General features: G+C 49.1%; 6 protein-coding genes and 1 long non-coding RNA gene across 11 annotated transcripts; all 7 read right to left on the reverse strand.

Annotated features, from left to right (window-relative positions):
* Positions 1-4,462: 4,462 nt before the first annotated feature.
* Positions 4,463-15,777, reverse strand: MPDU1 (mannose-P-dolichol utilization defect 1). Its single transcript, XM_078882060.1, has 7 exons — positions 15,430-15,777; positions 12,477-12,542; positions 10,500-10,632; positions 8,678-8,763; positions 7,553-7,671; positions 6,727-6,837; positions 4,463-6,040 (listed from the first exon to the last, which is right to left on the reverse strand). Exons 1-7 carry the CDS (start codon positions 15,512-15,514, stop codon positions 5,906-5,908), a joined length of 735 nt encoding a protein of 244 aa, XP_078738186.1. The 5' UTR covers positions 15,515-15,777; the 3' UTR covers positions 4,463-5,905.
* Positions 15,778-29,999: 14,222 nt separating this feature from the next.
* SNRK (SNF related kinase) lies at positions 30,000-73,773 on the reverse strand. Of its 5 annotated transcripts, XM_078882018.1 has the most exons (8): positions 73,569-73,773; positions 50,011-50,192; positions 44,533-45,324; positions 42,135-42,483; positions 33,058-33,199; positions 31,552-31,758; positions 31,192-31,332; positions 30,000-30,810 (listed from the first exon to the last, which is right to left on the reverse strand). In XM_078882018.1, exons 3-8 carry the CDS (start codon positions 44,770-44,772, stop codon positions 30,000-30,002), a joined length of 1,890 nt encoding a protein of 629 aa, XP_078738144.1. In that variant the 5' UTR covers positions 44,773-45,324; positions 50,011-50,192; positions 73,569-73,773. The 5 variants fall into 5 exon arrangements, with proteins under 5 accessions (XP_078738144.1, XP_078738141.1, XP_078738142.1 ...); XM_078882015.1 differs by lacking the exon at positions 50,011-50,192; XM_078882016.1 differs by lacking the exons at positions 50,011-50,192; positions 73,569-73,773 and adding an exon at positions 45,404-45,617.
* A 7,766-nt stretch (positions 73,774-81,539) lies between these two features.
* Positions 81,540-85,402, reverse strand: LOC144951652 (CUB and zona pellucida-like domain-containing protein 1). Its single transcript, XM_078881944.1, has 7 exons — positions 85,330-85,402; positions 83,375-83,559; positions 83,179-83,279; positions 82,523-82,825; positions 82,336-82,432; positions 81,862-82,033; positions 81,540-81,643 (listed from the first exon to the last, which is right to left on the reverse strand). The coding sequence occupies exons 1-7, from the start codon at positions 85,400-85,402 to the stop codon at positions 81,540-81,542; spliced, it is 1,035 nt and encodes a 344-aa protein (XP_078738070.1).
* Positions 85,403-90,335: 4,933 nt separating this feature from the next.
* Positions 90,336-93,016, reverse strand: LOC144951653 (CUB and zona pellucida-like domain-containing protein 1). Its single transcript, XM_078881945.1, has 7 exons — positions 93,010-93,016; positions 92,152-92,336; positions 91,955-92,055; positions 91,299-91,601; positions 91,112-91,208; positions 90,638-90,809; positions 90,336-90,439 (listed from the first exon to the last, which is right to left on the reverse strand). Exons 1-7 carry the CDS (start codon positions 93,014-93,016, stop codon positions 90,336-90,338), a joined length of 969 nt encoding a protein of 322 aa, XP_078738071.1.
* A 6,398-nt stretch (positions 93,017-99,414) lies between these two features.
* LOC144951572 (uncharacterized) lies at positions 99,415-100,245 on the reverse strand. The gene is made up of 3 exons (XR_013640514.1): positions 100,163-100,245; positions 99,690-99,861; positions 99,415-99,471 (listed from the first exon to the last, which is right to left on the reverse strand). It is a non-coding gene; the product is annotated as an uncharacterized LOC144951572 (long non-coding RNA).
* Positions 100,246-100,247: 2 nt separating this feature from the next.
* Positions 100,248-103,228, reverse strand: LOC144951654 (CUB and zona pellucida-like domain-containing protein 1). The gene is made up of 5 exons (XM_078881947.1): positions 103,156-103,228; positions 101,203-101,387; positions 101,007-101,107; positions 100,362-100,653; positions 100,248-100,259 (listed from the first exon to the last, which is right to left on the reverse strand). The coding sequence occupies exons 1-5, from the start codon at positions 103,226-103,228 to the stop codon at positions 100,248-100,250; spliced, it is 663 nt and encodes a 220-aa protein (XP_078738073.1).
* Positions 103,229-108,163: 4,935 nt separating this feature from the next.
* Positions 108,164-112,006, reverse strand: LOC144951655 (CUB and zona pellucida-like domain-containing protein 1). Its single transcript, XM_078881948.1, has 7 exons — positions 111,934-112,006; positions 109,979-110,163; positions 109,783-109,883; positions 109,127-109,429; positions 108,940-109,036; positions 108,466-108,637; positions 108,164-108,267 (listed from the first exon to the last, which is right to left on the reverse strand). The coding sequence occupies exons 1-7, from the start codon at positions 112,004-112,006 to the stop codon at positions 108,164-108,166; spliced, it is 1,035 nt and encodes a 344-aa protein (XP_078738074.1).
* Positions 112,007-116,550: the final 4,544 nt, after the last annotated feature.

The following is a 116,550-nucleotide window of genomic DNA, read 5'->3' on the forward strand; positions in this document are numbered from 1 at the left end:
GGGTTAAAGCGGGGGGGGAGGGGTCGGCGATCTGGCCTTGAAATGCTTATATCTCTCTCGTATTCCCACTAGAAGCGATAATCTGAGATAAGTCTTTAAATTTAAGTGTGCGCCCACCCGCACTATAAGCACGTGTGTCGGCACGGCTACTCCCCCCTTCCCCTCGCCAAGGTGTACGGCAGCGCCACCTGGCTCTGCTGTCAACCAGTTTCCGATTGTGTCTGTGCGTGTGTCTGTGTGCGTGTATCTGTGTCTGTGCGTGTGTCTGTGTGCGTGTCGCGGAGAGCGGTGGTGTAGTGGTTAGCGTGCTGCGTTACAAACTGGGCGACCCGGGTTCGATTTCCGCTCAAGGCCAACACCAGTGACGCTTATCTGAACCGGTCCTGGGCCTCCCCTAGGTCGACTCAGCCTCAAATGAGTACCTGATGCGGTGTGTAGTAAACATCGCCACTGGGGAGACAAAGGCGGCCGGGCGTGGTGCTGGCCCACCTACTCCCTTCGTGTGCCGTGCCGGCCTTCACAGGTGCTGCTACTCGCTAGTAGCACTTGCCCCAACAGTCTGTTGAGGCTACACAGGGGATCTTTGTCTTTGTGCTCCCAATCGAGTCATTTGCAGTGTAATTGTTCAGCGTTGGGATGTTTTGGTCCAATACGACTCGTGGTCTTTGGTTCTTTCGGTAACGTCACGTAGGCAGAAAAAAAACAGATCACGACGTTTCGATCGCAACACGCAAGCAACCGTCATCAGGTGTGAAACAAACACAGCAGGAGGACTGCTGTCGGAGGATGCTTGCGTTGCGATCGAAACGTCGTGATATATTATTTTTTCTACCTACGTGACTTTTGCCGAAAGAACCACAGAGTATGGATTCCTGCAGTCACGAAAGCTTCAAATCAAGATAGAACGACTCGTGGGATGAAACCGGAGAGTGCAAAAGTTTTGGCCCAACACCGGTTACATCGGACACGTGCGTGGCTTAGCGATGGGATGGAGGGAAACCGCTCGAGCCCCGAGTTAAATCCGTGCACACAACAGCAGCAGGGGAGAGAGAAGAGAGAGAGACACACAATGGACTAACTCGAGGCGTGAATGTCACCACCGCGTCGCCGCCGCCACCCGAAACCACCCCGAGGGAGATTCCCCTTCGGGGTGGTTTAGGGTGGTAACACAAAACATAAAAGTAAAAAAAAAACGTCCAAAAAAAATATGGGAGCGATGAACTCGGTTTATTTGTAAGGTGCCAAATACGTAGATTGTCACGTTTCACGATAGTGAAAGATGCCAATGGTACCAGGGGGGGTGGGGCGAGGGAGGCCTTCATCCAGCAGTGGCTTGATCAGGGGGCACCACAATCGGGAATCGCACGGAGGCGTTGCCACCCCGAGGATGATCCGCTAAACCCTCGCGGGCCACCGCTCGCACTCGGTGACTGAGTGCGAGCAGACGCGCGCAGTCCCCCCCCCCCCTTGCTGCACGAATTCCAGACACGCGTAGCCGCACCACACAAATAGCGCCCGCGAAATCCACCGAGGCGGAGGAGGTGGAGGGGCGTATTTAGGTTTCCTCTGCCCCCAAGGCACGGCTGCCGCGAGTGCGAATGGATGTATTTTTATCCCGCAGCTGTGTGGCGGAGGACCTGGGTCTATGTTGGGCGGCGGCGGCTGTCGGGCTTACCAACAAGCATGGCCACAGCCGTAACTCTTGTGTGTACTGAACTTCCTTCGCGCCGTACGTAGCCAAGCGTGCTAATCGGAGGTGCGCGGGGAAGGACGACACCGAGGTCCTGACCTGCACAACCACGCGGGAGGGGGCGGGCGGGAACGACACGCGTCTCGCGTCGTCTTCGAACGAGCGCCGTGAGAGTGGGACTCCCAAGGTAACGGATTAAGCTGTCGCCACTCGGTGTCAAGGGGCAACTCACGCGAGTATGAATCGACCGTGACTCCCTGCTCTGTATGAGAGTTGAGACCAGGACCAGCACTAGAGGGGCGCTGCTGGGGTGTCCCTTGGGCTACCAGATGTCCCTCGGGCTACCAAATGTCCCTTTGGCCACCAAATATTCATTGGGCCACCAAATATTTATTGGGCCACGAAATGTCCCCCGGGCCACCAAATATTCATTGGGCCATCAAATGTCCCCCGGGCCACCAAATGTCCCCCGGGCTACCAGATGTCCTTTTGGCCACCAAATGTTCCTCGGGCCCAGCTTAGTTAACTCCCTCACAGTATCAATCACTATCACGGTGCCCACCCACCACGACGGCTCTACTGCCACAACCCCTCACCCACAACCTTCCACCCACAGTTACCCCCTATATATACGCTGTATATATAAAGCAGAAAGGGTGTGTGTGGCCACATATATGTAGGGGGTGCGCAGTGTCACGGTTGGCACGCTCCGCTACGAAGCCGGCGACCCGAGTTTGACTGCTCACGGCCAACATCGGCGTCGATTATCTGAAACGGTCCTGGGACTCAAAGAAGTACCTCGTGTGGTGTGTAAACATCGCCAGTAGGGAGACAAAGGCGGCCAGAGGTGGTGCAAGCCACCCACCCCCTCGTGCGCCGTACCGGCCTTCATCGGTGTCCCTCACTAACAGCACTTGCCCCAACAGCCTGTTAAGGCTATACGGGGGATCTTTATTTGTGGCCAGATGTGTAGAAAGTAATACGGGTGCGTATTACTTTCTTGAGCGTCTTACAACTCCGCTCGTTTACCCAGCAAAGCCAGCGTCTTAAGACTGTCTTTTAGGAGGGTCTTGTCAAGCTTTCGCAAGAGTGGGGCCACGCTGCCACGCGTAATGCCAAGTGAGACATTTTCAGGAAATTTTTCAGAATTACGAGGTTGTTCGGCCAATACCAGTTTACACGGTGTTCTTGTTTTAGCTTAAGATCCGGAGACTCGGGTAATACATCAACGGGTTCGTGGCGTGGCGACGCCTTTTGGAGGCCTTAATTGAACAGTGGATTGACCATGGCTTGATGGAAGGTGGTGTTGTTGATGTTGTTGTGCCCGTTTGCTGCCAGTCCAGAGCGGGGAGTGGTGCGTCACTTGTGGTGGGTGGAGCGCGCCCTCTAGCGACAGCTCCTGGCCAAGGCCACACGTGTGTTGAACTCGTTGGGGACGTCACAATGTTACGTACAAATTTTGACTGAAAACTTTCGTGCATGCAGGAATTCATATTCTTGGTTCTTTCGGTGAAGTCACGTAAATAGAAAACAAAAAATAGTAATGGATTGAAAATAATAAAAGCAAAAAAACCCACAATAAAAATAGTAAAATTAAATTTAAAAAATTTAAATAAAAGCAATGTTACATATGTAACATTTCTTTACGTACGACCACCTCTCGTTTTACGCGGGGGAATGGGTGGTTTTGGGGGTTTCTTTGACAAACGGCGCGTAGCTTAAAATCGCGTAAGTTAAACAGAATTTCCCCACGTAGAAATAAAGGTAGTTGTGGTTAGAGAAGGCGAGCACGCTATCGAACCTCGTTCTTACGTCTACTTATTTCACCGGTTACAGGACATTTTTACAATACTACCAAACATTAAAGAAAGTAACAGCCTATTTAAAGAAAAAAATTAAGTATAAAAAATATTTTTAACACTTAACCGCACATATTGGGAGGCAAATGTTGCGCACAAGACAGTTCACTTGGCCAAGATCTTCAGAATGGCTGCGCGAGGAGATGCTGATTGATGCTGCCCGCGCTTTATGCTTGTGGCCGTACTCCTGCACCTCAGGCAGCATCGCCACTGAACTTTGCTCGCAGCGCGTTCCGTACACTGTGGCCAACACGCGTAACAAAAATAAGTGTAAATTATAATTTTACGCGCCATTTCAAAATCGCGTCACGTAAACGCACGTGAGAGACGCGAGGCGACTGGATGTAGAAACTTTTTTCACGCCGTACGTAGCCAACCGTGCTAATCGATGACAAGCAAAACACAAAAACCAGTTGTAAAAATAAATGAGTTAAGTGAGATTTCAAATTGCACAGCTCCGATGGCTTCCTAATGTCGGAAGAACGTTCCAGGCGGCCATAGAAGCGCATCCGAAAGCGCGGGATGCAGTGACCGCCGTCTTTGTTTCGATGGTTAGCCAAAAGCCACTGCGAGGATGACCGGCATTTTTGCGCGATGGTTTATGTTCCAAGACAAGATCGGCAAGGTATTGTGGTTCATTTGTGGCAAGCACTTTTCATAATTGACTGTTATGAAAAGCACGCTGCATTGGCTGCACTTGATTTCGTCCTGCTTTTGTCATTTTAGTGACCCAGCTCACGCTTGCCAATTAAGACTCCGTCCGCATCTCTCGAGGTCTCACCTGGTTAAAAACAAAAGTTACATTCGAAACTTCATCCAGCAGTAGACTGATGATGGCTGATGATGATGATGAAAGTGCCGGGCTTGCTTTGTGACCCATGAGGACCGCACGTCAAGAACTATTGTCCGGCCCTCCATAAACAATGTAATTTTATTCCACTGAAATTGTGTACATCTGAGCTTTCGTTCACCGCTTCCCTTCCAAGCCGCCAAAGACAATTGCATACGTTACAGTTACCCCTCTCCCATTCCGAGGCATCTTCAAGCTGCAGGGTGGGTGTCCCGTTCACCGCTGAACCTCGCGACACGCAAGCGGCTCGGCCTTAATTTTATTCAGAGAGGTGTAGCGACACTGTTTTTAAAGACGTTGTTGGTACTCACCGCAGAGAACCGTAGCGACACGACCGCCGCACTCTACGATGGCTGGCGCCAAACTGTGCCACACAGGCCTCACGCGTGGGCTTGTGGGAGCTTCGGTACCAATAAAGTTACTTATTTTAGTTTTCCTTCCGGTTCCATTCCGGCTCGTGCACGTCATCGGAACTCAATCGGAAGAAAAAACTGACGACGGACACTTACGTCATTGAGTGCTCCCCCAGGCCACGTGCAGCGATGTTCCGATCGTGCTTTCTGAATTTTTATTTTCCGACTTCCTCGATCCTGTCCGGATGGAACTCTAGACGCGGTTTCAAGCGCAACGTCGCCGCGTCTTAATCGCCGTTAGATTTGCTCGCGGGAATTCCCCTTCGACTCGCCCAAGGTGAGCGAGCCGAAGGAAAAAAAAAATTACAACCGGCACATCGTCAAACGCTCGTTCGCCGCGTGGCAATTTGATTTGCTTGGCCGTGGCCGATGGTGGGGGGTTCTTAATGACACAAATGTGATCAGATCTTTACGTAGTGGCCTAATCCAGGGTTGCGAAACAGTGGCGAGATGTTATCTCCCTCGCCTGATATACAGGAGGTCGTTGGGTTCGTTCCCAACTCTGACACCTGTTTGCATGTCTCTCTCTCTCCGTGGTCGCGTGGATTTTCCTCCGGGTCCTCCGGTTTTTCACCCCAGATTAAGAATCAACGCCGTGCGCTTAAGAATATTCTGTCCGCTAGAAATTCCCACCCGATGGCGATAAGCCACTTCGTGGGGCGATCACCTGCGGCCAGGTCGCTTCCGACAAAGAGCTACACACAGCTCAGTGGGCCTTGTGAAAAATAGTTCCTAGTTTAGTTTAATTTAGGCATGATTCCTATCACCTCACCTGGACGGAGACTCGCGCCCTCGCTGCCCCCGCCCCCCTATTGCCGCAGTGCAACAGAGCCTCACCCAACCTCCAGCAGATACCGCCGCCTCACACCTCATTACATTCAATACGGATTAACCCTTCAATCACCTGCCAAACAACCCCACCTGCCCCAAAACACGTTTCCCGCACAACATGGTTGAGGGTTGGGGGGGAGGGGCTGTGGATGGAGGGGCTGTGGGGGGGGGCTGTGGAGCGGGGGCTGTGGAAGGGAGGTGGGGGGGGCCGGCCCATGACGGACGGAGCCCGGAAGATCTGCGGCGGGGGGGGGGGCGGCAGCTAGTGCCGCTTCTTGGCGGGGGTCACCGCGCCGCCGGGCCCTGCGTTCCAGTAGTAGAGCAGCTGGGCGGCCAGCGTGCCGTTGCACAGGGAGGCCACGATGTACGTGACCACCAGCAGGCGGTCGCCCGTCTCCTGCACGCACGCAGCAAGCACGCAGCGTGTAACACGTGCGGCGCACGAGCGCAGCGAACACACGCGCATACAGAGGCAAAGATCCCCTGCGCAGCCTTTCACAGACTGTTGAAGTCCAGCATGGTGCACGAGGGAGTGGGTGGCCAACACCACGCCCGGCCAGCCTTTGATCCTCCAGTGCTGATGATTTGCACACCACACGAGGAATTCATTTAAGGCCGAGTCGACGGAGGAGAGGCCCAGAACCGGTTCAGGTCGAACTCAGGTCGACGGGTTCATAGGGCAACACGCTAAACACTTCTCTTGACCGATCCCCCCTATAGCCTGAACAAACTGTTGGGGCAAGTGCTGTTAGCGAGCACCTATGAAGGCCGGCACGGCACACAATGGGATGGGTGGCCAACACCACGCCCGGCCACCTTTGTCTCATCCCAGTGACGATGTTTACACACCGCACCAGGTCCTCATTTGAGGCCGAGTCGACCTCTGGGAGGCCCGGGACCGGTTCGGATAATCGTCGCCGGTGTTGGCAGTGAGCGGGAATCGAACTCAGCACGCAGATAATGCCACCGACAAGTTATTCATCGTGTGCAGGATGGGCGTCGCGATCGGTCAGAGGGTCGACGACGAGGCGGAGGGCGCCGGTGGTAACGAGAGAGCGACATACGACCCACGCGGGCTCGCACCTGCAAGGAGGTGAAGATGCGGGCAAGGGAGCCGCCCAGAAGCAGGAACACGGTGATGGCCGACAGCTGCCCTGTGTGGCCGTTCCTGTAGTTGGCGACCACCTGCAGCAGCTGTGGCGATGGCACAACAATCACGACGACGTTGAAGCTATCATTTTTGTGGCCAGGTTGCTTCTGAAAAAGAGCTGTACATCTTCTTGGTTCTTTCGGTAAAGTCACGTAGAAGGGAAGTAATAAAATAATAAAAATAAAACATAATAAAATAATTCTCACGACGTTTCGGCCACAACTCAAGCAGCCGTCCTCAGGTGAAGAACAAGTCTGTCGGGGCTGCTTGCGTTGTGGCCGAAACGTCGTGAAAATTATTTTATTATGTTTTATTTTTATTATTTTATTACTTCCCTTCTACGTGACTTTACCGAAAGAACCAAGAAGATGAATCCCTGCAGTCACGAAAGCGTTAAATCGAAGAGCTGTACAGTTCAGTGGGCCTTACCTGGTGAAGTAAAAAAAGAAAATGGTGAATAGCGGTAGTAAAGTATAACAGTAGGAGGGGGTGTGGGGGGAGGCATGTGTGAATGTAGGGTTGGTGGGGGAGGGGGTTGCTGGGGGAGGGGGTAGGTGGGGGAGGGGGTAGGTGGGGGAGGGGGTAGGTGGGGGAGGGGGTTGGTGGGGGAGGGGGGAGGTGGGGGAAGGGGGTAGGTGGGGGAGGGGGTTGGTGAGGGAGGGGGGAGGGGGTAGGTGGGGGAGGGGGTAGGTGGGGGAGTGGGTAGGTGGGGGAGGGGGTAGGTGGGGGAGGGGGTTGGTGGGGGAGGGGGGGCCCTGCCTTGCTGAAGATGATGGCCGGCATGTTGAGCGCCTGCATTAAGGTGACGAAGGACGGCGGCATCAGCGACGACAGCAGCAGCTGCAGCGCGGCGGCGTACACGGCCACGAACGCCAATCCTGTGGGGTCACGGTGGGGGGTCACGGCGGGGGGTCACGGCGGGGGGTCACGGCGGGGGGTCAAACCTGAACTGATTCCCTGTGCAGATGGCAAAAGTTGCTGAATGATCGTAATATTCAATGTCACATTGTTGTCCTCCGCGCAAATTGCATCTCGAAAAGCCGGGGTATTTGTAACGGGGTATTTGTAACGGGGTATTTGTAACGCGCCGAGCAGTTTTTTGCACGGAAGGACGGGAAAACCACAGACAAAGCGGGGGAAGGCAGCCAGAACCGGCAGCAGGAATTTTCCAAGCTCTGTGATCCTTTAGTGAGATGTTTGGCCAACTCCATCGATGAGTGATTATGCGTGTGGTAGAATCCGGAGAAAATCTACGCGTGTGCAGGGGTTAGCACGTCACGTGGTGGAGGGCCGAGCATCCCACAGGAGCAACATCACCCCCACCTACTGAAAAAAACGTGGCGAGACCCGAATAAAATAAAAATGTCTCGAGACTTAGCGAGGCTTTCCTGCGTAAACAAGCACAGCGACAATGGTCATGAAGAAAACATTGGCTGCGAGAACACACGCGTCAAGTTTAAACAATCGGTTGGGGGATCAAATTCGCAGCCGCGAATGTCCACGATTCCATCGTCGCGCCCAGAACCTGGACCCGCTGGCCGTGCCCGCGTATCGAGAGTTCAATTTTTAATGTGCAATTTTATTGGGGGACTGGGTGTTGTCTTGGCGTGGTCTGGGACTGCTTTTGCTGTTGCTTTGCTACTTTGCCAAAGCTTGGGATTTGGTGCACTTACGCAATTTGAACTTGCATACTTCATTCTATTTTCCGTATTCATTGCGAGTGACATGCTTACCTGTCCTACACTTTGCACCCCTACCGTCGCTGCGTTGCATTGTTTGCTGTCGTAGCTTTCTGACACCGTGTCCCCTACTGGACATAAAGAGCTTCACAGCTCACGGGATTTCCCCAGGATGGATAAAGATCCCCGATACCGATTCACTCACCCCTGCCGGTCCGTCCTCCGTAGTGCTGGATGAGGAATCCGATGGAGACGGTCTGCAACATGAGGAAGAGCGCCTCCCCCCACGCACTGCCAACGACAACGCGCAGGTGACGTCGGCGCCAGGACGCTGCCCAGGAGCCGAGTTGGGAGCGGCCTCGCCCGCTAACGCGCCTCCGATTAGCACGGTTGGCTATGTACGGTGCGAAAGAAGTTCAACGTACGTACGTACATGATGGCCTAGCTAGCATCACAACATTCCGCAAATAGCCTACCACACTACACTCAAACTATTAAACTATTTTTATTTTGACCAGGTATGGCTCAATGAGCTATGGAGCTATTTTTCAAAAACGACCTGGCCACAAATGATAGCTCAACGAAGTGGCTTATTCACGTTGAAATGCACTGCAGCCAACGCACGTTGATTCTAAATGTGGAGGGGAAAACCGGAGGACCCGGAGAAAAATCCACGCGACCACGGGGATAAAATACAGTGGCAGGGTCGAGATCGAACCCACAACCTCCTGTATACCAGGCGAGGTAACTAACATCTCGCCACCGTGCCCCCCCCCCCCCCCCCCCCCCCTTCATGATAGCACTTGCGCTATAGTAACGGCGCGAACACCAAAAGGTTTCTAAAATAATAATTATGAAACGATTATGTCACGTCTGCAGTGCATAGCGGCCACTTTGGGCTGCTCAACATAGACAGAATGTCAGTCCAGGCCAAAGCTGCTGTCCGGATGTCTGCATGGCATGGCACCACACGCAGCCCAAAGTGGCTGCTATGCTCCACCACTACCTTGGCACGGTAGTTTGCCAAATCGTTGTCGGTATTTATAATGAACAACAACGCAATATTTCCAGGACATATATGTGCGGCGGGGCCAAGCTCAGCGAGGTGCGGAAGCCAAGCCCAGGGTTGCTCGAGAGCCAGGCGAGAGAGAGAGAAAGTTGTGGGACCTCTTAAAGCAGGGGTCCCCAACCCCCGGGACGCGGACCGGTACCGGTCCGTGGCCTGTTAGGAACCGGGCCGCACAGCAGCAGGAGGTGAGAGCGGTGAGTCCGTGCATGGCCCGCCCATTATTTTATTTACTACTTCCGTCCGCGCCTCTTTCCCGAACTGCGCACTTGTTCCAGTTACAGTTTTGGTAAGGCCACAAGCTGCTAACCCCTAGTAGCCAAAATGAGTAAAAAACAAACGTCGCTGGAGAGCTTCTTTGAAAAGGGGGAAAGACCCAATGATTAACCCCCCCCCCACACCCGGTCCGTGAAAAAATTGTCTTCCACAAAACCGGTCCGTGGTGCCAAAAATGTTGGTGGACCGCTGTCTCAAACAGTCTCTTAACAGGTGGTGCAAATTGAATGCTCCACGAATTTGCAGCGGGATGGCCTTCCAGATGGTGGGGGCCGCCACAGAATTGCCCAGGCTCTGAGCAGTGTTTAACGAGGGCCGTCCGTTGGGACTCGAACCGCAGACCTCTGGGACAGGCCGCAAAACGCTGTCCCGCTCGGCGATGCGAAAGCAGTCGCAACCGACTGCGGAGATTCCGCACGTGCCGCATTTCGAAGCTCTAAACTCTGATAATTGTTTTTTTACCCTTTTATCTGGCAACAAAACTGACACCTTTTTTTACAAGGAGTCATATTTGCATTGACCACAATACCTGCGGTCGGAATGCAAACAAAAAAACACAACTCTGATAATGTATGCACTGTCCTTGAAATTGATTGGTCCAACACCATGTGAGACTAGGCTCTAAGAAAAGCTGTCTCGGGTGCTGTCGCGAGTGCGGCGAGGCAGGAACGCGTGCGACCGCTACCTGAAGGGAAAGCCGTTGGCGATGCTGTAGGCCATGGTGCCCGAGATGGCAAACAGCTCGGTGAGCACCGCCGGGAAGCTGAGCCCGGCCGCGCTACGCGCCCGCGTCACCTTCATGATCTGCGGCAGCTTCACTGCCACCGACGCCCAGCGCGCAGCGCACACACACAACACACCACACGGCAGAGCGCGCACACACACAGCACACACACACACACAGCACGCCGCACGGTACAGCGCACACACACACACAGCGCACACACACAACACGCCGCACGGCACAGCGCACACACACACAGCGCACACACACAACACACCACACGGCACAACGCACACACACAGCACACACACACAGCGCACCCACACAACACGCCGCACGGCACAGCGCACACACACAGCACACCACACGGCAGAGCGCGGACACACACACAGCGCACACACACACAGCACGCCGCACAGTACAGCACACACACACACACAGCACACACACACAGCACGCCACACGCCACAGCACACACACAGCACGCCGCACATCACAGCATGCACACACACACAGCACGCCGCACAGCAGAGTGCACACACAGCCCATTAGCACACGACGCACACACAAACAGTACACCATGTGCAGCGCACACACACAGACAGACAGCACAGGGCACATGCCACATGGCACAGCGCACACAAAGCACTTTAGCTCAAAAAGATAAAAACAAAGATCCCCCCGTGTAGCCTCAACAGTATGTTGAGGCAAGTGTTGTTAGCGAGTAGCACCTATGAAGGCCGGTACGGCACACAAGGGGGTGGGTGGCCAGCACCACGCCTGGCCGCCTTTGTTTCCCCAGTGGCGATGTTTTTACACACCGCACCAGCTACTTATTTGAGACGAACTTGGAAAGGCCCAGGACCGGTTCAATTAATCGCCACTGGTGTTGGCCGTGAGCGGGAATCAAACTCGGGGCCGCTGGGTTCGTAGCGCAGTGCGTTGACCGCTGCACTACCGCTCGCTGCAAGGACAGCACACAATAAGGAAGACACACACACCACACACACACACGCCGTACAACACATATCACACACATCGCCAATGAGCACAGCAAACACATGGCCCATTAGCACAGCACACACACACCACAAACACCACTTAGTGCATACAAAGTTGCGAGTTCAAATCCTGGTCGGGACCATGAACGCTACAGATAAAATGAATATCACTTTGTGGGAAAACAGGTGGTTGGCCACAAGCCTCCAGAGAGACTGGTCCCAGCCATGAGAATGTGGAGTTTCCACAAGTGACTCAGGGCCACCAATGGAGATGCACGTTTGAGCTGGGATGCTCCAACTCGGTGAAGAGTCCGGGGAAGCCGATTCCAATTAGTGTGCTAAATAAATGATTGATTCTGGACGTCGCCTGATGAGGCTGGTTGCAATCACCGGGGAAAAAATTGTAAAGTTTTGGGTTTACTCTCCAACACACCGGTGTGCTGAACTAGAACCTAATTGGAATGTTTTGCTTACGTGACAAACCATACTAATTGGGCATGTGGGGTGGTGGCCGGTTTAACGACACGTTTACATTTACGAAATCGAATCCCCAAAAAAACTCAAATTGAGTATTATTTTAATGATAAATCCACCGCTGGATAATAATAATCATCTTTAAACGTATTCCGTGCGTGAATGCCCCTGCATCTCAAAGTGCCTTCCATCACATCTCATCTCAATCATTCCAAAGCCCGCCTGTAGTTTTTTTTTCTTCTCTCCGTTTTGCCTAGGGGACCTCCCCCCCCCCTCCTGCCCACCCAGCGGAAGCTGTCCCTGTGCGGCAAATGGGCATTAGTGTTCCAGGAGGGCGCGACCAATTGCCGTTAAGTGTGAACACGAACAGTCATTTGAAGGGACGACGACCTTCCGGCAAAGTGTCGCTTGTTCGACCATACTTGAACCACACTGGTCGGTGCGGGTATGCGTGTTCGCTCACCCATGACGGAGCCGGCGATGATGCCCATGCCCAAACATTTGCTGATGAGGATCTTGAGGCAGGGCACTGTGGGGACAAAAGGTGCCACTTAAAGAACACTTGCAATCTTTTTTGTTGTTGTCGGCTAACCATCAAACTTTTTTGGCTGGCCACCCGAACAAAGGCGGCGGTCACCGCATCATCGCGCGGTCGCTTTCAGACGTGCTTCTGCGGCCGTCTGGAACGCTCTTCTGTTCAATATTAGGAAGCCACTGGAGCTATGCACTTTAAAATCATCTGGATTGACAAACTAATTTTTTTAGCATGTATGATGAACTTCTTTCGTACTGTACGTAGACCGCCGCGCTAATCTGAGGTGCGGAAATGTCTTTTTTTTTACAAATTCTTTTTGTGTTTAGTTTGTTGTCCTTCCCCATGCACCTCTGATTAGCGCGGTTGGCCACATACGGTGCGAAAGATGTTCCAACATACATACAGCAATAACCGCGACTCTAACAACTCCCCACATTGTCATTGAGAACTGTGGAGTGGAGGGTTGTTGGGTCACATGAATCCGTGGCACCCCCCCCCCCCCTAATAACTCGTCGGCATCAAATTAAATTAAATCCAGGAAGTGAAGGTGACTGTGTCACCCGACCAAGGCTTTTTTAAAAATCGGTGTCATGACCTCACAGTTCCAACAAATCAGAATTTACAAAGAGTACATTATCCATGACGAATTAATTTAAATTAATTGTGTTCCAATGTATCTGGGGCAACGATTAACATTGTGCGCATTACAACTACTCATGAACAGGCTCGCATGTACCATCAAGTCACGACGCCTTATTCAAGAAGCCCAGTCGGGTGACACGGTGATTCTGACTTTCTGGAGCTTGTCCTGTTGATGCTTGGCGCGGTTTCAAGTGATAATGCCTAACCAAATTGAAACATTTTTTGCGAGTGTACCCATGAAGAAAGGCACCCGATTAGAGTGGGTGGGTGGCCAGCACCACCGACCTTTGCCTCCCCCATTGTTGGTGTTTACACACCACACCACGTCCTCATTAAAGGCCAAGTCTACGTGTGGGGAGTCAGTCACTTGCCCTGAGCCGATTCAGATACGTTCGCCGCTGTTATTAGCCGTGAGCGGGAATTAAACTCGGCTCGCGGGGTTCACAGCGCCGTGGATTTTTCTCCCGAGTCGTTCCTCCACATTTGGAATCAACATCACCACGCGTTTTAGAGTATTTGGCTGACATGAATTTCCACACGATGATAAGCCACTTTCGTTGAGCTATCATTTGTGATGGTCAGGTCGCTTCTGAACACATTCCTGCGGAGGGAGCTGGTAGGAACGTTGGGTTGCTTGGTTAATTGCCAGGGTCAACGGCGGCGTGGTGTATTCCGCAAATATGCCCGACTGCGAGGGCGGGCACAAGCCGGCGTGAGTAGGTTAAACGTTGAGTTTTATAAGGGCACCACGGGGTGACCAGCCCCTCCCCACCCAGCCCCACCCCTCCCACCCAGCCCCACCCCTCCCACCCAGCCCCACCCCTCCCACCCAGCCCCACCCTCACCACCCAGCCCCTCCCTCCCCACCCAGCCCCTCCCTGCACGACGGACGGACACAATAATCCCCTGTGGGCTGGTGGAACCAGTGGGTTCCTACCAGTAAAAGAGCAACCTTACCTGGTAAAATAAAAATATCAGTTTAATGGTTGTTCTTTGGAAGATTGACCTTGGGTCACAACATTCATTTTTAAAATAAAGTGCTGTATCAGCAACGAAGCAATATAAGTCAGTGCAAAACGAACTGTTCCAAGAAAAAGAAAATATATTATACAAACATAACCGCTGCAACACAACCCCCCCTGGCACGATCACACCATTCCTGTCAACCCCTTATCAGTGCCCTACCTTATTACACACCGATTCAGACCTCATACATCTCAACGTTCATCCTACAAACTCCCATCACAAGGGAGAAACACAAAGACGGCCTGTACCCCCTCTGGACAACCGTATGGGTTGACAGACATGTGACACACAACATACACACCGACACACAGTGACACACAGCGACACACTGCGACCGCGTGGCACACCACTAGGTGGCGGCAACGTCACCACGGCTCTTGTGCCAGGCTAGGTGCACCTTGCCAGGTGACGGGACAGACCCAGGTGCTATGGGTTGACGGTAAAGACAAAGGTCCCCCGTGTAGCCTTGTCAGGCTCTCGAGGCAAGTGCTGTCTGTGTTCTGCTCGTGGCACCTAAGAAGGCCGGTGGCCAGCACCATGCCCGGCCGCCTTTGTCTCCCTCATCCCAGCAGGTAATCAGTCGAGGCCGAGTCGATCTAGGGGAGGCCCGGGAACTGTATCAGATTGGTGGCCTTGGGCGGGAATCGAACTTTGAGGCGCCGGGTTCGTAGCGCGGCGCGCTAACCGCTGCACAGACAAAGATCCCCCGTATAGCCTCAACAGACTGCAGGGGCAAGTGCTGTTAGCGAGCACTCACACAGTGACACACACAGTAACACACACAGTGACACACACAGTAACACAGTGACAGTGGCACACACAGTAACACAATGACACACAGAGTAACACAGTGACACACACAGTAACACAGTGACACAGTGACACACACACAGTGACACACTCAGTGACAGTGACACACAGTGACACACACAGTGACACACACACAGTGACACAAAAATCCTCCGTATAGCCTTAACAGACTGTAGGAGCAAGTGCTGTTAGCGAGCACCAATGAAGGCCGGCACGGCACACGAGGGGGGTGGGTGGCCAGCACCACGCCCGACCGCCTTTGTCTCCCCAGTGGCGATGTTTACACACCGAACCAGGTACTCATTTGAGGCTGAGTCGACCTAGGGGAGGCCCGGGACCGGTTCAGATAATCGTTAACACACAGCGACACACACACAGCGACACACACAACAGTGACACACACCGTCGAGCAGATTCAGGCGCACGAACAGCTGTTCGTGGCATCGCGGCGTGAGCATCGCAGCGCTCAACGTGGCGAGGTTCTCCATGGCGGCCCGACTCTTTCCGCCTCCCTCTAACCCCCACGGCGCATGCGCAAGCTTCTGTCTCGCACGCACCCGACGCTTGTGTTTTCAATTTGAGGTGTCACCTGTTTGTGAACCAAGGTCCATGGGCACAAAAGGCAGGTGAGGTTTTAAGATGTTTCCCAAGTTCAGAGCTGGCAACCCCTTATCAGTTGCCCTACCTTGTCACAGACCAACTCAGACCTTATTGGTCATCCCGTGCCCCTTATAAGTCTCAACGTTCATCCTGCAAAGTCCCATCACAAGGGAGAAACACAAATAGACACGTTGTACTGGTAGGAGGAACCTCCTGGTAACACCAGCCCACAGGGGATTATTGCGTCCGTCCGTCGTGCAGGGAGGGGCTGGGTGGGGAGGGAGGGGCTGGGTGGGGAGGGGAGGGTGGGGAGGGGCTGGGTGGGGAGGGGAGGGTGGGGAGGGGCTGGGTGGGGAGGGTGTGGCTGGGTGGGGGGTGGGAGGGGTGGGGCTGGGTGAGGAGGGGCTGGTCACCCCGTGGTGCCCTTATAAAACTCAACGTTTAACCTACTCACGCCGGCTTGTGCCCACCCTCACAGTCGGGCATATTTGCGGAATACACCACGCCGCTGTTGACCCTGGCCATTGACCGAGCAACCCAACGTTCCTACCAGCTCCCTCCGCAGGAAAGTGTTTTTGCCCGTTTTGAAACGGCTGTACGCGCCTATTTGGTGGTCTCCACTCTGACATCTATGAACCTGAAAACTCAATTTCCCTGCACAAGAATGCGGGGTAAACCGTATGGGTTGACAGGTGTGCAAGTTGGGGTTTTTTTTTTGGAACTCACGTGACCAGGATAGGAGTACGCATTGGCAATGAGTGAATGCGGCGCTGGCGAGATATTAATTAACTCGCCTGTTTTGCAGGAAGTCGTGGATTCGATCCCAACCCTGAAGCCTGTTATATATTTGGATTAACGCGTAAGATTTTGCAACCAAATTTATCCGTAATAGAGTTGTTTTATTAGATCGCGTAATTATAAATGTGTCGTTAAACCCGCCACCACCCTACAAAACCAATTGGCAAGGTTTGTCACATATTCGTGGTTCTTTCGGTAAAGTCACGTAGAAGGGAAAAAATAAAATAATAATACAAATTATTGTTGTGGATTTCACACCTGATGATGATTGCTTGTGTTACAGTCGAAACGTCGTGAAAATTGTAGTTTAATATTTTTATTATTAAAAAAAAATTCCATTCTACGTGACTTTACAGAAAGAACCAAGAATATGAATCCCTGCAATCGCGAAAGCTTTAAATCAAAGGTGTATCACGTAAACAAAACATGTCAATTAGTTTACAGTTCAACACGATTATAATTACATTCAAATCTACCGAGCAGTCATCGCTGCCTCCCCCCTGACTGCCGAAAACTTGGCAGGACCCTCCTCAAAAAGAGTCTCGAGACTCAGGGATGCTTTCGCGGGTAACAGAAAGTGTAGGAATAAATAATCGTAAGCAGAATATATCGATTTGGTGGTCTCTGCTCTGACATCTATTTGGTAGCCACGCATTCTTTCTCTACTCACGACTCTGTATCACTCCGCTCGTTTACCCGGCAAAGCCTCACAGAGGTCTCATGCCAAGATGTTCACCACCTCCCCCCCCCCCCCGCTAATCTCAGTGGACGGCGCAAGGTACCAAAGGCAGTGGGCAGACGACCATCAACTTAACGGCCAGACACCGTACCGAACGTTGAACTTCTTTCGCACCGCACGTAGCCGAACATCAAAGCACGCCAGAGAACACGTGATAAAGGGGATTTATTTTATTTTGGTCCATTGGGTACAGCCACATGTTACGTTTTTTTCTGTTTTTGACAAAAGTTACAAGTTAGAGTATAATCTGGTTACACTTCACCCTCGAAGTGGAGGGGACCCGTCAGACCACAGTTAAAATGCAATCACACCACATCCATCCTCACTCGGGGTACACAGCACAGGTATAGTATAGGTTTCACGACACACACCGTACACATGTATATTGCACCGTCCACCTATAGCAAACCACGGCGTTATTCTAAACTACAAAAAAAAGTTACCAAGACTGCCGCGGATTACCCAAAGATATATATTTTTTGGACACCTTGCGTGTGACGATCACCCTTGATGTTGAGTTATTGTTGATGTTGTTATTGTTGTTGTTGGCACTGGCCACGGGGGGGCGAGGGGGGTGGTTGAATTTCCATGCCAGATCGTCGGCGCCGATACCGACGTTCGCTCTGTGGAGACGGCAAACATTGTCTTTAGCAAGATAAGAAATTGCAAATATAGATTTTTTTACTCCATAGAGTGGTAAACATGCTAGGATGGTCCATACCGTTTCCGGTATAACCGCATGAAATAGAACGGTTAACGGGGTTTTTTTTTGCCGCACGTACAGAAACGTCTCTAGAGCGTGCGCGCACAAGAACAAAATAGTGATCGCGTTTCGTTCGACTGAGAAACGAAAAGGGGGGGGGGCAAAACTTTACCCACGCGGTGACGGGGCAGGCGACGCGCGTTCCGCTTTTGGCGTTCAACTGGTGAATGATCGCCGCGTTCCTGACTTTGAGAGCTGGGCAAACGATCACGAAAGCTGTTGTCGTTTGACGATAACCCCCCACCACCACCACCACCCCTCTTCTCTGGGTTCGTGATCGAGTGTCGAGTGAATAGTCCGGTCAGCACCTCGCCTTCCAAACCGTGGGCTCGAACGCGCTCGGGGATGATGATCTCGCAGGCGAGCCGGCGAATCGCGCACCGCGCGTCGTGATGGCATCGAGTCGCGATATCAGAAATCCGGTTCGTCCGCCATTCGCGCGATTGGGACGATTGACCGGAAAATCGGATTCTTTAAACGCTCACAAGGAAGTGAATGCGGCACACCCCGGGCTGACGAGTGGCACAACACATCACACCGATGCGGTGGCCCACACGGGTCAAAATATCACACACTGCATTTCTTGATAATAAGAATAATAATCATTGCATCGATAGACCACTCGCATGCCTTAGCAAGTCACAGCGCCTTACAATCACCTCTCATCTCAACCATTCGAAGGACACCAACCACGTGACTCAGCACGTGGCCTGCTCCTGTGCAGAATCCCAATTGAGTCATTTGGGGGGGGGCGTTGATTTTTTGTTTTTCAAACCTGGAAAGTTTGGACCGTGACTTCCGCGCCAACGCAATGGCCTACTCTTGCCGAATGACGTCCAGGGGGTCTTTAACGTCCACCGTGGAGGCGGCTTGCGCCGTGCATTACGCCCAAGGCTCACACCGCGGTGGCAGCCGGGGCGGATTGCCGATCTCGAATCGCGGACGTCTGCACCGTGCGGCGAACGCGCTACCGCCGGCGCCCACCACGTCAGAATGATACCGGTTTAAACCTCTATGGACCTGAAGCCCGTTAAGGTTTAAACCGGTTTCTCCCCGGAGTGATTTTTTTTCTCATACGGTTACCGGTTATGTGGGGGAGCGGTCGTGGAGTGGTTAGCGCACCGCGCGACGAACCAACACCGGTGACGATTACCTGAACCGGTTCTGCCCCCCCCCCCCCCTGGGTCAATTCCGACATAAATGAGTATTGTACCTGGTGCGGGGTATAAAACAACAGCACTGGGGAGACAAAGGCGGCCGGGCGTCGTACCGTCCACCCACACCCTCGTGTGCCGGCCTTCATCGATGCTGCTCGCTAACAGCATTTGCCCTAACAGTCTGTTGAAGTCCATTCGGGTACTCTGCCGGTCATGGCAATTCAACGCGATGTTAACCGGCGAAACTTAATTGAAAGAAACTCGCGAGATTGCTGCTGATACCACTGCTGCTACGGTCTTCGTGGAACGATCGATCAATCGATCTCGGCCCGTGTCTCAAGACAGAAGCAATCAATCACCACCCCACCCACCCCACCAACCCCAACCCCGGAGCCGCGCGGTGACAATGATTCGGCAATGATGCTGGCATTGCGCTTCCCTCCCGCTCCCTCTACCCCTGCTCGCACCACGAACTCGCGAGTCCAAGATTGTCTCTGGGACCAGGGGGGGGGGGGGGGGGTCGCGGGGGGGGGGGGAAGGTCGGCAAACTGCGGCTCCGGAATCGCATGTGGTTCCTTGAGGACTGCTTCGGGACCGTTATTTATTCAGGACCCACCTCGTATTCACACGAGATGGCTCTTGAAATATTGATTTTCTTTTTTCTTGGGAGGAGGGGGGGGTGTTTTTCTTCCCCTTTCTGGTTATTCTCGCTGCCGACCCCCCCCCCCCCCCCGGGTCTGGGATAAATCACCGCGGCTTTACTCACGCGCTATTCACCCCCATTCATTGCTCGCGGTGTAACCAAACGCGCCTGCTGCCGTGTGCACGGTTAGAAGACGCTGCCTGTTTTCGCCACAACAACGCGGTGACGATTTATTTGTATCTCTCTCTGTCTCTCCGGTGCGTTTTCTGGTTCCCTCCACCCGACACGTCTCAGTTCAGTTCCTGAACAAGGCTCCCACCCCCCCCCCCAGCGAAACATCGGACATTGCGCCAAACAACGCTCGGCACGACCTGAAAACGCGTCAGGAGGAGCCACACGGAGCAGCATCGTCACGAACACCTACGCGGCAATCATGTGGTAGGGCTATCGCGTTGACACAATTGTGTTGAGTGCCCGATATTGCAAAGCGCTGGTGCTATTGGAAACATCGCGCTGTTGTTCTTTGCCCTTGAAAGCCACGGCAGGGGGGGTGTGGGTGGGGGGGGCTAGATTAGGAGTCAGGCAACCAAAATAATGAGAGATTTTTTTTTCTTTAAAATTCTATATATATATAAAAATGTCAATCGTTCACCGTGGTGAATACGAGACGGTCGATTCCTTAATAAATCACGTGTCACGAAGCAGTCCTCAAAGAGAGTCGCAAGCTGATCCGGAGCCGCAGGTTGCCGAACCCTGGGCTCGAACAATCGGTAGCGTCAGTGGACTCTCTCTGTTGAGGAGTTATCAGTCAATTGCCACACTGCAACATCCCAGCTGTGCTCTAGTACGCCTAATTTTTTTTCCCACTGGCACATCCGAGCCGAACCAGCTCAGGGCCAGTACAGTACGGGTGGTTTTCGACTGGCAGTTTTTGCCGAGCCATGCCAGAACCCAGCACGTGATTCATTGCTGCCTCTCACAGGAAGACGTCCGAATCTGGCTCGGGGCCAAGCAGGGCCAGGAGCGGCGGGGGGCGGAATCGACAACCCCCCCCCCCCCCACAGGCCCTTTCCCGCTGAGCCGCTGCCACAGCCAATTAGTGTGCGGCCGAAACATTAATCCACGAAGCCGACTCCACGGTGCGGCCAAACGCAATGCGGTAGCTGACACAGGGGGCACACAGGGGGGGGGGGGGGGGCAGAGTCAACGGGAGACGCGTTGCGGTGTCTTCACTGCCGGGGAACATTCATGAAAAGCCACAGGGGACAGCACGAGTGGTTTGGGTTTTGTTTTGTTTTTGTTTTCGAAAATAACGCAGGCAGCTGACAGCCGGGATACAATGCCCATTTTTGTGGGGCTTTTTTTTGTCGAAGTCAGCGAAGTTCCCAAAAGCACCCCAACACATCAGGAGGCAGTCGACGCGCGCCGCACATTTCGGGTAAATTGGAGGCTGCCGCAACGGCCCAGCGTGGATTTACGTTTTCCTATGCCCCCTATGGGGATTATAGAGAGGGGGGAAATAATAACTAAATTCTAGATTTGAAGCTTTCGTGACTGCAAGGATTCATACTCTTAGTTTTTTCGGTAAAGTCACGTAGGTAAAAAAATTAATTAAAATTTATGAAAATAAAATAATAATAAATCACGTGTTGCCTCCGAAACGTCGTTTTTATTATTTTATTTTTATTAATTTTTATTTCATTTTTTACCTACGTGACTATACCGAAAAAACTAAGTGTATAATAACTAAAGTTTGACGCGTGGACAAATCTCAGCGAAGACTTTCCCGATTTCTTTCATTCCACTGCGCCTTCAATTCCTAACGATGTTTTAATTCGTTTGAAGGGGTTCGCAGAGTCGCGTCAGTGAGCGCAGCATGACCGGTGGTGCGTGTCGTCGTGTCTGACTTGGTCGCAAAAAATTACCAAAAAAATCAATTGCCGAGGTACTCGCATTGTCGGCTGATATCGACCGGAAATTTAAATTAAGGGTGCTTTAAAAAAATGTGAACGCTTCCATGGGACTATCGTTTTTAATGGAAGAAGAACAGTTAATACACGGTAACATGATAACAAATGTAATGTTAATAGCTTTAAAAGGTCAATTAGTCTCCCACTTGTTCGCCATCGTTATCAACGCGTGCCTGGAATCTTCTCCAGGTGGTTTCCAGAGCCCTGGAGGCAACACATTTCTCGTGGTGTTGTTGTAAATTCTCAGAAGTGTTAAACAAATTTTTTAAGCACCCTGTAAATATATTGTTTTGGCAAAACTTACCACGCCGGTTCTCGCGCCCGCTACTGACGAAACTGATCTGGCCAGAGCTTCGCCCTCCACCACACGACGCGGTCAAACAAATTGAACCGGCACCCGGAGGGGAGGTGGGGGGGGGGCGTTTAACAATGCGCCGATAATTACGATTCACTGCAGCATCACCCAGCGGTGAGCTGATGGACAATTCTCACAACCACGTTTAGCAATTAACAAAAAAGGAGAAACGAAAAAACTCAGATTTGCCAAGAACAGTGGCATTAAAAAGAAACAAAAAAACCCACTTGTATAACGGGAATCGAATTGGACAGTGGCTATTCTTCTCCAATACAAATTCATTAGTTTGGCTGCGTCGGGTGGTGGAGGGTTCTGAACGTCGAATGTTTGATCAGGTTTTTATGCGGCCTCAACACACACACACAAAAAAATCAACCGTGAATCGTCGCTTTTGGCAGAGTGCAGGGTGAGATGCAGCAGTTGAAGGGTGCTTCGATTTGACTCCACGCGTTCCGTATATGACACACGCACCACCACGCACAGCTACAGGACAGCATAGAACCCCCCTCCGTGGCTTTATAAACTATTAACTATTCTTATTTTACCAGGTAAGGTCCACTGAACGATACAGTTAATTTTTGCAGACGTGACCTGGCCACGAATGATAGCTCAACGAAAGTGGCTTATCATCAAGTGGAAATTTATAGCAGCCAAAATACTCGAAACGCACATTGATTTTAAATGTGGAGGGAAAAACCGGACGACCCGGAGAATAATCCAGGCGACCATGGTGTGAGAGAGAGACGCAAACTCTAAATATACAGCAGTAGGCATCAGGGTCGGGATCGAACCCACGATCTCCTGCACACCAGGCGATGGAGTTAACATCTCCTAGCCACCGTGATGATGAGAGAGAGAGAGACGCAAACTCCAAATATACAGCAGCAGGCATCAGGGTCGGGATCGAACCCACGACCTCCTGCACACCAGGCGATGGAGTTAACATCTCACCACCGTGGATCTAGGTTCAATAGGCGAATATAAAAAAATTAAGATTGTCACTTTCGACACTGGCGAATTCACATACATTCCCCTATCCGTACGAAGATGATTGTTGTTGTTGTTGTTTAAATCGACATCACCATTACAAGGATTTTCCATTGAAATATTTATGACATTGAGCTACTGCGCTGTGTAGCGCTGCAGTTGCACGCTATTCCACGCGATCCGAAACCGATACGACCCATCAATGAAGACACGTGAAGTACGGCACATGTTAAATATCCCATCGACTACGTCTGGCCCCTCCGAAAGTGCCCTACTCCGCTATCATTATATTTGCACATTAAGTCCCATGTAAAAAAGCACGGCGTAATAACACAGCACTGTGGAAGATGCCCCCCATACGATTTAACAGTTCAAACATTTCGTTGACAAAATTGGCAATAGTAAGTGCTCTTCTAATTCATCACACGCGCGCGCGCGCACCTGCATTGCTGCTCATTGATTGAAGCAAACACAGGCAAGGGCGGCAGAGAAGGGAGAGGAAGGGTGGGGTTCACTTTAAATAATACTGGTAGGAACCTGCTGGTTACACCAGCCCACAGGGGATTATTGTGTCCATCCGTCCGTCCGTCGTGCATCCAAAAATGGGAGGGGTGGGGCTGGGTGGAGAGGGGAGGGTGGGGAGGGTGGGGAGGGGCTGGGTGGGGAGGGTGGGGCTGGATGGGGTGGGGAGGGGCTGGTCACCCCGTGGTGCCCTTATAAAACTCAACGTTTAACCTACTCACCCCGGCTTGTACCCGCCCTCACAGTCGGGCATATTTGCGGAATACACCACGCCGCCGTTGACCCTGGCCATTGACCGAGCAACCCAACGTTCCTACCAGCTCCCTCCGCAGGAATGTGTTCTGGCGGTAGTGGGAGGGGGGGTCATGATGTTGTGCAGAGTGGACACAGAAGCGAAGCAGCCCACTGACCCTGTGGAGATGAACGAGGCAAGCCCTGGCACGCGGAGTTCAGGCGACAACCTCAGCGGTTCTCATTTGGGGAATTTCAACAGGGCATCCCGTTCCCCATTGCAACCAATGGGACATTCCGTTTGCCTTGATAGTCTATATGGGAGTTCTATTTTCCATGATAATCTATGGACATTCTATTTGCGTCATAGTCTTTTGGCATAACCTTTGCCATTCTAGTCTATGGACATTCCCCGTGTCCCATAGAGTCTACGGGGCATTTTCCTCGCCCTGCGAATTCGTTGCGTTCCGCACACGTGCCCGGGTGTGCTGCCCTCGGTGTGACCTCCCCAATGCCTCCTGGATGCACAGAGGGGTCGGGGCGGGGGGTGGTGGGCACAAATCGGCAGCTTGGCATCGAAAAATGCACGGGCAGACGTTGTTGTTGTTGTTTTTACACGTAGAAAACGGCCAGCACGCACGTGGGAAGAAATGTACATATCTACAAGTGGCATGTACGAAGCGCCCGACGATGGCGACAATTGGGGTTTAACTTTAATTTGGGCGGTGGTACGAAAACATCTAAACGGTCGCTCTCGTCCGTTTTTGTTTTTTTGTTTTCTGCGGGATTGGAGGGATTCACAAACGGAAACGGGTCGGGTTCGATTAGCCACGCGTGTCACCCGAATCGGGGCCGCGGGTCCCGGTTACCGTGCGTACTCGGCTCGCTTGCGAGTGCCGCTCTGCGTCAACCAGGGGGGGGGGGCAGCAGAGATGGAGGGGGGCGCGTTCGCTTCGCAACGTCTCACCACCAGCTGAAAATAACTAAAACTAAACTTTATATTTTATTACTAAACTAAACGTAACTTTTTTTTTATATTACTGGGTAAGTCCCACGGAGCTATATATAGCTCATTTTCAGAAGCCACCTGGTTATCACGAATGATAGCTCAACGAAAGTGGCTTTTTATCTGAGCAGCCAAATACTTTAAACGCGTGATGTTCATTCTAAATTTGGAGGGAACAAACGGAAGACCCCGAAGAAAAATCCACGCAACTACGGGGAGAGAGAGAGACAGAGAGAGACACCGCAAACTCCGAATACACAGCAGGGGTCGTCTTGCGGCGCTGGAGCGCACAGACGGCGCGGGGGGGGGAGCGCGGCTCCGGTGTCCGTGGTGCTGAGCGGCTCGCTGCTGGACACGGCGAGGTGACGCCCAGCGGAGCCCCCCCACAGCTCACCCCCCCCCCCCCACACTGCACCCGGCGGGGGTGGGGAGGGTCCACAGCTCCCACGCCGCTGTCACAGCTGAGTGCAATTACGAAGACATTTAAAAAATAGTTGTTTTTTTTTACACAAAGACAAAGATCCCCCTCCACCCCGTATAGCCTTAACAGACTGTTGGGGCAAGTGGTGTTAGCGAGTAGCACCTATGAAGGCCGACACGGCACACGAGGGGGTGGGGGTGGCCAGCTCCACAACCGGCCGCCTTTGTCTCCCCAGTGGCGATGTTTGCACACCGTAGCAGGAACTCATTTGAGGCCGAGTCGACCTAGGGGATGCCCCTGGACCGGTTCAGATAGTCGTCACCGGTGTTGCCCGTGAGCCGGAATTGAACTCGGGCTGCCGGGTTCGTAGCGCGGCGTAGCGCTAACCGCTGCACCACCGCTCCACGCGCAAAGACAAAGATCCCCCGTATAGCCCGAACAGACTGTTGAGGCAAGTGCTGTTCGCGAGCACCTATGCCGGCCTTTATAGATGCTCGCTCCACACTCACACACTCACACACTCACACACACGCACACTCACACACTCACACACTCACACACTCACACACACGCACTTTGGGGGGGGGGGGGGCGGTAAACACACGTGTAAACGTCGCTGGCGTTACCCGCATCCCGCGTGCCCCACCGATGACGCACGACGGACACGCGTCTTCCGAAGAGGTGGGATCACGGACGAGCGGTTCTCACCGTCAGTGACTTTATTGCTGTGCCCGCCACACACCAGGGTGGCGGAGCACGAGGAGGACGCGCACGAGTTGATGAAATAGTGCACTTGCAGAGTGTGAACGCGCGCGTGGAAGTTGACGCATCCAACGTTGGCCCACATCGGCACGTCAAGTAAAACATACCGCGGGGAACGCTGGTGTTTGTCCCCCCCCCCCCGCCCTGTTGTTATTGGTATTACGCTCCTAATCATGCTCGTTTACCCCAGGATAGCCTCAGCGAGTCTCCCCCTTTCGCGAGGGCCCTGCCACGTGTTTGCGTTAGGGATGGGTGGCGATGATGCTGCTGCTGCTGCTGATGCTGCCGTCTGTAATAACAAATGAGTAATGTTATCAGTTTTTTTTTTCTTTCAGCATTGGGATGGTTTGGCCAATACCAGTTACATCGTTATTTTTTTTTTATCTCTCATAGCTATGGGAGGAAACCAGGGAACCCCGGAGGAAAACCCCACACAGGACATACATACGTTCATAAACTGCTTGTTGTTTTTCTTCTTGGTTCTTTCGGTAAAGTCACGTAGAATGGAAATAATAAAATAATAAAAATAAAACATAATAAAATAATTCTCACGACGTTTCGGCCACAACGCAAGCAGCCGTCCTCAGGTGAAGAACAGGTCTGTCGAATGACAGAGTCTGAATGACACACTCCAGGCTTGGAGCGACTATTTAAGCTGGGATGGAGGGGGGAAGGGCGCCTTGACAAAATAATTTGCATATCAAGAGGAATTTAGCATATTTATGGGAAATGCAGATATGCGATTAGTACTACTTGTGAAATGCCTGGAGTGTGTAATTCAGACTCTGTCTTCTCGACAGACCTGTTCTTCACCTGAGGACGACTGCTTGCGTTGTGGCCGAAACGTCGTGAGAATTATTTGATTATGTTTAATTTTTATTATTTTATTATTTCCATTCTACGTGACTTTACCGAAAGAACCCAGAAGATGAATCCCTGCAGTCACGAAAGCTTTAAATCGAAATTTGCTTTTTGTTTTGTCGAGTTTGTTCCCCCGTTCCGCACCTCCGATTAGCACGGTTGCCTACGTACGGTGCGAAAAAATGTCAACGTACGCAGTGCCGTGCGTTCCAGTCGGGTATCCGCGATAGCTGCCACCGATTGTCCGGCCAGAAATCCAGCTCGGCTGTATTCCCTCGTTATCCACGAAGTCATCGCAGGCGACCCCGCTGACTTTTTGTCTATCCGCTGATCGCATCCGAAAGTCGACTACGCGACCGCATCTCTAGCGAGAGATAATTAATGAGATAAAGTGATGAGAGGATGTGATGAGAGAAAGTGATGACGTGCAGCATTTACCAAATATTATTTTTTACTTTAATCATGTGATGTTTATTGGAACCAATTTATACTCCTTTGTGTTGTGATCATTTTCATCTATTGAACAGCTTACGTATGTATTTATTTCAGGTAAAATTGCCGTGGGCCAATATCGTCACGCGCGAAACTTGCCATTCACGAGCACCTCTGGAACGTATCGCCTCGCGAATATCGAGGGAATATTGAAATCCCTCTTGAAGCCTCACCTCTACATCCCCATTGGCCAGTCTCTCCCTCCTCCCTCCCCTCGCCCCTCCACTCCTTCCCGTCCCTCCCCGACAGCCATTTCGTGACCCCCGCCCTCCCCAAGTACCCTTCTATCGCTGCCACTCATTCCGCAATGCTTGCACCGCCCCTGCCACCAGAAATCATTCTTTAACGATGGCGGTTTTTTTTTAATCGTCTTAACCGCCTTGAGCAGAGGCGCTCGTTAAATGTAAAGTGAGATGAGAATAACCTCTCTCCGATTAACACACGCGTTCACGTGCACGCGTTCACGTGCACGCGTTCACGTGCACGCGTTCACGTGCACGCGTTCACGTGCACGCGTTCACGTGCACGCGTTCACGTGCACGCGTTCACGTGCACGCGTTCACGTGCACGCGTTCACGTGCACGCGTTCACGTGCACGCGTTCAAGTGCACGCTGCGGATGCGAATGGGAGGGCACGTATTTTCCACGCGTAAATATTAGCGCTCGTCCTACCCGGTGACGGTGGTCGCAATGCCCGGTGGGAAAGTGAACAGTGATTGTTCATTTACGGAGAGACTGCTCTTGCCACGGCGACGTGGGATTTTAAGCACCAAGCTCGACCCCACCTGCGGAGGTGCGCGCAGGACAAAGTTTTGCGAGTACGGAGGCATCACGACTGCTTGATCGCAACGCGAACTGAACAATCTGATGAATCGCCGGCGTGCGTACGGCCGGCAGCGGATACAACCGCACACCGCTGTTCACCCCACTACCAGCGCCCACCCACTACCAGCGTCTACCCAGGTGGCTCCGATGCCCGACGTTCCACCCCTCGCGCTGGCAGCTTCTTAAGGAACTGCAGAAGGTCGCCAAGCATGCAACGCCGCAGCGTGCCCCCCACCCCACCCCCCCCCCGTTCGGAACGGGTCACAGCTGGGAGTGTGCCACCTTCGGTCAGACCACCCCCGGGGACCTCTTTACCCGCACTCGGAGGGGCGGTAGGGGGTCGCCGTGCTCTGGACGTGTCCTGCTAACGAGGTCACCGCCCGGAACTCACGTCGACGGTGGCGGCAGTGGGTGGGGAGCGGTGGTGCAGCGGTTGGCGCGCTGCGCCGCGAACCCGGCGACCCGAGTTCGATTCCCGCTCACTGCCAGCAACACCGGTGACGATCATCTGAACTAGTCCTGGGCCTCGTCTAGGTCAACTCAAACGAATACTTGGTGTGATGTGTAAAACATCGCCACTGGGGGAGACAAAGGCGGCCGGGAGTAGTGTTGGCAACCCACCCCATTGTGTGCTGCGCCGGCATTCAGAGGTGCTACTCGCTAACAGCACTTGCCCCAACAGTCTGTTAAGGCTACACGAGGGGATCTTTGTTTTGGTGGGTGGTAGTGGTGGTGGTTGGTTTAAATGCCTGTGTTTGTCACAGTGATGGTGGTGTTATTGGGAGTGGTGGTGTACTGGTCAAGCGCTGCACTGAACCTACGGACCTCGCGACCCACGTTCGATTCCCGCTCATGATCAATAAACAGTGGTGAATATTTCAACCGGTGCTGGGCCTGGGCCTCCCCTGGGTCGACTCAGCCTTAAAATTAGTACCTGGTGCGGTGTGTAAGCATCGCCACTGGGGAGACAAAGGCTGGCCACCCACCCCCTCGAGTCCCATGTTGGCCTTTGTAGGTGCCCACTAACAGCACTTGCCCCAACAGCCTGTGTCGTCATTACGGGGGATCTTTGTCTTTTTGCCGATTGCTGACTTTCTGCATGTGTGTGTGCTGTTGGGTGTAGTGAGGTGTGTGTGTGTATGTGACGGTGAGTTGTTATTGCTGATAGTGGGGGTGGGGATGACAGTGGTGGCAGTATCGGGGGTGACGGTGATGTCTGTGCTGTTATTGACGGCCGTGATGATGGCGATGATGATGATGATGGTGGCGATATCTGGTTGCGGTAGCGGCACCACTGACGCCGCTATATGACATGGCAGTAGGGGACAGCGCCCGAGCTGTAAGCGCACTGCGCATCGGACGGGCAGGGCAAGCCCTGGGGGCACGCGGCCTCGCACAGCACCGGCGTGGCCAGGGCCAGGCTGCGCGGGCTCCCCGCCAGGTCCAGGCCCGACAGGAGGCTGCAGGAGCCGCCCGCGGCCCCCGCGGGCCCCGCCGCGCCGTGCTGCAGGCCCCGCACCCACGTCAGCAGCTCCACGGCCTTGGCCACGAGGCCCGACGCGCCCTCGGGCCGCGGGGCCAAGGGCCGCCGGCTCTGCGCTAGCGGGCCCGACAGGCACAGGTTGAGCAGGCGGAAGCTATCGAGCAGCTCGCTCACTTTGACGGGCCCCGGGGCCCGGCCGCCGTGGGCCTCCCCCGCGCGCAGCGGCACGTCGAGGGGGGCGGCCCCCCGCGGCATGTTCGCGCACGAGAGGCCCCGGGGCACGGGGCTCGCCCCGCGCACGCGCCCGCCCTTCCCTTCAGCCCCGTCCGTGGGGCCGCCCGCCGTCTGCCCCTCGTCGTCAAGGGGCGCCGGAGCCGCGCCGTCGCCCGGCGCGCCCCTCCTCGTGGTGCCGCCGCCGCCGCCCCCCCCCAGGCCGCGCGGCGGCGCCGCCCCGCGACGAGCCGGCGCCCGCGGGGTCCCGCTCCGTCAGGCCGCCCGGCCCGGGCGCGGAGGGCTGCAGGCCGCCGCCCTCGCCGCCTCTGCCGCCGCCGCCGGGCGGGGGACGGTCGTCGCGACGGTCCCCGTGCGTCCGCGCCAGCCCCGCGTCGCCGCCGTCGTCACGCCGCCGCCGCCGCCAGCTCTCCGAGTCCTCGTCGCTCGTCTCCGAGCTGCTGCAGCTCGAGCCGCGGCCCTGGCTCGGAGGGCGCTGCTTGCGCGGGCGGTGCGGGGGGGTCTCCGATGGGGACGGCGCCGCCGCCGCCGCCGCCGCGGCCTTCTCGGGGGGCTCCGGCGCGCCGTCCCTGTCGTCGTCCTCCGACTCGCCCTCCTCCTCGAAGATCTGGTTGAGCACCGGCGCGCTCTTGCGGGCCGTGAGCCGGCTGGTGAGCGAGGCCTTCTGCCGGAACACGACCTGCGCGGCGCCCGCGGCCGCCCGCTCCTCCCGCGCCGCCTCCTCGTCCTCCTCCCCCAGGGAGGACAGCGGGGGTTTGCTCTCCCGCGCCGGTTTCTCGGGCATCCGCGGCTCGCCCCTCCGGCTCTCGGGCCCCTTGTGGCCAGGGCCCTTGCACTTGGTGGAGCCGGCGCGAGGCATGGGGAGTGGCGGGACGGCCCGCATGGACGGGAGGTCCTCGACGTCCTCCACCTTGTCCAGCTTGGTCGGCCACGACTGCCTGCGGCGGAGGAACGGCGTGCACACACGTCGTGTTATCGTTGTCGTCGTCGTCGTCACGACAACAATAATCTAGATTGAATACTCGTTTTTCGACGCGTCTGGTTTGTTGTCCTTCCACCGCACCTCCGGTTAGCGCAGTACAGAAGAAGTTCGACGTGCACGCGTACAATCGCGACTCGTCGTTGATTTTGCGGGTGAAGCCACGTAGTGATTTCGGCAAATTCACGCCATCATGGATTTGATGGTCACGGTGGTACCGATGGTGGTGGTGACGGTTTTGTTGGTCATGGCAGTTGCAATGGTAGTGACGATCGTGGTGGTAGTGGTGGTGGTGGTGCTGGCGGTGATTACGGTGGTCGAGGCCGTGAGTGCCCGTTACCTGAACTGCGTCTTGCTGCTGCCGGGGCCCCCCGACCTGGGGGCCCCCTGCGTCCCCCCCTCCTGCTTCTCGCGCAGGAGGCGCTCCGCCAGGAGGTAGTAGGTGGCCGTGATGTGGTTATAGCGGTCGGCCTCCAACGCCCTGCTCAGCCACACACGCGCACACACGGCACGACTGCCCTTACGGCCTCCAGCGCGGTGTGCCGGTGCGGCGTGTGTCCGCGCCGCGTGTGTGCAGTGCTGCCTGGCGCAAGTTTGCTGTGGCGTGTGGCTGCGGTAGTGCATGGCGCGGGTATGGTGTGGTGTGTGGGTGCGGTGCTGCGTGGCGCTGGTTTGGTGTGGGCTCCGTGACGCCGCTCACTCGACGATGGTGTCCCGGTCGGCGATGCTGCCCAGCACCATGCCCTGCACGATGCTGCTGTGCTCGCGCTCCGACAGGCTGCGGTGCGACGTGAGGGGCGCCGGCGTGGCCAGCGCCGGGTCCGTGCCCCCAAGCCACGGGTGGGCACCGATCTCCTCCAGCGTGGCGCGCTGCCGCGGCTCCCGCTGCAACATCTGCCCAATCAGCCTGGGCACGGATGGGGTGCACACGTGGGGGGGGGGGGGGGCACACGTGGTGGGGCACACGTGGGTGGCACACGTGGGGGGCACAGACCCGAGACAGACATGGGACAGATGGGGGTCAGACAGGGGTGAGGATTAATGTACTTGCCCCAACAGTCTGTTAAAGAATGCAGCGATACCTGCGCCTTGTCTCTTTACGAGCACATGTGTGTTTGTCTGTTTGTGTGCGAGGTGTGGGGCATGGTGGTGTAGCGGTTAGCGCGCTGCGCTCCCAACCTGGCGGCCCGAGTTCGATTCCCGCTCAAGGCAAAGACCAAGTGACGATTATCCAAACCGGTCCTGGGTTTCCCTATGTCGACTCAGCCTCAAATGAGTACCTGGTGCTGTGTAAATCCATCGCCACTGGGGCGACAAAGGTGGCCAGGTGTGGTGCTGGCCACTCACTCCCTCGTGTGCTGTGCCGGCATTCATAGGTGCTACTCGCTAATAGCACTTGCCCCAAAAGTCTGTTATTGCTACATGGGCGATCTGCCTTCATCTCGTAGGGGTTGTTAACCAGTAACCGTTTTAAAATCGTTTACCAGATCCCAAAGTCACAAATTGGTGACCGATCCCAGTGGAAATTAAGGGCGCCACTGGGGAGCTATGCACTTTTAAATCTAAATTAAAAAAAAAACATTTCTTTAAAACAGTTTTTTTTGTGTTGAGTTTGTTGTCCTTCCCCCACACCTCCGATTAGCATGGTTGGCGACGAACGGTGCCAAAAAAGTTCTACATACATGCACAGCTCAACGAAGCGGCTTATCGCATGGACATTTATAGCAACCAAAATACTCTGAGCACACGCTGATTTCTAAATGTGGGGGCGGGAGGAGGAAACGGGAGGACCCGGAGAAACCCCCACGCGACCGCAGGGAGAGAGAGACACGCAAACTCCAAATATGCAGGTGACATCAGGGTCAGGATCGAACCCGCGACCTCCTGCATACCGGGCGAGGCAGTTAACATCTCACCACCGTGATGTTCCACTTGCTGTCAAGCGGTTAGTCAATGTACAAAATAGGCAACGTTCCGGGCAACACCCCTCCTTCATAGCACAAGTTTTATTCGCGGAACTTTTCTACGCGTGCATAAAACCGGTTTTCACCGGTTCTTGACCGTGATTCTTTTTACGCGGGGATCGTTAACGGGACAAAATGCAGGCACGACGTTAACGCATGTGCGTGTGAGCGAGGACGTTTGTGCGTGCGTTCGAGCATGTGCATGTGCGTGCGTGTGAGCGCCCGATGGCTTTGCCACTCACTCGGTGCACTCCCGGCTCACGTGCACAGGCACCGTGTACTTGCAGTCCATGATCATGGTGAGCGTCTCGCTGTCGTTGGCCTCCTGGAAGGGCGGGTGTCCGCACACCAGCATGTACAGGATCACGCCCAGGCTCCAGATGTCTGCCGCATCACCGCACCAGGGGGCAGACAGACAGCCGCGCACGTGAGAACGGATGGATGGACAAAATAGCATTCAGAGTGGGTTCCAGCTAATTACAGGCGCACGCCTAAAATTAAAAATATGCGTTTGTTATTGATGCTGGTTTACCCAGGAAAGCGTTGCTGAGTCTCAAAACTTATTTTCAAGAATGCCCTGCCAGGTTTTTGTCATGTGGTGGGGGGGAGGGGGGGTGCTGCGTGTTTGTACGTATGTGTGTATGTTTATATGTTGGCTGGGTCATGTAGCCCGCTTTTGTTTGGCTGGATAGAGGGAGTTGAATGAGCGCGGCAAGGGCTCGAGAAGATATGGAGTGATGTGGTACAGGAAGACGTGGAGCTGAGTGGACTTCCCAATGACTGGTACCAGCGGTGCCAAGATCGGCCTCTGTGGAGGAGGCTCGTAAAGGATGCTACTGGCCAGTTAGAGACAGTCGCCCTCCAACAATGGAGGGCAGAGGAGCAACACTCACAACAACGAGCGGAGCGCCGCGCAGCTAAAACGCAGCAAGTTGGCACAATAGGGGGCACAGGTGGTGCATCGGCCAGTCATTTCAGGCAGTCGACCCATGGCACCTGGGTCTGTCCCGTGACCTCCTGCCACCGGGCGTTCGAAACTTCACGTGGCCTTAACGTGCACATAGCCTGGCATAAGCGCCGTGGTGACGTCACTGCCACTTCGAGGCGAATGGCAGTTGTTGTTGTTGTTCTTTTGCACCGTACGTAGCCACACGCACTGAGATGTGTGGGGGTAGGACAACAAATTAAACACAAACATTAGTTTCAAAGAAAAGAGTTTTACATCTAGATTTAAATTGCAAAGCTCCAGTGGCTTCCTAATAATCCGAATCGAGTAATTTGCAGGTGATTTTTCAGCATTGGGATGATGTTTTGGCCAAGGTCAGTTACTCAAACTCAAACTAAACTTTATCTTTTTACCAGCTAAGGCCCACTGAGCTATGTAGCTCTTTTTCAGAATGTATGTATGAGGATATATCCCGCACCTCCGATTAGCATGCTTGGCTACGTATGGTGCGAAAGAAGTTCAACATACGTGTGTAAGTATATTGAACATATTTTGCACCGTACATAGCCAACCGTACGTAAGGTGTGGGCGGCCGCCTTTGTCTCCCCAAATGACGACATTTACACATCGCAACAGGTACCCATTTTGAGGCTGAGTCGACCTAGGGGAGGCCCAGGACGAGGTTCGAGGTTCCAATAATCGAAGCCCGGGTCGCCGGGTTCGTATCGCAGCGCAGTGCTCACCGCTCCACTACCGTGGCTGGTGTGTGCATGTGCGTGCGTTAATTGAGACTGGGAGAAATGATGAATACTCAATGCATTTGTAAGCAGCGGGGGGTGGGGGGGGGCATCATTCCGCATTAATATTCACACGATAATCTAAGGCGGCTAGCCAATGATGGATGGCCTTTGCATTGGCATTGATTTAGCCGCAGTCAACTCGGAGGCCGGTGAGGGGGGGGGCAGGGGGGGGTGGCGGGCGACCTTTTCGCCAATGAAAATCCATACCATGCTTTATGTACGACCCGAATTATCGTTTTAATCCATTTCCGTAACTAAGCGGGATGGAGGGGAATCACCGCGGAAGAAAAAATCGCTGGCGACCGCGACCTTGAGTCTGAGTTTGGGGGTCACTGTTAGGGGTCCATGCACTTCCAGTTGGAATTGGAGAGTCCCTTTTGTTGTAAGACAATTTGCATTGCAGCGTGAGGAATAGCGTTAAGAAATGGGACCCTTTTTTGCCAGTATGAAAGTATGAAAAAATAAAAATAGGTTTTTACCCTTTCTGGCAATAAAACAGGAGGTGGTACCATGTTTAAACACCAAATGGAAACCTTTTGCAAGTTCGCATTAACCACACACGGTACTTGTGGTGAACATGCAAACAAACATGCTCTGGTAATATATATTAATAAAGGGTAAAATCTCTTCTTATTTTTTCATACTTTGATACTGCCAAAAAAGGTCCCATTTTGTAGCTGCTCTAACCCGAGCTACAAATGCTCTGATACTGGTAGGAACCTCCTGGTTACACCAGCCCACAGGGGATTATTGTGTCCGTCCGTCCATCGTGCATCCAAAAATAGGAGCGGTGGGGCTGGGTGGAGAGGGGAGGGAGGGGAGGGGCTAGGTGGGGAGGGGAGGGTGGGGAGGGGCTGGGTGGGGAGGGGCTGGTCACCCCGTGGTGCCCTTATAAACCTCAATGTTTAACCTACTCACGCCGGCTTGTGTCCGCCCTCACAGTCGGGCATATTTGCGGAATACACCACGCCGCCGTTGACCCTGGCCATTGACCGAGCAACCCAACGTTCCTACCAGCTCCCTCCGCAGGAATGTGTTAGTGGCATTGTCTTTGTGCTGTTCGCCTTTTGGCGTTCTCTGGTCTGACATCTGGTGGTGAGACGCGGCCCTAAAGAAGGCTGTCTCTGATGTAGGCCAAAACAGTTTCAAAGACATTGCCATTGTCACGCTAAGAAAAAAACGCCACTTTTTTCAAATGTTCTTGCTGTGGATTTCACACCCGATGATGATTGCTTGTGTTGCAGTCGAAACGTCGTGAGCATTTTATTGTTTAATATTTTTATTATTTTATTATTTCCCTTCTATGTGACTTTACCGAAAGAACCAAGAATATACATTGCCATCTATTAATTACCAGAGCATTTTTTTTGCATGTTCACAACAGGTACCGTGTGATTAATTTCGAACTTGATTCCTTGCAAAAAGGTTTCTATTTAGTGTTTGAACATCTTAATAACGGTTTTATTATTATTATTATTCTTGGTTCCTTTGTTAAAGTCACGTAGAAGGGAAATAATAAAATAATACAAATATTAAACAATACAAATTCTCACGACGTTTCGACTGCAACCACAGAAAGAAAATTTGAAAAAAACGGTTTTATTGCCAGAAAGGGTAAAACATATTCTTATTTTTTCATGCAGGAATAGTGATGTCTACGAAATTGTTCACTTAAACGCAGTCGCTAAGGACAGGCCCCGGTGGCCCAAATTGCCACGTTTGGCGAGCCGATGATCTCAGTCCGGTCACCAGAGACTACACAATTATTCTTATCACGCTTGATTAAGCTTGTTTTAGCCAGAAAAGCCTCCTTGAGCCTCGAAGACACTTGTTTCAGGTAGGGTCTTGCCAAGTTTTCACAGTCAGGGCGGCTATGTTGCTGTTGCTGTGTGTGTGAGATACAAATTTAGGAATTTACAGGTAATTTTTCACCAATTGGATGTTTGGCCAATACTAGTTGCATTGTGTGTGTGTTTAGCTATGGGCATGGGGAGTGGTGGTGCAGCAGTTAGCGTGCCGCGCTACAAACCAGGCGACCCGAGTTCAGTTCCCGCTCACGGCCAACATCGGTGACGATTATCTGAACTGGCCCTGGGCCTCACCTAGATCGACTCAGCCTCAAATGAGTAACTGGTCCGGTGTGTAAACATTGCCACTGGAGCTGGCCACCTACCCCCTCGTGCGCCGTGCCATCCTTCATAAGTACTGTTTGCTAACAACACTTGCCCCAACAGTCTGCTAAAGGTGCAACAGGAATTTTTATCTTGAGCTTTGGGAGGAAACCAGAGACGCCAGTGTGACCACTGCAACGCACTGCCATCCAATTACACCTCGTGTGTGATATTGGCATCTGGCCAGAGCAATTAGATTTTTCTTTACATTGCGAGTTTCCTTACAGCAGTAAGTAGCCATGAGATGATTTTTGGCAGATGTGGCCAGCCAGGTGGCCAAGCAGATGAGCAAATCGGTTGTGGCGGTTCACTTGGCCCATCACCCCCACTGGGTCCGATAAAATGGGTACCACTTTGTGGGGACGTGGTCAATGGTCGTCCTATGGGAGAGACGCTCTCGCTCCTGATGTCGGAACGTGTACAATTCCACCACGCCGAGGTGTAACACTTGGCTGGCTTTTCTGATGGGCGAGTCCCCACTAGAAACACGACTCCGCACCTGACGCTTCGTTGTACGTACGTACGTACGCGTGCTAATCATTCGCGCTGCGCCAACTTGATGAGTGATACTGTGCGCCCGCGTTACTAGATGGACGGACGGACGGACCGTACGGACGGGGCCAACGCATGGACGCTTTTGACCTTATCTGAAATGCGTCGGATGTGGCGCGGGGTTCAGCGAGTTCGAAAAGGGAACATTTGAGATCTGGAAGCCGCTCAATTCTCTCGCTAGCCGAGCAATCCGCGTGCATCGCACCAATCCACACCGGTGGCCTCCAGTCACGAGGCGCTCGCCTCCGATAGGGGCTGCTGCCGTGAAGGCGATGGGCGGGTCGGCATTGGCACGAGTTCAAGGTGATTATGTTTAGCCAGGCGAGAACCGAAGGGAATGAGTCTCGCTTTGTGAGTGGGACCTGAGTCACCAAATCTTCTGAAGCAAATCAGGGAAGACGAAGGACAGCGATGAAGCAAATGGAAATCTAAAAAGACTACCAAATTGAAATCAGAACAGAGAGAGCCGCAGCCCAGAAGAACCCGAAAATGGAGCACAAACAACGAATAAATATCAAACAACAACAACAGCAACAAGCAAGAGGTGTGGGCATCACAGCCCCTGCCTGTAACTCGCGCGTGCGTGTTAATTTCTGCGCGTTTCTCCAACGCTCGAGTCACCAAACGAATCATCGTTCGGGATTGCCCCGTGTGCTCAGCTTGTGTGCAAAGTCGTAACACAGCAAAGCAAAGGTGCAGTCCTGTAACTGCTCACTCGTACCACCGCTGGCAGAAGGGGCTTCTCGCCACGGTGGCGAGATGTTAGCTACCTCGCCTGGTATACAGGAGGTCGTGGGTTCGATCGCGACCCTGACGCCTGGTGTATATTTGGAGTTTGCGTGTTTCTCTCCCCGTGGTCGCGTCGATTTTATTTGGGTCCTCCCGTTTTCCATTTTCACACATTTATAATCAACATCACGTGTTTAGAGTATTTGGCTGATGTAAATATCCACGCGATAAGCCATTTTCGTTGAGATATCATTTGTTGATAGCCAGGTAGCTGCTGAAAAAGAGCTACATAGCTCAGTCGGCCTTACCTTATCAAAAAAAATAGATTGGTTTGAATTTAGTTTTTAGTTTACAAAGGTGATAAAGATTTGCATTTATTGCTCTGAACATTTATGCACCTGCGGAAAACCGGTAACCTTTCTTTTTGTTTCACCGGTTCTTTTCATTCGGTTACCAGCAATGCCAAAACAAACAAAAAAAACACCATTCTAAAATCCACCACCGATGCTAACGCGCAGATATATGAATCCAGAGATGCGCCCCATGAATGAAACCCGTTGAGGAAAGCCAAGTCGGGTTAAAGTTTGACCAGATCCACTTGTTTACGCATTCCCCCGTGGACTTTGGTATGCACCCTAATCAACGACACAAGCACGGTGGTGGGGCCTTATTAAATCACGCAGGCTCGACATTGTTCTGCGGCGAGCAAACACGACGCCGCAGCTTGCGCATTCCGGACGGGTGTGGGTGGATGAGTGGGTGGCATGACGGGATATCTCCCGAACTCCCCCCCACCACCCCTCCACCACCCCTCCACCACCCCTGATCTGACGCAAGTGGCAGCCTCATAACCGCATGCCTTAAAAGCTGGCTCGTGAAACTTGTTTACACTCGAAACTCGATGCCTTTTGTCGGAACCAGTGACGGACTGGGACTAAAAAAAAAGAATTTGTAAACACATCGGCCCAAATTCTGGTTATGGGGATAGCTGGATGTTGCCACGTGACGCCGTGCGAGCGTGATTTTTCCGTGCGATCTCATTCGCCCATTTGGGGCTGGCTCCAAAAAGCAAACCGTACCGGCGAATCTTTGGGGCTGCCGAATATACGGGGACTTCATGCCAACTGAGAGCATGAATAAGCAATCAAGGGAACACATTAGGAGGTTACAAATTTTTTTAAACAAAAAAAAGATATAATTTTTTCAAACAAATTTTTTCAAACAAATTTTTTTTTTTACTCTGATCACATTCGCAATTTCCCCACGCAGACCGGCCCACCGGCCCTCACATTGCATCAGCCCCACCGGGGCATTTGCCCTACGGACTGCTGCCCCTATGGCCAGTTCAGGTCTGGTGGGAACTTGCCAAGCACGGGGGTTTGTTTAGCGGCCACAGCAGACGCGTTGTTTGGGCGCAGTGCTTTCCGACGAGCGGAGCTATCGAGTTGAACCCCTCACTTGAGACACAAACGCCGCACCGCCTGGTTTTGACATTCCTCCTCCTGAAAGACAAAGAACCCCCGGATAGCCTTTGACGACTTTTTGGGCAAGTGCTATTCGCGAGCACCTATGAAGGCCGGCATGGCACACGAGAGGGGGTGGGTGGCCAGCAACCACGCCCGGCCACCTTTGTCTCCCCAGTGGCGATGTTTTTACACGCCGCACAAGGTACACATTTTAGGCTGAGTCTACCTCGGGGAGGCCCAGGACCGGCTCAGATAATTGTCGCTGGTGCTGGCCGTGAGTATAAATCGAACTCGGGTCGCCAGGTTCATCATGCAGCGCGCCAACCACTACACTACCGCTGATGGTGCTATAATTGGCCAAGCAATTCGGGATCAACCTCCTTTAAACAGTAAGGACATCTATCATCCGTCTAGCAAAATCCGGACAAACTTCACAGTGAGCATAGGCCTTGCCAACACTGTGCAGTCTACTGCAGCAGCAAAGTTCGATCACAGTGCCCGTACCAGATCTCGGTACAATTCAATTCCTGTTGCCACCCGAACACAGACGCCAATACTCAGAATGTACCAGGTCAAACCTGGACAGGTGACAACCCTTCCGTGAGAAGACCAAAGGATTCGAGAAAAATCTCAGTCGCTAGCCTCCCTCCCCCCCGTCTCTTCGACACACACACACACACCGGCAGGTAACGTACGCATTCGCAAGGAGCGGAAACTTTTCGGAAGCGCCTGCCACTCCGATTAAACATTTCCGCGTCCTTTCTCTGCGCCTGAGGAAAGGTGGCTTTAATGAAAATCACAACGCGGGGCCTGGACAGGCAAGCGCGCACGGCCGCCCGCTCGAGGGGGGGGGTGGATGGAGAACTCCCCCCACACCCTACCGCTGCTTTGAGCGCGGAACGAACGGCACCCTCGGAACATCAAAGGGACGACGCCAAATCTCTCCGTTACACGGTGACGCTAATCCCGCGCCGCGGCTCAGCGGGCGGAGAGAGCGAGCGACGCAGGCCCTGGTTCTCCTCTCATGTCGCCGGGCGACGTTGGGTGGCAGCTGCTGCACGTGGTGGCGTGTGATCCGGCACCACGGTGGCTTAGCCCGTCGATCCCTCTGCCGCGCAAGTTGAGGACCGATTGTTTCGTCTCGTCGAGCGGTTCGACCAACAACAACGCGCTCACTCACTCATTCACGCATTCACTCACCCACGCATTCACTCACCCAACCACTCGCTTACACGCTCACTCGTTCACACACTCACCTCACGATTACTTCTCTTCCCTGGTTATTTTCAATTTCTCAGGCGACAATTGTTTCCGCTCTGATTGCTATTCGCTTCAAATGCTCTACTTTGTTTTAAGTTTTTTGTTGTTTACTTATTTATTCGTAATTTTAGTGGCCCGGGTCACTTATCCTGGTCTCTTTGAGTTGTCAAAGTTAACTTGCGAACGAAATTAGCGACAAATACATCCGTCACCGAAGGGTTTTTATAATTTTAGTTGACAATGGCTACGGTTGGACGAAATCATCGAGAGCGACGACGATTACGGCTCTCCAATTACCACCGAGTGGGTAACTTGCGGTGTCATTGAAATGAAAGAAAAACATAAAAAAAATTCGGACCGTGACATGTTCTTTTTTTTTACCATTCTTCAAACAGCGTCGCAGGATTTCTCCGCAACGGCCGAACACCCGCAAGCCACCGTGGCACCGCGGTGGTGGGATATTAACGACCTCGCCTGTTCCATTCCATTCATTGGCTACCACATTCTGATAAACCCCCCCTCCCCCTTAACTTGTATTTAAGAACGTACATCTTGGAATCCCTGCCTCACTTGATACAGCAAATCTGGCTGTGACGGTCCCACCTGATGACGGAGACTTGTGTTGCCTCCGAAACGTCGTGAATTGTATTATTTTATTTTTTTGTAATTTTAATTTCATTTTTTACCTACGTGACTTTACCGAAAGAACTAAGAGTAGGAGGTTGTGGGTTTAATCCCGACCTTGATGCCTATATATTTGGAGTTTGCGTACTCTCCCCGTGGTTGCATGGATTTTTCTCCGGGTCCTCCGGTTTTTCCCTCCACATTTGGAAACAAGCGTTTAGGGCATTTGGCTGCTGTAAATGTCCACGTGATAAGAAACTTTGTTGAGGTATCATTTGAAGCTTTCGTGACTACAAGGATTCATAATCTTAGTTCTTTCGGTAAAGTCACGTAGGTAAAAAATGAAATTAATAAAAAATATAATAAAAATCACGACGTTTCGGAGGCAACACAAGTCTCCGTCATCATGTGTTGCAGCAAATCTGGCTGTGACGGTCCCACCTGATGACGGAGACTTGTGTTGCCTCCGAAACGTCGTGATTTTTATTTATTTTTTATTAATTTTAATTTCATTTTTTACCTACGTGACTTTACCGAAAGAACTAAGAGTATGAGGTATCATTTGTGGGCAGGTCGCTTCTGAAAAAGAACAAAATAGCTCAGTGGGCCTGACCTGATCAAATAAAAAAAATTGTAATAATAATTTGTAAAATAGTCAGGGAGCAAAGCGAGCGGACGGGCGCGCGAGGCGCGATTTACGGCCAGCACAGCGCCATTAACCGGGGGCGGCCCGCCGGATCCGAGCCCGCGACGGTGCACGCCTGCGCTTACCGACGGCGGGCGCGTCGTACTCGTCGCCCAGCAGGATCTCGGGCGCGGCGTAGGCCAGCGAGCCGCAGCTCGTCGCCAGCTTGGTGCCCGGCTGGAAGCGGTTGCTGAAGCCGAAGTCGGTGAGCTTGAGTCGGCGGAGGCGCGGGAAGAACACCACGTTCTCGGGCTTGAGATCTCGGTGGACCACGTGCAGCCGGTGGCAGTAGGCGATGGCGCACAGGATCTGAGCGAAGTAGTGCTTAGCGTCCGGCTCCTGCAGACCCCCCTCGTGGCGCATGATGTAGTCGTAGAGGTCACCCCCCTCGGCCAGCTCGAGGATCAGGTAGAGCTTGCTGGCCGTGTCGATCACCTGCGATGGCGGTGGGGGGGGGGGACGCGCAGACACGTACGTTAGTCACGTGGCGTTTACTTTTTCCGTTGTCACTTGCGCGGTTTGTTGTGGCAGCGTTTTCTCGATACGTTTATTCGTTTCTGATTTTGCTTGGTAGCGGGGCTTTCGCTTGCTTGGTAGTGGATGTATTTGGGATTTGGCCCTCATGTATGGTGTCGAGACGTTAACTACCTCTGCCTGGTACGCTGGAGCCTGCTGCAAGAAATGAATTGATGGGGGGGAGGGGGGGAGAGGGGGGGGCCCCGTCCGATTTCTTTGTAGCTTTGCACCCGGGCTTCTCCAGCCCCTCCTGCCCCCGGTGTCGTTGCACCGCATGCGCACCCGTTAGCTACCTCCAATTAGCGTGTTTGTCTACGTACGGTGCGAAAGAAGTTCAACACACGGACACACGTGCTCCCGGCGCCGACCTCTTGGGTTCCAATGAAGGCTGCCTTTCATGGCCCCGCGTCACTGCTCACGGGCTCGGAATTTGTGAACGCGGAGTGACGAGAACGCTGCGTTCCTTAACGTGGCCACACCGTGGTGGGCATCGTGAACACGATGACGCCCATTAACCCCGTTGACGCGACCTGCAATTAAGCCAATTAAAGGTAATTACCCTCCTCCCCCCCCCCCCCGTGCCAATCCGCACCGCAACACACGCAAACTTTCCCAAAAGTTAATTTTAAACTTTAAATGCTCCTCTCCAGAGACGCCCCCCCCCCTCCACCCTCCTTCCTCGAATTATAGGCCATGCTGTTTGACGATGAGCGGAGTGGTGCTAAGGTGGTTAGCACACCACGCCACAAATCAGGCGTGAGCATATTCTTGCTTCCACAATGAGTTGTCGCCATTGATGCTCATGTATTGACGCGCCAATCATTTATTTCTGTTTTCGGCCCTCTGCCGCGCAAAAACAAGCCACAGTGGTCTGAATCTATGCGTGAGAGTGGTGGGGCAGAGCCGTGAATGGTGCACGGTCCTCCCTCTGAACCTGGCGACCGGGAGTTTGACTCCACAGCTAACAACAGTGGCGAACGACATTTTAACCGGTCCTGGCTGCCAAACCTCCACACTGCCCTTCCCGCTCCAAACTCTGCAGCCCTCTAAATATCTAATGTATTTTCAGGCATAACACAAGGTTTTTTTGGGATTATATCGTGTGAATATGTGTGTCCTTAAACCCTCCATCACCTGACACAGCCAATTAGTAAGGTTTGTCACGTAAACAGAACGTGGCCAATTCGTTACTAGTACAGCACTAGTGTGTAGTGTAGTGTATAGTGTAGTGTATAGTAGTGTAGTGTATAATGAAGTGTATAGTAGTGTATAGTGTAGTGTATAGTGTAGTATACTAGTACAGCACACTGGTGTGTTGTAGAGCAAAGCCACAACATTTACAATCTGAGTACGACGTTTCGCCAGTAATTACAACTAGCTTCATCAGGCGACAGCCAGATTTGTGGAGAAATCCTCCCGTTTCGTTCCCTAAATAGAGGGGCAGATGTGATGACATCACTTGCGAGCAGATGCTCATTGATTACACTGGTCAACAAAAAAAAAAACATTTTTTTCTGGCATGGACTTTTGCAGCTGTTTTAGACTAATTTCAGGGTGCCGATTTCAAATCTGATCTCAGATTTGCTCTATCACATCTCATTTTTATGCTATCGGCATACCCCATTTTCATTGATTTTACCCGAAATTAACTCTGTCACTTATGATTGCAAGTTGTTGCGAGTCAGTGACTGCTTTAGTGTTAAAATATGGTGCTGTATTTTTAGGATAGTGTGTTTATAATATCATTTTATGCAGATATCCACATTTATTTAATATTTTTCTTATGCAGTTTTTATTGAAATTGCAATATTTGATATCTCAAAAACTGATGCCAGATTTGGAATCAGCACCCCAAAATCACCTTAAAACCGTTGGAATACCTTATGCCAGAAAAAGTGTGCTGACCAGCGTTATCAACGACATTAAATAATGAGCGTTCTATTACTTTAACGTTTCACGTTGACGCACCTCGTAGAGTCGCACGATGTTTGGGTGCTGCACCAGCTTCATGCAGCGCACCTCCTGGAAGAGGTGGGCACGCGCCTCCACGTCCAGCTTGCTCTTGTCGATGACCTTGACGGCGACTCGCTCGCCCGTGAACACGTGGCGCGCCAGCTTCACCACGGCGAAGTGGCCCTTGCCCAGCGTGCGCTCCAGGTCGTACAGGCCGGCCATCTGGCCGTCGTGACCCCGCTTGTATCCCGCCATGGCCGCACTCCCGTCGTCTGAATAAAGGAAGAAAAAAACCGACTACGTGGCCTCCGTCGAACGCGGCTGACGTTTCGGGAGGTGCGCGGTGGGTGGGGGGGGTGTTCGCTCTCTGAGTTTATCGTCGGCCGGAGAGAGACGACGGTCGTGGCGGCGATGAATTAATCCGTGGTGACCTCTCGAGAACGAAGGCCGTGCACGCAGCGTTAGCGCGTGCTGCCTGCCGTGTGGACGCCTTCATGTGTTGCCGCCTACAGCCATAGCCGCTCGCTGCATCGCCAGCGTGGGCAAGTCGATAAAGTGCGAGCCCCGACCGGCGACGGACGGAGACGGAGCGGCGGCGGGGGGGGGGGGCGGGCAAGTGGCCGATGAGACTTCCAAGGTGTCCGAACCGGGGGGGGGGGGGTTGTCAGAGTGCCACACGCGACACGTGTGCTACAAGCGTGGCCAGCGTTCCGTCTCGCTGCGTCTCTGCTCGTCATCCGCTCTCGGCTGCTCTCCTCCCCGTCGCTCGCCCACTCTCTAGCGACAGCTCAACGGCACGAGCTGCATCTGCAAGACAAATACAAAAGCAGGCACTGATTTAGTGTCGTTATTACGATTGCCCTTAATTTAGCCAGGTAAGCCTCACCGAGCTGCTGTGCAGTCCCACGTGAGCAACGTGCGGGGTACTTTTTTCCCCGAACGGTTCTCAAATTACTCTTTGGTTTTTTCGGTGAAGTCGCGTAGGTGAAAATAGTAATAAAATAAAAAAGTGAAAACAACTCAATTAAATCGCGACGTTTCGGGCACAACACAAGCGTCCTTCATCAACGTGGGGACCACCACAGCGAAAACAGTTGCTGAGGTATGCCAAAGAGGTGGCTTTGACAAGGGTTTATATAGTTGAGGAGGGTGGGGGGTGGGAACGAGGGTAGGGTGAGTGTGGGGGCGGGGCGTGGGCTGGAGAGGCTAATCCTAAGGGTGGACGTGATGCTCCTGGGCATGCTGATCATACTGCTGGGGGGGGGGCGGGGGAGAGTGGGATGGGGGGGACACATTTGCACGATTGAAACACTGCACGTCAAATTTCCTAGTGACGGTAGTGTGCAAGGCTGGGAATGAAAGACTGGAGATGTGGATATGAATATAAACTGTAAGGTTCTCAAATTGTGGACCGTGACGCAGCCACACGATGACCTCCGCACTCGTTTCGAACGACGCCACGGGGATCGTTGACGTCCACCGCGAGTGAAGCAGACGGCATCCAGCACTGTTCATACGCTCCCCGACGCGGTATTAACCAGGGCGTCCGCCGGGCTCGAACCTCTGGAACGCGCTGTGAAGGCGCTACCGCTGGGCCACGTCCATCGCGCCTCCGATTAGCACGTTTGGCTACGTATGGTGCGAAAGAAGTTCAACTGACATTCACACTAGTTATATCCCCCCTTACCCCTCTCCCCATATAAATCTCCACGCCTCCTGCACTGGTCTCCACCTGGGTGGGGCAGCGAGCCCAATTTCCCCCCTTCATAGGGCCCTTGTCGCGCCGAAATCGGGTCGCTGTTACGCGGCGTTTCTGTTCCCCCTCCGCTCTGCGATCGGCGTATTGTACCGGGCTCGCGTTGTAAGTAAAAAGTTTTTTTAAAAGATCGCCGTGTCCTCTGCTCGAGGGGGGGGGATCTGCCAACTGCGCTGCGTGGCGCAGTGACGCCCGAACTCAATTAACCCTTTCCCATTCCGATGACGCACGCGTAACGTCGCGGGAGCGGAATTGGAAGTAAAAACGTAAGTAGAAAATAACATAATCCGCAAGGCCAAGCTCGGGAGGGCGTTTGGCACAGTTTGGCAAACAGCTATCGTTGAGTGCGGCGCTACAACCACGCCTCTCTATAAAACATGAACGCTGAGCCGCACGCGCGTTCCGAGATTCGGCGGTGAACAGGACACACCACCCAACTTGCAGACGTCTACGGGACGGGGAAGGGTTAAAGCGCACCGCGCGATCCAAACGGAGGCACGGCGGTGGCCTGCCAGGCATGGGCGCACCATGGCTGGCACATCAATAGGCCCGCATGGAAGCACTGAATTATTGAGCGGGTGGCTCTGTGCGGATACGGGGCGGGCACAGTTGGGTACCGGGTGAGCCCTTTCCCCCAGCTTCCACCAGCTGGCACGCGCGCACACTTTCAAAGGGAGCCCCCCCCCCTCCCCGTAACAACAGTTCTGAGCTCTCTGAATAGAATTCCGTTTCGAGAAAATGTCCGGCTACTTTGTGTTTGTTCTGTTTCGAGCGCCATCATCTCCATACACCGCATCCACTTACTTATAGCCCCCCCCCTGCCCAGCTCCCCCTCCCCTTATCCCCCCCCACCGCCCTCTCTGATTTATATAAACGCTTTAACTCCGGCTTCTCTCCCACTTCAGTAAAAGTTTCTTGCTGTGGATGTCACAACTGATGATGATTGCTTGTGTTGCAATCAAAACGTCGTCTTTATTTTTATTTTATTTTTTCACCGACGTGACTTTACCGAAAGAACCAAAGAGAATGGATCATTGCAGTCACAAAAACTTCAAATCTAGAATGAAATGTCCCCTTGTTTTAGAAGAGGCGTGGGTTCGATTCCTGATTCGGGCGTCTCTCTTTCTGTGTGTGTGCGGGGTTTGTGCGTTTTCTATCTCTCTCTCTCTCTCCCTCTGTTCTGCGTGGGTTTCCACCGCGTTCTCCGCTTTCCCACCACAACAAAAAAAAACAATGTAACAGGAATTGACCAAAATATTCCCAATTACTGAAAATGTTGCCGCCAACTACTCATTTAGGATTATTCATCGCGACATTTGCCCCACCCCTCCCACCGACTGTGCAAACACTTGGCAGGGCCCTCCTGAAAAACGAATCTTGAGATTCAGTGAGGCTTTCCTGGGCAAACAAGCGTAACTGTAATGATGGTAAAATTGTGATCCGTCAGCCTCCTCATCATCATCACCATCAGCCATGGGCAACGCACAGCCTTCGTTCCATGTTCTGCCTTTGACGTCCACGTTTCCGTCGACAGCAGGTGGCACGCACGTCCGAAACACTTCCCTTCTTGAGGCAAAGGTCGTACGTCAGTGTTAGTGGTCACGCACGCCAGCCGGTCTATTTGGGAGATTACGATTTTGCATTAGTTTTTTTTTACAGAAAATGGCCTGCGGCTGAAGCCATCGATCATCGCGCATGAGACAGGCGAGGGAGTTCGCCCGTGCAGAGCTTCCCACTCTCGCAGCAACGCTGCAATGACTATGTTACTGTTTTACCATTTTTATTTTACCATGTAAGGCCAACAACTGAGTTACGTAGCTCTTTTTCAGAAGCGACCTGGCCACGAATGGCAGCTCAACGAAGTGGCTCATCGTGTGGAGATGTCTAGCAGCAGCCAAAGACTCGAAACGCGTGATGTTGATTCTAAACGTGGAGGGCAAGAACCATAGGCCCCGAAGAAAAACCCACGTGAGCATCTTTGAAGGACACGCAAACTCCAAAATATACAGCAGGCGTCAGGGTCAGGATCGAACCCACGACCTCCTGCATACGAGGCAAGGTAGTTAACATCTCCAAGTCGCCGTGACCAGCGTAGTAAAGACATCAAGCGGGCAGCCGACGCGAAGATCGAGGGTTGAGATAGCACCGCCGGACACATCAGTGCTCGTCGTGCTTGGCGAGTGCTCGTGCGTGGCTGCCATTGACAAACAAACAAGCGGCTGTTGTCTTGGCAGTCACGTGGCCGAGGCGATGGTTGTCGAGGTTCGCCGTTCGAGCACGGGGGTCGCCCCGGTTCGTACCTCGGGTGTCATCGTTACCCAAAGCATCACACGCAGAATCGTCACACGCAGCGACGTCAACCACGGCGTCGTCATCATCACACGGTGTATCATCAGCAACGACGTTATTAACTGCGGCATCATCATCATGACGCGCAGAATCATCACAGACAGCATCATCAGCACACGCAACATTGCCAACCACGGCATCATCATACACAGCATCATTATCAGCATCATCACACACAGCATAATCAACGACAGCACTATCATCACACGTAACATCATCATCATCCACGGCATGATCTTCATCATCACCCACAACATCATCACATACACACAGCATCATCACCACACATATCATCATCATCATCATCCACGTCATCATCATCATCACCCACAATATCATCATCATCCACGGCATCATCTTCATCATCACCCACAGCATCATCATAATCGCGGTGATGTGTTTACCGTGAGGACACCGCCGGCTGCTTCACAGTGGACATTAAAGAATCCAGTGGCTATTGCAAAAAGAGTGGACTGCACAAGCACTATCGTCACATTATGTGCGTATGATGAACTTCATTCGCACCGTACGTAGCCAGCCGTGCTAATCGGAGGTGTAAATTCCGATTCAATTGCTTAATTTGGCTAAATTCCAGCTCTGAAAATGAAATAAAATACGTATTGGTTTGACCCTCACGTGTCGAGCAGCGCACTCTCTGCAGCAGAACGGGTGGCAAAGTGTTGCCCTCTTTCTCGAAGGGATTTCACAAGTAGTTCGGCGAGATCTACTTCCGCGGGCCGCTCCACCCACGGGCCGGTTCTCCGCCACTCCGCCGGAGTTTCCCGCAAGGCGATTTCCTCGCGTCGCGACGCCGACGACGACGGGAAAACCATCACGGTGGGCGGCGTCCCATTTGGTTCTTAAACCATCGGCGCAATCTCCAAGGGCCGGACCCCCCGTCGCCCTAGATGAAGCCGATCGATGTTCGAGCACAACAAGGTCGGACAGGGAGTCGCCGAGTTACTCCGGACGGAGGCACCAGCACCGAATTCAAAGCCACGGGCAGCGCTCGCTCTCGTCACGCCGAGCGTAGCACAACGACTCTCTCGCCGACTCGCCCACTGGCATCCAGCAGCCAGAACACGATGTTCGCCGTGATGCTGAGTGAACTGAATAACACGGACATGGGGGGGAAGGGTGGGGGGCTGGAGCGAGTTGGGGGTGGGGGGTTAGCGCTACGCTGCGCTATGAACTCCGTCAACCCGAGTTCGATTCACGCTCACGGCCAATACCAGTGACGATTATCTGAACCGGTCCTGGGCCTCCCTTAGGTTAACTCAGCCTCAAACGAGCACCTGGTGCGGTGTGTCGTAAACATCCCCCCTGGGGAGAGACAAAGGCGGCCGGGCGTGGCGCTGGCCACCCACCCCCTCGTGTGCCGTACCGACCTTCATGGGTGCTCCTCGCGAACAGCACTTGCCCCAGCAGTCTGTTGAAGGCTATACGGGGGATCTTTGTCTTTGGTGGAGGAGGGTGCCTGGCCCACACCACCCATCCGCATCGCTCAAGTCGACTCCGGAACAAGACAACTTGTCCTTGGACCCGGATCAGCCAGCCCGACCGTCACACTCTGCGCATGCCACACCCATTGTTTTAGTAACAAACAACATCGTGCCGTTTCTCGTTGCCATGCACGTCAGCATTTATTTTTTCGATTGTGATTTTTTTTGTTAAGCCGAAAACCCAAATTCCCACTCGTTGCGAGCTCTGACTGCAAACAAAGCTAAAGATCCCCCGTATAGCTTTCAACAGACTGTTGGGGCAAGTGCTGTGAACGAGCACCTATTAAGGCCGGCACGGCACACGAAGGGGGTGGGTGGCCAGCACCACGCCCGACCGCCTTTGTCTCTCTAGTGGCGATGTTCACACACTACACCAGGTACTCACTTGAGGCTGAGTCGACCTAGGGGAGGCCCAGGATCGGTTAAAATAATCGTCACTCGTGTTGGCCGTGAGCGCCAATCGAACTCGGGTCACAGGTTTTTAACATAGCACGCTAACCGTTACACCGCTGCTCCCCACTATGACTACACACACAGATACAAAAAACAAACGTGTCGTCATATCTGTTTATCCTTTAAATGCTACTCTTTCATTTCTGGCTCTGAGAACACAACACGTGTATTTGCTTTGATCGGCACGCGATGAAACCCCGTGCGCGTGGCACGTCACAATTTGTGATGTGTACTCCGCAGTGGTCAACAAGGCTTTAATCGGAGCGAGTTCAGAGTTCAGGAGTAGTTCTGCGACATAATTTCCCGACTCCCACCCCCCCCCCCCCCGTGGTTTTTCTCTGGCAAAACTTGGTGAGCGCTTCTCTCTCTGAGATCCACTCCATGGAAACATCTCTGCGTCGTAAAACGACGCCAGTACGTACGGTGGCAGATCCAAGGCGTGGCAGGGGCTGGAGGGCGATAGGGGATTTGAAAGAGAGGGGGGGGGAGGTAAATTGGACAGAGGGATCCCCCCCACCCCACTTCAATCCTTGAAACAAGGGCCCGTGCCAACACCGCTACACCACCGATCTAGCACGTCACATTGGACAACGATGCCTCGCCCATCTCGTCAAGGAGCATACACCATCATCACGTGAACTCCGGTCATCCTCGCAGCAGCAGCTGCAGCAGCGGCTTCTCGCTCGGCCATCGAACAAAGGCGCCGGTCAACGCACCGCGCGGCGCTTTCAGACGCGCTTCTGCGGCCGTCTGGAACGCTCTTCAAACCGATATATTGGGAAGCCACTGGAACTGTTGCACTTTTAAGTCATCTAGCTTGACAAACAAATGTATTTAGGACTGCTCTTTGTGCTTAGTTTGTTGTCTTTCCCTCCCACCACCGATAACCACCACGGTTGGCTACGTACGGTGGTTCAAGTTCAACGCACATACACGCACCGTCCCGACACGGGGGTGCCGTGTTGACACCACAGCAGCTGAAACTAAAATTGAACCTTTCGATTTAAAGCTTTCGTGACTGCAGGGATTCATCTTCTTGGTTCTTTCGGTAAAGTCACGTAGAATGGAAATATTAAAATAAGAATTATTTTATTATGTTTTATTTTTATTATTTTATTATTTCCATTCTACGTGACTTTACCGAAAGAACCAAGAAGATAAAATTTAACCTTTCGCCGAGTGGCGGATCCAAGGGGAGGAGTGGATGGCTGGCGGCAATGAGGGCGTTCCTACCCCCCCCGCCCATCCGCCACCTATTTAAAGACAAAGCTTGAAATTTCGGAACGGACCTCCCGGCACCTTCTGGGAAATCTGGAGATCAGCCGCTGCGCTGGTAGCATGCGCACAATGGGCAGCGTAATTACGGGTTGACGGAAAATTCAAACAAAAATGGTCAATCTTTATGGTTATTTCGGTAAAGTCACGTAGAAGGGAAGTAATAAAATAATAAAAATAAAACACAATAAAATAATTCTCACGACGTTTCGGCCACAACGTAAGCAGCCGTCCTCAGGTGAAAACCAGGTCCGTTGAGGCGACAGAGTCTGAATGAAACAGCACACGAGCTTGGAGCATATATATAAGCTGGGCGCTGTTTCATTTAGACTCTGTCGCCTCGACGGACCTGGTTTTCACATGAGGACGGCTGCTTGCGTTGTGGCCGAAACGTCGTGAGAATGATTTTATTGTGTTTTATTGTGTTTTATTTTTATTATTTTATTACTTCCCTTCTACGTGACTTTACCGAAAGAACCAAGAAGATGAATCCCTGCAGTCACGAAAGCTTTAAATCGAAAAATGGTCAAATCGGCACCGTGAGGGCAACACCTCTCACCTTGCCCCGCAGCTTTTGAAATTCACGCCCCAGGAAGTTCGGCGCACCCGTCGAGATGAGGCCATTTGAGATGTGGCGGAGGGCGTTTGAAAAAATCCGTGCCGGGACGGCGCCGCGGAAAAACGAGTTCTCACACTGGGGCTCGCCGCAAATCGGAGGTCGACGGTTCAATCTCCGGACGCGGCAGTCGAGACAACGGGGGCTGAACTGGCCGACCCCTGGATCGCAATTCCAGCGTGCGATTATGTACATTGGAGTTCTTTTTCGCACCGTACGCAGGCAACCGTGCCGGTCTTAGGTGCAATATGAATACTCACCCACACGCTCACCACGATACATCACCGCAGCACCCTCTGTTTCTCGTGGTGAGAACGTTCACCGCGTTCTATTTTTGTGCCATCGCCGGCAAGGCCAAAACGTCCAAATTGAACGACCCTAGCAGTCGCTCGTGCTCTTATCGGCCACGCCACTGTACCGTGCCCTCCCCTTCCCCGTCTCTCTCTCTCTCCTCTGTGACCATTCCCTGTGGCCACAGTCGCTGTCAGCCTGTGTAAGTCAACGTCCAGCCTGCATGGTGTCTCGGGACACGGGGAGCGCTACAGTGCGGCATTGAAATATTTATTCATATTGTTCCACTCGTTTACACACAGGAAAGCCTCGCCGAGCATCTAGACTTTTTCAGAAGGGTCCTACGACATTTTTGCCCTTATCTTACGTAGCTTTCTTTCGCGCCAGTGTCCAAAACGCTTTGCAATAATTAGAAAGGTGTACATTAGATGACGGTGGTTAGAATAAAGAGTGTATGTATTTTAACCACTTTCGCACCATACGTAGTCAACCTCGCTAATATCGGACGGGGTTATTATAAGTGGTTGTTTAGCCATGGTGGCAGGAGAACAGGTGGTCGTGGTTAAAGATGGGTAGGGTAAGTGATAGGAATCGTGATAGGTGTTGGGGTAATGATAGGGGTTGGGGTAGTGATAGGGGTTGAGGTAGTGATAGGGGTTGGGGTAGTGATAGGGGTTGAGGTAGTGATAGGGGTTGGGGTAGTGATAGGGGTGGGGTAGTGATAGGGGTTGAGGTAGTGATAGGGGTTGGGGTAGTGATAGGGGTTGGGGTAGTGATAAGTGTTAGGGTAGTGATAGGTGTTAGGGTAGTGATAGGGGTTGGGGTAGTGATAGGGGGTAGTGATAGGGGGTAGTGATAGGTGTTGGGGTAGTGATAGGGGGTATTGATAGGGTGTAGTGATAGGGGGTAGTGATAGGTGTTGGGGTAGTGCTAGGGGGTAGCGATAGGTGTTGGGGTAGTGATCGGGGGTACTGATAGGGGGTAGTGATAGTGGGGTAGTGATAGGGGGTAGTGGTAGGGGTAGTGATAGGGGTAGGGGGTAGTGATAGGGGTTGAGGTAGTGATAGGGGTTGAGGTAGTGATAGGGGTGGGGTAGTGATAGGGGTTGGGGTAGTGATAGGGGTTGGGGTAGTGATAGGGGTTGGGGTAGTGATAGGGGTTGAGGTAGTGATAGGGGTTGGGGTAGTGATAGGGGTTGGGTAGTGATAGGTGTTAGGGTAGTGATAGGGGTTGGGGTAGTGATAGGGGGTCGTGATAGGGGGTAGTGATAGGTGTTGGGGTAGTGATAGGGGGTAGTGATAGGGGGTAGTGATAGGTGTTGGGGTAGTGATCGGGGGTACTGATAGGGGGTAGTGATAGTGGGGTAGTGATAGGGGGTAGTGGTAGGGGTAGTGATAGGGGTAGGGAGTTGTGATAGGGGTTGGGGTAGTGATAGGGGTTGGAGTAGTGATAGGGGTTGAGGTAGTGATAGGGGTTGAGGTAGTGATAGGGGTTGGGGTAGTGATAGGTGTTGGGGTAGTGATAGGTGTTGGGGTAGTGATAGGGGTTGGGGTAGTGATAGGGGTTGAGGTAGTGATAGGGGTTGGGGTAGTGATAGGGGTTGGGTAGTGATAGGTGTTAGGGTAGTGATAGGGGTTGGGGTAGTGATAGGGGGTAGTGATAGGGGGTAATGATAGGTGTTGGGGTAGTGATAGGTGTTGGGGTAGTGATATGGGGTAGTGATAGGGGGTAGTGATAGGGGTAGTGATAGGGGGAGTGATAGGGGGTAGTGATAGGGGGTAGTGATAGGTGTTGGGGTAGTGATAGGGGCTAGTGATAGGTGTTGGGGTAGTGATCGGGGATACTGATAGGGGGTAGTTATAATGGGGTAGTGATAGGGGGTAGTGGTAGGGGTAGTGATAGGGGTAGGGAGTTGTGATAGAGGTTGGGGTAGTGATAGGGGTTGGAGTAGTGATAGGGGTTGGGGTAGTGCTAGGGGTTGGGGTAGTGATAGGGGTTGAGGTAGTGATAGGGGTTGGGGTAGTGATAGGTGTTGGGGTAGTGATAGGGGTTGAGGTAGTGATAGGGGTTGAGGTAGTGATAGGGGTGGGGTAGTGATAGGGGTTGGGGTAGTGATAGGGGTTGGGGTAGTGATAGGGGTTGGGGTAGTGATAGGGGGTAGTGATAGGGGGTAGTGATAGGTGTTGGGGTAGTGATAGGGGGTAGTGATAGGGGGTAGTGATAGGTGTTGGGGTAGTGATCGGGGGTACTGATAGGGGGTAGTGATAGTAGGGTAGTGATAGGGGGTAGTGGTAGGGGTAGTGATAGGGGTAGGGAGTTGTGATAGGGGTTGGGGTAGTGATAGGGGTTGGAGTAGTGATAGGGGTTGGGGTAGTGATAGGGGTTGGGGTAGTGATAGGGGTTGGGGTAGTGATAGGGGTTGGGATAGTGAAAGGGGTTGGGGTAGTGATAGGGGTTGGGGTAGTGATAGGGGTTGGGGTAGTGATAGGGGTTGGGGTAGTGATCGGGGTTGGGGTAGTGATCGGGGTAGGGGTAGTGATAGGGGTTGGGGTAGTGATAGGGGGAGTAAGTAGGACTGGTCGTAGCTACGGGTGGGCGCAGGCAGTAGCAGCAGTAGCAGGATGATGATGCTGGGCTAGGGGAGAAGCAATGGGGGTTATTTTAAGGGAGGAACGGAAGCCGGTTATCATGGAGATGATAGCTCAGAGTGCTGCAGGGGGTGTTGGCTCCAGTGAATGGGAGCGAGACTGGACGCAGCGGGGCGGGGGGCAGTGTGAGCCTGGGAGTATCGAGGCCAGAATGGGACAGGAGTGAGATATGAGAGAAGCAAGATTTGGTGAGACACGTCTTGCTTGCCTCAACAGCCTGTTAAAGGCGACAAAGCGGGGGATCTTATTTTTGGTATGGGTGGAGGCGTGGCTGTGCACGTTGCCTGTAGCCCAGCCAGAACCGGCCCTAGACCTTTGGGGGCCCTAAGCAAAATTTGGTTGGAGGCCCCTTTGATGTATGATTGTTTTCACCCACGAGCTAGCAATGACTCTAGGGGGCCCTCTGCTGGCCACGGGGCCCTTTGCAATTGCAAGGGTCGCTTAGTGGCTGGGCCGGCTCTGAGCCCAGCGCTATTGAGGCAGTCATGGTTGGTGGATCACACACACACCCTCGTGCCCCACGCTGGCGTTTATTATGTACGCTTGTACTGGTAGGAACCTCCTGGTTACACCAGCCCACAGGGGATTATTATGTCCGTCCGTCCGTCGTGCAAGGAGGGGCTGGGTGGGGAGGAGAGGGTGGGGAGGGTGGGGCTGGGTGGGGAGGGGAGGGTGGGGAGGGGCTGGGTAGGGAGGGTGGGGAGGGGCTGGGTGGGGTAGGTGGGGAGGGTCGGGAGGGGCTGGGTGGGGAGGGTGGGGCTGGGTGGGAGGTGGGAGGGGTGGGGCTGGGTAGGGCGGGGCTGGTCACCCCGTGGTGCCCTTATAAAACTCAATGTTTAACCTACTCACGCCGGCTTGTGCCCGCCCTCAGTCGGGCATATTTGCGGAATACACCACGCCACCGTTGACCCTGGCCATTGACCGAGCAACCCAACGTCCCTACCAGCTCCCTCCGCAAGAATGTGTTTTATCCAGGACAGCCTCACCGAGTCTCGTGACTAATTTTTTCAGAAGGGTCCTGTGAGTGACGATCGCCGCGGTGTAGATATGTGCGGTGCATTTTTTGCTCTGACCACGACACCAACACACGACGATGCGAATTGAGTCACGGCATCTTCGGCGACCACCGTGAAGTGGGACGGCAAGTGGCACGTCAGGCGCCTTGACTGAAGGCGCTCTTACAAATATAAATCAGATTGAATGCCACACCCGCAGTATTACATCGAGGGGGGCGCTGGATTCTAACCGTGAACCCTCTTGCAACAAGCAGCGAACGCGCTGCCGCTGGGCTGCATTCACCGCATTGAGAGGCTCTGTTAATTCAATCTTGTAACTCTTTCGCCCGCCATATATACAAAGCATGGGTGGGGCAGTGGCGCAGTGAATAGCGGCGCTGCGTAATTTGCAGGTAAGCTGTTTCAGCATTGGGATGTTTAGGCCAATACCAGTCAGTTACGCTGTACGTTTTGTTTTGCGCTCGCTGCGTTTATCTGGGTTGATCAATCATATTTCTGGGTGGCGATAATTGGAGGCGGTGGCTCGGCGGTGGATTGACCACGGCTGTCGAAGACGATGTCACGATGATGGGCGACAGGGAATCGCTGCCGGGTTCGGACGCGGGGAACGGTTGCAGACGCGTCGGCTCGCGTTCGGATTTATTCGACGCCTCCGTGTGCATCGTTTTCTGCCGTAGGAGGCAGGGGCAGAGAGATGGGGAGGTGGGGTGGTTGCTGTAATTGCACCCTAGTCCCTGCGCGCCGCCTGCGTGAATGAGATTCATCCTCGTCTGAGCGGAACAGCGAGTCCTGGCCGCGGGCTACATTCCCCTCTGCGGTTCGTGGCATAATCCCATTACCCAACGCAGCCCTCGTCTCACATTGCACCCACGAGTTTTGCATTCCTGTGCCAAACGCTCAATTACAACAACATCAAATGCTGCAATATTACACAACTGCCCTTTGCGCCAATCATCTCCAGATGGTTTTACTCGGAGCCACAATGGCAATGATTTCGTACCGCGTCAGCCTATTCGCATATCCGGCCTCGCTATGTCCTGTGAAGATGGGCCATTGCCTGAAACGTGGCCTATAAAAGACACTCTTCATTTTCAGGCTACGCAGTATGATTGACGAATGTGTTGAGTTGTTGTTGATGCTGCTCTATCGTGCTATGCTTCGCAGTGAAGAGGAGGCAAGATCCAGTTGACATCCGTGCCATCCCTTGGAAGTGAGAAACACATAACTGCAGTTCGGGGGGGGGGCTCCTATTTTAAATGCTTAATGTCTCGTCTGTGACGTGACATAATGGCCATCCACTTATAATAATAGGGGTTTTCCCCTTTTTTCTGGCAACAAAACTGAAACCTTTTTACAAGGATTCATGTTTGCATTAACCACAATACTTGCAGTCAAAATCCTTGTAAAAAGGTTTCAGTTTTGTTGCCATAAAAAAAGAGGAAACCCCCTATTATTATATTTTGGTACTGGCAAAGGTCTAATGATGGCCATCCACTTGTTCAAGTTAATCGTCCTGGTAAATCCGTACATGCTAATTTATCTGCTCCAGTAGCAGCCCCAGCAGACCCACCTCTCTCTGCCCAACCCCCACCTCTCTCTATTGAAGGCCTCGATACAGAGGCATTGGGTCTCTGTGTGTCTATGTTGTGTGTCTCTCTGTGTCTCTGTGTTGTCTCTCTCTGCTTGTGTCTCTGTCTGTGTGTCTCCGTGTCTGTGTTTTGTCTCTCTCTCAAATTTAGTTCTACCTGATGACGGTTGCTTGTGTTGCAATCGAAACGTCGTACTCTATTGTTTTCTTTCTACGTGACTTTACCGAAAGAACCAAAGAGTAAATCCATACCTGTCAACCCATACGGTTTACCCCGTATTATTGTACAGGGAAACTGAGTTTTCAGGTTTGTATGGCGGACAGCCGTTTCAATGCGGGCAAATGTTTGTTTTGGTCTATTTGTTTGCGTTTCTCACTTGCGATGGGACTTTGTCGGATGAACGTCGAGATGTATAAGGGGCACGGGGTGACCAATAAGGTCTGAATTGGTCTGTAACAAGGTAGGTGCACTGATAATGGGTTGACCGGTACGTGGATCTGCGAGTCTTCTTCCCGAGAACATGAACGAACTTCCGCGAGCAGCCACTCCCACCACTAATGACGGACGAACCTGGTGCTGTCAAAGAGCGATCAAATCCCTGTCAACCCCGTATCAGTGCCCGACCTTATTACAGACCAATTCAGACACTTATTGGTCATCTCGGTGCCCTTATACTGGTAGGAACCTCCTGGTTACATCAGCCCACAGGGGATTATTGTGTCCGTCCGTCCGTCGTGCATCCAAAAATGGGAGTGGTGGGGCTGGGTTGAGAGGGGAGGGTGGGGAGGGGCTGGGTGGGGAGGGGCTGGGTGGGGAGGGTGGGGTTGGGTGGAGAGGGTGGGGAGGGGCTGGGTTGGGTACGGGTACCCGTTTGCGACCCTGGTGCGACCGGGTACAGGTAGGCCGTGAGTCACCGGTGAGTAACCGTTTGTCACTCATTTCCCAACATCTTGTCTCTTCTCACAATTAAAGTTCCTAGAATCAACCCACCCGCGTCTGCAACATGGCTTCATCCCAGAGGTCGCAATCAGGTACCCGATACCCGTACCCTACCCGTACCCAGCCGGGTACGGGTAGGGTACGGGTACGGCCGGGTACGGGTACCCGTTTGCGACCCTGGTGCAGCCGGGTACGGGTAAGGAATCAAAACCCGTTTGCGACCTCTGGGAGGGGCTGGGTGGGGCTGGGTAGGGAGGGGCTGGTCACCCCGTGGTGCCCTTTTAAAACTCAACGTTTAACCTACTCACGCCGGTTTGTGCCCGCCCTCACAGTCGGCCGAATTTGTGGAATACACCACGCCGCCGTTGACCCTGGCCATTGACAGAGCAACCCAATGTTCCTACCAGCTCCCTCCGCAGGAATGTGTTAAATATCAACGTTTGTCCTCCAAAGTCCCATCGCCAGGCGAGAAACAAATAGACAAAAAGCGTGTTTCTTTACCCGTATTGAAACGGCTGTACGCTGTATGGACCTCAAAACTAAATTCCCCTAAAAAGATTACGGGGTAAACCGTGTGGGTTGCCAGGTGTGCGATAAACTCACACACCCCGACCGAAATCATTGATCAAGAGATATGTGGTCATTGTGGATCGCTAATCTAAATTAATTTGTGATCGACTCCGCTCGATCGGTCCATAATAAACAAACGTCAAAAATACCGGGATAATCGTAAGTTGCCAATCGAGCAGGGGCGGATTCTTCATTAGGGCGATTGGGCGACACACCACCAATGTCATTCAACCACAGAGTCACGCTAGCCGTCACTGTACCTCTGCGTCATGCTACGTTCTGTGGAGTACCGCCTCTTTTTGGGCGATTTCCCTCCAGCTGAGAATCGCCCCGAGTGGTCCCATAGACTTACATTCAAAGATGTTTTTTTTCGAACGGGGTCGCTGCAATGCATTCTCTATGGCTTCCGGGAGGGCTCGCCCTAACGTGCTTACGTCATCATACGTGCTTACGTCATCATACGTAAGCACGTTCCATCCAACAATATAATTTGTCGCCACCTAATGGAATCTTTAATAAAAGAAACTTGAGTGGTTTGTTTTAATAGTGAGTATAGAAACAAACAAGATGTATTGTAAGAATCACTTTATTTTTCATTAATATTAAAGAAGTGAAGTTGCCTTTACATGCTTAAGCTGTTAATTTATCCATTGCATGGGTGGACCTTATCCTTATCAATCATCCAGACATTTGCCCCCCCTGAGAGATTTTGCAGGAGCCGCCACTGCAATCGAGTAATGATGTGACACACCCCCTTCGTTTGATTGCCTAATATCAACAAGATCGGGAATTCCGTCACAGTCCGCTTTTATTGTACCGCGGCGCTGTAGCCAATCAAATAGAGGGGGGCGTGTCACATCATAACTCAATCCGTGGATCGATTATCAATGAATCGACACAGCGATTAACGTGCAAATTCCCATTAACCCGGTGTTTTTGATGTTTATTACGGATCGGCTGAGTGGAATCGACCACAATTAATCTCGATTCACGATACTCATATATGGCCAAAGCCACGCCCCCCCCGCCCTTCGACAAAAGCCACGCCCATTTTATTCCATATATGGGTGGGGGGGGGGCATATATGCGGTTGGTTCCAGATACAGGATGCTTCCGAAAAAATGTTAACACTTATATGGGACTCTCGTTTTTAATGGAAAAAGAACGGATACTAACTGTAACATGATGAACAAATTTAACGTTAATAGCTTCAAAAAGGTCAAAGAGTCTCCACTTGTTCGCCATCATTGTCAACACGTGCCTGGAATCTTCTCGAGGTGGTCTCCAGAGCCCGTAGGCACATTTATTGTGGTATTGTAGAGAATTCTTAGAAGTGTGAACTTTTTTTAAGCTCCCTGTGTATATATAAATAGGGGGTTAGGTCTTCCATATATGAGGGGTGGGCAAATCTCTGATCGGTGATTTTATTGTCGGGTGTATGATTGTACCCGCTCAGTTACAGCCGCAACCCTCCCTAGACTGGCTCAGCCACAAACCCTCCCTTAGCCTGGCTCAGCCGCAACCCTCCCTTAGCCGGCTCAGCAGCAAACCCTCCCTTAGCCTGGCTCAGCCGCAAACCTCCCTTAGCCTGGCTCAGCCGCACACCTCCCTTAGCCTGGCTCAGCTGCAAACCCTCCCTTAGCCTGGCTCAGCAGCAAACCCTCCCTTAGCCTGGCTCAGCCGCAAACCTCCCTTAGCCTGGCTCAGCCGCAAACCCTCCCTTAGCCTGGCTCAGCAGCAAACCCTCCCTTAGCATGGCTCAGCCACAAACCCTCCCTAGCCTAGCTCAGCCACAAACCCTCCCTTAGCCTGGCTCAGTCGCAAACCCTCCCTTAGGCTGGCTCAGCAGCAAACCCTCCCTTAGCCTGGCTCAGCCACAAACCCTCCCTTAGCCTGGCTCAGCCACAAACCCTCCCTTAGCCTGGCTCAGTCGCAACCCCCCCCCCCCCATAGGCTGGCTCAGCAGCAAACCCTCCCTTAGCCTGGCTCAGCCGCCTAAGGTCACGCTAGACGTGGCGAGCTGTCTCCATGGCACCCGTGCAGGCAACCACCCGCTGGGGCAGCACGCCCTAGCGGGTGGTTGCTGCTGATGATGATGATGCTGCTGCTGCTGCTGCTGTTCAAGCTCGTGAAGCTTGATGGACGTGGCCGGCGGTGGCTCGGAGCACACGTGCCCACGACAAGCGAGAGGAACTCTTCTTCAGGAGGGCCCGAGTGAGAGAGAGAAACAAATATATACATGGACAACCCCGTGGGGTTATCGGATTCAGCACGTAGGCTTTCGCGAGAAATATTATTATTTGGAATATGAGAATAGGTTTCATCCTCTTCTTGGTTCTTTCGGTAAAGTCACGTAGAAGGGAAATAATAAAATAATAATAAGAATAAAATAAGAATATATTATAATATGATTTTATTCTTTTTATATTTTTATTATTTTATTATTTCCCTTCTACGTGACTTTACCGAAAGAACCAAGAAGATGAATCCCTGCAGTCACGAAAGCTTTAAATCGAAATTTAGGTTTTATCCCTTTCTGGCAATAAAACAGTTGTGTTGAGATGTTAAAACACCAAACGGAAACATTTTGCAAGGAACCATGTCTGCATTAACCACATATACTGCTGGTGAACATGCAAACAAAAACACATGCTCTGACAGTATATGATGATGCATTGTCTTTGAAACCGATTGGTCCACACCAGAGACAGCTTTCTTTAGAGCCTCGTCTCAAACAGTGTTCGACCAGAGGACATCAACAACACTTCTGCAGTGTTATTGTGGACCGTGGTGTACGCGCCCTCTGGAACGCTCTTCCGATTTGAGGAAGCCACTGGAGCTATGCACTTTTAAATCTAAGTTGAAAACTCACTTCTTTCGAACCGCTTCTTGTGTTTAGTTTTTCTCCTCCCTCCCACCTCCGATTAGCACGGTCGGCTACGTACAGTGCGAAAGAAATTCAACATACATGTGCAATCTTTTACAGGGCTGCACCCGTATATTTTCCACAACAACGTTATCTTTTCCACCAGACAAAAACAAATCTATAATTAGCAGGCATCTCTTGATGTGCACAAATAGAAGGGGTCCCATGTTTCCATCGTACGGTCAAAACCACTACACACACACACCTCACAGCTGTTCCCAGCATGAAGTGCTGTGCTGTGCCGTCATGCAAATGTGAAATCCGGGAGCGAACAGAGAGGCCGACGAGACATCGTTACTTACCCTGGCCTGCGTAATTGCTCACGTTGAGCTGCTTTGTTGTCATCGTGTCGGTGAGTGCGGTTCACTGTAGCTCGCATCGCCCCTACACATATATAACCAATACCCTCTCGTGAAGGAAAAAAAAACCACATCCCGCGTGTTACATATTCTACAGCGTTTTAAGATGCATTTTGCACGAATGGCACTATGCATAAAAAAAACATTATTAGTAATAACGGAACGTTTTTATGTTATTTGAAATGGCTGAAATTCAGATTTAACTTCAAAAGAGTAAAACTGTAAACGTTACACTGCATTATGGTTTTGCATTCAGACATCACTATCTATATACGCACAGGACTGCATCTCGTAACTGACCGTGACATATACGCCCTGACCAATCAACCCAGTGCAGACTGTGCACGTAGCGTAACTGACATTGTTTATAGATGTTGACAAATCCGATTTTTTTTCCCACTGTCATGCATTCTGAATTTCTTACTGATATTGGCATATCACAGCCCAGGGGTGTACCGACAAAATTATAGCTGCGTTGGGTGGAGTCTACCTTTTAAAATGGTGCTTATGTCACGTGTAAAGTGTCTAATCAGTGAGCACTGCCTGCTCTGAATCACGGTTCAGAAACGTAGTGTTAAACAAAGCAAAAAAAATGGTACAAAAATGGAAAAGCACGTGAAGAATCGTGGAGAGATGCATGCATGCAGTTACACCGAGAGATGGAATGAGCAATACTAGGATCAAGGGCGTAATTCAAAATGTAAAGAAAGAGTTAGTGGGATTGAGCAGGGCACATTATTAGAAGGAATGGCGGTCATTGGTCAAGATTAATGATGAAGTGAAATGGAGGATGTCCCCCGTGGAGATGGAGCGATCAAATCGGGCAGTTAGATTACGACAAATCGCAAGATCACAAGAGGAGAGATGGAGGCAGCGATGGGGGAGGCCTTCATACAGCAGGGCATGGGGGCTGTGGCTGACAACGACGATGGACAAAACAAATACACACGTAGAACAGTTAAGTCAGAGTTGAAGTTGTTGGAATTACACACAAACTCTCACTGTTAATCAATCCCCTTACTGAACACCCCGTGACTTCATTCTGAAAGACATTATGTAGCCATGAAGCAAATCGCATGCGGTATTTGAAAATTACCACTGTAACCGCCCCCCCCCCCCCCATAATGCCCAGTATTCAAATACAATGTCTCATCCCTCCATTGGAAATGATGACAGATTGAACCGTTGGTCGTTGCACTGATTGCAAATGTCCTTCTCGAAGCACGATGCTCCTTTACTTTCGTGAAGTTCAGCGTTCAAAAAACCACTCCACCCTACTCATCGTTTAAGATGATGGTATGCTGTGAACGGCTGACCTAGAATCACACTTTCTGGTGTGGTTTGCAGCTTCATCCCTCCGACAGACACCAACTGGATCATTCTGTCCTTAAATTCCAATCCAATCACCACTTGACACAAGGATAAATCTACATTGGGCCCTGTTCATCCATAAAACCCTAAATTGGCAGTGGTAATGATAAGTGGTAATCGCAAGATGCTGCAGTTGCAATCTGCCGATCGACCACATCTTTGCTGTTGGGTGGACAGAGGCGTGGTCGGACAGGGGCTGTGGATTTGACGACTTGGAACCGGGACACAAGTCAAGTTGCGCCAAACCGTTTTTGTTTTGTTACAGTGTGCTCACTATGACACCACGGCATCATCTCCATTTAGGGGTTTATTCTTTTTTTTACAGAATGACTCTGTTAATGGAGATGCATCACGGACACTGGAATAGCAGACAGCCATGCGGTCATTGACGTTGCTCCTTTCCTGGAGAGGCTTGGGTGGGAGCAGCAGCAGCAGCACTTTGTGTAATTGCCAGCGTAAAAGCCGAGTGTGTGGGAGGGGGAGGTCACAGAGATGTATGTTGAACTTCTTTCGCACCGTACGTATCCAACCGTGCTAATCGAAGGTGCGGAATATAGCCTTAACAGACTGCTGTGCCGTGCCGGCCTGGGAAGGCCAGCACAGCATCACGCCTGCCGGCCTTTGTCTCCCGAGTGGAAATATTTACAATGCACCAGGTACTCATTTGAGGCTGAGCCGACCTAGGGGAGGCCCAGGTGCGGTTCAGATGACCGTCACTTGTGTTGGCACACACACACACAATAAAGACAAAGATCCCCCGTACAGCCTTCACAGACTGTTGGGGCAAGTGCTGTTAGCGAGCATGCAGAGCCCATCACTGTGTGACTCATTAAGCCAAGCATTGCTTCTCGGCTTGTGCATCAACATTCTGCAGTTGTCTTACCACTCCTGTTAAGTGGCGGATCCAGAAGGGAATGGGCAACGGGGGCTCTATTGGTCGTAGCCGTGCACACAAGACAATTCGTCTTCATTGTTATCATCATCCGCCATGGTTGGATGAAGGCCTCCACCAAAGCGCCTGCACACAGACTAATTTCATTACTCCATCTCCACTGTGGGACGCGCCATCTCAGACGCATTCTAGTCACTTAGACTGCCTCTCTGATATGATACTCGACCATCGGCCATCATCCTTTTGTCTACAAGTGACGCATCTGGCCCATTCCAATTAAATAATATCTCTAATAATTGGATTTAAATAATAACAAAAAAACACTGCTTTTATGAATGGTTATATAAAATATATATGAGAACTAATCTTCAGAGTTATTGTGGTCATTACACATCATTAGTTAACCACAATTTCACTCCGAGGCCCCAAAACACGACAACTAGGGTTAGAATATGGTCAGAGAAAGATAAAATACGAATTAAAAATCAAGTCAATGTATTTTTGGTTCACACGTGCCTTTCAAAGCCCCATCACCAAACAAAGACAACGATCCCCCCTATAGCCTTCACAGACTGTTGGGGCAAGTGCTGTTAGCGAGCACCTATGAAGGCTGGCACAGCACACAATGGGGTGGGTGGCCAGCAACCACGTCCGGCTGCCTTTGCCTCCCCGTTAGCGATGTTTACACACCGCACCAGGTACTCATTTGAGGCTGAGTCGACCTAGGGGAGGCCCAGGACCGGTTCCAGATAATCATCACCGGTGTTGGCAGCGCACTAACCACTACACTACCGACATCACCGCATCATTAAAACACAAACATAATTACTGAACACTTTTAAAATAAATAAAAGCAAGCTACAACACCATACACTGCAGTCCCCCAAGCTCTGGCTCTGCAAAGGTCTCCACTAGAGGGAGCTCTAGAGAGCCCCGTTAAGAGCACGTACTTTGCCTACTCTTCCACGCTGGCCAGATACATTGGTGGAGGTGACAGTACCCACCACTTTAGGATTTCGTTTAAAGAAATGCGATGCGGTGCTGCTGTGTTGGCAACCAACCGGTTGCATAAGCAGAATAAGAATATTTATTTACACTGCAGGGAGGAATCCGATGAGTTATAAAGCTCTTTTTCACAGATGTCCAGTAGGGGCACGGGGTAAGAACGTTACGACAAAGAGTACAAAAAAACAGGATAGTAGTGCAAAGTACAAGAATGGTCAACAAAATCACCCCAAACACATACAAATACAAATACCACACTAAACCATCCCCATCCTACCAGCAAAGCCCACTTGAGCTATTTCACTTATTTTTCAAAGTAATAACGACAACAAAAATATCAACGCATTCCTCAAACAAAACTATGGCCCTGCAGATGGAAATATGAGGCAACGTTTCAGGCAATTACCCTTGCTCACAGCAAAAGCATGTAGGCAGATGTACCCGATGAAATGGCGATAATTTAAGTTTACTAAGATATAGTTCAAACTAAACTGCCGTCAGCCACTAAATGCGTGATTTATTAAAAAATATAAAAATAAATTATGATACTTTCTCCCGAGGACCAGATGTGGGTTGGCGCTGCGGTGATATGACACAATCGTGATTTTACAGCTGTAACGTGGCAGGCGTTGTGGATGGTAAATGTATAATCCTCGACAGGGCTTATTTATCACAGTTGAATAACAAACTTTATCGGGAATTTGACGTGCATCACGCGGCCCTCTATTGTGCCCTCTTAGCGCGAGAGGGCCTTTCCGTCAGCAGAGGCGCATACCTGTCAACCCATTATCAGTGCCCTACCTTATTATGGACTAATTCAGACCTAATTGGTCATCCTGTGACCCTTATAAATCTCAACGTTCATCCTACAAAGTCCCACGTTCATCCTACAAAGTCCCATCACAAAGAGAATCACAAATTGACCAAAACGAAAATTTGCCCATTTTGAAACGGCCGTATGGCATATGAACCTGAAAACTCTAATTATCTGTACAAGAATACGGGGTTATACCGTATGGGTTGACAGATATGCGACACACAACATACACACCGACAAACTGTGACACAGTGACACACACCGACACACAGTGACACCATTCCTGTAAACCCCTTATCAGTGCCCTACCTTTTTACAGGCCAATTCAGACCTTATTGATCACCCCGTGCCCTTATAAATCTCAACGTTCATCCTACAAAGTCCCATCACAAGAGAGAAACACTCACAAAGAGAGAAACACAAACAAATAGACAACAAAAATGTGCCCGTATTGAAACGGCTGTACACCGTTTGGACCTGAAAACTCAATTTCCCTATACAAGAATACGGGGTTCTATGGTATGGTTCGACAGGTTACGGTGGCGTGAGCGAGACGTTGCGGGGCTGCGCCTTCAACCAACTCGTACACGTCCTAACCTTGGGGTGTGTTTAAAGGGAGTGGTAGGGGGGGAAGGGGTTGATTGTACTGCTTGGAATGATTGTCGATTTGAAAAAAACAAGCATTGCAATTTTTGTTGTTTAAAAAAGAAAATGTCGAGCGTTTCATTATTTAATTTCAAATCTGAGGTAAAGTGATATCGCACGAATCGTCCTATCGTCAAACGGGACCTAGTATCTCAATCTTACAACATTTGTATCGTAGCAACCAACCCAGTCCCTCATCCACCCACCCCCCTCCTTGAGGCGCTCAGCCCTGCGTAGGCCGCGTCACCATGGCGACGCCATTGGCCGAGTGTCGTCAGAGCCCCGCGCTGTAGGCAACGGCTTTGCCATCCGTGCCTTTCGTGCACAATTGCCTCCTCGCCGTCCTTACGCTTATTTTACAATGTTTTGTTTGTTTAAAAAAAATAATACTAAAAAAAGGTTTAATCACGGTTCGGTCGAGCGCGGTGACAAACGTCAAAGCGCCTTGTCAAAGCTGCGTGTTGTTTGCAGTGCGTCGTCTTGAGATTTCGCGTTCACCATTCATTCGCAAACCTACCCCCCCCCCGCCCCACGATTTGGCTACCTACGTACGGTGCCAAAGAAGTTCAACGCACATACCTGTCAACCCATACGGTTTTACCCCGTAAAGCCGTTTTTAAATACGGGCAAAATTACAAATAAAGTGTCTATTCTTTGTGTGTTTCTCCCTTGTGAATGGACTTTGTAGGATGAACGTTGAGATTTAAGGGACATGGGGTGACCCAATACGGTCTGAATAGGTCTAATAAAATAGGCACTGATAAGGGGTTGAAAGGCATGCATAAACATACATTCTTTCACAAACTTCATTGAAATAGATTTTTTTTTTGGGGGGGGGAGACGATGACTAAAAAGGAATTCTAAAGTGGACAGGATGCGAAGATCATTGTGAGTCCCGCACTGTACCTAGAGTCTGTGTGATTTTTGGAGCCACACAACATGGTCAATGAAATTCCACCAAGGGGCCATACATCCTCAAACGTTTAGTCGCAAAGTTGCCGTGGCATTTGGGGAGGGGGGAGGTTAATCCATACCCCACCCCCCAACTCGGCAAATAATATATAAAGTTCTGTTTTCCAAGGTCGTTGTGAAAAAGATTTGAAAGATTGCTACTGAAGTGTTAGGCAATGTTGGGGGTGCCCTGCCGTGGTGTGATAGATAACACATTGGCATTTACAAAATGGTTGCCGTTTTGATATTTTCCGGCACGACGGTTGAAACAATGGGCCAAGTTTATTCAATCTCTTCCCCCTAACCACCCATCTCCATCCACCAGTACAGAGTGGGAGTAACACCACCAGTCCATCTGCAGGTCGTGCATGGTGGGGTAAAGTGCAGGTATTCCCACCTTGGTCAAGACGTACTGTGGCCAGTGTGGAGTGAGTAGGCCCGCAACATATAATAACCCTCCACAGCAGGAAATTTCCATTGCAGAAGTCATTCTGCTGCGAGTAAGAAATTGCAAGGCTTCCCACACCTATGTAAAGTTATTTTACAGGATAGCTGGGAGGCAGAGTTTGAGGTCTGGAGTTTGTTAGATCCGTTAAAGATTGATCGAAAATTAATTCCTTCAGAACTGCTACGTACGGTTGCGAAAGAAATTCAACATACAAACGTTACATGAATGGTCCCATTTAGCCGGTGAGACTCCTTACCAAGCAGAGCAACTACGCTGAGGTGGCCATGCCCTGGTGTGATAGTAGTGCTGTGGTATCCACACGGGGTGCCAGCACTGGTTAAATGTCCTCGTAGAAGTCAAATTCCCTCCAATCCTTGCCAGACCTGGTTCCCAAAACCTTGACACAAACAAGGCTGTTTGAAAATGAATGTAATGCGATTGCTTTTTGCATTGGATTCTTGACGAATTATCAATTTATTTGGGGTGATTCTGTGCCCACGACTGAGACGATCCCTTTCTGATTGTTTTTACATTATGTAACCATAATTCTGAATTCCCTCAAATTGACCTCTTTGCTCACACAAGGGGAACATTTTTACACCGTGCAACATGTGTTTGTCACAAGTATGTCATTGAACTAACACTATTATTTATTTTCTGGATTAAGGCGAATGAGGTTGAATTTAAAAAACACTGTGCAGTCATTCGGACTGAGACGATTAACTCACTGTGCTTGAAACTCCAGTTTAAGCATCGTTAGCAGTCTGTATTCAAACGCAGAATCTTACCAGTGTCAGCTCAGGACTGATGTGTTAACCATTTGAGTCATGTGGCCAGTCCATCCTTAAGGTAACCCTCACAATATATCCAACACGAATTCATAACCCCAACCCTAAGCTCTAACCCTTATCATAAAACCAACCATAACCCTCACACCAACGATAACCATAAACCTAACACCAATCCTAACCCTAGCTACAACCCTAACTATAACCTTTCCATGAGCTCTAACCCTATCCTCTCACCCTTAACTGTAACCCTTAAGCCCCACTTTAAATACACACAACCCTAACCCAAAAGATTTAACCCTAACAACCCTCTAACCCTAGCCTCTAACCCAATTCCAGGTTCTCAAAATGTAGCGAGTTGATGCCTCAGGCCGGTGACCAACGACTGCACAAAAAAACCCATTATTAAATTTAGTTCAGCTCTTGATTTGGCCAAATTCCAGCTTTTGAGAATTGTGATAGTTCAGAATATCATTCAATGGTTTTGCACTGCGATTACCAGTGTGCAGTATAAGAAAACCCCACAAATGGCACAAAACCCCCTCATATATTGATTGCTTTTTCAGTATGCACAGCAGTGAGTGAGTGCAGGGTCGCTCTGTGCCCCAACAGTCCGAGTGTTTTCCACATAGCCAGTGCAATGGCAGTACTGTACAAATACAACCTGGATGTATCAAGCACATACGTTCGATGGCATCTCAAAACCCTTTCGGGACAGCAGAGAAGTGGTGGGCATTGCCATTGAAAGTACTCCAGTGCAAGGGCAGATTTCATGGCATCAAAAGCAGAGGCTGACCTCGAAACTTCAAGGGGTGTGGGAGGGCAGTTAAGACATGTCAAGCGTTTTCAATCGAACCCTACATCAACATAAACAATTATAATATGAAGTATGCCATAGATTAAAAAAAAATTGGGTGAATTTACTAATTTTCGGAGTTTCAAGTGGGGGTGGGCGGAGGGGTGGGGGCTATCTCCCCCATTGGCAACGTACGGTGCAAAAGAAGTTCAACATTGTGACGCCGCTCCTATTCCCTTGGATCCACCAGCCACTGGGCAAAAAGGTTGCATTTTTTTCAGCCTCCCCCCCCCCATGTCTCGGGATGATGTGACGTGTTAGACCAGTGGTGTAGGAGCATGGTTTGCATGGGTCCTGGTGTAAGGCTTGAAAGGGAGGAGGGGCTGTAGGGGGGGGGGGCCCACTGCCCAATTTCCCTACCTCTTCGCAGCCCAGCACCTTGACCCTTCCGGCCCGTGGGTATCCTCAGGTTGCACCGCCTGCACACTCATTAGCCACGCCGCCGTGCAAGAATAATGGCACTACAGTGTCCCTACATAACAATCCCTGTTCACGTGACATGCAGTCATAAAATGTGCATGCAGATAAATTGTAATCAACATTACAGACGGGCCTTACGCAATTGCAGTTTACCCATGTCTATTTATACGAAGGACTTTGAACTGAATTATACAGTGGCACCTAATCTGCATCTGTCCCTGTGTGCATGCCTGCCTGCCTGACTGGCCGCTCAGTCATGAGCTACGGGAAGAAATGAAAACGCATCCTTTGTCCGATTCACTGCTGGATTCCAGCCGATGCGTTCAGCCTTGGACCCTGCAACAAAAGCCCTGACTGTCCAAAAAAATTGCCAGCGTGCGCTTCGACGGCGACACAGAGAGACGGCTTTCAATTCGAACACAATACAGTGCTGTACTGTATTTGCAGAATGTGTTATTGGTCTCTTCCCAACCAAGCACTAACCCCAAAACTAACCGCTAACCCTACCCCAGCACTAACCACTAGCCCTAATGCTACCCCAATAATAACTAGCTCTAACCCTACCCCAACACTAACCACGAACCCTAATGCTAAACCACGAGCCCCCATCCTAAAGCTAACTGTATGTTTCTGGATTAGGGATTTTCTACGTCGTTCGGGTCACGGTGGGTTGGAGGATGCGGAGAGCATATACGTGGGAGCATAGAATTACAGCACAACAGATTATTTGATTTGCTACCCTGCCAACCATGTGGTGAACAAAGCCAGGGAAAGACAATGAAAACAGACAAACAACAACATCCGTGCCACGTAGGCACTCCCTAGGAGACCCTTTATGAATTATGCAGATATCAGGATGATTTCATTAGTGGCAAGGGTAATTAGCCAAGAGAGATGGAATGAAACGACTGACTGGTTGAAACACCAGCATGTGATTCATTGTGTTAGGGCTAGAGGTAGCATGGGGTTAGCGTTAGGTTTAGTATTAGGGATAGGGTGTTGGCATCATGGAGCCAACGAGTTTCATTGATGGTGTTAGTGAGACGGATCTTGCTTTAGGGTACCATGAGGGATAGTGGTAAGGGCTGGTGTTAGGGTTTAGTGTTAGGGCTTAGGATAAGGCCACATTCTGGAGAGTGCATTTTCAAAATCAATGTCAGGCGACAGTCTTAATCACCTGAATGACGCGAAGATTCAGATTAAAACGGCGAACAGCGTTGCTAATATGACTTGCAGCGCAACGTGGTTGGCAGTGTGGATGAAATGTGTCTTACAAATGTAAATTATTATTGTACTGTACTAATAATGTAAATACATCCCCTACACACATACACCGGCGTCGGAAGCCCCACATCCAGCAGTGGACTGACCATGGTGTGTGCTTGTACACGGACTAAACCACACTGATCCCATCCCCACTATACATATATTAGAATCGAACTCGGGCAAACAGAGCAACACGGCGTTGCCTTACAGCAAGATCCTGGGTTTCGATTATCTGCTCAGCCGCCTCTGTGCGTCGTTTTTTCCTCCCATAGCTTAACAATAAGAAAAATCCAATATAACTATAATTGTCCAAATATCCCAATGCTGAGAAATTACCTTTCAAAATGCTCGATTGGGACGACACATGGCAGCATTGCCCCAACGACGAAAACTTGACATGACCCTCCTGAAAAGGAGTCTTGAGACTCGGTGAGGCTTTCCTAGGTAAACAAGCGGAGGAATAAATATCCGCACGGCGGCACAGGCGTGGACATGCGGCAGACGTCTCGATAACTACCCTAAATAAAAACTACTATGAAAGGTGCCGTTTCAGGGAATGGCTCTAGTCTTTATGGCAGAAAGAGACAGGTCACCAGCACGCATTGCATAACATCCCCTGAACAGGACGTGTCCTCTATACAGAATTTAACGTCCACAGAAGATCCTCAAGAGCAGACAAGTTCACTCGTCAAGTAAACCACACGGTCCACAAAATGCAGCAGATGAGTTGCCCAGCACGGAGGGTGATGACAACTCACGGACCTCTCTGCATACAATCTCAAGCGCAGATCTCCTGCCTACACATCTCCACAGATGTCCCTGCCGGCACAGATATCTTCTGCACAGGTAACCGCAGAACTCAAGACAGGTCTCCAGGAATCATCTCCCCTACGCAAGTTTCCTGCCTCTACAGATCCCCACAGATCGTCTGCATAGATCTCCCACACGGACCTCCACATTTCTCCTGCAGATATCCTCAATCTCTCGCACAGAAATTCCGCACAGGCCTCCTACACGGATCGTTCCACAGATCTCCTGGGGCTTCCCACACAGATCAGAATATGCATTTATACTGGAGGAATCCGATGAGCTACAAAGCTCGTTTTCCACAGATATCCTAGCTGCCGCCACAGATCCCCTACACGCATCGGCTCCACAGATCTCAGAGGGCTTCCCGCACCGCCTCTCCCTGCAAGGGGATCTCGGCGGCCAGAGCAGCGATAACCCCTCCCGAACACGGGACAAGATCATCAGCGGCCAGGCACCTCGATGCGGAACGGCCCCAGTTTTCTCGCGTCCTCACCGTGGAGCCAGAAGGAGCTCGGCTTCATCGTGAAGGCAATGCGGCAGCGGCAGCAGCGGCAGCAGTTCCGCGTGTTAAACGTGGCTCTCGCCATCCTCCCATCGCGGCTCCACACACGAGCACGCGCGCACACGACAGCAAGCAGCAGCAACGCCGGCGCCTCGCCCACGCCGCATTAGAATTCAGCTCGGAGTCTGCCTCCTCCGTCATGAAGGGAGGAGGGGAGAGGAGGGAGGGAGAGTGGGAGGAGAGGAGTAAGGCGAGGGAGGGAAGGGGAAGAGAGGGGAGACGGTACGGCGGAGGGGAGGATGGGGCGAGAGAAGGCGAGGACTTGAAGGGAGATGATTACAAGGGGGGAGGGAGATGGGGTGACGAGGGAGATGAGATGTGATGATGACGATTGTGAATACGAGGGAGATAAGATGATGATGGAGGGGGATGAAGATGATCCGATGGGCGATTACAAGGGACGTGATATACAGGCGAGTAAAAATGTGGGATGAGTAAGGCGATCGATTAGAGAGGTAATGAGACGAGGGAGACGGTGACGAGGTGGGCTATAATTAAGTGATAAGTAATTTACAAGGTGTGTTTTTTTAGGCATTAGGATGTTCTGGCCAATACCAGTTACGTTGTGCGTTCCTTTCTTTGTAAGCTTTGGGGGAGGAAACTGCAGAACCAAGGGAGGAAAATGCAGAAGAAACTCCACATCTAACAAGGAGCCTGAGTCGAGACTCCAACCCAGCCGCTTCTTGATTTGAGGCGCGCGAGTGTCACCCACTGCGCCGCCGATTATAATTCGCACGTAAAATTTTTGCTTAAATTTTTTATTTCCTGACCAAATAATTACGAACTCAATTAAAGCTGCACATAAGCCCACATTATTATTAAACGGATGCCATTTAAATAATTTCCGGACTAGTTTACGGCAGAACAACTATGCCGCGTCATCCTGTTTGTAGTTCAGTCGGTTCGTGAGTAGAGCATGAGTGTTTTATTTTGGAAGGATGTAGAAATATATATCCGTCATGTTAATCGTCTCAACTTTAAATAAAAAGACAAAGATCTGCCGTGTAGCCTTAACAGACTGTTGCGGCAAGGGCCGTTAGCGAGCACCTATGAAGGCCGGCACGGACGTTAAACCCATTTCATACCGTATGTAGCCAACCGTGGTAATCGGAGGTGCACGGGATAGAGTAGCAAGCACCACGCCCGATCACCTTTGACTCCCTAGCAGCGATGTTTACACACCGCACCAGGTACTCAGAGGCCGAGCCAACCTGAATGCCCAAGATCGGTTCAGCCGTGAGCAGGAATCGAATTCTGGTGGCCGGGTTTGTAGCGCAGCGCGGACGGCAATTTATTCGGAAACACGTGAATTGTAAACCCAGAAAATGTTCAGCTCGGATTACAATCGGTCTAATACGATAACGATGCGTGCAACGGAATGGAAATTACGACCGGGTGACGATACCAAGGATGGCTATCGAGCTGGAGTGGAGGCAACTTCAACGCAAATATTTTGAACAAGATTAAATTTCCAAACAATTTTAGATTTCGTGCACTTTCCTTCTCAGCCAAATGCCTGATCATTGCACGGTAGTCAATAACCGTGCATTACAAGGGGCAATATTTAGCAGGTGACATTTTGGGCAATGCCTCTTCTTCATAACGAGGCCATCCAGCGGACATGAATTAACATTCAATACATTAGGTCCCACGGTGTTAAGTGCAAGCAACTCGTATCCACTATGTATATCATTAAAACCTCTTCACGTCCAATGACAACTGGCCATCTGAAACATCGCCTGTTAGTTTTCCTTTGAATGTCACGCGGTGTGTTGACAGGGAACGTGTCGTGCGTTTGTCTTCTTGGGCACCACTGCCTACGCAGCACCAAAGTTTCATCGTCACGCCGTCGGCTGGTCAGATTTTTCCCCCCCCTGAACTTCTACGACTATTCCAATCATCCTTATTCCACCCATCCTTCTACGTCTCCCTCGAATTGCTCCGTTCTGGACCGGTGACATCTCCTTAGCTCACTCTAAAGCTACGGGTGTGCATGTGTACATGTGTGCGTGGTCTCTTCTCCAAATATATTTGTCTCTTAACGCCTAAAACAAACCATCTACGTCTTGTAGCCCTTACCTGCTTGAGAACATTTGTAATCCCTTGCCAAGGCGTCAACTTATTCCCTTTCCCCATAGAGTCCCAATAGCGATCATGAACTTCCGTCAGCCGTTACAGCGCCACCAAGCGGAAATAGCAGACGCTTACATGCAACATTGGTTATAATGTTCAAGTCCTTTCTGTTGAACACTTCAGGGCCAAGGACGAGTCAATAGAGAAGGGACCTGGGATTAAAGCGACAAATTGACGTAAAAACAAAGCACAACAGTTTAAGTATATAGGGTAAATTTGCTGAATTGGACAAGCGCATTAACACAAATCACTATTATATTCACTTCCTGTCCAGGTGTCAGTCATTTCCATCATGACCGTGTTTAATTTCTAAGAGCATCTTCTGCCACGCCTTTGTGCAAGCTACCCTTGCCAACACAAAGTATGGTCGCACGCATAAATTGCAACGGATGGGGAGAAAACAGGCAATCCTCTCCCAATCAGGGTGTGGCACAGGCCGATCACCACGTGGTCTGCTCGTCCATACCTGAACACCCGGCCACACAGGTCCTCAAATGACCAAGCGTTGTACCGACCCCGCTAAAATTCAGTTGACGACAAACTACATGCCTGGAACCGTTTTGTAAGTGCTCAGACTGACAAAAGCAGTGGCAAAGCGGTCGCGACAAAGACAGATGTGTAGCTTAGGCACCCCTTCAAAGCATTCATGTTAAAATGGCGTCTTTACTTTCCCCAAGCAACAGGCATGCAAGGCGACATTCTGTAAAATAAGCACCATTATAGCCAGGATGTATGAATATATGCTTTATTCCATCATGTGAACACGTTAAACATCTACATCACTTAGCATCTTCTTTGAAGCAAATCCCAAGCCCACGAAAACGATGGAAGAAATCGCTGCGATGGCCACCACACTAGGATAGTTCGGGATTTCCGCTGTAAAGAGGTAATATATGGGGGCAACATTGGGGAAGGAAATGTCATGGAAAAACATTTTGCAATTTGGAATTGTGGTCAAGTATCTGAACACAAATTTAAACAGCCCAAGCAAGTCAATCATGAAATTATATTCGATTTGGAAACCACCATCATGAACGAAAATGCAAACTGACAGCACGATAGGGAAGCATCCTCGCTGTCGACAAATGGTCCTTTGGTGAAGATGTAGACCGTGGTATCCACGTTTCCAAGCTACTCCTCTTCCTGGCCAGACCTCTATGCTGGCAGCAAGAAGCAGTGAAATAAGCAGCATGGACGAAAACCTGCAGAGAACGGAGGGGAGAATTAAGTGAGAAATCTACCAGTCCATTACAGCCACGCGGCAAAAGTGCTGCCAACAGCAACACCCTACCACCCCTAAAGTTGATTGGATAATTTTCAGCATGGTGGGGATAGAGCTCACATATTTGGCATCGAGCAGTGAGGCGAAGGCTGGGAAGGTGAAACAGTGGGCAGCGGTGGCAACGTCCAGTGCCGTCATGCAGACAGCTACAGAGAGGAGAAAGGCCACATTTAAAAAGTGGAGGTTAGTTTACTTCAGCCAGTGTCAAAAGCGCAAAAATCGAAAATTGACGCACCCTTCTTTCATGCTATAGTATTTCCGCGGATTAAGGGGGTTATTGATGGGAGTCACGTAGAGGTCGACGGTGAACAGGGCAAGGCCGAGGCCGGTCTTGGGGGTGGACAACTGGAGATAGAGGGTTTGACGCAGCTGCACTACTAAGGGGTAGTCGGTGAGCAGGTATGGCGTCAGGAACGTAAAGCTTTTGTAGAAATCCATCTTCAGTTCCAGTTCAGCATAGACGGTCTGGTTGAGCACAACCTTTGTGCCGTTTGGCTGGAGCCCTCGGAATCTTGCAGCTAAATTGCAAGTCAATAAAAATTGCAAGGACAAGAGCATGAATGCCTAGACTGAACAAAAAAAGAAATTATGGCAATAGGATAACAGATTTTTTTTTTAGTTCAGCCACCACCTGACATGGCCAAACAATTAAACCTGGTCTCTGTTCAGCAGTAAGTTTGCAAACAAATTGACAAATTAAGCTTTAGATAGGATCTTTCATTTGAAGCCATGTCAATCAGGAAAAGGACCAGGAAGTCGAGGGAAGTGTTGCAAAGACTGGATTGTCCGCTCGTGAAATAGCAGTAATACAAAGACTGCGAGAACCTACATGGTGAAGCACGAATTCTGTTCACATACATTGCATTGACCATGATGTACACGAAGTCGTAGGCGGTGCCGAACGTGGTTTTAGACAGGGAAATCGTTCGAGAGAAGACGAGGTCTGCTCGTTTTCTGTGGGGGGAAAATACAAGGCACACGAGTTTTTTTTTTGAAAGCAGGCAGTTAGGATAAAGCACTTTTTTCTATCAAGGTTAATGTTGGAGACCTCAAAGAAGGTGCCGCATTCTTCGAGTGAGATGTTGAATGTGATGTACGGCCCAGTTTCTGCCAATCTGCATGCAGGGGTTGCAGAGTTCATGTCGAGATCAGAAGCGTTGTAGCCCAGCAGGACGCTTTTTCGCGATATTCGCAGTCACTCTCATTGACGCACTTCATCACGTAGGCGACCTGTAAAGACGTTCAATGGAGACCCATGGGACAGTCATGGAATTTAGCACTGCACAGGGATGTGCAAAGTGTCTAATGATGGCACACACACGAAGAAGAGCCCAATACATTTGTTCTGCCTCACGGCAGGTGTTGTGCTCTGTGGAAGGAGTGGGGGTGCAAGAACACAGGAACTTCCTGTTTTGAGGTCGAGTTTGGTCACGTGAACAGGAAGTTCGATTCGACAGCCTTTCAGCCACGAGGCTGGGGGTCCGCCATTACAGAGTTCAAGATGGCGGCACACATCGCATCCCAGTGAAGCCAGCTGTAATTGTACGTTGTGGGACTTTAAGAAGCATTTTATGCAAGTTCGTTTGTGTTGTAATACTGGGAATGCTGTAATGTTAGAATTCTGTAAATGCCTTTATAATGCTGTTAAATTGTTACGATAAATACTAGGCCTAGTCAACGAAGCCTGCAACTTTCCTCATTGTGAATGTTACTTGTAATTTAATAAGTCGAGTCAAACTTGTACCCAAGTAACTATATTGCGATCTTGAGAGCAAGGATGACGAAATAACTCATCCACAATTTAGTGTTGTGTAGTACTGTGCATCTGGGGTGCAGTGTGATGATTAAACGATGTGCCTTTAACACAGTATCTTATTCTCTCGTATAGCTATTCAGTACGAATGTGGATCGACCAGGTGCCTGGTCGATCCAGGATCTATTGTCGAGTTCAGGCTATCCAAGGCAATGTTATGATGATGTAGTGTTCATTAATTGTATTGATATTACCAAGTATTAACATATGCTGTATTTGTGCTGCGTTTATCCATCAGTTTTACCTCGTTCAATTCAATAAATTACGTTTGGAGTCGAATGTTCACCCTGGCTCGAGGGTTTATTTGATGCGAGGTTAACTACTCGGATAGCAGTGCACCGCAGCGCACAGCGAGGCCGAGACAACATTTATACAATGAGAAACCCCCACAATCGTGCAGGTCAGAATTAATGCCACGAAGTGCATTGCATGTTGACCAAATTTTGCGCTTTGAGCTGGTGCTCCGTATAAAAGCAAAAGAGTGTGAATATTGAAAGCTTTGTATATTTAACCTTTACAATGCAAAATATTTCTACGTAGTGCAGATAATGCGTTTGTGCCCTTTTCAGAACTGTTCCAATATTAAAGTTAATGCCTGCTTGGACCACCAGCACTAGAACTACAAATCTGCAATGATAGTTAAACCAGTGTATATTCTTTTGGTAAAGCCACGTATAGAAACAAAAATATCACGACGTTTCGATCAAAATACAAGCAATCATCAGGTGAAAAATAGCGGGAGCTGCAGAGGCATGATGTTAAAGGTTTGAGATGGTGTAGCCCAAGGGTCATAAGCGAAGTGGGCGAGGCTAGAGATGAAATTTGCAGACCAGGTATAATGCATCGCAATTGAGAGATTGTCTTAGGTGGCAGTTGTGTCACTTGCACAGCAGTGTTTATTACCCGCAAGGATCATAGATGGGGACAGTTCCTCAATCATGATAGCTCTCAAGCCACGTTTGGCAGCTCGATGTCCTTCAAGAAGTACACCAGCAGGGTTAAATTTGGCATTTAAAAATCACAGGTACAAATCTTGCACTCGTGCAACAGGATTTCCTCCATTTAGTCCTAAAGTCATGAAGCTTGCTTGAGGAGTGTTCCACTCGTCTTGACCGATATTTTATGTTGATAACCAAGGAGATCCACATTTATTAAGACGTTAAACCTTACTTTACAGGAATAGACGATTCTAAAGGATTGCATATGCATGGAGGCGTTGATGAACGGCAAGCAAAAGGAGAAACAAGTTGGCTACTATTATGCACAAGCGAACGCAATTGGTATTGAGTAAACATTCTAACAAACCACACCAAAACCCTGCCCATGACGTTGGTTTCAGGTCGACAAATCCGAAATTTGCACGAAAAAAATGCTTTTGAAAATCAGGTTCGATTTTTTAAATTACCACCCCTCTTGTTTAAGGTTACTCTACACCAGGAGCGTGGAACCTTTTTATGCCAAGGGCCATTTGGATATTTATAACATCATTCGCAGGCCATACAAAATTAGCAACTTAAAAATTAGCCTGTTATTGAACGAGTCCTACACCTGCGGTTGCCTTGACAGGGCCAGACCAAATGATTTTGCGGGACTTATACGGCCCAGACATTCCCCACACCTGATCTAGATTGACAAACTAATTTCTTTAGAACTGCTTTGTTGTCGAGTTTGTTCTACTTCCCCCTGCACCTCCACTTAGCACAGTTGGCCAATGTACGGTGCGAAAGTTAACATACAGTACATACCACCGCGACAATATACTGCTCTTGACGCAGTTGTTTGCCAGCCGGAATGTGGAATTGGAAGCAGTAGTCGTCTTTGCGTGTACGTAACACAAAATAAACGACCCTAGTTGTTGCAAACGATGCATCGCTATCCTCCACTGATGCTCCCCTGCTTTTCGGCAGGCTCTGGCATTCGTGCGAGGCCGCTACTGCCATAGTAGCACCCTTGTGCCTCTTTCCCAGGCCTGGAGCCGTACGACGCCAAGCACAGGCCGAGGTGCAAGAGCAGGAGGAGCAGACGGCATGAGAACAGACACCTACTCGCACGCAGAGACGTTGCCACCCCTCTACCAGCACTGACGATGATACCAGTGATGAAGACGAACACGTTCCTTCAGAGTGGGCAGTTAGAACTTGGTTGGACAGCACATTCGTGCACGACAGACAGATAATCCCTAGTGGGCAGTGTGGAACTGTTGTGCCTACCTGTATGCCTCTATAAGGCCCACACCAAGCACATGCTCGCACACCCAATATTATCATCGATGTCCTTAGAGCAAACACCACAGCCAAGTGGTAAAGTGGTCACGTGTACAGCAAATCCACATTCATAATTGAGAACGGTTTCAAGCAATTGCAACTATAAAAACAGGCAACAGCATGTTTTGTTAAGATCTTTCCCAATTGCTCAACGTTGCAAGACGCCACTGGTCTGATGCTGGGACTCAAACCGCAAAATTTGTAGCTACAAGCAGTCACACCATGAAGGTCACCAAGATCTGGAAAAATGTAACCTTTAAAATCCCATGTTTATGTCAGCCAGTGTCACAAGTGGAAAGCGTGCAAGGCGACCAGGTGAAGAAGTTTCATAAAATAAGCGCCATTGAAGTCATAAATCAGTTTGAATCCATGCTTTATTTTCTATCACGTGCACACGTTATACATCTGCATCACTTCTTAGCCAGCATCTTCTTTGAAGCAAAGCCCAAAGCCACAAGGACGATGGAAGCAATCGCTGCAATGGCCACAACACCAGGGTAGTCCAGGACCTCCGCTGCAAATTGGAAAAGGCAACTGGGTAAGGCAACGTATAGAAACATGTCTGCAACTAGACATTTGTATACGTTTAGCATGAAAATTGGTTTCCAAATATAGAACCCTGTAAGACCTATTTTTAGCCTGTGGTAGGAGTTCTAAAATTCGGATTTAACAGTATAGACCCCAAAGTAAATTAGGAAACCGTATTGAACTGGTAAAACGTAAAAAACGCACAGCGGGATAGGGCGGCATCCTCGCTGTAGACAAAGGGTCCTCTGGTGAAGATGTAGACCGGGGTATCCACGGTTTCCAAGCTGCTCCTCCTTTTTCTGGCCAGACATCCTTGATGGCAGCGAGAGGCAGTCAAAGAAGCCTTGCAAGCTATCAATGCAGCGTGGATGTACACCTGCAGAGGAGTGAAAGGGAGGTTTACAATAAAAAAATCAGCACGTGCAATTTAAAGGGATGTGAACGCCCCAGGAGACACCCAACAGAATCATTAGCAAGCAATGTTTTACCATTGGGGCCAGTCCAAGTTGATAAAATGAGGAAAACCCATTGCACAACAGAAGTTCTAAATTAGACAAATGAGGCAAAGTTGTGAATTCTCCAGGCCATTCTTGATGCAAGGCAAAGCATAGCGCCAAGGCTCGACCCTAGCACTCGAAGTTTATGATAGCTTTTACCATGATGGGACATTGAGCTCACGTATTTTTTATCTTGAGCAGTGAAGGCAAAGGCTGGGAAGGTGAAGCGGCGGGCAGTGGCGGTGACGGTGACGTTCACAGTGCTGTCACGCAGACACCTACAGAAAAGCAGGCCACAGATTAGGCAAGAAATAGAGGCTCAAGTAACTTCAGCAAGTGTCAAGCGCGAGAATAGAAAAACGACGCACCCTTCTTTCACGAGATAATATTTCAGCGGATCAAGGGGGCTAATGGTGGGAGTTGCGTAGAGGTCGACGGTGAACAGGGAAAGGTCGAGGCCGGTCTTGAGGGACAACTGGAGATAGAGGGTTTGACGCAGCTGCACCACTAGGGGGTAGTCGGTGGGCAGGTATGGCGCCAGGAACGTTGAGCTTTTGTAGAAATCCATCTTCAGTTCCAGTTCGGCATAGACGGTCTGGTTGAGCACAACCTTGGTGCTGTTGGGCTGGAGTGCTAAAGACGACAAGAGCTCCGTCCTCGGAATCTTGCAGCTATTATAAAAATGAAGGGGATAATGCAAAGAAAAGCGCATCAGTGTCTCGGTCTGAACAAATTAAATCCTATCATTACAATAGCAGAGTTTAGTTCAAATTACGGTGCATCAAGCCAGTCTCCTCAAAAATGGGTCACGTAAACAAGTACCAATCATGTTTTTCAGTTCGGCAGTCAGTTGTGAAACTGATGATAAAATGTAGCTTTTGGATAAGATCTTTCATTTGAAGGCATGCCAATATCCAGGAAATTAACGGAAGGGGTCGTTACGACAGGCTTGGTCACGCCATTGCAATTATGACGTTTAGGTAACTGAGAATCTACGTGTCAAGCATGGGTTTTGGTCACATACATTGCATTGACCATGATGTACACGAAGTCGTAGGTGATGATGCCGAACGTGGTACTGGGCAGAGAAATCGTTTGAGAGAAGACGAGGTCTGTGCTTGTTTCCTGTGGGGGGGAAGATACAAGGCCGATTAGAACAGATTGAAAAAAAGTAAGAAGTCAAGTTAAAGCACTTTATATTTAAAGTGAATATTGGAGACCTCAAAGACGGTGCCACATTCTCCGAGCGAGATGTTGAACGTGATGTACGGCCCAGATTCTGTCAATCTGCATGCAGGAGCTGCAGAGTTCATGACGAGATCAGAAGCGCCATAGCCCAGCAGAACGCTTTTCGCGATCTTCGCAGACATCCTCTCCTTGATGCACTCCACCTCATAGGTGACACCTGTAAAGACAATCAATGAGACCCACGGACAGTGATTAAATTTAGCAAAGCACACGGTTATACAAAGTGTCTAATGATGGCACACGCAAAGAACAGCCCAATACGTTTATAAAATGAGAAACCTCACAAATAAGAGTACAGGTCAGAATTAATTTTACTTAATGCAATGCATGTCGACTAAATTTGTCCCCTTGAGCTAGTGCGCCGTGTAAAAGCAGAAGGGTGGGCCCATCGCAAACTTTGCATATTTAACCCTCCATGTAAAAATGAGATTTCTACATAGTGCAGAACATGCGTTTGTGCCCTTTTGAATACTGTTGTAATATAGCCAATACAAATTTAAAGCTTGTTTGTAACAACTGCACATCATGCAGCTTCATTGCCTCCCCCCACCCCCAGCACCAAACCTCCAAATCTGTAATAGGAGTTAAACCAGTGCACATTCTTTGGATCTTTCGGTAAAGCCACGTAGAAAATAAAATATCAAAGTTTCGATCGCAACAAGCAATCGTCGTGAGGTGAAAATAGGAGCTGCCGAGGCAGAATTATAAAGGCTTGAGATGGGTGTAGGCCAAGGATCAGCGATGTAGGTGGGGTCAGAGATGAAATTTCCAGACGAGGTATAATGCGTCGCAATCGAGATTGTCTTAGGTGGCAGTCCCGTGTCACGTGCACAGCATTGTGTATTACCCGCAGGGATCGTAGATGGGGGCAATTCCTCATCATCGATAGCCCTCAAGCCACGGTTGGCAGCTCGATGGCCTTCAAGGAGAAGCACAACAGCAGGGTTAAATTTTGACATTTAAAACTCAATGGGTACAAAGCTTTCACCCGCGCAAAAGCATTTCCTCCATTTAGTCCTGACGCTTGCTTGAGGAGTGTTCCACACCACTCTTGACATATTTTGTCCCGGTAACCCGGGAGATCCACGTTTGTTAGGACGTTTGCAGGAATACTAGACGAGTCGAAAGGATTGCATGCATGGAGGCGTTGATGAACGGCAAGCAAACAATAAGAAACAATTTGGCTATCATTATGCAAAAGCGAATGCAACTGGTATTGGGCAAACATTCTAAGGATACGAAAACCCTGCCCATGGCGGTAGTTTCGGTCGACAAATCTGACTTTTTACGAAAGAACGTTCGAATCACCGTCTCACTTCAGGTTAATCCAAATCAATTCAAACAGGACCAAAAAAGGCAGGATGTAAAGTAGGACTAATATTTCGTGAACTTTTTTCAACATGTGTTGCATAGTAAGTGTGTCGAATAAAAATACCCCCTACAAGTAGCGTGTAACACACGTACTGCACACCACGATAAGCGTACGTGGCTGAAACGAACATACGACCTGGAACCAGCAATGGGCTGCATTGGAGACAAGATGGCGCGTGTGCGTCTGCAGCAACGCAGGACTAAATGTATACGCGAATGTTGCAGTCAAATTAACTAGGGCCACCATTAGAGTTCACTCAATGGGGATTGCACGTAACACCAGACGTTTATTAAAACTTGCCAGGCAAAGTCTGAGAAATGAAATAGATTCTTAGGCGACGTTCCGAGTAGATCACTAATGACAGAGAACGCAAGACAGAGTCCGATACATTGCAGCAATTAAAAAAATATTGTACTGCATTTCTGTTCGATAGTTTCTGAAATCAATAGGTTTCATTGCCAAGCGTACGAGTTGCCAGGAGAGCTGTACTACGCTTAACAACTTACTCTTCACAAGAGTAAAATTACGCAGCGAGTGACGTGTGAGAAGCCTCACCTACGAAGCCCGGATCCGCAGACAAAACACCGACTGCGCAGAGCACCACGACCCAGGAAAGCAGAGACTCCATGTTAATTATCAAGTGACAGACAAGAGAACGGGGGTCTTATTCGGCCATTTATAGTCGCTGAGGTGTTCCTTCTGATTGGTAGCAGTGGCACGCTGTTCAATTACCTCGTGTCTCTCATCGATGCTTTGTGTTTCGATTACAATGCACTTACTTGAATCTGGTATGCAGGCATTACCCCTCAATTAAGGAGCGTACAGTCCACTGTGCTCAGGTGTACGAGAACATGTTGCTCGCTTGTAGTAATTCAATGATTTGATTATTTTTCAACAATAAGGGGTGTGGAATCACTTATGGAACCTAATTGAATTTGTTTAAATTGTATACATCAATACAAAAAAATCACACTCGTCCCACTTTATGAACGTGCATATTTAAAGGATTCATGTAATCAAATCTATCTAAATGTGTGGGATCTCGCAAGTTCTGCAGGGACTAAGCCTGGTTTTGGATGGGTGCACACCAGTGCAAGATACCTCGGCCTTGCGATGAAAGCTCTGCTCTCCCTCCACCCCCCAAAAAATATATAAAACATGCTTCAAATCGCTTTAACTATTGTCATTGTAGTGCGTATTTAATGAGCCGCTGCACTTTGATGTTGTAGGAGAAAATATGTATTAAAAAGTATATTTAATTAAATAGAACGTATTATCTATATTATTTATTTTTAAAGTTGCGCATTTTAATGTGACGTCACATTTCTCAACCCCCCCCCCCAGGTGCGTGACGTCATTTATGGACGGCCCCTAAGACTTATCGCCTCTTCCCTGGTGGAATATATAGCATTGCAGAAGTGTATTATTACTCTTCATAATGCAATCATCATTATACACGTTAAATCCGCGGCTGGATGAAAGCCTCGACAAAACGCAGCCACTTCTCACGACCCCGTGGTACAATAATCTGCCTAGCACCTGCAAATGAACTGATTTTCTCGCTCCATCTCCCTGCCGGATACCCTCTCAGATGAGTTGCATTGCTTGAATGTCTCGGTTATTCAATTCCCCCAATTATAAGTAACTCCCTGTAGGAGAATCTAAACGATTATTTACAGACCACCAACGTAATTTACACTTACTTTTTTTTCGGTAAAGTCACGTTGGTAAAAAATAAAATCAAATAAATGAAAACAACTAAATTAAGTGTGTCTAAGAGATGGCTGTGGCTAGGAATTATATAGTCGTGGGGGGTGGAGGGAGGGGGGACATCGTGAGTGTGTGGGCGGGCTGTGGACCGGGAGGCAACGTTGTGAAAGCAACAGATGCTGGGAGCAACGCATAGAGTTCAAACTGAAGCTTTGTGATGCAGGGGGCGAAAGTATATAAGAAAGCTAAGATTTAACAGCCTTTTGTTATGCTGCCGGGGGAGTAAATTAGAAATGCGCAATACGAAAAACAATGTGTGGTAATGGTGATGGTAGTGTGTGAAGCTAGGGGTAACAGACTGGGAATATGGATATGATTATGAAAATAAATCTAAACTGGCTGTCTAGCAGTAAACTGCACGGCAGCTAAAGTTTAACTTGGTTAATTACATCCTTCCAATGATTGCTCAATTTGAATCCATCATCTCGGTTGAAGTTATCTATACGTTTGTATATCTGGATGGCTTCATGGACAAATCGTTGGTAGTATCTAGGAGGCTTGCAGAGTACCTTGGTATCGGAGAACACAATGTCATGAGAGCCAGCAGTATTATAACAGTGGTCATCTACGGCCAAAGAATTCGTCCTGCCGTGCTTCAAATCCGACTTGTATTCGCGAATGCGGTCAGAAATATGTCGTTTCGTTTGCCCGATATAACATTCACCACAGGTGCAACTCAGTTTGTAGACACCAGGGTACTGTAAGTCAGGAATGACATCCTTTACGGATGGGATCGGATCACGGATCTTGTGCACTGTACTGAATCGGACCTGGATCTTGTGTTTGTTTAGAATTTTGGAAATCGTTTTGGTAACGCCTACTATGTATGGCAACGTAATGATTTGATCGGAGTCTCAGGAGGCTGTTTCTCCACGGTGGGAGAAATAGCTTGGCGGATAGCACGGTCCGAGTATCCGTTCATCTTGAGGGCCAGATGTACATGTTCCGATTCACTGGCCAGGTGGTGTTGGTCAGAGATGCAGTGGGCCCTATGGGATAGTGTTTTGATGAGGGGATGGTGGTGGGAATCAGGCTTCAAGTAGGAATCTGTGTGGGTGGCCTTCCTGTAGACAGAATGTCCCAAAGAGCCACTGGGCCTCCTCTCAAACAGAACATCCAGGAATGGTAGCTTGCCATCCTTCTCCACTTCCATGGTGAATTTGATGGATGGGTGTATGGAGTTTATGTGTTCTAGAAATTGGTTCAATGCTGGGAGGCAATGTGGCCAAATGACGAAAGTATCATTCACGTATCTCTTCCACAGGGAAGGATGCAGAGTGGATGTCTGGATGGCGTCTGTTTCAAATATCTCCATGAAAACATTGGCTATAACTGGTGACAAGGGGGGACCCATAGGGGTGCCCTCATTTTGTTTGTAGAAGGTAACATTCCAGGTGAAGTACGTGTTGGTGAGGCAGTGCCTAACCAGCGCAGGGACATCAGGGTTCAGTCCATGTTGGACTACGTCTTCATTTATTTTCATGGTGTCAGGCACTGGAACCTTGGTGAATAGAGAAACCACATCAAAGCTGACGAGGACATCATCAGGAGACAGTACAATGTCCTTGACTAGAGAGACCAAGTGAGTTAAGTACTGTGCAGGTGGTCTTGCCAGTGAAGGGAAGCAGAGTATCTGATAGAAAACGATGGGGCCGTAGTGGGGTACCTTCTTTATGGATCTTGGGAACCCCAGTTTTTACCTACGTGACTTTACCGGAACCCCCCCCCCACCGAAAGAGTATGAATCCTTGCAGTCACGAAAGCTTCAAACCTAGAGGTAATATATACAATTACTGGTGACTTTCCTATACAGCAGATATCTGCATGTTGTTAATGTGTGAACGCTGATGGACCAATTTAATAGCGAAGACAAACATCGTTTTGTAAAAAACTATATTGATGTTATTGGAAGACAGTACAGCTCATTACACACACAGGAATAATCTTAACCATATTTTAATTACTTTCCCTTTTATTTGAAATTAAACTTCGTCATTTTGATACCTGAGCACGTTGGCGGCCTTTTATATCAAGTTCTGACTTTTCAGGCAAAACATTTTAAATGGACCTCATGGACTATTGTCACGAAATTCGTGCGTTTTCGTCAAGGTGCAAGCCATTATTTTTTCCAACCACGTTTGAGAAAAACCCTTCAAGTGGCCTACTTGGCATTGGAAACATTTGGTCACCTTGTATGTAATTTTGCCAAAAGTGTGGCAATTAAAGCGTTGTGCAATTCCGATTATACCATGTTTCAAGCCAATAATATTGGCCTCCGAGAGCTTTGATGATCAGCCATTTCTATTTGTAATCCACAAAGCTCAAGCACAATGTAAAAGCTACAACATCTTATTAGCCGTAGCGTGGATCATAGGTCACTATAGATCAAATGGTCACTTCGAGGATGGCGTTTGAGTGCAGACACGAATAGCATTGACCAGTGCCAGATTATCCTAGGAGCAAAAGTAGCTACATATGTACTGGCCCCGTACCTTCTGCCTCGCGCCAAATGCTTTCAAGCTATCAATTTCGGTTCAGCGATTCTTCACTTGCTGTTACGATTGCCTTCAACTTTTATGAACGACCGGTTTAAAAGTTAGTTAATTTATCATCAGCCAACTGTATAGCAAGTAAACCTATTATTTTAAAAGTAGAAAAAAAAGTGGTGTCTTTTATTTATTTCGGGTCCAAGATACGCTACAGGACCTGCACGAGCTTCTTCCGGCACGGATCTTGGCATAGAGTTCCAGGATTTTAGGCATTTTCAAAGGGACAGTCCCTGTAAAAATGTGAAGCAATGTAGCCCTGAACACGTTCCTTCGGAGTGGACAGGTTGGAACTTCGTTGGACAGCGTATTCGTGCGATCCGTGTCACGCGGCGCAAGCTGCGTGGGGCTGTGCATCACGTGGTGCCGAGCCCACCCAAAGCGCTCCATGAAATACAAATAGAGGGCGTGGCTATGCACAGACAAAATCCCTGGTGGGCAGTGTGGAACTGTTGCTCCTACCTCTATATAATGGTCCACAACAGCTTGCACAACCAATATTATCATATGTCCTTCGACCAAACATCACAGCCAAGTAGTAAGGTTTGGTCACGTGTACAGAACTGGAGCAATTCCATTCATAATTGAGAATGGTGTCAAGTAATTTCAACTGTAAAATAAGTATAACCCGTAAAAACAAAGTTTTTCACTATAAATCTTTCATATACGTGGCAGCTAGAGTCCTCTCGTCTGGCTTGAGATGGCTGCCACCTATGGGTCAGATGATTGCATTGCACCATTAAGCAATTGGTAATTAAATATAATATTTTTTGTCCTAGAAAGTAAAATTTTGGAAAAAAATGTTCACGAACATTGTCACGCACAACGAGTTGTGGAAAATGTCAGCTCGATAGGATTACAGGAAGTGGGTTAGTAAACGACCGAAAGATTTGCACGGTCCTAAGCAAGCAAACTTAATATAAAGGATTTAAAAACAGGCAATAGCATGTTTTGTCAAGATATTTCCCAATTGCTCAACGTTACATCATGCAAGATGCCACTGGTCTGATGCTGGGCCTCAAACCGCAAAATTTGTAGGTACAAGCAGCATCGCGCCATGAAGGTCACCAAGCTCTAGATAAATGGAACCTTTAAAATCCCATGTTTATGTCAGCAAGTGTCCCAAGTGGAAAGCATGCAAGGCGACCAGGTGAAGACGTTTCATCAAATAAGCGCCATTGAAGTCATAAATCAGTTTGAATCCATGCTTTATTTTCTATCACGTGCACACGTTAAACATCTGCATCACTTCTTAGCCAGCATCTTCTTTGAAGCAAAGCCCAAAGCCACAAGGACGATGGAAGCAATCGCTGCAATGGCCACAACACCAGGGTAGTCCAGGACCTCCGCTGCAAATTGGAAAAGGCAACTGGGTAAGGCAACGTATAGAAACATGTCTGCAACTAGACATTTGTATACGTTTAGCATGAAAATTGGTTTCCAAATATAGAACCCTGTGGTAGGAGTTCTAAAATTCGGATTTAACAGTATAGACCCCAAAGTAAATTAGGAAACCGTATTGAACTGGTAAAACGTAAAAAACGCACAGCGGGATAGGGCGGCATCCTCGCTGTAGACAAAGGGTCCTCTGGTGAAGATGTAGACCGGGGTATCCACGGTTTCCAAGCTGCTCCTCCTTTTTCTGGCCAGACATCCTTGATGGCAGCGAGAGGCAGTCAAAGAAGCCTTGCAAGCTATCAATGCAGCGTGGATGTACACCTGCAGAGGAGTGAAAGGGAGGTTTACAATAAAAAAAACAGCACGTGCAATTTAAAGGGATGTGAACGCCCCAGGAGACACCCAACAGAATCATTAGCAAGCAATGTTTTACCATTGGGGCCAGTCCAAGTTGATAAAATGAGGAAAACCCATTGCACAACAGAAGTTCTAAATTAGACAAATGAGGCAAAGTTGTGAATTCTCCAGGCCATTCTTGATGCAAGGCAAAGCATAGCGCCAAGGCTCGACCCTAGCACTCGAAGTTTATGATAGCTTTTACCATGATGGGACATTGAGCTCACGTATTTTTTATCTTGAGCAGTGAAGGCAAAGGCTGGGAAGGTGAAGCGGCGGGCAGTGGCGGTGACGGTGACGTTCACAGTGCTGTCACGCAGACACCTACAGAAAAGCAGGCCACAGATTAGGCAAGAAATAGAGGCTCAAGTAACTTCAGCAAGTGTCAAGCGCGAGAATAGAAAAACGACGCACCCTTCTTTCACGAGATAATATTTCAGCGGATCAAGGGGGCTAATGGTGGGAGTTGCGTAGAGGTCGACGGTGAACAGGGAAAGGTCGAGGCCGGTCTTGAGGGACAACTGGAGATAGAGGGTTTGACGCAGCTGCACCACTAGGGGGTAGTCGGTGGGCAGGTATGGCGCCAGGAACGTTGAGCTTTTGTAGAAATCCATCTTCAGTTCCAGTTCGGCATAGACGGTCTGGTTGAGCACAACCTTGGTGCTGTTGGGCTGGAGTGCTAAAGACGACAAGAGCTCCGTCCTCGGAATCTTGCAGCTATTATAAAAATGAAGGGGATAATGCAAAGAAAAGCGCATCAGTGTCTCGGTCTGAACAAATTAAATCCTATCATTACAATAGCAGAGTTTAGTTCAAATTACGGTGCATCAAGCCAGTCTCCTCAAAAATGGGTCACGTAAACAAGTACCAATCATGTTTTTCAGTTCGGCAGTCAGTTGTGAAACTGATGATAAAATGTAGCTTTTGGATAAGATCTTTCATTTGAAGGCATGCCAATATCCAGGAAATTAACGGAAGGGGTCGTTACGACAGGCTTGGTCACGCCATTGCAATTATGACGTTTAGGTAACTGAGAATCTACGTGTCAAGCATGGGTTTTGGTCACATACATTGCATTGACCATGATGTACACGAAGTCGTAGGTGATGATGCCGAACGTGGTACTGGGCAGAGAAATCGTTTGAGAGAAGACGAGGTCTGTGCTTGTTTCCTGTGGGGGGGGAAGATACAAGGCCGATTAGAACAGATTGAAAAAAAGTAAGAAGTCAAGTTAAAGCACTTTATATTTAAAGTGAATATTGGAGACCTCAAAGACGGTGCCACATTCTCCGAGCGAGATGTTGAACGTGATGTACGGCCCAGATTCTGTCAATCTGCATGCAGGAGCTGCAGAGTTCATGACGAGATCAGAAGCGCCATAGCCCAGCAGAACGCTTTTCGCGATCTTCGCAGACATCCTCTCCTTGATGCACTCCACCTCATAGGTGACACCTGTAAAGACAATCAATGAGACCCACGGACAGTGATTAAATTTAGCAAAGCACACGGTTATACAAAGTGTCTAATGATGGCACACGCAAAGAACAGCCCAATACGTTTATAAAATGAGAAACCTCACAAATAAGAGTACAGGTCAGAATTAATTTTACTTAATGCAATGCATGTCGACTAAATTTGTCCCCTTGAGCTAGTGCTCCGTGTAAAAGCAGAAGGGTGGGCCCATCGCAAACTTTGCATATTTAACCCTCCATGTAAAAATGAGATTTCTACATAGTGCAGAACATGCGTTTGTGCCCTTTTGAATACTGTTGTAATATAGCCAATACAAATTTAAAGCTTGTTTGTAACAACTGCACATCATGCAGCTTCATTGCCTCCCCCCACCCCCAGCACCAAACCTCCAAATCTGTAATAGGAGTTAAACCAGTGCACATTCTTTGGGTCTTTCGGTAAAGCCACGTAGAAAATAAAATATCAAAGTTTCGATCGCAACAAGCAATCGTCGTGAGGTGAAAATAGGAGCTGCCGAGGCAGAATTATAAAGGCTTGAGATGGGTGTAGGCCAAGGATCAGCGATGTAGGTGGGGTCAGAGATGAAATTTCCAGACGAGGTATAATGCGTCGCAATCGAGATTGTCTTAGGTGGCAGTCCCGTGTCACGTGCACAGCATTGTGTATTACCCGCAGGGATCGTAGATGGGGGCAATTCCTCATCATCGATAGCCCTCAAGCCACGGTTGGCAGCTCGATGGCCTTCAAGGAGAAGCACAACAGCAGGGTTAAATTTTGACATTTAAAACTCAATGGGTACAAAGCTTTCACCCGCGCAAAAGCATTTCCTCCATTTAGTCCTGACGCTTGCTTGAGGAGTGTTCCACACCACTCTTGACATATTTTGTCCCGGTAACCCGGGAGATCCACGTTTGTTAGGACGTTTGCAGGAATACTAGACGAGTCGAAAGGATTGCATGCATGGAGGCGTTGATGAACGGCAAGCAAACAATAAGAAACAATTTGGCTATCATTATGCAAAAGCGAATGCAACTGGTATTGGGCAAACATTCTAAGGATACGAAAACCCTGCCCATGGCGGTAGTTTCGGTCGACAAATCTGACTTTTTACGAAAGAACGTTCGAATCACCGTCTCACTTCAGGTTAATCCAAATCAATTCAAACAGGACCAAAAAAGGCAGGATGTAAAGTAGGACTAATATTTCGTGAACTTTTTTCAACATGTGTTGCATAGTAAGTGTGTCGAATAAAAATACCCCCTACAAGTAGCGTGTAGCACACGTACTGCACACCACGATAAGCGTACGTGGCTGAAACGAACATACGACCTGGAACCAGCAATGGGCTGCATTGGAGACAAGATGGCGCGTGTGCGTCTGCAGCAACGCAGGACTAAATGTATACGCGAATGTTGCAGTCAAATTAACTAGGGCCACCATTAGAGTTCACTCAATGTGGATTGCACGTAACACCAGACGTTTATTAAAACTTGCCAGGCAAAGTCTGAGAAATGAAATAGATTCTTAGGCGACGTTCCGAGTAGATGACTAATAACAGAGAACGCAAGACAGAGTCTGATACATTGCAGCAATTAAAAAAATATTGTACTGCATTTCTGTTCGATAGGTTCTGAAATCAATAGGTTTCATTGCTAAGCGTACGAGTTGCCATGAGAGCTGTACTACGCTTAACAACTTACTCTTCACAAGCTTAAAATTACGCTGCGAGTGACGCGTGAGAAGCCTCACCTACGAAGTCCGGATCCGCAGACAAAACACCGACTGCGCAGAGCACCACGACCCAGGAAAGCAGAGACTCCATGTTAATTATCAAGTGAGAGACAAGAGAACGGGGGTCTTATTCGGCCATTTATAGTCGCTGAGGTGTTCCTTCTGATTGGTAGCAGTGGCACGCTGTTCAATTACCTCGTGTCTCTCATCGATGCTTTGTGTTTCGATTACAATGCACTTACTTGAATCTGGTATGCAGGCATTACCCCTCAATTAAGGAGCGTACAGTCCACTGTGCTCAGGTGTACGAGAACATGTTGCTCGCTTGTAGTAATTCAATGATTTGATTATTTTTCAACAATAAGGGGTGTGGAATCACTTATGGAACCTAATTGAATTTGTTTAAATTGTATACATCAATACAAACAAGTAAACCCGTAAAAACAAAGTTTTTCACTCTAAATCCTTTATATGCGTGGCGGCTAGAGTCCTCTCGTCCTCTGGCTTGAAAAAAAAAATTCACGAAAATTAATTGTCACACACAACGAAGTCTGTGGAAAATGTCAGCTCGATTGGATCACGGGAAGTGGGTTAAAAAACGAGCGAAATATTTGCACGGTCCTAAGCAAGCAAGCGAACTTAATATAAAGGATTTAAAATATATTCGCCTGTGGAGGACGCGGGGATCGATCCCGCGACCTTTGGCATGGGAAGCAAGGGCGCTACCAACTGCACTACTCCGCCACGGCCTGTGGAGGGGTTACGCTCTGGGCTCTTATACTGTGACGTTCAGCCAAAGCGATGAATGAGTTCTATTTGAATATATGTAAAATAAAAACATTTTGCCTAAAAAGTGTAAAATTTTGGGAATTTTTTTTCACGAACATTAATTGTCTGGCACAACGAGTCTGTGTGGAAAATGTCAGCTCGATTGGATCACGGGAAGTGGGTTAAAAAACGACCGAAAGATTTGCACGGTCGTAAGCAAGCACGCAAGCAAGCAAGCACGCAAGCAAGCAAGCAAGCACGCAAGCAAGCAAGCACGCAAGCAAGCAAGCACGCAAGAAAGCAAGCACGCAAGCAAGCAAGCACGCAAGCAAGCAAGCGAACTTAATATAAAGGATTTAAAAAATCACACTCGTCCCACTTTATGAACGTGCATATTTAAAGGATTCATGTAATCAAATCTATCTAAATGTGTGGAATCTCGCAAGTTCTGCAGGGACTAAGCCTGGTTTTGGATGGGTGCACACCAGTGCAAGATACCTCGGCCTTGCGATGAAGCCAAGACATGGTAGTACATAAATTGACGCATTTTACGGAAAGAGTTTTGCATTAATTTGGTCTGTCTTAAGATTGAATCTATCTTTTTAAATCCTTTATATTAAGTTCGCTTGCTTGCGTGCTTGCTTGCTTGCGTGCTTGCTTGCTTACGACTGTGCAAATCTTTCGGTCGTTTTTTAACCCACTTCCCGTGATCCAATCGAGCTGACATTTTCCACACAGACTCGTTGTGCGAGACAATGAATGTTCGTGAAAAAAAAATTCCCAAAATTTTACACTTTTTAGGCAAAAAAAAATTATTTTACATATATTCAAATAGAACTCATTCATGGCTTTGGCTGAACGTCACAGTGTAAAAGCCCAGAGCGTAACCCCTCCGCAGGCTCTGGCGGAGTAGCGCAGTTGGTAGTGCCCTTGCTTCCCATGCCAAAGGTCGCGGGATCGATCCCCGCGTCCTCCACAGGCGAATATATTTTTAAATCCTTTACATTAAGTTCGCTGCCACGCATATAAAGGATTTATAGTGAAAAACTTTGTTTTTACGGGTTAAACTTATTATAGCTTCAAATGCTATGTTCTTGTATTCGTGGGTTTTCTTTGGTTACTCTGGAATCCTCCCACGTGTCTTAAGAATGGAAGTGGCTAAACAACCCAGAGCAAAACATCTGCCTTAAGGGGCCGTCCATAAATGACATCACGCGATTTTGGACGATTTTTTACTCCCCCCCCCCCCACCATCGGCACACGGCATCACAAATATTCAGACCCCCCCTCATATATGACGTCACAAAGCTCTTCCCCCCCAAATCGCTTTAAACTATTGTCATTGTAGTGCGTATTTAATGTGCCCCTGCACTGATGGTGTAAGAGAATACATTTTTTAAAAAGTATATTTAATTAAATAGAACGTGTTGATGTGACGTCCCATTTCTCAACCCCCCCCTCCTCACACATCGTCACAAATGTCTGACCCCCCCCCCCAGGTGCGTGACGTCATTTATGGACGGCCCCTAAGACTTATCGCGGCTTCCCTGGTGGGATATATAGCATTGCAAAAGTGTATTATTACTCTATTGGTACCTCATTTGCCAGTAAAAATATGAGAATTGGTTTATTACCCTTTTATCTGTCAACAATGTTTTTTTACTGGCAAATGAGTTACCAATGGTGTAAAGGCTTACCCCGAACTCTCATACTCTGATGGTGCATTGTCTTTGAGTTGTGCGCCTTTTGGCGTCATCTGGTCCAACCAATGTGAGACTAGGCTCGAAGGAAAGTTGTCTCGGGTGTGGGCCAATCAACTTCAAGGACAGTGCATACATTATCAGAGTTATGTTTTTGTTTGCATTATGACTGCATGTATTGTGGTCTATGCAAACATGACTCCTCGTAAAAAGGTGTCAGTTTTGTTGCCAGATAAAAGGGTAAAAAAACTATTATCATTGTATTATTACTCTTCATAATGCAATCATCATTATCAACGTTAAATCCGCGATTGGATGAAAGCCTCGACAAAACGCAGCCACTTTTCACGACCCCGTGGTGCAATAATCTGCCTCGCACCTGCAAATGAACTGATTTTCTCGCTCCATCTCCCTGCCGGATTACCCTCTCAGATGCGTTGCATTGCTTGAATGTCTCGGTTATTCAATTCCCCCAATCATAAGTAACTCCCTGTAGGAGAATCTAAACGATTATTTACAGACCACTAACGTAATTTACACAATTGCAATAAAAGACTCCGTCAGGCACTTCTGGTCTCCGTTGGTCTTTTATTCAAGTTATTTTTCCGCACCCCGTTGGTCTCCTCCGCGGACCAGCATCATCTGGCACATGCCCCGCACGCGCTTCCTCCTCAGCTCCTCCACTCGTCCTCAAACCCAGCTGGTCCTGACAAGGGATCAGCATCTCCTCTCGCGTGCCACGCACGCTCCTCTCGCGTGCCCCGCACGCTTCTCTCACGTGCGCCGCACGCTCCTCCGTTAGATCCTCCTCGCGTGCGCCCCGCACGCACTCTCCTGTTAGTCGCTCCGATCCTCCCCGCTCCGCACACCGCTGGCCGATGGTGTGCCGAAGCCCCATCAGCCACGTGGCTGATGGCGCGGCGGCCCCCCAACGTGGTCCTGCTTCTTCACTCCATCAACTGGCCCCGATCTCTCCCGGGCTCCCCTCTATTTCGTCTCTCCCACGTGACCCTGACTCCTCCCTTTCCGGATCGTCAGATCCGGCCTTCCCATACTACCCCGCTGGCTCCACCTCCATTCACCTCGCTTCCCATTGGAGCCGAGGTGAACGGTGGCCCCTCCCACACGCCCCCCATACCGGGCTCCGCCCCCAATACCCTGGGCCGTGTGATTCGGCCAGAGCCCAGCAGCAACCCCATTTACGCTCGCATTACACAATTACTGGTGACTTTCCTATAAAGCAGATATCTGCATGTTGTTAATGTGTGAACGCTGATGGACCAATTTAATAGCGAAGACAAACATCGTTTTGCTAAAAAAATCTATATAGATGTTATTGGAAGGCAGTACATCTCATTATACACACAGGGATAATCTTAATAATATTTTAATTACTTTCACTTTTATTTGAAATTAAACTGTCTATCAAGTTCTAACATTTCAATTGGACCTCATAGACTGTCAAGAAATTCGTGCGTTTTCGTCAAGGTGCAATCCATTATTTTTTCAAACCACGTTTGTGAAAAACCTTTCAAGTTGCCTACTTGGCATTGGAAAAATTTGGTCACCTTGTATGTAATGTTGCCAAAAGTGTAGCAATTAAATCGTTGTGCAATTCCGATTATACCATGTTTCAAGCCAATAATATTGGCGTCCAAGAGCTTTGATGATCAGCCATTTCTATTTGTAATCCACAAAGCTCAAGCACAATGTAAAACCTACATCTTATTAGCTCTAGCGTGGATCATAGGCCACTAAAGATCAAATGGTCACTTCGAGGATGGCGTGTGAGTGCAGACACGAATAGCATTGACCAGTGCCAGATTATCCTAGGAGCAAAAGTAGCTACATATGCTACTGGCTCCGTACCTGCTGCCTTGCGCCAAATTCTTTGAAGCTATCAATTTCGGTTCAGCGATTCTTCACTTGCTCTGTTACGATTGCCTTCAACTTTTATGAACGACCGGTTTCAAGGTTAGTTAATTAAAAAGTAGAATAAAAAATTGGACTTTTTTTTTTTATTTCGAGTCCAAGATTTGCTACATGACCTGCACGAGCTTCTTCCGGCACGGATCTTGGCATAGAGTTCCAGGATTTTAGGCATTTTCAAAGGGACAGTCCCTGTAAAAATGTGAAGCAATGTAGCCCTGAACACGTTCCTTCGGAGTGGACAGGTAGGAACTTCGTTGGACAGCGCATTCATGCGATCCGTGTCACGCGGCGTAAGCTGCGTGGTGCGGCACGTCACGTGGTGCCGAGCCCACCCAGAGCACTCCATGAAATACAAATAGAGGGCGTGGCTATGCACGACAGACAAAATCCCTGGTGGGCAGTGTGGAACTGTTGCTCCTACCTCTATATAATGGTCCACAACAGCTAGCACAACCAATATTATCATATGTCCTTCGACCAAACACCACAGCCAAGTAGTAAGCTTTGGTCACGTGTACAGCACTGGAGCAAATCCATTCATAAGTCAGAATGGTGTCAAGCAATTGCAACTATAAAAACAGGCAACAGCATGTTTTGTTAAGATCTTTCCCAATTGCTCAACGTTGCAAGACGCCACTGGTCTGATGCTGGGCCTCAAACCGCAAAATTTGTAGCTACAAGCAGTCACACCATGAAGGTCACCAAGATCTGGAAAAATGTAACCTTTAAAATCCCATGTTTATGTCAGCCAGTGTCACAAGTGGAAAGCGTGCAAGGCGACCAGGTGAAGAAGTTTCATAAAATAAGCGCCATTGAAGTCATAAATCAGTTTGAATCCATGCTTTATTTTCTATCACGTGCACACGTTATACATCTGCATCACTTCTTAGCCAGCATCTTCTTTGAAGCAAAGCCCAAAGCCACAAGGACGATGGAAGCAATCGCTGCAATGGCCACAACACCAGGGTAGTCCAGGACCTCCGCTGCAAATTGGAAAAGGCAACTGGGTAAGGCAACGTATAGAAACATGTCTGCAACTAGACATTTGTATACGTTTAGCATGAAAATTGGTTTCCAAATATAGAACCCTGTAAGACCCATTTTTAGCCTGTGGTAGGAGTTCTAAAATTCGGATTTAACAGTATAGACCCCAAAGTAAATTAGGAAACCGTATTGAACTGGTAAAACGTAAAAAACGCACAGCGGGATAGGGCGGCATCCTCGCTGTAGACAAAGGGTCCTCTGGTGAAGATGTAGACCGGGGTATCCACGGTTTCCAAGCTGCTCCTCCTTTTTCTGGCCAGACATCCTTGATGGCAGCGAGAGGCAGTCAAAGAAGCCTTGCAAGCTATCAATGCAGCGTGGATGTACACCTGCAGAGGAGTGAAAGGGAGGTTTACAATAAAAAAACAGCACGTGCAATTTAAAGGGATGTGAACGCCCCAGGAGACACCCAACAGAATCATTAGCAAGCAATGTTTTACCATTGGGGCCAGTCCAAGTTGATAAAATGAGGAAAACCCATTGCACAACAGAAGTTCTAAATTAGACAAATGAGGCAAAGTTGTGAATTCTCCAGGCCATTCTTGATGCAAGGCAAAGCATAGCGCCAAGGCTCGACCCTAGCACTCGAAGTTTATGATAGCTTTTACCATGATGGGACATTGAGCTCACGTATTTTTTATCTTGAGCAGTGAAGGCAAAGGCTGGGAAGGTGAAGCGGCGGGCAGTGGCGGTGACGGTGACGTTCACAGTGCTGTCACGCAGACACCTAAAGAAAGACAGGCCACAGATTAGGCAAGAAATAGAGGCTCAAGGACACTTCAGCCAGTGTCAAGCGCGAGAATAGAAAAACGACGCACCCTTCTTTCACGAGATAATATTTCAGCGGATCAAAGGGGCTAATGGTGGGAGTTGCGTAGAGGTCGACGGTGAACAGGGAAAGGTCGAGGCCGGTCTTGAGGGACAACTGGAGATAGAGGGTTTGACGCAGCTGCACCACTAGGGGGTAGTCGGTGGGCAGGTATGGCGCCAGGAACGTTGAGCTTTTGTAGAAATCCATCTTCAGTTCCAGTTCGGCATAGACGGTCTGGTTGAGCACAACCTTGGTGCTGTTGGGCTGGAGTGCTAAAGACGACAAGAGCTCCGTCCTCGGAATCTTGCAGCTATTATAAAAATGAAGGGGATAATGCAAAGAAAAGCGCATCAGTGTCTCGGTCTGAACAAATTAAATCCTATCATTACAATAGCAGAGTTTAGTTCAAATTACGGTGCATCAAGCTATTCTCCTCAAAAATGGGTCACGTAAACAAGTACCAATCATGTTTTTCAGTTCGGCAGTCAGTTGTGAAACTGATGATAAAATGTAGCTTTTGGATAAGATCTTTCATTTGAAGGCATGCCAATATCCAGGAAATTAACGGAAGGGGTCGTTACGACAGGCTTGGTCACGCCATTGCAATTATGACGTTTAGGTAACTGAGAATCTACGTGTCAAGCATGGGTTTTGGTCACATACATTGCATTGACCATGATGTACACGAAGTCGTAGGTGATGATGCCGAACGTGGTACTGGGCAGAGAAATGGTTTGAGAGAAGACGAGGTCTGTGCTTGTTTCCTGTGGGGGGGAAGATACAAGGCCGATTAGAACCGATTGAAAAAAAGTAAGAAGTCAAGTTAAAGCACTTTATATTTAAAGTGAATATTGGAGACCTCAAAGACGGTGCCACATTCTCCGAGCGAGATGTTGAACGTGATGTACGGCCCAGATTCTGTCAATCTGCATGCAGGAGTTGCAGAGTTCATGACGAGATCAGAAGCGCCATAGCCCAGCAGAACGCTTTTCGCGATCTTCGCAGACATCCTCTCCTTGATGCACTCCACCTCATAGGTGACACCTGTAAAGACAATCAATGAGACCCACGGACAGTGATTAAATTTAGCAAAGCACACGGTTATACAAAGTGTCTAATGATGGCACACGCAAAGAACAGCCCAATACGTTTATAAAATGAGAAACCTCACAAATAAGAGTACAGGTCAGAATTAATTTTACTTATTGCAATGCATGTCGACTAAATTTGTCCCCTTGAGCTAGTGCTCCGTGTAAAAGCAGAAGGGTGGGCCCATCGCAAACTTTGCATATTTAACCCTCCATGTAAAAATGAGATTTCTACATAGTGCAGAACATGCGTTTGTGCCCTTTTGAATACTGTTGTAATATAGCCAATACAAATTTAAAGCTTGTTTGTAACAACTGCACATCATGCAGCTTCATTGCCTCCCCCCACCCCCAGCACCAAACCTCCAAATCTGTAATAGGAGTTAAACCAGTGCACATTCTTTGGGTCTTTCGGTAAAGCCACGTAGAAAATAAAATATCAAAGTTTCGATCGCAACAAGCAATCGTCGTGAGGTGAAAATAGGAGCTGCCGAGGCAGAATTATAAAGGCTTGAGATGGGTGTAGGCCAAGGATCAGCGATGTAGGTGGGGTCAGAGATGAAATTTCCAGACGCGGTATAATGCGTCGCAATCGAGATTGTCTTAGGTGGCAGTCCCGTGTCACGTGCACAGCATTGTGTATTACCCGCAGGGATCGTAGATGGGGGCAATTCCTCATCATCGATAGCCCTCAAGCCACGGTTGGCAGCTCGATGGCCTTCAAGGAGAAGCACAACAGCAGGGTTAAATTTTGACATTTAAAACTCAATGGGTACAAAGCTTTCACCCGCGCAAAAGCATTTCCTCCATTTAGTCCTGACGCTTGCTTGAGGAGTGTTCCACACCACTCTTGACATATTTTGTCCCGGTAACCCGGGAGATCCACGTTTGTTAGGACGTTTGCAGGAATACTAGACGAGTCGAAATGATTGCATGCATGGAGGCGTTGATGAACGGCAAGCAAACAATAAGAAACAATTTGGCTATCATTATGCAAAAGCGAATGCAACTGGTATTGGGCAAACATTCTAAGGATACGAAAACCCTGCCCATGGCGGTAGTTTCGGTCGACAAATCTGACTTTTTACGAAAGAACGTTCGAATCACCGTCTCACTTCAGGTTGATCCAAATCAATTCAAACAGGACCAAAAAAGGCAGGATGTAAAGTAGGACTAATATTTCGTGAACTTTTTTCAACATGTGTTGCATAGTAAGTGTGTCGAATAAAAATACCCCCTACAAGTAGCGTGTAGCACACGTACTGCACACCACGATAAGCGTACGTGGCTGAAACGAACATACGACCTGGAACCAGCAATGGGCTGCATTGGAGACAAGATGGCGCGTGTGCGTCTGCAGCAACGCAGGACTAAATGTATACGCGAATGTTGCAGTCAAATTAACTAGGGCCACCATTAGAGTTCACTCAATGGGGATTGCACGTAACACCAGACGTTTATTAAAACTTGCCAGGCAAAGTCTGAGAAATGAAATAGATTTAGGCGACGTTCCGAGTAGATCACTAATGACAGAGAACGCAAGACAGAGTCCGATACATTGCAGCAATTAAAAAAATATTGTACTGCATTTCTGTTCGATAGTTTCTGAAATCAATAGGTTTCATTGCCAAGCGTACGAGTTGCCAGGAGAGCTGTACTACGCTTAACAACTTACTCTTCACAAGAGTAAAATTACGCAGCGAGTGACGTGTGAGAAGCCTCACCTACGAAGCCCGGATCCGCAGACAAAACACCGACTGCGCAGAGCACCACGACCCAGGAAAGCAGAGACTCCATGTTAATTATCAAGTGACAGACAAGAGAACGGGGGTCTTATTCGGCCATTTATAGTCGCTGAGGTGTTCCTTCTGATTGGTAGCAGTGGCACGCTGTTCAATTACCTCGTGTCTCTCATCGATGCTTTGTGTTTCGATTACAATGCACTTACTTGAATCTGGTATGCAGGCATTACCCCTCAATTAAGGAGCGTACAGTCCACTGTGCTCAGGTGTACGAGAACATGTTGCTCGCTTGTAGTAATTCAATGATTTGATTATTTTTCAACAATAAGGGGTGTGGAATCACTTATGGAACCTAATTGAATTTGTTTAAATTGTATACATCAATACAAAAAAATCACACTCGTCCCACTTTATGAACGTGCATATTTAAAGGATTCATGTAATCAAATCTATCTAAATGTGTGGGATCTCGCAAGTTCTGCAGGGACTAAGCCTGGTTTTGGATGGGTGCACACCAGTGCAAGATACCTCGGCCTTGCGATGAAAGCTCTGCTCTCCCTCCACCCCCCAAAAAATATATAAAACATGCTTCAAATCGCTTTAACTATTGTCATTGTAGTGCGTATTTAATGAGCCGCTGCACTTTGATGTTGTAGGAGAAAATATGTATTAAAAAGTATATTTAATTAAATAGAACGTATTATCTATATTATTTATTTTTAAAGTTGCGCATTTTAATGTGACGTCACATTTCTCAACCCCCCCCCCCCAGGTGCGTGACGTCATTTATGAACGGCCCCTAAGACTTATCGCCTCTTCCCTGGTGGAATATATAGCATTGCAGAAGTGTATTATTACTCTTCATAATGCAATCATCATTATACACGTTAAATCCGCGGCTGGATGAAAGCCTCGACAAAACGCAGCCACTTCTCACGACCCCGTGGTACAATAATCTGCCTAGCACCTGCAAATGAACTGATTTTCTCGCTCCATCTCCCTGCCGGATACCCTCTCAGATGAGTTGCATTGCTTGAATGTCTCGGTTATTCAATTCCCCCAATTATAAGTAACTCCCTGTAGGAGAATCTAAACGATTATTTACAGACCACCAACGTAATTTACACTTACTTTTTTTTCGGTAAAGTCACGTTGGTAAAAAATAAAATCAAATAAATGAAAACAACTAAATTAAGTGTGTCTAAGAGATGGCTGTGGCTAGGAATTATATAGTCGTGGGGGGTGGAGGGAGGGGGGACATCGTGAGTGTGTGGGCGGGCTGTGGACCGGGAGGCAACGTTGTGAAAGCAACAGATGCTGGGAGCAACGCATAGAGTTCAAACTGAAGCTTTGTGATGCAGGGGGCGAAAGTATATAAGAAAGCTAAGATTTAACAGCCTTTTGTTATGCTGCCGGGGGAGTAAATTAGAAATGCGCAATACGAAAAACAATGTGTGGTAATGGTGATGGTAGTGTGTGAAGCTAGGGGTAACAGACTGGGAATATGGATATGATTATGAAAATAAATCTAAACTGGCTGTCTAGCAGTAAACTGCACGGCAGCTAAAGTTTAACTTGGTTAATTACATCCTTCCAATGATTGCTCAATTTGAATCCATCATCTCGGTTGAAGTTATCTATACGTTTGTATATCTGGATGGCTTCATGGACAAATCGTTGGTAGTATCTAGGAGGCTTGCAGAGTACCTTGGTATCGGAGAACACAATGTCATGAGAGCCAGCAGTATTATAACAGTGGTCATCTACGGCCAAAGAATTCGTCCTGCCGTGCTTCAAATCCGACTTGTATTCGCGAATGCGGTCAGAAATATGTCGTTTCGTTTGCCCGATATAACATTCACCACAGGTGCAACTCAGTTTGTAGACACCAGGGTACTGTAAGTCAGGAATGACATCCTTTACGGATGGGATCGGATCACGGATCTTGTGCACTGTACTGAATCGGACCTGGATCTTGTGTTTGTTTAGAATTTTGGAAATCTTTTTGGTAACGCCTACTATGTATGGCAACGTAATGATTTGATCGGAGTCTCAGGAGGCTGTTTCTCCACGGTGGGAGAAATAGCTTGGCGGATAGCACGGTCCGAGTATCCGTTCATCTTGAGGGCCAGATGTACATGTTCCGATTCACTGGCCAGGTGGTGTTGGTCAGAGATGCAGTGGGCCCTATGGGATAGTGTTTTGATGAGGGGATGGTGGTGGGAATCAGGCTTCAAGTAGGAATCTGTGTGGGTGGCCTTCCTGTAGACAGAATGTCCCAAAGAGCCACTGGGCCTCCTCTCAAACAGAACATCCAGGAATGGTAGCTTGCCATCCTTCTCCACTTCCATGGTGAATTTGATGGATGGGTGTATGGAGTTTATGTGTTCTAGAAATTGGTTCAATGCTGGGAGGCAATGTGGCCAAATGACGAAAGTATCATTCACGTATCTCTTCCACAGGGAAGGATGCAGAGTGGATGTCTGGATGGCGTCTGTTTCAAATATCTCCATGAAAACATTGGCTATAACTGGTGACAAGGGGGGACCCATAGGGGTGCCCTCATTTTGTTTGTAGAAGGTAACATTCCAGGTGAAGTACGTGTTGGTGAGGCAGTGCCTAACCAGCGCAGGGACATCAGGGTTCAGTCCATGTTGGACTACGTCTTCATTTATTTTCATGGTGTCAGGCACTGGAACCTTGGTGAATAGAGAAACCACATCAAAGCTGACGAGGACATCATCAGGAGACAGTACAATGTCCTTGACTAGAGAGACCAAGTGAGTTAAGTACTGTGCAGGTGGTCTTGCCAGTGAAGGGAAGCAGAGTATCTGATAGAAAACGATGGGGCCGTAGTGGGGTACCTTCTTTATGGATCTTGGGAACCCCAGTTTTTACCTACGTGACTTTACCGGAACCCCCCCCCCCACCGAAAGAGTATGAATCCTTGCAGTCACGAAAGCTTCAAACCTAGAGGTAATATATACAATTACTGGTGACTTTCCTATACAGCAGATATCTGCATGTTGTTAATGTGTGAACGCTGATGGACCAATTTAATAGCGAAGACAAACATCGTTTTGTAAAAAACTATATTGATGTTATTGGAAGACAGTACAGCTCATTACACACACAGGAATAATCTTAACCATATTTTAATTACTTTCCCTTTTATTTGAAATTAAACTTCGTCATTTTGATACCTGAGCACGTTGGCGGCCTTTTATATCAAGTTCTGACTTTTCAGGCAAAACATTTTAAATGGACCTCATGGACTATTGTCACGAAATTCGTGCGTTTTCGTCAAGGTGCAAGCCATTATTTTTTCCAACCACGTTTGAGAAAAACCCTTCAAGTGGCCTACTTGGCATTGGAAACATTTGGTCACCTTGTATGTAATTTTGCCAAAAGTGTGGCAATTAAAGCGTTGTGCAATTCCGATTATACCATGTTTCAAGCCAATAATATTGGCCTCCGAGAGCTTTGATGATCAGCCATTTCTATTTGTAATCCACAAAGCTCAAGCACAATGTAAAAGCTACAACATCTTATTAGCCGTAGCGTGGATCATAGGTCACTATAGATCAAATGGTCACTTCGAGGATGGCGTTTGAGTGCAGACACGAATAGCATTGACCAGTGCCAGATTATCCTAGGAGCAAAAGTAGCTACATATGTACTGGCCCCGTACCTTCTGCCTCGCGCCAAATGCTTTCAAGCTATCAATTTCGGTTCAGCGATTCTTCACTTGCTGTTACGATTGCCTTCAACTTTTATGAACGACCGGTTTAAAAGTTAGTTAATTTATCATCAGCCAACTGTATAGCAAGTAAACCTATTATTTTAAAAGTAGAAAAAAAAGTGGTGTCTTTTATTTATTTCGGGTCCAAGATACGCTACAGGACCTGCACGAGCTTCTTCCGGCACGGATCTTGGCATAGAGTTCCAGGATTTTAGGCATTTTCAAAGGGACAGTCCCTGTAAAAATGTGAAGCAATGTAGCCCTGAACACGTTCCTTCGGAGTGGACAGGTTGGAACTTCGTTGGACAGCGTATTCGTGCGATCCGTGTCACGCGGCGCAAGCTGCGTGGGGCTGTGCATCACGTGGTGCCGAGCCCACCCAAAGCGCTCCATGAAATACAAATAGAGGGCGTGGCTATGCACAGACAAAATCCCTGGTGGGCAGTGTGGAACTGTTGCTCCTACCTCTATATAATGGTCCACAACAGCTTGCACAACCAATATTATCATATGTCCTTCGACCAAACATCACAGCCAAGTAGTAAGGTTTGGTCACGTGTACAGAACTGGAGCAATTCCATTCATAATTGAGAATGGTGTCAAGTAATTTCAACTGTAAAATAAGTATAACCCGTAAAAACAAAGTTTTTCACTATAAATCTTTCATATACGTGGCAGCTAGAGTCCTCTCGTCTGGCTTGAGATGGCTGCCACCTATGGGTCAGATGATTGCATTGCACCATTAAGCAATTGGTAATTAAATATAATATTTTTTGTCCTAGAAAGTAAAATTTTGGAAAAAAATGTTCACGAACATTGTCACGCACAACGAGTTGTGGAAAATGTCAGCTCGATAGGATTACAGGAAGTGGGTTAGTAAACGACCGAAAGATTTGCACGGTCCTAAGCAAGCAAACTTAATATAAAGGATTTAAAAACAGGCAATAGCATGTTTTGTCAAGATATTTCCCAATTGCTCAACGTTACATCATGCAAGATGCCACTGGTCTGATGCTGGGCCTCAAACCGCAAAATTTGTAGGTACAAGCAGCATCGCGCCATGAAGGTCACCAAGCTCTAGATAAATGGAACCTTTAAAATCCCATGTTTATGTCAGCAAGTGTCCCAAGTGGAAAGCATGCAAGGCGACCAGGTGAAGACGTTTCATCAAATAAGCGCCATTGAAGTCATAAATCAGTTTGAATCCATGCTTTATTTTCTATCACGTGCACACGTTAAACATCTGCATCACTTCTTAGCCAGCATCTTCTTTGAAGCAAAGCCCAAAGCCACAAGGACGATGGAAGCAATCGCTGCAATGGCCACAACACCAGGGTAGTCCAGGACCTCCGCTGCAAATTGGAAAAGGCAACTGGGTAAGGCAACGTATAGAAACATGTCTGCAACTAGACATTTGTATACGTTTAGCATGAAAATTGGCTTCCAAATATAGAACCCTGTGGTAGGAGTTCTAAAATTCGGATTTAACAGTATAGACCCCAAAGTAAATTAGGAAACCGTATTGAACTGGTAAAACGTAAAAAACGCACAGCGGGATAGGGCGGCATCCTCGCTGTAGACAAAGGGTCCTCTGGTGAAGATGTAGACCGGGGTATCCACGGTTTCCAAGCTGCTCCTCCTTTTTCTGGCCAGACATCCTTGATGGCAGCGAGAGGCAGTCAAAGAAGCCTTGCAAGCTATCAATGCAGCGTGGATGTACACCTGCAGAGGAGTGAAAGGGAGGTTTACAATAAAAAAAACAGCACGTGCAATTTAAAGGGATGTGAACGCCCCAGGAGACACCCAACAGAATCATTAGCAAGCAATGTTTTACCATTGGGGCCAGTCCAAGTTGATAAAATGAGGAAAACCCATTGCACAACAGAAGTTCTAAATTAGACAAATGAGGCAAAGTTGTGAATTCTCCAGGCCATTCTTGATGCAAGGCAAAGCATAGCGCCAAGGCTCGACCCTAGCACTCGAAGTTTATGATAGCTTTTACCATGATGGGACATTGAGCTCACGTATTTTTTATCTTGAGCAGTGAAGGCAAAGGCTGGGAAGGTGAAGCGGCGGGCAGTGGCGGTGACGGTGACGTTCACAGTGCTGTCACGCAGACACCTACAGAAAAGCAGGCCACAGATTAGGCAAGAAATAGAGGCTCAAGTAACTTCAGCAAGTGTCAAGCGCGAGAATAGAAAAACGACGCACCCTTCTTTCACGAGATAATATTTCAGCGGATCAAGGGGGCTAATGGTGGGAGTTGCGTAGAGGTCGACGGTGAACAGGGAAAGGTCGAGGCCGGTCTTGAGGGACAACTGGAGATAGAGGGTTTGACGCAGCTGCACCACTAGGGGGTAGTCGGTGGGCAGGTATGGCGCCAGGAACGTTGAGCTTTTGTAGAAATCCATCTTCAGTTCCAGTTCGGCATAGACGGTCTGGTTGAGCACAACCTTGGTGCTGTTGGGCTGGAGTGCTAAAGACGACAAGAGCTCCGTCCTCGGAATCTTGCAGCTATTATAAAAATGAAGGGGATAATGCAAAGAAAAGCGCATCAGTGTCTCGGTCTGAACAAATTAAATCCTATCATTACAATAGCAGAGTTTAGTTCAAATTACGGTGCATCAAGCCATTCTCCTCAAAAATGGGTCACGTAAACAAGTACCAATCATGTTTTTCAGTTCGGCAGTCAGTTGTGAAACTGATGATAAAATGTAGCTTTTGGATAAGATCTTTCATTTGAAGGCATGCCAATATCCAGGAAATTAACGGAAGGGGTCGTTACGACAGGCTTGGTCACGCCATTGCAATTATGACGTTTAGGTAACTGAGAATCTACGTGTCAAGCATGGGTTTTGGTCACATACATTGCATTGACCATGATGTACACGAAGTCGTAGGTGATGATGCCGAACGTGGTACTGGGCAGAGAAATCGTTTGAGAGAAGACGAGGTCTGTGCTTGTTTCCTGTGGGGGGGAAGATACAAGGCCGATTAGAACCGATTGAAAAAAAGTAAGAAGTCAAGTTAAAGCACTTTATATTTAAAGTGAATATTGGAGACCTCAAAGACGGTGCCACATTCTCCGAGCGAGATGTTGAACGTGATGTACGGCCCAGATTCTGTCAATCTGCATGCAGGAGCTGCAGAGTTCATGACGAGATCAGAAGCGCCATAGCCCAGCAGAACGCTTTTCGCGATCTTCGCAGACATCCTCTCCTTGATGCACTCCACCTCATAGGTGACACCTGTAAAGACAATCAATGAGACCCACGGACAGTGATTAAATTTAGCAAAGCACACGGTTATACAAAGTGTCTAATGATGGCACACGCAAAGAACAGCCCAATACGTTTATAAAATGAGAAACCTCACAAATAAGAGTACAGGTCAGAATTAATTTTACTTAATGCAATGCATGTCGACTAAATTTGTCCCCTTGAGCTAGTGCTCCGTGTAAAAGCAGAAGGGTGGGCCCATCGCAAACTTTGCATATTTAACCCTCCATGTAAAAATGAGATTTCTACATAGTGCAGAACATGCGTTTGTGCCCTTTTGAATACTGTTGTAATATAGCCAATACAAATTTAAAGCTTGTTTGTAACAACTGCACATCATGCAGCTTCATTGCCTCCCCCCACCCCCAGCACCAAACCTCCAAATCTGTAATAGGAGTTAAACCAGTGCACATTCTTTGGGTCTTTCGGTAAAGCCACGTAGAAAATAAAATATCAAAGTTTCGATCGCAACAAGCAATCGTCGTGAGGTGAAAATAGGAGCTGCCGAGGCAGAATTATAAAGGCTTGAGATGGGTGTAGGCCAAGGATCAGCGATGTAGGTGGGGTCAGAGATGAAATTTCCAGACGAGGTATAATGCGTCGCAATCGAGATTGTCTTAGGTGGCAGTCCCGTGTCACGTGCACAGCATTGTGTATTACCCGCAGGGATCGTAGATGGGGGCAATTCCTCATCATCGATAGCCCTCAAGCCACGGTTGGCAGCTCGATGGCCTTCAAGGAGAAGCACAACAGCAGGGTTAAATTTTGACATTTAAAACTCAATGGGTACAAAGCTTTCACCCGCGCAAAAGCATTTCCTCCATTTAGTCCTGACGCTTGCTTGAGGAGTGTTCCACACCACTCTTGACATATTTTGTCCCGGTAACCCGGGAGATCCACGTTTGTTAGGACGTTTGCAGGAATACTAGACGAGTCGAAAGGATTGCATGCATGGAGGCGTTGATGAACGGCAAGCAAACAATAAGAAACAATTTGGCTATCATTATGCAAAAGCGAATGCAACTGGTATTGGGCAAACATTCTAAGGATACGAAAACCCTGCCCATGGCGGTAGTTTCGGTCGACAAATCTGACTTTTTACGAAAGAACGTTCGAATCACCGTCTCACTTCAGGTTAATCCAAATCAATTCAAACAGGACCAAAAAAGGCAGGATGTAAAGTAGGACTAATATTTCGTGAACTTTTTTCAACATGTGTTGCATAGTAAGTGTGTCGAATAAAAATACCCCCTACAAGTAGCGTGTAGCACACGTACTGCACACCACGATAAGCGTACGTGGCTGAAACGAACATACGACCTGGAACCAGCAATGGGCTGCATTGGAGACAAGATGGCGCGTGTGCGTCTGCAGCAACGCAGGACTAAATGTATACGCGAATGTTGCAGTCAAATTAACTAGGGCCACCATTAGAGTTCACTCAATGGGGATTGCACGTAACACCAGACGTTTATTAAAACTTGCCAGGCAAAGTCTGAGAAATGAAATAGATTCTTAGGCGACGTTCCGAGTAGATCACTAATGACAGAGAACGCAAGACAGAGTCCGATACATTGCAGCAATTAAAAAAATATTGTACTGCATTTCTGTTCGATAGTTTCTGAAATCAATAGGTTTCATTGCCAAGCGTACGAGTTGCCAGGAGAGCTGTACTACGCTTAACAACTTACTCTTCACAAGAGTAAAATTACGCAGCGAGTGACGTGTGAGAAGCCTCACCTACGAAGCCCGGATCCGCAGACAAAACACCGACTGCGCAGAGCACCACGACCCAGGAAAGCAGAGACTCCATGTTAATTATCAAGTGACAGACAAGAGAACGGGGGTCTTATTCGGCCATTTATAGTCGCTGAGGTGTTCCTTCTGATTGGTAGCAGTGGCACGCTGTTCAATTACCTCGTGTCTCTCATCGATGCTTTGTGTTTCGATTACAATGCACTTACTTGAATCTGGTATGCAGGCATTACCCCTCAATTAAGGAGCGTACAGTCCACTGTGCTCAGGTGTACGAGAACATGTTGCTCGCTTGTAGTAATTCAATGATTTGATTATTTTTCAACAATAAGGGGTGTGGAATCACTTATGGAACCTAATTGAATTTGTTTAAATTGTATACATCAATACAAAAAAATCACACTCGTCCCACTTTATGAACGTGCATATTTAAAGGATTCATGTAATCAAATCTATCTAAATGTGTGGGATCTCGCAAGTTCTGCAGGGACTAAGCCTGGTTTTGGATGGGTGCACACCAGTGCAAGATACCTCGGCCTTGCGATGAAAGCTCTGCTCTCCCTCCACCCCCCAAAAAATATATAAAACATGCTTCAAATCGCTTTAACTATTGTCATTGTAGTGCGTATTTAATGAGCCGCTGCACTTTGATGTTGTAGGAGAAAATATGTATTAAAAAGTATATTTAATTAAATAGAACGTATTATCTATATTATTTATTTTTAAAGTTGCGCATTTTAATGTGACGTCACATTTCTCAACCCCCCCCCCCCCAGGTGCGTGACGTCATTTATGAACGGCCCCTAAGACTTATCGCCTCTTCCCTGGTGGAATATATAGCATTGCAGAAGTGTATTATTACTCTTCATAATGCAATCATCATTATACACGTTAAATCCGCGGCTGGATGAAAGCCTCGACAAAACGCAGCCACTTCTCACGACCCCGTGGTACAATAATCTGCCTAGCACCTGCAAATGAACTGATTTTCTCGCTCCATCTCCCTGCCGGATACCCTCTCAGATGAGTTGCATTGCTTGAATGTCTCGGTTATTCAATTCCCCCAATTATAAGTAACTCCCTGTAGGAGAATCTAAACGATTATTTACAGACCACCAACGTAATTTACACTTACTTTTTTTTCGGTAAAGTCACGTTGGTAAAAAATAAAATCAAATAAATGAAAACAACTAAATTAAGTGTGTCTAAGAGATGGCTGTGGCTAGGAATTATATAGTCGTGGGGGGTGGAGGGAGGGGGGACATCGTGAGTGTGTGGGCGGGCTGTGGACCGGGAGGCAACGTTGTGAAAGCAACAGATGCTGGGAGCAACGCATAGAGTTCAAACTGAAGCTTTGTGATGCAGGGGGCGAAAGTATATAAGAAAGCTAAGATTTAACAGCCTTTTGTTATGCTGCCGGGGGAGTAAATTAGAAATGCGCAATACGAAAAACAATGTGTGGTAATGGTGATGGTAGTGTGTGAAGCTAGGGGTAACAGACTGGGAATATGGATATGATTATGAAAATAAATCTAAACTGGCTGTCTAGCAGTAAACTGCACGGCAGCTAAAGTTTAACTTGGTTAATTACATCCTTCCAATGATTGCTCAATTTGAATCCATCATCTCGGTTGAAGTTATCTATACGTTTGTATATCTGGATGGCTTCATGGACAAATCGTTGGTAGTATCTAGGAGGCTTGCAGAGTACCTTGGTATCGGAGAACACAATGTCATGAGAGCCAGCAGTATTATAACAGTGGTCATCTACGGCCAAAGAATTCGTCCTGCCGTGCTTCAAATCCGACTTGTATTCGCGAATGCGGTCAGAAATATGTCGTTTCGTTTGCCCGATATAACATTCACCACAGGTGCAACTCAGTTTGTAGACACCAGGGTACTGTAAGTCAGGAATGACATCCTTTACGGATGGGATCGGATCACGGATCTTGTGCACTGTACTGAATCGGACCTGGATCTTGTGTTTGTTTAGAATTTTGGAAATCTTTTTGGTAACGCCTACTATGTATGGCAACGTAATGATTTGATCGGAGTCTCAGGAGGCTGTTTCTCCACGGTGGGAGAAATAGCTTGGCGGATAGCACGGTCCGAGTATCCGTTCATCTTGAGGGCCAGATGTACATGTTCCGATTCACTGGCCAGGTGGTGTTGGTCAGAGATGCAGTGGGCCCTATGGGATAGTGTTTTGATGAGGGGATGGTGGTGGGAATCAGGCTTCAAGTAGGAATCTGTGTGGGTGGCCTTCCTGTAGACAGAATGTCCCAAAGAGCCACTGGGCCTCCTCTCAAACAGAACATCCAGGAATGGTAGCTTGCCATCCTTCTCCACTTCCATGGTGAATTTGATGGATGGGTGTGGAGTTTATGTGTTCTAGAAATTGGTTCAATGCTGGGAGGCAATGTGGCCAAATGACGAAAGTATCATTCACGTATCTCTTCCACAGGGAAGGATGCAGAGTGGATGTCTGGATGGCGTCTGTTTCAAATATCTCCATGAAAACATTGGCTATAACTGGTGACAAGGGGGGACCCATAGGGGTGCCCTCATTTTGTTTGTAGAAGGTAACATTCCAGGTGAAGTACGTGTTGGTGAGGCAGTGCCTAACCAGCGCAGGGACATCAGGGTTCAGTCCATGTTGGACTACGTCTTCATTTATTTTCATGGTGTCAGGCACTGGAACCTTGGTGAATAGAGAAACCACATCAAAGCTGACGAGGACATCATCAGGAGACAGTACAATGTCCTTGACTAGAGAGACCAAGTGAGTTAAGTACTGTGCAGGTGGTCTTGCCAGTGAAGGGAAGCAGAGTATCTGATAGAAAACGATGGGGCCGTAGTGGGGTACCTTCTTTATGGATCTTGGGAACCCCAGTTTTTACCTACGTGACTTTACCGGAACCCCCCCCCCCACCGAAAGAGTATGAATCCTTGCAGTCACGAAAGCTTCAAACCTAGAGGTAATATATACAATTACTGGTGACTTTCCTATACAGCAGATATCTGCATGTTGTTAATGTGTGAACGCTGATGGACCAATTTAATAGCGAAGACAAACATCGTTTTGTAAAAAACTATATTGATGTTATTGGAAGACAGTACAGCTCATTACACACACAGGAATAATCTTAACCATATTTTAATTACTTTCCCTTTTATTTGAAATTAAACTTCGTCATTTTGATACCTGAGCACGTTGGCGGCCTTTTATATCAAGTTCTGACTTTTCAGGCAAAACATTTTAAATGGACCTCATGGACTATTGTCACGAAATTCGTGCGTTTTCGTCAAGGTGCAAGCCATTATTTTTTCCAACCACGTTTGAGAAAAACCCTTCAAGTGGCCTACTTGGCATTGGAAACATTTGGTCACCTTGTATGTAATTTTGCCAAAAGTGTGGCAATTAAAGCGTTGTGCAATTCCGATTATACCATGTTTCAAGCCAATAATATTGGCCTCCGAGAGCTTTGATGATCAGCCATTTCTATTTGTAATCCACAAAGCTCAAGCACAATGTAAAAGCTACAACATCTTATTAGCCGTAGCGTGGATCATAGGTCACTATAGATCAAATGGTCACTTCGAGGATGGCGTTTGAGTGCAGACACGAATAGCATTGACCAGTGCCAGATTATCCTAGGAGCAAAAGTAGCTACATATGTACTGGCCCCGTACCTTCTGCCTCGCGCCAAATGCTTTCAAGCTATCAATTTCGGTTCAGCGATTCTTCACTTGCTGTTACGATTGCCTTCAACTTTTATGAACGACCGGTTTAAAAGTTAGTTAATTTATCATCAGCCAACTGTATAGCAAGTAAACCTATTATTTTAAAAGTAGAAAAAAAAGTGGTGTCTTTTATTTATTTCGGGTCCAAGATACGCTACAGGACCTGCACGAGCTTCTTCCGGCACGGATCTTGGCATAGAGTTCCAGGATTTTAGGCATTTTCAAAGGGACAGTCCCTGTAAAAATGTGAAGCAATGTAGCCCTGAACACGTTCCTTCGGAGTGGACAGGTTGGAACTTCGTTGGACAGCGTATTCGTGCGATCCGTGTCACGCGGCGCAAGCTGCGTGGGGCTGTGCATCACGTGGTGCCGAGCCCACCCAAAGCGCTCCATGAAATACAAATAGAGGGCGTGGCTATGCACAGACAAAATCCCTGGTGGGCAGTGTGGAACTGTTGCTCCTACCTCTATATAATGGTCCACAACAGCTTGCACAACCAATATTATCATATGTCCTTCGACCAAACATCACAGCCAAGTAGTAAGGTTTGGTCACGTGTACAGAACTGGAGCAATTCCATTCATAATTGAGAATGGTGTCAAGTAATTTCAACTGTAAAATAAGTATAACCCGTAAAAACAAAGTTTTTCACTATAAATCTTTCATATACGTGGCAGCTAGAGTCCTCTCGTCTGGCTTGAGATGGCTGCCACCTATGGGTCAGATGATTGCATTGCACCATTAAGCAATTGGTAATTAATTATAATATTTTTTGTCCTAGAAAGTAAAATTTTGGAAAAAAATGTTCACGAACATTGTCACGCACAACGAGTTGTGGAAAATGTCAGCTCGATAGG

The sequence above is a fragment of the Lampetra fluviatilis genome, chromosome 63 (genome assembly GCF_964198595.1).
Source record: "Lampetra fluviatilis chromosome 63, kcLamFluv1.1, whole genome shotgun sequence".
NCBI lineage: Eukaryota > Metazoa > Chordata > Hyperoartia > Petromyzontiformes > Petromyzontidae > Lampetra > Lampetra fluviatilis.

Excerpts from the sequence above, each read along its gene's own strand:
- MPDU1 (XM_078882060.1), bottom strand. The coding sequence starts at position 15,514 with ATGGAGAACCTCGCCACGTTGAGCGCTGCGATGCTCACGCCGCGATGC. Across the intron at positions 10,633-12,476 it reads CATCGCCGGCTCCGTCATGG|TGAAGCTGCCGCAGATCATG; the intron begins GTGAGCGAACAC and ends CGTCGGTGGCAG. Across the intron at positions 6,041-6,726 it reads GCATCTTCACCTCCTTGCAG|GAGACGGGCGACCGCCTGCT; the intron begins GTGCGAGCCCGC and ends GCGTGCGTGCAG.
- LOC144951655 (XM_078881948.1), bottom strand. The coding sequence starts at position 112,006 with ATGGAGTCTCTGCTTTCCTGGGTCGTGGTGCTCTGCGCAGTCGGTGTT. Across the intron at positions 108,638-108,939 it reads CTGCTCAAGATAAAAAATAC|GTGTACATCCACGCTGCATT; the intron begins GTGAGCTCAATG and ends ACTCCTCTGCAG. Across the intron at positions 108,268-108,465 it reads GGATGCCGCCCTATCCCGCT|CGGAGGTCCTGGACTACCCT; the intron begins GTGCGTTTTTTA and ends TCCAATTTGCAG.
- LOC144951653 (XM_078881945.1), bottom strand. Across the intron at positions 91,602-91,954 it reads TACATCATGGTCAATGCAAT|CTGCAAGATTCCGAGGACGG; the intron begins GTATGTGACCAA and ends TTTTTATAATAG. Across the intron at positions 90,440-90,637 it reads GGATGCCGCCCTATCCCGCT|CGGAGGTCCTGGACTACCCT; the intron begins GTGCGTTTTTTA and ends TCCAATTTGCAG.
- LOC144951654 (XM_078881947.1), bottom strand. The coding sequence starts at position 103,228 with ATGGAGTCTCTGCTTTCCTGGGTCGTGGTGCTCTGCGCAGTCGGTGTT. Across the intron at positions 101,388-103,155 it reads TGCGGATCCGGGCTTCGTAG|GTGTCACCTATGAGGTGGAG; the intron begins GTGAGGCTTCTC and ends TTGTCTTTACAG. Across the intron at positions 101,108-101,202 it reads AATGTGGCACCGTCTTTGAG|GAAACAAGCACAGACCTCGT; the intron begins GTCTCCAATATT and ends TCCCCCCCACAG.
- LOC144951652 (XM_078881944.1), bottom strand. The coding sequence starts at position 85,402 with ATGGAGTCTCTGCTTTCCTGGGTCGTGGTGCTCTGCGCAGTCGGTGTT. Across the intron at positions 83,560-85,329 it reads TGCGGATCCGGGCTTCGTAG|GTGTCACCTATGAGGTGGAG; the intron begins GTGAGGCTTCTC and ends TTGTCTTTACAG. Across the intron at positions 82,034-82,335 it reads CTGCTCAAGATAAAAAATAC|GTGTACATCCACGCTGCATT; the intron begins GTGAGCTCAATG and ends ACTCCTCTGCAG.
- SNRK (XM_078882015.1), bottom strand. The coding sequence starts at position 44,772 with ATGGCGGGATACAAGCGGGGTCACGACGGCCAGATGGCCGGCCTGTAC. Across the intron at positions 31,759-33,057 it reads GTGAGCCGGGAGTGCACCGA|GCTGATTGGGCAGATGTTGC; the intron begins GTGAGTGGCAAA and ends ATCCGTGCCCAG. Across the intron at positions 30,811-31,191 it reads AGCAGCAAGACGCAGTTCAG|GCAGTCGTGGCCGACCAAGC; the intron begins GTAACGGGCACT and ends CCTCCGCCGCAG.